At 46.4% G+C, this 125643-nt stretch overlaps 4 protein-coding genes across 4 annotated transcripts; 2 read left to right on the top strand and 2 right to left on the bottom strand.

The window, feature by feature from the left end:
- Positions 1-11048: 11048 nt before the first annotated feature.
- On the bottom strand, positions 11049-26247 carry EMP1 (epithelial membrane protein 1). Its single transcript, XM_074168970.1, has 5 exons — positions 26062-26247; positions 14673-14790; positions 13633-13735; positions 13385-13525; positions 11049-12758 (listed from the first exon to the last, which is right to left on the bottom strand). Exons 2-5 carry the CDS (start codon positions 14748-14750, stop codon positions 12595-12597), a joined length of 486 nt encoding a protein of 161 aa, XP_074025071.1. The 5' UTR covers positions 14751-14790; positions 26062-26247; the 3' UTR covers positions 11049-12594.
- Positions 26248-51440: 25193 nt separating this feature from the next.
- Positions 51441-64088, top strand: GSG1 (germ cell associated 1). The gene is made up of 6 exons (XM_074168324.1): positions 51441-51503; positions 56730-57048; positions 59574-59621; positions 62333-62485; positions 62585-62696; positions 63773-64088. Exons 1-6 carry the CDS (start codon positions 51441-51443, stop codon positions 64086-64088), a joined length of 1011 nt encoding a protein of 336 aa, XP_074024425.1.
- Positions 64089-66973: 2885 nt separating this feature from the next.
- FAM234B (family with sequence similarity 234 member B) lies at positions 66974-88673 on the bottom strand. The gene is made up of 13 exons (XM_074167537.1): positions 88637-88673; positions 82181-82573; positions 81130-81228; positions 79346-79534; positions 77710-77840; positions 76885-77032; positions 76392-76533; positions 73925-74068; positions 70430-70511; positions 70049-70204; positions 68828-68945; positions 67477-67703; positions 66974-67081 (listed from the first exon to the last, which is right to left on the bottom strand). Exons 1-13 carry the CDS (start codon positions 88671-88673, stop codon positions 66974-66976), a joined length of 1974 nt encoding a protein of 657 aa, XP_074023638.1.
- A 19143-nt stretch (positions 88674-107816) lies between these two features.
- On the top strand, positions 107817-113749 carry HEBP1 (heme binding protein 1). The gene is made up of 4 exons (XM_074168719.1): positions 107817-108017; positions 108203-108341; positions 109892-110072; positions 111393-113749. Exons 1-4 carry the CDS (start codon positions 107940-107942, stop codon positions 111562-111564), a joined length of 570 nt encoding a protein of 189 aa, XP_074024820.1. The 5' UTR covers positions 107817-107939; the 3' UTR covers positions 111565-113749.
- The last annotated feature ends 11894 nt before the right edge of the window (positions 113750-125643 follow it).

A 125643-nucleotide genomic window follows, 5' to 3' on the forward strand; every position in this document is an offset into this window, starting at 1 on the left:
CTGTCTTCACAGGCACACACATGCACGCTTGTACTTATGCAATACCCATTAACAGGAAAGAACACTCAGTATAAACACACACACACACAGAGCCATATGGACACATGCTCATTAATTGAAACCAAGCCCATGTACCGAATCTCTTTGTTAGCATCCAAATCCTGGCCAATCTGCCAGTACTCATGAGATGCAAGACTGGATCACTTCCATTGTCTGTCACTTAAAAGCCGAAAATTATTTCGCTGGCCCTTGGCCCTTGCTCCCATATTCTTTGAGAAATAGCATTGACATTTTGTTTGAATGCACATGTGGACATATTTATATATTTTGCAGTATATTGCATGTAAGCTATAGCATGTGAGCTGACACTTACTCCTATGCAGATGGTTAGCTCAAGGCATACAAATAACTTAAGCTGTTAGATCCAGCTTAAGTGGAAAGAAACACAGTGGACTCCACAGGAGGGAATTTCTTTTTATAAGTATGCTGCACACGCTGTAAAACAGTCTTTTGATGATAAAAAGACTTAATTTGAGGAACAAAATCGAGTCCCCAGGAACTGTCACAATTAAGTTTGGTGTGAACCTGAATTAATTGCTTTGCCATCCCAAACCATTCACCGATCTTTAAATACAAGATCACATGGTGTTTCAACACAGGACCATGCTTCACTGAGCAGCCACAGTGGGAGCAGCTTTTGGGAGAGGTCAGGGCTCTGTGGCAATAAGGACTGCAGAGTGTGAAGCCTTTGCCTTAGTTGCTACAGATATTGGAAAATTTGAAGAGAATGAGATGGAGGTCCCCAGGCTAGACATGTTAAGCTTCAAGTTAAGGCTGATAAGTGCTGTCAGGACAATTCAAAGGCAGTGCCTGCCTCTGCCACAGCTTTCAGTGTGATGTTGGGGGAAGGAGAGGGAAGTAAGATCACTGTGGCTATTTCCTGAGGCTAAGTTTGTGTGTGCCCCTGTACCCTCTCATGAAATGAGAAAAGTATCTGATGTGGCCACACGTAATGAAAGATATCTTAAAATCTCCCTCCAACATTTGAGGTCTGGTCCTGTGAGCAGATCCATGTATTCTGTGCAGTGCTCTGTGGACAGAAGATGCAGCCAGGTCTCATGTCATGAACACATATGTCTCCTGGTCATGACTTGGGTGTGTAAAATTCTGCCCTGGAAGCCAGGGCTACAGCAGCCTCTGTGGTGAGGAGTGCCCACCCTTTAAACAGACCAAACTCTAGCTTTTCTTCTTGAGATTTTTCCAAAAGTTTTGGTCTTCCTGTCTCTGCTAAAAGAGCCTTTCTTTGGAGGGAGGAGGGGACTGCAGTGACCAAGAGTGGAGTGAGCGACCCAAGTCTGACAAAAGCTTTGCCTGGTGAAGGGGACAGTCCCAGGCATGGGGACTTGGGAAGGGTGGGCTGGCAGGGAAACCTTACTTGCAAGCATTTAAAGTCATTTAAGTTGAATCCATGCTCTGCACCAATGTTGTAGACCATAATTTTCCTAAGGACTTGGTATTTTAAAACACACTGTATGTATTTGATCTGTCTTCCTTCTAAAAGACCATCAGGAAGATTTGCCAGTGATTTACTGTGCTCGTACTGGAGGGAGGGGAAGCAGATCATTAAGCCTTGAATACAGCCTGCCATCTGGATGGGCTGAATGAGCAAGAAGGCGTAAAGTTGGGATGCAAATGTGCAGCATTTGGTTCTCAGCCAAGACAGAGCTTGTGCTCAATTGTTTAAAAGCAGATCTACGCAGACATGACTTATTGCAGGGGAAGAAAAAGGCTGATGGGAGCTCTCGGGGTTCTGCTTTGCAGAAATCACCACTACAGCTGAAACCCATGGGAGCTGTGCTTTGAGTGCATGGAGATTTCTATGCATAGGCTATTGGTGTCTTGATAGTTGCACCTAAGATTAATTAATCCTTTTGAAATTTATCTTTGTGTTGTTGTGTTTCCCATCCAGAGGGTTCACATTGGTGAGAAGTTTCCTGGTGCTACTCAGATTGGGAATGGTGACCTGAGGTGACTGGTGGCTTAAGGAGACGCGTGCCACCTTTCTTCTACCTCTGTGTGCAGGCAAGAAAATTAATACAGCTAGCCATATTGAGAACATTACAGGGGCTTGTAGAAACCCGCTCTTCTCTCCCTGCCTTTACCATGGACTCTGAATATGATGCTGAGCAAATCACATACACCCAACTTTTCTGTAGCAGCCATAAGCTGTTTCCTTTTGTACGTAGAGGCAGCCAGCCACTGTGGTGGCCAAAATTAATGGTCAGCATGGCAGATTTTTAGCTGTGATCCTCCTATGAATCAATTCCCCTGTCTCTAAAATGCTCCTGATGATGGTTTGTTTTTGTAGGGGTGACTGGAAGACAAAAGTCCTTTTGAGTTTGGGAACTGCTCAGTGGCGATAATAATGAGGCAAATTGAAAAGCCCAGGAGGGAAGCAGCGTTCTGTATGCTGTTCAGTGCCACGCTGGTGTGCAGATAAATACGGCCACAGAGTGAATAAGGAAGACAGCCTCAATCACAGAGCACTTCTGTGTGCTGAGTGAGGCAGCGGATCCAGTAGAAAGGGGAAGAATATAGGATCAGTTAATTAAAACTGTACCTCTCTTATTATTTCTGTTTCTAGAGTTTGGTCCTTCTCCACAATCCATTTGGCATCAAATCAAGGGCGGGTGGGAATTAAATGCTTATTTTTAGAGACTCTTGTGGGGCTGAAACTTGCATTTGATATCAAAAGCCATTTCCTGTCCATATTTGAAGTTGGTATCATGCTATTCTGCAGCAGTTGCTACTGGAAACTGTTGATGTGTTGGTACACTTCCATTATCTATCACTCTGTTCTACAGTTCGGGAACTGGAAGGCGTGCAGGTGGCTTCATTTTAATATCTATTTAAAGTGTAAATGGTTGTCTGCAGCACCCTTTGAAAAGGCAAGGGCTGTTGGAAGCTTTCAACACTGGTGAGAACTAAGAGTGCACATGTCATAGAGAAGAGTGGCAAATGTGATGCGAGATAATTGCTGATGGCTTTGAGGATTAGAGCTGAGAAATTTGCCCTTTGAATAACTGTGGGAGCTCTGGAAGGTGGCAGTTCTGGGAAGCAAGAGGAAGGCAGTCCCCAAGGAAGCAGCATGGTGGGGGGTGACAAGGCATTTGTCAGCCAGCCCACCCCTGGAAGTGTTGGGTATCAGGTCAGGAGAAGGGTGCTTTTGGTTAAATAATGACAAGTGGTGTGGGAATGCAGATAGTAGCCTTGTTTTGCATATTGGTAACAGTCACACATAAGGTTTTGGTAGATCCAGAAGGCACAGGTGGTATAATTTCTCTTTCTCATAGTGGAAATCTGTCTTCCAAGAACTGCTGGAGGTGACTTTGCAGCCATGCTCTCAACCTTTGTAAAACAGGTCATGTGAAACTATGAAAGTTGAGATGAATCCATGCATGTGAAGGATGATGTTATAAACAGAGCAAGTCCAGATAGTGAAAGAGATGAGAAGCAAGAGCTCAGGGTCTGTGGCTTCCCATTCACTGCACCTTCTCAGAAAGAGAGCACTTTGATGAAAGAAGAGATCCATTTTGCTTGGATCCCATTAAGACCAGTGATTCTGGGAAAAAAAAAAAAAGGTAAGGTTCCAACAGAGGGACATGGATTTGTTCTCTTAACTCCACCCAGTGCAACACATGCATGGCTGTGCAGTGTTTTCCACCTGAATTGCATCCAGATCTGACTCTACTATGGCACAAAAGCTTTGCTGATATTTGGAGACATATGCAACACAGCTAGAATGGTCAGAAAGTTAGGAACAGGCTAACTTTCCTAATCGTGGCTTCTCTGAACAGGTAGTGCTTTTATCTATAGCATATGTGTTGGCCTAAGTGGCATTGATTTTCCACTGGGTAATAAAGGGCTCCTGCATGACTACCAGCTTGCTGCTCTGCCAATTTTGTCTTCCATCTCCACAGCAGGGAGAGGGTAGAAGTCATCTAGGGAAGGATGAAAGGAAACAGTCATGGTAGAAAACGTCTGCTTTTCATTAAGCTTTGCCTTAGAAGCAGATAGTGCAAAAATCTGTTTTTCCCCTGTGAGTGGAAAAATAAAATGGGACAGAGAGACCCAGCATGGGAGAAGCTCAGTGTAGGTGTTTAGTATGTGTCAAAGCCATAGTCATCTGGATGTGTAGTAATGTCTCCGATGGCACTATGGGTCAGCCCAGTCTCTCTCCCTGTACAGCACTGGTTCTGCTCTGAAGCACACCGGATCCTGGATCTGGATGTGACTGTGCTTGATTCTTCATGACCGATATCTTCTTGAGGGTTTGTGAATCCTGACTGAAAGGCCCTTGTTTGCTAGTCATATTGTGAAAGTAATACGGAAATGTTCTCCTTGGAGGCCTGTCTCCTTTCACCACTCATGGCTGCTCGTTAGCCACAGTCACGAGTGAAGCAGGCAGCTGCCCAGGACAGCAGCTGGGGAGGTGGTGAGGGCTGAGCTGAACACCAGCTTTACCTGTGCTGGCACGCAGCAAACATGGCCTAAAGAGCTGATCCCAGCTCCTGCCCTGGGGGGCAGAATATCCCCTCTTTGCTCTCTGAGCTCTCTGCAGCCGGGGGAAGCATGGTTGAAGGCTATGGGGTAGCTGGATCAGTCCTGCCCCCCAGATCTCTGCTAAGCTGCCTTCTACGTCCACAACCTTTCCCTTTCCCTTTTCCCAAGCACAGTGCATTGCAGAAAGAGCCCAGCAGGTCCTCTCTGATTTCCTGCTGCTATGGAGGCAGCCTGGGAGGTGACAGCTGAGTGTGCCGTGTGGCTGGAGGGAAAGGGAGGTCTCCTCTCCAGCACCTGAGAGGTTAGGCTGAGGGTGCAGAAGGAGGCACTTGTCCAAAGCACAACAGAAACTCCCAGAACTCCCCAAAGCCACAGCCTTTTCCCAGACTTCTCTCACCTCTGCCAGAGCTTTGACAACTGGATCAAACAAATGCTTTGTAATTTGCAGAATCCTCTGAACTTGAGTGGAGAAACTCACCTCCTACGCTCAGCTTCATTTATCTCCTGTTGTTTGGGCTCTACCACACTTCCACATCATAATTCCCTTTTTCCCAGCAAGAAAGCAGTCGTGCATCTCTATGGGCATGCAATTATACAGCAGGGACCACTAGATTTACTGCACCACAAATACAAACTTTGCCTTTATTGCAGCAAGGTCATTGCAAATCTTCTGGTAGACACATGGCAATAAAAGCAATGACTTCTCTGATCTCTTTGTCTCCCTGCTGTGGGGTTTCAAGGTCTCTACTGGGTGTCTGTGTTCAGTTTTTTTTGGCTTGGGTGTTTGAAATGGGATACTTAAATTGATGGAACTTGCTAAGTCTCTGCAACTTCCACAGACTTCGCTGGCAACTCATCAGTATTAAAACCACCTCCTGAAAGCTGGTTACCTTAATACAGATTTAGCTACTGGCCTGCTGCAATTAGTCTTTAGGAACCAAGGGATTGCTCTTTGGGAAACAGAAAAATTTTGTTTGATCCACTGGAAATGAAGGGGGACCTGGAAAGGGTCCCCCTCTGAAGTGGGAACTGTAGAGGTCCTAAAGGACTGTATTCTTTCCATCTTCAGGCCACCCCAGCATTCCCCCCCATTCTCTACTTCCAGCCTGCTTGCCCCAGCCCAATGCAGTTGCTCTGCCTCGGTTTATCTGGCAGCACAGAGCAGAGGGGACAGCATTAACTGCGAGAGTGAGGGAAGAACCTATTTATCTCCTTGACTCCAAAAGAGCTTCCAGTGTCCTAATGGAATTGAGCCACCATCATCTGTTCATGCCTGATGGCTAGAAAGTTTTTCTCATTTTCCCCTAGGTTTCTTCTTCCATTTCCATTTGCCCTGTAGGTTTCTTACTGGTGATGAATGCTCCCACGATGTTACCTCTTATGTGGGACAAGATGAACTTGATGTGCCTCTTCCATCTTCTATGTGACATGCTACAGGCAAGCAGAGAGCCCGTCCGAGAGCTGCCAAGCGAGGCTGGGGCATGCTCCTAATTCTGAATTATACTATGATAAAGTAGCACTGTCTCTGGCTGGGGATGCCCATGACTCAAATCATAGCATCACGAGATGTATTCAGCAGAGGCATTTGCTGGGCTTGCACTGACCTCTAGTGACAATGTAGGGGACCAGGGTGTTGAGCCGTCAAGGGGTTGAAAGGACACAAGCAGGTCCTCGGTGCTGGACAGTTTACAATGGTTCACCCCTGTTTTCAGCAGGATTGTGCACATGTGCACATGAGGCACTGCCTTGAGGAAACCAGACTACTGCCTGTTCAGGGTCTGTCTGCTTGGTAGACGGTTGCAGTGGGTCGCAGGTGGACCAAACTCCATATACCTCCCCACTGAGCTGCTGGTCCTCTCCCAAGCCACCAGGGTCATGATAGTCTTCAGGTCTTTCGTGGTGTTTGTTCTTCCTGTCCATCTCTTTCTCTCTCCTGTCCCTACATCTGATTCCCCATTTCTTTCTGCTGCCCCATTCCTGCATGGCATCTGATGACTCACAGCCAGTCCACCCCCTTGGCTACGTAGTGTCCATGCTCCTTGCTTCCTGAGGACTTCATTCCTGCCTCTCACATCTGCCTTCCCCTCCCCACACCCTGGCTCTCTTGCAGAGACTTCAATCCCTTTCCAGAGGTGGGATGCAAAGTGTATCCCAGATGGGTTCTGGTTTCTTTGCCTCAAAGCTGCTTGCTGTGCTGCATGGTTGGTCATCCTCTGTGTGATGTGCATGAAGCGACTCCTGCTTCAGAATGCCTTTTAGAAAGAGAACCCCCTAAAAATATATTCAAGGTGTGCTAAGGCTATCTTTTACCTCCCTGAGTCTGTAAACAAAGATGTTGAGAGCTTTGGACCCAGTCCTCGAAGCTGCTAACCATGCTGAGCAGCCTCAGCTTTTACGGACATCTGAAGGACTTACGAGCCGCCATCAGCCTCCAAGGAGCCTTGCATTTCCCAGGAGCGTGGGGAGAGCTGCCACAGCTGCAGTGTGAGGAACATGCAGAAGCTTCTTTGCTCCCCACTCCTCATCTCTGCATCCTGACCTCACTCTCACAGGCCATGCTGACAGCACCACCTTTTCCTTGCTTGCTTAAGCTGCCCTGGTGTGTTTATTCATGGCTTTTATGTACAGCTTCTGGGCACTAATAGCAAGATGCTGCCTGATTCAGTTGATATTCCCCTGTCTCTCTGAGCCATGCATCCCCTTACCCTCCCAAAGCCTTAGGAAGTGCTTTTACTCACTGAATTACAGCTCAGCTCTCTCACCTCCATCTTATCATCAGAGCAAGGCCCAAAAAGGTCTACAATGAGCATGTGAATGACATGGGTTATTCTGGGAGTTGCTTCCAGAGGAAGAAATAATATATGATGCCCCTCAAAAGTCATGAAGAAAAGTCATATCCATCTGTGAACCCCAAAAGCCAGGATTGTGTCCACCCCAGATTTATCTGGAAGGTAGAGAGAGGCAGGACCACCCCCAACACCCCTTCCTTTAGCACCTCTGACTGTATTATGCTCTCCAGGTCATCTGCATGAGAGTGACCATACCCGCAGGGCAGAGCTTCACAGCATTGCTTTTTCCCCTAGACCTCACTGCAGATAGATCTGGCTCTGTTGCCCCAGTCCTGACACTGGGATTAGCCTAAAAGACCAGACAAAGCATCTTGGGTTCTCATAAATCTCTGCTGAGGAGCATGCTTCCTGTGCTTGCCTCTGAGAAGATGCTGGCTGGAGGCTCCTCACCCTGTGGATTGACCCCTCTGGTCCCTGGCTAGCCCGGTCCACATGAGAAGTCTGAGGGGTTGGAAAGGAGGAAAGCTGCCAGCTACAGCCTTCCATGCTAGGCTGAGCAGAAAGGCAATCAAGCTTCCTAAGCAGTGTAACAGATGACAAGGTGTATATTTATACCAGATATCCACATACTTCGGGTGAATTGTGCAACATGAGATTTGTCATCATGCACCAGATCACTGGTGTATCTAAATCAAATACCAGGGCTCTGACAATGTCGGGAGAGCTGAGCTGCCTGCAGTGATGGACCTCACCAACTGTGCAATGCGGGATCAGAGAGTCTGGGATTAAAATTCCTTCCCAGTTCCTCCAGCAATCAACTGGTACCCTGACTGCTCTTATTTTCTGAGCAGGCAGAGCTGCAAATGTAAATAATCACAAGATTAAGCAGCCTTCTAGAGACAACTAGTACAACTACGGCATAAATTTCTGGGCTGCCCCCTGGGCAGGATATGTTTTGAGTGGGATAATTCATGCTGATTTCCTCTTACTTTCCTCTGTTAAATGATTCTTAGGCTAACTGCACCCTGGATGCCAGCAGTGGAGATTTACTCCAGTGCTGGAAGTGACCCAAAATCTTTTATATCACTCCTAACCTCATCTTTTATACCTCCCATCATCTCCCCGTGCCTTGCATGCTTTTTTGTTGTTGGTGGTGGTGATTTTTTTTCTCTGTTGTCTTTGCTGCAAGGGAATCAAGCCATTCTCCCTCTCTGAGTGTGCTGGCAGGCAGCTGCATTCTGTAATGGTGCTACTGCCTTTGTGTTTGCAGCACTGTCATCACCCCTTGATCAGCCCGGGAGTCAGTTACTTTGCTTGGCTGGTTTTGGCTTCTGCCATTGACAGAGCAAGACTCTTCCCTGAGCTGTCTGCAGAGGCTTTTGCAACACTCCCCTGAACATGTACAGGTAATTTCAAGCCTGTTAATGTGAGCAGTTATTGGACTGCTGCTTCCCAGCCTGCAGTGCCTGGCTCTCTGGTCAGAACAAGAGTGTCTCGTGCTGTTGCCCCTTTGGCCATCCGTCATTTTTAGCTCTTCCTGCAGCTCTCTGCTCTCCTTACCTTGTAGTGAGTATGGAAATAGCTTTTACCTGTTCCTCTTGAGCATGGCTAACATGGTCTGTGCTGGCAATGACTCCTTATACTGAGCACCTCCTGTTTGGTGAACTTTTGTTTATCCTCATTCCTTAGGAATTCTCAGAAAAGTCAGGTCTGGCAGGGCTGTCCTCTGTGTATGGCCTCTGCTAACCCCTGATGTGATTTTAGTCACCATTTATCTGATCTGGCTTATTTACTGTAGTCAAATGCCTGAATTAAGTCAGTTTTTTGTCTATGGAAAATCCCTTCTTTCTTGAACTGTGACCTGCAGAAAAAATGACCAGTGAGGGGGGATCCTTCCTTTGCTCTGCAATAGAGTCTCAGGCATGGGAATTGTTTTGTTTCTCTGCTTCTCCTCTTCCAAAGGTTTCTCACCCAGTGCAAAGACTCTGCTGTGATTTGTCCCTGAAGTTATCGGAGTCAGTTTTGGTCTTGGCCCTTATAAGACCTGATCCCTGAAATCCCTGTAATGGCTCTTGCAGGAGTGCCATGACTTTGTCGTACAGTCTGCATGGCACTGGGTCAGTGTCCCTTCACACTGTGTGGAAGATGATCTTTGAGCAAACACCTGTCATATGACACAACCAATAGTGCCATTTGCTCCTCTCCTTTTCTGCTTCCTTCTGTTTTGTAATTGATTCATTTTTGTTGGCATCTGCTTTTCTGTTTGGTGTGTTCTGCCCTGTCAGTGCCCCATATAATTCCCTGCCTGCCAGTCCTTAATGTAACAGGACTCAGAAGATGGCGGTGGGAGCTACGACGTGGAGCAAAGACTGTCTCATTTGGGATGGGATATACTTCAGGAACTGCATTGACTGGGGTTCCCAGATGCCAGATGTCCCAAGGATTTTCTCCAACAAACTAGGGCAGCTGTCCTTTAAAAGCCCAGGTGGGTTTTCAGGCAAACCAAGCTGCCCAGGGTTCCAGTAGCCGTCATATCCTTGTTGAGCCACCAATGACAACAGTTTATGGTGAGGCAAAGTTTACTGGAGACTGTTGTTCAAAAATTGAGAGCATTGCATGTGGCTTGTCCTGGGCATCCCAACAAAGTTTGGATTGTTTTGTCAGCCTGTAAGGTATCATATCGTCACTTGTGACCTGTGCTGTGCTAGAAACAGGGCACAGATACCAGCCAAGCGTGGGGGTGCTCCTGCAAAGCTCCCAGACTAGCATCCCCCACTATTCCCACCTCATCCACTAATTTACGTCTCAGCTGCCGGTATTAGCCTGTAGCCAGAGAAGCCTCATCCTCCAGTGGCTGACAGGTCTTTGGTTGCCCTGCACTTCTAGGAGTGCCAGGAGCATGAGGACAGCAGGACTTCTGCGACCTCCTGAGACCAAGACAAGTGTCCACACAGCACACACCATGAACTTTCTCATACCCTGCTGTGTATGAGGTCTTTCTCTGGTGAAATTTCAGCTCCTGAAGATTCATGTCACTGTTCTACCCTCAATTAGCATGTGCCTTAGCTCTCCCTAGGGTACATTAATTGATAAGAAAAATTTCCTACCTGTCTGCTTCCCACTAGGCTTTACCTCACCTCACAGCTCACAAGATTGTGCCACAAGTTTGCAGAGATGTGCCTGTGTCCTGGGCTTTGGACTCTGCTCAAATTCTAGAGCTGCTGAGGTGTTTGGCCAGACAAATCTAAGGAGGCAATGCTATACCAAGTCAAGTGGCCCAGGCAAACACCTCAGTGATTTTGCTTTGGGACTCATTTGTGCTAAGGGTTGGTCTTAGACATAAGAAGTCCTGCAGCATCTTAGGCACCAGCTTTCACGGACATGAGATTCTGCTAGCATGTGAAAGTCCATTTCCAGATTCCGTGGTTGAGAAGCAAAGCCTGGCTCTAGGACTGAATGTTACCATTGCTCACACTATCTCCTTGAGCTTGCAGAGAGCCTGAAACAGGAGCTCTGAGAGTCATTCTGCTTCCTCCTCCCCTCCAAAATGGGAAATCTCATATACCGACAAGCAAGAGAACATGGTAGTTCTGTTTCATCTTAAAGGAGTGAGCTTTAATTCAGTGGGGACAGCAAATGCTTCTGTTAACAAATATCTGAAACGCTAATGAAAAAGACACCAAAGCAAAACTCTTTATAATAAAGGGGATCAGATTTTATTTTTATACCCTCAAAGTTAAAAATAAGCATTTCAAAATATTTACAATGACTATATATGAAATAACCTTTGTTAATGAAACAGCAACATACAGTACTAGAATAAATCCACCAAACTGATAAAGTCTACGTAAGAAGAAAATGTAACAGAAAGAAAGAGAGAGAGAGGTAAATAGCATCCATGCTCAATCTGCACCTGCGTGTTTTTTTATACTCTCTGCCTTTCAGTTGTGGATGGAATCACAGGAAGTTTTGACCTCTTGTCCCTTCTAAATGCCACTTGTGACTAAGATTCTTCAAACTGACAGAATTTTGTGGGTTGCAGCAGTACCAATGCCTTACTTTTCCATTCCAACCTTGCACATGGGGTCCTTGTATTACAGAGTGGACTCAAAATCTCTCAGCAACCCTGGGAGGTAGGTACAGTTTTATGGAATTTGGCAGATGGAAAAAGCACCGGTTTAAGTGACTGGCCTAAGGTCGTGCAGCAGAGTAGAACTCACAAGCCCTGCCTCATCTCTCCAAATCTCTCATTAAGGAATATATTTCCTTTGCTAACCAGTATCATCTGCCTTTGAGATGAGCTGTGTCACAAGGCGGGGTTCTCAATTAATACCAGGTCCTGGGTGACAACGTGGGAAAAAACCCCTGCCTACAGATAAAGACTTGTCTCAGCAAAGATCTGTGATGTTGCGGTGCTGTTACCATGTTCCGGACCTGAACAGAAGATTTTACTGTTGACACACCCTCAAATGATTCCCTCCCTGCATGTGCCTCATTGAGCAATTGCATCCTCTGTAATTAGGAACTCCTGTGTATCTTCCCCCCTACACTTTCTCTCTCTCTCTCTCTCCATTATCCACACCTATAAATTTGCCCGTCCTATCTCAATCTGATTCTACCATGGGAATGTCAAATAGTAAACAGAGCAGCAAAAAAAATTTGCTGCCTTATTTCTGTAGATATTTTTAATAGTAATTTAATCTGATTTTTATTGGGTTGCTTCTCAACTTAATATCTTTAACTTTCACATATGTGCATATCTACCTATCTATATATAAATGTAACAAAAGGCCCATCCCATTTGTTTCAATGGACAAAAAAAGGGGTCATAAGCCTCGCTACCCAATCCACAAGGCACACCGAAAGGTAAGTGAGAAGGGCTCTAGGAAGGGAAAAAGATGTAGCCCTTGTTTTTGTGGTGCCCTTCAATCATCACTGCTGAGTTTGAAGCTTTGTGAAGGTATGACATAACTTTGCATAAAAAGAGAACGGCTGTCTGGGTCGTATGCATGTTTCTGGTGCAACAGCCCCAGGAATGCTAGATCAGTTGGAGCTGTTTCTCCCTCTCTTTGGTGAAGGAGTTTCTGAGGATTCTAGCTTTGTTAGTGAATTTTCTGTGGTGGTGGCAGTGGTGATGATAGTGGCTGTCTCCATCTTTTTCTATAGGCCCAACAGTTCTCTCAGCAGAGCAATTCTTCCCCATTCCCAGTAGCCAACCCTCTCCCCTAGGCTCCCATCAGCCTTATTTTTTCCTCAGGACAAGGTAGAGGATGCTGATGATGAAACTGAAGCAAAAGCAGATCCAGGCCAATATGAAGCAGTAGCCATGGTGAGAATTTGTGGAATTGGGCACCCTGCCTGTGAACCGAGCTGTGTAAATGGAGACTCCAATCAGAATGCACAACCCTGTGGGAAGGAAGGGGAGAAAAGAGAGTTGGAAAATGCACAGAAACCAGCATTGTTGTAGGACTTCTGAAGTGCCACTGTCCCTGGAAATCATAACGCATGTTTTGTGCCATATGAGAGAGGGGCTGCTGCCCATTAGGCTTATTTATGGAGGATTTCTCTTGCAGGCATGATGACATGGGATGCCTGGGGCTTGTTTAGTGGGTGCCATGGGGAATAAACCTTTGTTGGGAGGAAATCAGTAATAAGAAGTGTGCAGACAGTTTGGTGCTATGTGTTGAATCCCATGAGCAGTAGCTGTCTGTTTATTCCCCTGCTCCTCCCCCCCCCCCCCCCCAAAAAAAAAAAAAACACCCAAGCAATAAAACTTGAATCCTTTCTGTTGCAAAACCCACTGGGGTTTTCTAACGAAAATCTCGAAATATTTTTGTTATATAGAGTAGAAAAACCAAATCAACTTTCAAATTCCTCTGGGCTTTGTTTTATCAAAAAAATGGGCCACTTGAAGCTTTTAGCTGGCTGACAACCTCCCCTGACAGCTGTGTGTGGCAGACACGTGTGCCCGCTTGCACTGCCACAGAGGCAGTGGGATGCAGGCAGAGCTATTGCAAGGCATGGATACTTACAACAAACCAGCATGATGGCTCCAGTGATGTAGAAACGTTTGCCTTTCTCCAGGGTGAACAGCTGGACAATGAACATGACAAGCGCGATGACAGAGAAAATGATGGAGAGGATCATAAAGGCTTGCACGGCTTTGAGGGAAGCTGTGAAGACACAGGGAATAGGTTTAAGGAGGTCAGGGCTCAGGCTTGGTATTGTGCAAAAATGTCCAGCAATTCATCAAGACAATGAAAATGCAAATGTAACTTACCCTCATCACGAGTGCTGACTGGCAGCTGCTGGCAGGTATTGTTGCACAGTAGCCAGAGTCCCGTTGAGACCGTTCCATAGTTGGAAGAACCCACCATCCAAACCTAAAACAGGATGAACCAGTTGTGTCACAGAGGGGGCTGCCTTGGTCTTCTGGCCAGCGGTCAGACTACACCGTAATGGGAGCGACAGTAGCCCAAGTGCCATGAGACAGAGCGCTGAAAAAGTCAGCATGTGTGGGCAGCAGATGAAGAGCCGAAGCGGGTGGGAGATGACGCAGGCTTCCCAAGCCAGGAGGCATTTGGTCCAGGCAAAACACGGGGGAAGTCTGTTCCCATGATCGAGGAGGGGGAAATCCCTCAGAAGCATCCATCCTCTCCCCCTCCCCGTGCCAGGCGGCAGGAGGGTGCGATGAGGCGAACAATCCGCCGAGGGGGGTGCGAAGGGACCCCCACCCACCCCCCATTAGGGGAGATCCCGGCCGCCCCGCCGAGCCGCCAGGGGGCACCCTCGCCCCGGGTTTCCCCGGCGCCGGGGGATGGGGGGGCCCGGCCTCCCCCCTTTGTTTGGGCTCTCCATCAGGATCGGCCCTGGGAGCTGTGCGCTTGTGGCCGCCCCCCAGCCCCCGGCAGCGGGCTGTCGCCGTCAAGACAGACAGGCATGGGGGGGGCGTCCAGTTGTGCAACAGCCTGGCCGCCAGATGGGATGATAAATGCCGCTTCAGAGCTGTCATCTGCTGATCTCCCCTGCTCCTCATTGCGCTGTCTTGGATGAAGAGTGTTGAGGTGCTGCTGGCTCTGGGATTTGGGCGTGGGGGGCGGCAGGCAGAGGCTGCCTCCTGTACCACCCCGGCTGTCTTTCTGCTCCTGAGCACACCCATCATCCCTGAGCACACTTCATAATTACTTACGGATGTGAGCGGGTGTCCCTCACGTATAGACCTGAACACCCACCCGCCTGTCCCCCTGCCAGCCATATGAAGGGCTGGCTACTGCTGCAGAAGGCAATAGCCGTGTCTCATCCAGGGTGGTCTCTACGTACATTGGCAATGGTGGAGACGAAGAGCATGATGACAGTGGCAATGTGAACCACAAAGATACCGGCCAGTAGCACCAACATCTTGGGTCCCTTCTAGGTGGTGTCGCCGATTCAGTAAGCTCTGGAGGAGAACAAGAACAGAGGGAGGAGGTGAAGGGAAGGGCTGAATCAAAGAATAGCATTACTATAAGCTTTATTTACATGCACGAAAACAGGTTGATCTTAAATCCATTCTGGAAGCATGTAGTCACAAAAAACATTGCTAAAACCTTTGTCAAAATCTGCAAGGGAGTTGCTCAAGAGGTTAAACAAAGCCTGGAGGTAAAGGAACCAGTCTGGGAGGAGATGTAGAGCAGGGGTAGTTAGCTTGGGGGCATTTTAAAAATAGCCTGAGTGTATACACAGATTGCTTAAATTGGTGTGTGGTTACGTAAAGTAAAAATAACACACTCCGGGCCTACACTCCAGGAAGAGGAGTTTTTGCCCACAGGATTCACAGAGGTCAGGAAAGCTTTTCTCTTCCAGTTCTCCTTTTCCCTCTTGTGGCACAGCCCTCTCCAGCTGGCGTGGGACATGGACAAGTGGTGTGGAGTGGAGGACTCTGTGCTCCTGGGTGCATGGCGTGTTGAGCAGCAGTGGAGAGTGGACTCGGGGGGCTAGTCCTACTCAATGGCCTGCTCCATTGTGTGAAGAGGTGAATAACCACAACAGAAACACCACTGAGGGGTTCTGGGGCACAGGAAGATGTTCAGGTTTGCACTGAAAACTGCCTGTTTCCCTTTTAAAACTTGCGTCACCGAGATCACTTTATTATTGCAATAAGATTCTCTTGTGATGCAAATTCCTCTTCGGTTCATTTTGGGTTTTTTTGCCCCTGTACTCTGCAAGCTTTTATTTTTTGTAAGATTCCCTTGTGATTGATGAACATGTGATTGGAAAGGGAGGGGAATGTGCTTTAGATTCCTCTCATGACAATATTCATCAAGGCTGCTGACTTCTCCCCTGAAAATGCAAAATACCAGGAACAAATCTAAGCTGTGAGAGTGAGTGCTGACAATGCACACGAAGTGAGTGAGCACATTTCCCCTCCTTCCAGGCATTTACTAGTAATCCTGCAGAATAGCCACAGAAATCAGGCAGAAGAGTTTACCGGGTCCACTCTGTAGCCAGTGAAAGACTGCTTCCTAGAAAGTTTCACAGAGCTGTGTTGCTCTTTCTCTTGGTAGTGCTGGCGTTGAAGAGCAGTATCAGGTCTGTGCTTAATGTTGGCTGTCAAGTTATTTTGGTCCAGGTGACTCAGGTAAGGTTTGATGCTGTCACCATTTGTACGGGGTGTGGTAACATTGTCATGGAACAATACAATTATACTTTATGATGTCTTTCATGCAAACTGTAACGAAAGGCTTTGTAAAGTGTCATAAATGTATTTCTTTTTACTCAATGACTCCACCTTCTCCACTCCTGTCTTTCCTCTCGTTGTGGCCACGTGTGGGAGTGTATTCCTGTAAAGTGCTGCAGCTATTCCTTGCACTGCAGGAATACCCAAACCACAGTGGGCAGGCAGGCTTCTCCAGCAGTGGCACTGTCTCCAGTTCAGCATTAGCTGATGACCAGGAGGAATTCCTTGAGTTCAGGATCTCAAGGAACCAGCTCTGTTAGGTCACTCCTCCCACCCAAACGAGGCCAGTCCTTAGAAGGACAGACTAGGTTTAGTGACTGGTCCTACCTCCTCAGCAAGAACATGTCTGCTGTGAGGTTTCCTTTATCTGGGAGAACTCTCTGGAGTTGTTTAGCCCTTGCTTGCTGAACATGGGCTGGGCTTGCTTGTCTGCTTTGGGGCGTCATAGTAAACTCCTCATTGGTCTAAGGCTTTATTTGCCTGGATGGCCTGGTCACTGTGCCCTCTGTTGTCACAGTACCTCCCTCAGTGATGGTCTTGGAAAAAGTACAACCTACTTAGGGGCTTTTCCCTTCCAAGCTAGACAATTCTATGATTCTATGATTTGCTGACTGTAGTGACAGTCATTTACAAGTTCAGCATCACTAAATCCAGGTTCTCAATACCATGCGCAGGCCACCACATGAACACACCTGATGAGCATTAAACCCTTTCTTTCCATTGACTGCAAAAGAAATGAGGGTTTCAAAATGCTGGATGGCAACTGATACGGATATTGCCACTGTACCTTAAGCTGAGAAAGTTGCTGTTGCCATGACTAAGTTATATATCTGCAGCAGGTGCCTTTAATAGAGCCTCTGAGTCAAATCTTCCCATCCCTTTGACTACTTGTCATCCTTTTTTCTGATTGCCTTGGTTTTTACACAAACTGTAACGAGTGCTCTTGCCACCATAGTGTATTGGTATGCATACACCAAATTGCATACACCAATTTGCCTGCTATGAAATTTGCCTTTACTGAACAGTGGCTAAACTTTCTTCTTTCTTAGCTGGACGTATTATTCCATGGCCTCTTTAAAAACTAATTCAGCAGGTTTTTTGCCGATTATTTTTGAGGACCTTTAAAAAAGCCCTGTACTTGAAAGACTAAAGACCTACTTTCATGACACCCTAAAGGACTAGAGCAGTCCTTTTAAATGCATCTTCTGTTTGCATTCAGAAATGAAAACGAGGGATAAATGTTACTTTTCAATGTAAAAAAGAAAAACCCCCACACCCAGAACTTTGACCAATATGCTAAGAAAAAACCCAAATCCTTTATTCCCTTTGCTTTTTCTGCCCCGTTCTTGCACTGCTTGAGAGCACTGTTAGTTCAGGTGCTTTCAGTGCACCTACTTCCTGAGAACGTCAGCACCTCTCCCTGAATACACACACTATCAAATGCAAACTCCCCCAGGGATATGTGCTCACAGCTTAGTTTTGATTCTTTGTGAGTTAAAGCACAAGCCTCCCTCTCTATTCATTCGCTTTCCCCTTCCTTCATCTCTCCCTGCCTTTTTAATAAAACACTAGAGAACAATCCCAAAGGATCAGTGGGTGAACGAACAGCATTGAAATAGTCATCTCTCTCTCTGATGGTACGGCACGGACTTTTTCCTCCCATTAGACAGCGAAGCTGGCAGACCGTTGGTGACTGACAGGATACTATTTCCATTTGCGAAGTGTGAGACATCTTTCTCCGCTACAGGGTGGGGTCACATTGCTGGAGCAATAGGACACAATTGCATGCAAATCCCTTTTCTTTCATTCCCCTACCTAAACTGCAGCTGGATTTGGAGTTCCTCAGACTCTTCTTGGGCTATGAGTCAGTCTTAGCCTTCCTAGAGCTGCCAGTTTTTTCCACTGACTCACCCCAAAGCTCTCAAAACCACAATTATTTAACCCTCCAACTGTTGAGGACATGCTGTCAGTTTTAGGACTGCTTCTCAAGAACCAGTCAAGCAATCAGATTGTGAATCCTGCATTGAGCCTCCTGGCATGCCTTTTCAAGGAGAGACCCCAGCTAAGCCAAGAAAAACAGAGCTGAGACATGAGAGTAAAACGACTACTGAGGTAGGACAGGCTGGTGGGGAAGAAGTTAAGGTCATACACCTGCGTGAGTCAAGAGAAGATCTTGCGCTGATGACAGCGGACTGAGTTTCCTTTTCCTGGGATGATGAATGAGGAGAAATAACAAGCCCCACCAACAGTAACCATGAATAACAATCACCATAGCAGCCTTCAGCACAAAAAAGCTTACAGAAAAGCATGACAGACTCTTATCTGTGTAGAGATTATTTCACTATCCATGCAGGAGTGCACATACTAAGGAACAACAGATAGCTCTGCTGCACCCTAGTTCAAGCTCAAGCAGGCAAGCACTATCCATTGAAAACTAAGAGTCTTCTTGAGCAGGCCTTGTAGCCACCCATATCTCCCCTCTGTCTACTTAAGTGTTTTGGATCCTTCTATCTGGAGGGCAGTCCAGAGAAGTGAGTCCTTGCTCTTGGTTTGGTGCTTAGCATAGCATCAGGATGGAATGCAAAGTGCCACTTGCAGATATGACAAACGCCAATGGTATAGTTCCTCAAATGCAGGGAGTGGGTTACTCAAGAGGATAAGCCAGATTAGGTAGTGGTCCTTTGCTTCTGGCAGAAAGTGCACTGCAGTGAAAGGAGTAGAGGGAAAGTGTGCAGGGTGTTTCTGCAGGAATGAACGGGTTGTTTGGGGTGAAAAAGCAAAGCACTCTCAACTAAATCAGAAATATTTCACATTGGAAGTGTTTCTAAGGGATTAGCTCATCTGACTTCCATTCCCATTCTCCTCGCTGAACTGAGGTTCCTGCCTAGGACTAGCTCTCTCATGGTGAGTTGGTGAGGCATACTGTGTGAGATGCTGGCTGAGGTGAGAACTCAGCCAATAGCCTATAGCAGCCTATAGCATCTGGGGAGCAGAGAACATCTAAATCACACCATTTGTGAGCACCATTGTGACCTCTGACTCCTCTAAAACTCATTTTCAGCTGAAGTCCTTTGGGTTTGATACATTAAATTTCTCAGCAAGGGAAAGATGGCATTTTGGGGAAAAAGCAAACACTTCTGGTCAGAATGTCAACAAAAATCTTCATAGATTGAAAGCAACTGAGAGATGAAAAGGCATCATATGAGATGAAAGACATTCTGCCTTTCCCAGATGCTACCACAGAATCATAGAATCATAAAATCACAGAATGGTTAGAGTTGGAAGGGACCTTAAAGATCATCTAGTTCCAAACCCCCTGCCATGGGCAGGGACACCTCCGACTAGAGCAGGTTGCTCAAATGGGAATATAAGAAATGCAGCAATAAGTCAGACCAGTGGTCCATCTCACCCAGTACGCTGTCTCTGATTGGTGGCAGTAGGAGGTCCAATATTTAGAGAAAGCATGTAAACCAGGACACTGTCTGAGATGGCACAGAGTCATACCAGGAATACCGGTGGTTCAAATGAGGGCCAAGCCCCATTGGAAAGAAAGGGGAAATTTGGAGAGGACAGGACAGAAAATAAAAAGTATTTGATACTGTTTGAGACAGGCACAAACTGCAACCTCCATCACTGGTACATTCCTCAGTGTGAAGCCAACCTACAAACAACAATGTTGCCATGATGCCGGCAGTAGGGGAAACCCCAGGGTATGATAAAATCTGCAGAATTTGTAGGTCTGCCTTTGACTGAGTTAGGGCCCTGACTGCATCTTAGCCCTGCTACAACTGCAACGCCTTATCCTTGTGCGCTGTAGAAGCATGAGTTCTCATTGTGCCCAGGGTCTTTTGGCAAGATGCAAATATGCAAAGTTCTCTAGGACAGTCTGGTGGCATGGTGATTCTGGACCCATCACATTGTTGCTAGAAAGCTCATGACAACTTTAAACAACCACAGGGAAGGATCTTCTTACTTTCACCCTTTGCTCCTTGCTTCAGATCCAGCTGAATCCAGAGTCCTTGCTGACTCTGGACTTTTATAAACCACTGTACGCCAGCGCTGCTGTTGACAACCTGTTTTTGACAGACCAGCCTGACTCAATTTACAAGTCAGATGCTTTTTATAGACACGTGGATGAGTAGGCTGGTGCCTCTGGAAATAGATTTCACACGTGTGGGAAAAGGGTTGGGCAGGAGGTGTGCGTGGGCACACGGAGACCTTTGGAGCCTCTGGTTTATGGCAGTGAAAAGATTTTGTGTGTGCATGGCTGGTGGCTGTGGTGACTACATTGGGTACAGCAAGGCTGTAAAAGCAGCAGGTGAATGTCAGCCAAAAGGAAAGTGTAGAGCAGCCTGAGGGGCTACAATTGAAAATAAGCTTAAGTAAATGGAAGATTTTGTCTGGGTCTTGGGAAGCGTTTCCTGGTGGTATGGTCATCAAGGGATCAGGGGAGAATTGCCTTCCCAGCGTAGTGGTAAAGCCCCAGCATGTGAATCATTTCTTGTCCTCAAGAATCCACCCTTGGTAACGAACCTCCACTCACTGAGAGATGCAAGGGGGAGTCACAAAAAATGACACACAAGGGTTTTCCAGCTCTCATGCTCATGATTCATATGAGAGTGGGGAAATATCAGAGCTCCTAGGGCAGACAGTGAGAAATTGGCATTTTCTCCAGAAGAAACCACCCTCGAGCGCTCAGCCATGTGACAACATCAACAGAAACTCCAAAGCTTGCTTGGTAGTAGGAAAGGGAAGAGACAGCTGCCCGAGGCCTGGCAGGCAGCCAGCAGCCGCTGCTGGAGGAAAACACTGTCACTCCTCACACTAGACACTCCAAGGAAGGGCTGGGACTGATGGGCAGCGAGTAAGAGGGGAAGGAGACCTCAGAGCTAATGGAAACACAGAAGTGTTCCTCTGCACCTTCGGAGGTGCGATGGAGAGCACCCTCACCCCTTAGCGTGTTGGATGGTCCCTGGGTGGGTTAATTAGATGCAGGAGTTGCTGGGACTTGCAGGGCTTCAGACAAGATGCCGAGATATGCGAGAAACGTTTGTGGGAGGACTCTGCCGGTCTGGGTGATGACGTGATGTGTGTAGGGTTGTGCATCTGCAGCTCTGCGTGGCTCCCTCTATGAATGGGAATGCACATCTGTGGTTCCCCTGAGAGCAGAGATGAACCGTGTGTGTGAGTGTCCGTCTGTCTGTCTGTGTGCTCATGCCTGGCTTCCTTATGGGTGTGCGTATCTATCTGTGCCACTTAGACACTGACAGTGCCCACATGGGAGAAACCATCTGACAGCTCTGACAGGAAAGTTCAGGTTACAGTGCGGTATGAGCAAAAGTGCACAGGTCATTCCTAGTGGGATTCCTGCTTTTTCCCCTTGCAACAGCCTTTAGATAGAGGTCGGAGGCCCGTGGAGCCCACATGAGCTGTGCTTTTGGCTGCATTTTTAAATTAAAGATGCAATTCTCTGATTTACATAGGCAGTTTCATAACGGTCTTCCTTTTTTTTATCAAGGGAGGGTAAAAGAAGTGGCTCCTTATCAGATAACATCCCTCTCTCTCAAGACTGAAAAACCTCTGAATGCGCCAGTACAGCTTATAAGACACTGAGGTCAATGCGACTTAGGCATCTAAAGAGTCTGAGCTTTTGGGTCAATCTGCCTCCAGGGTGTCCTTGTTCCCACAACCCATCTTGGAAAAAGGCTGTGCAAAACTGCAAAATTGTGTGATAGCTCTTTCTTTCAACCCACGAGTTCCATAAGTGATGGACTGGGGGTAGCAGGAAAGTGAGTATAAAGCAGAAGCAAGCAGCTGTGCCAGTCTCAGACCCCAACTTTCCTTCAGCAGTGGTCATTCCTGGTCTTCAGCAAACCCCTGACCAGCCTGCTCCCACCTCTGAGCATTGCAGCTCTCCCCTCTTGCTTCCATGGCTCCCACTATCCTTTCCAGAGGCTTGCTGGGGCTGGTAGGGGAGATGTCCCTCAGGAATGAGAAGAATGTGGATGCTGGACCCAGTCGTGGTAGCTGCTTTCACAACTCCCCTCCCTGAGAAGACTCTGCCCTGTGAGGGCAAAAGGACAGCAAAGGCCGTCACCCTGGATTTCCTCTAATCCAAACGTATTGCCAGGTGGCCCCACATTGCTTTTGGCATGAGTCACTGCTCACCTGTTGTCACCCACTCCAGTACTCATAGTTTATTGCATTTCTCTGAGTGGCTGGGGATGACCTAGCCCAGGACCTGTCCTTGGGCTTTCATCGCGGGTGTCTCCCCATGCCTACAGTACAGACTGGTTTTCATAGGGGAAATGGTATATATCTCAATTATGAGCTTGGTGAAGCGGTCACTCCCTTGGGGAACGTGAGTTCTGGAGCTGAGTTGTCCTAACCCATCCCTCCCTACCATGACGAGGCATGGGCTACATTTGGTCTTACTCAGAGAGCAGCATCCATGTACTCTCTGCCCTGCTGCAAACAGCTCGGGAGGAGGAGGATGTGTGGAGCTGCAAATTTGGCCAGGGTTTCCTTTGTTCATTGTCCAGCTGTTCTAACTCAGGACGTACTTTCCAAAACTCTCCCAGCGGGGTTTGAAGAAATCATGCTTCAGATAGCAGCCCCCAGATGTGCTGCTTTGTTGCCCTCCTTGCAGTGTAACAGCAGAAAGCAGTTTAAGAAAGGAGGCACTCTAAATTTCCCTCTGGGCAGTTGAGATGGGGAACTGCCGCTGGACCTTGTGTCATTCTGGGGGATGAGTGACTGTGGACTGGCTCTGGCAGAGGATCTGGACAGTCACGTTTGAGCTGGTGCTTCAGCGCGTTTATTCAGGGACAGTATTACAGCACTGTGGCTACCAGTTAGTTATCAGTCTTGGCGGGGACTGTCAAAAGAGCAGGGCCATGGAGAAGAGCCTCCTTTTCTGTACACGCTGCTTTGCCTCAGCGGGAAAGACCCGTGATTATTAACCATCCACCTTCAAATGGGGAGATAGGAAATCCCCTTCCTAGCCCTCCCTTTTGGAGGTGTAAGAGAGCGCCTCTGAGTCTCTTACTTCTCCCTGCCTTGAAGAAAAGGTAAAGCAATCTCATGTCTTCCTCCTTTTTTCATTACTTTTTTTTTTTTCAGGAGAACAGAAAGAAGGGAAAAAAAATAGGAGTGCCACGCCCTGCAGCGTGCCCTGTATTGTGTTGGTGACAGTGCTGTCACCTCTCTATTGAAGGGTACAGGCACAGGACCCCATTGAGATCAAAGGGGTCCAGTAGTGCTATTTCTTGCCTTGTGATACTTTTCTTGCCATGGGGCACTTGAGCATCTGAGGGCAAATCCCATCCTGGCATCAGGTGCCTCCCCCCTCGCCATCAGGTGTAGCACTCAGTGGGGAGCACCCATTCAGCAGCCGAAGGGAACTGGGGGGGTAAGCAAGTAGAAATGTGCCGTGGGAGGGGTGTTGCAGCTTCTGCGTGGGGTTGATGGGGCCTGTGGGAGCAGGCAGGGCTAAGGAAGCAGGCTGTACCCTGCCACCCCTCCTGCTTGTGCTCTGAGGAAACTCAAGCAGGGGCAGGCTGAGTGCCATGTGCCAGGCTTGCAGCTGGGAGGGTGGTGAGCAGAGGGAAGGATTCATGCTTGCAGCAAATCTCCCCAGTCTCATTATAAACAAGGCCCTGAGGTTGGTCTTTTACCAAAAAACCCCTGGCTATTATCAGCAGATCTCCCAGAAATGTTTCAAAATACAATCTCTGCTACACCCCAGGCCACCAAACAGTAGTTCCTGCATGCACATGCATTGCTTGCACACTGCAAAATCCAAAGACCACCGGCTAGGCCAGCAGGGCCGGTTTTCCAAGCCCAACGCTCTCTGTCTTCATCAAGGTACCGAGGAACACTAGCAACCCTGCAGCTCTGAGGCACCCACTCCAAAACTGGGTGCTTCTCCACAAAATCCCAAGTCCCTCCTCCATTAATGTGTCCTTGGGTGTGGCTGGACCCCATCTCTCTCAGATGTCTGTCTCGGGATGGCACGTGCCTGGTGGAGATGCCCAGCTCTCACATGAGAGCAGCCTGGATGAATGGCTCAGACTGTGTGCCACGTGTTTGAATGGTTAGTCATAGCTGGGGGGTGGGGTGGGGAAGCTTCCGCGGGAGCCTGCTGGGAGGAACTCCTTAGGTGGGCGTGCAGTGCTTCGCATGAAGAAGCTGCATTTCAGGGTGTGCTTCCAGGCACTGCAGTGTTAATGACAGTAAAATACCTCAGTTATGATCCTTTTCCTATGCTGATCCTCAAGGGAGCAAATAGAAATAAGCTGCCTTTACACCCTCACTCTTGCAGGGCACACAGTCCCCGGGTTTGAGAGCTGGGTGAGGTGGGCTGGGTGGAGACATTAAACTTACTTAAACCCCAGTTATCATAGGAACAATAGCTAACGGTCTCCAAATTTTCACACTTTTCATGCCCAGCTCCCTTTTGTTTGTTTGCTCAAAAAAGAATCCCACTCCATCCAGAAATGTCAAGTGGGCAGTTCCTCAGCAAAGCTGCTCTCAGAGGTGCCTTGAGGAATTCAAAGCTTTTGAGTGAAAGTTTCTCTGTGGCCACAACGTTATTATGATTATAATTTTTTTTTTTTTTTGCAAACTTGTTTCATTGTTAATCGTGGTAAACAACAACTTCCAAAAACGCTTTCTACCCAGACTGATGGCTGACTGTCCTGGAAACACTAGCTGCCTCAGTCAGCTTCCCTACCACGCACACACACCTATTTCTCAAGCAGGAGGCACCTCCGCATGACCGAGCTGCAAGCAATAGGGCCAGAGGGCACCTCAAAATTCACAAAATCCATCCTTCTGCCACAAGGTTAAGGTCAGTCCAGCTGCTTGGCCATCCATATAGTAACTGTCCACAGCACCAGCCCGAGCCCCAGCCATTCCCAGCGGGGCTGAGCTAAATATTGTTTCGGTCTCTTTCAGACCCACAAAACTGTGCAGGGGCGTGCTGGGTTCCTGCAACAGGAACCAAAGCCTGGTGCCAACAAACTGGCTTTGTGGCGCTCTCTTTCTCTAGACCTCAAAAACAGTTCAAGGATTTGACCGCAGGATACGAACCACAGCAGGCAGATGAAGTGAGAGAACTAGTGAAGAAAGGGAGGGAAGGGAGGGAGAGAGGTGGAGGTTGTGTGGAAAAAGGCAGGTGAATAGGGAAAATTGCCAGTTTCTGCAATCCTACACTTCCCATCAGCGCCTCCCCCACCCCCCCCACCCCACCCCATCGCACAGCCTGCACTGCCCTGGGCAGTTCCACCTGCTCCCTCACTTCACCTCTCAGTGCTCCCCACTCCAGGAGCTGTGCTGCTAAGGAAGGCGTCGCATGCATTCCTACCCATCGCCTGGCTTTGCTTAAGAACTGGGGCTTGGCTTCAGCCTCAGGAGCTGGGACCCCCACAGAAAAAGAGAGCTCCTGCCCATTGTACCCCAAAGCCTGTACCTTTTGGGGCCTCTCGGCCTTCACTTGGAATGGCTGTTGGTTGTTCTAAATTAAAGCTTGGCAAACTACCGATGGAGGGGAGAGAGACAAGCAGAAAAATGCGAGCGGGAGCCAGAAACGCTGAACCAGCAGCCTTAATTTCAAACAGGCTGGTTTTCCCACGTTTGTAAACGACGCCACTCCAAGGGCGCGCGGTGGCTCCCGTGCCGGGGCTGGCCCAGGTTGGGCTTGCCGTGCCTGCACCCTGGCTACACATGCCCTGGGGGCGAGAATACCATCGCTGCTGCCAGCGCTCTAGGGTTGCAAGCGGGGCGCCTTGCAGCGTCACTTTGCCCCGAAAAACACAGCTGGATTTCGAAGCAAAAGCTGAAAGGTTAAGATGCGTCCCATAGCCAGCTGGTGTGCCCAGCTGAGGAGAAGTGGCAGAGCAGAGGAGAAAAGCAGGCTGGAGCTGCTGGGCGAGGGGAGCAACCGCCAGGGAGGGAGAAAAGTTGCTGAGGATTTTCGAGAGCTGCTCTTACCGTGTGGGCTGGGGCTGGACCTGGCACCTGCGGCAGCAGGAGCGTGCTGGGCTGCAGTGCCGATGTCCCGGAGCGCGGAGCTGTAGTGAAGGGGGAGTGACCTGGTGGTGGTTTAAGTTTCCTCCGGTGGTGCGGGAGGGTGGTGTCTCTCCACTCTGTTTTAAAGGAGTTACTATGAATCAGTCTGCCTTTAAAGAGAGGGAGAAGGGGGAAAAAAAAAAAAAAAAAAAAAAAAAAGAACGAAAAAAAAATTAATGAGCTACGCCCTGCTTTCTTGGCAGGGAGTCAAGAGTCGCTGGGAGGAAACCAGCGATTCAAAGAAATCTGTGCAGGGCTGCGTCTGACTCAGTGCAGTACAGAGACCGCAGCCTGGAAAAACGACTGACGCTGATCCAGCTGAGTAATAGAGGCCCACAACAGCATCTGTTTATAAAACTGAACTTCTGGTTGTCATAAAAAAAAAAAAAAAAAAAGTTACAAATGTGGCAACGGGACTTCAACAATACAATCACTCAAACAAACAAACACCCGGTTGGCAGGGGGCATCCTGAGGCTGGGTGAGTCACCGCATCCCCTCCCCGTACTGCACAGAGAGAAGTCGATGAGGTTGGTGGTGAGGGGGAACAAAAATCGGACCGGTGGGGTTGGCATGGACAAGACTTTTGGGAATATACCAAGGAGCCGAGATGCTCAAAATGCAGCTTTGGGCTGGTTGTGACTCTGGAGCAAGTTGGCCAGATGGTGGTGGTTTGCTTCCACGGAGAGCGAGCAGGCAAGAAAGGTGAAATAAGGAATTTGTGATTCACAGTTTTCTGAGGTCAGCATTTCTTGTCATCTTAAAGACCTCTAAAAATAGATCCTTTACATTTGCAGAGAATTGACTGGTGTGATTGTCTCGTGCATGCTACAGGCAAGCTAGAGTAGGGATGTGCTGGAGGTGTGGGTGAAGGGGGAAGAAGTTTGTCAGCATCTTGTTTAAACTGTGATCCATATCATGATAGAGTTGGTGATCTGCTACTGAAAGAAATCAAACTTGCCTTTGCAGAGGCCCAGAAAGAGATAAGCAGATACTGATAAAATACCTGACAAAGGCCTTTCCCACTGTAATGAGGGGGGCTCTGGATTGCCTTTATTTGAAAGACAAAGCTGATGCTCTTTTAAGTCTACACAGATTAAAAGATCTTGCTATTTTTCAGATTATACCTTCTCTCTGGTGTTATTGATATGTGTCTGGTCTAATTTTACACTATAGCAACCTGTTTAAAAACAAAGCTATGGATAAAACAGCAGCACATGACACATATGGTGGGCAAAGACATCATGCCCAGACAATCCCATGGGAATTTTGCCACTGATGGAAAATAAAGACAGATTTTTGTTTTCTGAGGATAAGATAAGCCTAACTGTTTTTAATACCTATGGGTTAGAATGTGCTTCTTGGTGATAGACACGAAGACGATATCCAGGGAAAAGAAAATATATTTGCCTACCCTGCAGAAGAAGCTGGCATTTGCATTGATCTGCACTGTCCATTTGCCCTTCCCTGTTCCCCCAGCAGAATTCATTGGGGTGACGGATGGTCAGCGCCACACCGAATACTGGAGGGCATGGCCCTAAAACAGACTGTGTGGACCAGAGTTCAGCTGCAGTGGAGCATCCTCTGCTCCAGACCTGTTCACAAGTCACCGCCAGAAGAAAGCTGCCTGCACATGCAGAATTGCTCATCTGAGATCCAGCAGCCAAAACAGCTGCATCTAAAACACACTCATACGGGGTAACAACTGTGGAACCCCCTAAAAAGTTGAGTATAAAGTGATCCATGACGGACAAAGCATGGTTTGTTCAGAGAGAGAAAACTCTTTTTGTACAAATTGTTCTCTATCCTGGGAGGCTGTGTCAGGCAATGGCCAACATCAGATGCTTCTCAGGGAGGCAGCGGGGTTCTGCAGCGTCAGCAGCAGCTTGCCCACAGGAGCGTTGCTTCCCTGCCCTCCATCTGGAAATGTTGGTGCCCAGCCAGCAGAATAAAGAGAAGTAACCGGACAGGCCACATAGGCTGTGACTGTGGCCCTGGAGGAGCACTGGTGCCCAGCCAGCAGAATAAATAGAAGTAACCGGACAGGCCACATAGGCTGTGACTGTGGCCCTGGAGGAGCACTGGTACCCTGCCAGCAGCTGGTTTCAGCCCTGTTGCTATACCTGTCAAGCTGGGTGTGAGAGGAGGTTAACAGTGAGTGTCAAGCAAACAAACTGCGTATAGCTGCTCCTGTTTGGGAGCAATGCTGTATGTGAGGCATGGCGATGGTTTAACCAAGTGAGGGTAGCCCCCTAATGTCAGGGTACAATGAGGTCAAGGGAGATCTCAGCTTCCACTGAGCAGATTGGTAGCTCTTTGGGATATTTTCAGCCCGCATCTGGACAGGGAGGCAAGGTAGAAGTAACCATACCAATAGGTTAAGGTAGGAGAACATTTCAAGTTTATAGTATTTGCTGTTGTTTTCTGTGTAGCTGCTTGTCTGTGGATGTAGCATTAGTTCAATAAGCCTTTCTAGGTGTGTGACAGAGAACCAGCCCTATCCACCCATCTAGAGAAGAGGCTGGTCTTTCTGCGTGCCTCTGGCAACTTCTCCCTTTAGGGTGTGTGGTTTTTACAAGGCAGGTTGCAATAGAAAACCTATGACGTGAAAAGTCTCGTCATGGGATCAAAAGTCTAAAGCATGCTGCCAGTTTGACACACTAAGTTTGAATTGCCTCAGATCCTCACACCATAATTCATGGTGTCCCTTGACCTAACTTCACTCATTTCACAGGCTTTTCTGAATATTCGCCTATATCCGTCTAATAGGAGGTGGTCAGGTCAAAGCCATGAGAATTTAAGATGTGGGAATCTGGATTGGCATTTCCACAGGCAATGAGAGGGTGAAATTTTCCCATGTGTACAATGCCTTTGCTGAAGCTCTTCCCAAACAAGGAGCTTGCAGCTGCTGTATGCCTGCTTGCTTTGCCATGCCCCACACATTTGCAGACATCACTACTGTGTGTGAACAGTAGTCCTTGGTGTAACAAGATGAGCATCCACAGTGACATTAGATAAGACAGACAAACATTAAGCTTTCACAAGTCCAGATCAAAGGAGGAATGGATGATGAGGAGTGGGAGATGAACTGTGGAGTTAGGGGTGAGGGAGGCATGGTCAGGCTCAGCGGGAAGTATCCAGAACAGATAGTTTCTAGAGAGGGGGGTGCCAGGGGAAACAGGCCATGGTCTCCCTGCACTTTCTTCAGATGCCAGACTTTATGCCTGGGAGAGGTCTGTAGCAGAGTTCCCATGCTCTCTGGGATGCTTTCAAGTACAAATTCAGCAGGAATTCAACATATGCTATTTGGATATGCTTTTCTGGATAACTATCTGCAAACACACATTGCATATTGAATCCCCCAGTCTAAACAGTGTGTTTTTCCACCTAAAGATGCTTAAACCCTTTCCCCTCTCTTATATAGGCTATTTACTCTGTGCAACATCCTGCTGGCTGGTTGCAGGACAAGTGGAAATGATATGCTCCATGCTGTTTTCTACTTTTCTGCTTGTCATGACATGGAGAAGGTGGGGTTGAGCCCGAGCTAATGTGTGGGTTTTAAAAAAATAGAAACCAACAAGTTTCATACTGCTCTGTAGTGGTGTAACTGAAATGTTTGTGTGTGTATCCTGGGGTTATCCATGTGATACAATAATTTGCAGAGACATATGATACATATCAGAGCCATATGATAAACTGCGTTTGTCACGCATGACCCTGCAGGGCTTCAAAAGGGAGCATTCATCCACTAGAGAAGAAAAGGCGATGGTTCCCTTATTTATAGCTTTACTCAGTTCTGAGGAAGCAGATATTGGAAGTCACACCTTCATGGTTTTGATCATTTCTCTAATGTGTCTTGTCATGTTCCTGTCCCCCCAAGGACCACTAGACTTCCAGGACTTAGGGAAGCTGACTTTACAAGCTCAGCGGTATAAGAAAGAAGTAGATTGTAGTCAACACTGAACAGATGTAACTCTTCTTGTGCGCAGTCTGGATTTTGTTTGGGTTTGCTGTTTTTTTTTTCTGTGGCAGGGGTGATCTCTGGCCCGAGTACCTTGGTAAACTGCATGAGAAACAAAACCTAGAGAAACATCTACATCTGATTTTTCCAAAATCACTTAGGACTGCCAGACTGACTGACCTTATGAAAGCGGGTGATAGGTACAGAGTTGAAAATGCCCTGGGTTTATAGTTTTTGTGTAGGAATGGTTTGTCACAAAGCTTTAACAGGCAAGAATTTCAATAGTTACCTCCAGGACTTGAGCATTATGAGTGGGGTCTATGCTAGAATACATTCCCAGCATCCCACCTACCACATCAGGGAAGCACCAGAACTTTCCTTGTTTCTTAACAGGAATAAAAATGAATATGGTCATGAGATAAGGAGACCATTCCTACCATAATTTGCATATTGACTAGAATTTTGTTTTGTCCTACCATGTGAAAAGGAACATATACTTTGTGCTTACATTGGAAAGGGAGATAAAGGTGGACTATGATTCCTCTCTGCAGTGGGTGGACTGGCATCTCGTGCTATCTTAGGAGTACTGACATTCACATCGTGGTCTCTGCAGCAGATTTGGATCACATCTGAATGTTATCCTCAGGCTGAGATTCTGAACACCTGGAGGAGGCAGCGTGAGCTGGCTGGTGCTGGGAATAGAGACCTGAACCTGGGAAAACAACTTTCTTCCATGATCTGGAGCAAAAGGAGGTGTGGTGACATGAGCACCATCTGAAATGGGGTCTTCCCCTGCTTTTATGAGAGTGGGGGAACTGCACTCCCCATCTCATTTTCCCTTACTTTAACCTCTACCTCAGTCTCTTCCTTCTTTCCACTGGAAACAGCCCAGCTGAAGACATTTGCTTATAATGTGTAAATGGTACCTCTGTCCTGGCAGATCTATCTGAGCTGTCACTTTTCCCAAGAACCTCTCCCATTCCACATCAAAGAGGTAGTGGCTGGTGGTATTTTCCACCTGCACATGAAGGTCTCTCTCATCCATTCTGTTAGCCGAGGGAGTTTTCTTTATTGCCTTCTCCTGCTCCTGGCTCATTTCTACCTCTGCCTTCTGTGGTTGCTGTATTGCGCAATACACGCTACTGATTGCTTCACCAACAGGTTTTACTATGTTAGTGGCGAAAAAAATATCCTGCAAGCACCAAGAAATGACATGAGTTGGCAGTGCCTTATTGTTCTCTTTTCATTCAGCTCTGACAAAGGGAATTACCTGTATGACCGTCCTGGACTGCAACTGTGTCACTGGCTATAGAAATGGACCTCAGCTAAGAGGCCAAGGCAAGGGCAAGTGCCATTTGTGCTGCGGCTGAAGTTTGATAATGGGTCATCTTTCTATTCACCTGCAGCTCCCATGGGCTCTTTGCAGGTATTAGCTCTACTCATGGTTTGGTGGGCTTTCTTCTTAGAGTAGTATTGGTGTCCTGAGAAAGTTGTAGGGGTCTGCCTCTGCAGCCAGAGATAAGCTCTTGAAGGGTGCGTGAAGGCTAACTGTACTTGCCTCACTTTATGCAGTATTTTGCTTTTTTGAACCTCAGGATGCATTGCATAGAATCATAGAATGGTTCTGGTTGGAAGGGACCTTAAAGATCATCAAGTTCCAACCCTGCTGCCCTGGGAAGGAACACCTCCCACTAGACCAGGTTGCTCAAAGCCCCATCCAGTCTGATCGTGAACACCTCCAGGGATGGGGCATCCACCGTTTCTCTGGGCAACCTGTTCCAGGGTCTCAGCACCCTCACAGTAAAGAATTTCTTCCAAATATCTAATCTAAATTTCCCCTCTTTCAGTTTAAAGCCATTACCCCTCATCCTATTTCTCCACTCCCTGAGATAAAGAGTCCCTCCCCATCTCTCCTGTAGGCCCCCTTTAGGTACTGGAAGGTCTGCTATTTATGCCATAGGCTCTACAAGTATGCAAGAAGGGACAGTGTTAGCCTAGGAAGATAAATGGCAGAGACTGCAAGGGACCTGGCATATGAACAAACCAAGCAGGCAGATTGCTTACACAGCTAAACTCAAAGAAAAGCCTAAGGAAGGCTTGGTAGGGATGGCAGTGGTACCTGTACTGGTTGGGGGGATGGAAAAAGCTCCGAGTTTAGTGCATGGTGAAGAGGGAGGAGAAGGAAAACAGGGAAGAGTAGCTGAGATGGAAAGACAGGCTGGGCATAAGCAGGGTCAGGGCAGGGCAGAGAGGGCTGAACACAATGGGTGATGCAGCCAATAATGAAAGTGCCTCTGAGCTCCAAGTCCCTGAGCAAAGTGCAGAGGACTGGCAGGAGGCTGGGAAGTCCTTTCCCTCCTATTGCTGTTGCATGGCAGAAGGGAGGATCTCCAGGTTTGATTCATTCCTTGACAAAGAGGGAAACGATTCCTGTGACTGCAGAGGCATGGTTCCCTTCTGAAAGAGGAAACATCCATACGTGTCACGCTCTGGGCCAGCTTCTGAGTTTATTTGCAGCAATACAGAACCGGAACAACTCGCAGCAACTTCATGGCAGTCTTTCTGGTTTTGAATCAGGGATTGAACCAGTGCCACCATGTCAAGAAGCTGGTGGTAAAGAGAAAATTTATGAGGGGGAAAACCTCGTGCATCACCACAGAGGCTGAGCATTAAACTAAGCTCTCTCTCCTTCCTTGCTACCTGCTCCCCTGCTTCTTGCCAGCTGTCTGCTGGTCTTTTGAGAGGGAACACAAATTATGCTTTGCCTTCCCTTGTACACATGGGCTCCCTTTCTGTGCCTTATGCATTCACAAACACAAAAATTTTCATGACTCCATTCCTTCTCCTGTTGTAATGTACAGTCACCACTTTCGTGGCTCCCTTGTGTTTGAGGCAGGATATGGGCAGGAAATAATAACACAAGATTCAAACTGGAAAAATGCAAACCTATTATCTGGGGGAAAATAAGCCCAAACTTAGCTATTCAGAGGGCGGGAGTCTTTGGAACTTGCAAAAGAAATAAAGCTGGAAGCAACTTAACAGCAACAGCAGACAGAGAGCTGGAGAAGAGCTTGCAACGTGATACAGCACTTAGCCGGGGAGAAGGCAGCCAATGTCATTTCGAGCTCTTCAGATGCTGATGTCCCTCTCACATCCACAGATTTCAGAGCCCTTTTTCACCCTCAGAGAGGCCCTGTCAGTGGTAACGACAGTGAAAGCTGAAGGTTCTCATTGGTGAGAAGATTTTCCTCAAATCCTATGGCAGGGGATTGCTCAAATGTAGTCCAAGCAGCGCTGTGGGACTGAGGAATTGCCTGGCTGGTTTGTGGTACCTTCATACTAGTCAAAGTCAGAGGCATCATGCCCCTGTTCAGCTCCATGCTGAGCTAGACAAGTGCAAGAAGAAAGGGAGCATTCACCACATTGCCAGGTTCTAAGGGTGATTAGATATCATGCAGAATTAAAAGCCTGGGCTTGTTGACTTCAAGTGTGCTTATGAAGGGTCATGCTTTGTGAGTGTGAAACAAAAATCAGCAAAAACATCTCAATGGTGCAAAATGATTGCTTGAATTCAATAGGTATGTCTGGGCACCGCTATCCCTCTAAGATATATGATTAACCAGACAAAAGATGAGAATGAATTGAAGCAAAGGACGTGGCAGACTGGCAAAGAGTGCTCCCAAGTGAAGAAGGATTCTTGGAAGTGATCTGAAGGAATGCTTGGGGAGATGTGGTTATTTGAGAGGAGTTTTGAACCGTGGACTGAAACTTAAGGGTAATCTCAAAGCAGTAGGTACTGCCTTGCTGAGAACAAATGTTACATCTCCTGTGATATGCAAGAGCGTGGGTGTACTTTACTGGTCCAAATTAGAATAGAAGGTGAAATTGAGCAAAGTGAGGCACAGGCTGAATAACCTGAAACAACAGCTGTGCAGCGGCCAGGTTTGGTATGAATGGTAAGTGTGCAGGGTCAGGGTGAAACACAGAGGAGCGGGGGGCACAATCATCTCCATCACTTCCAGAAGAACAGTGCAAAAGCCTTCTGAGTGCAGGGTCTGATCCTCTTCACAGCACTGCTATGTGTTTGGGGTGAGCAGTGTGCAGGCAGGGTGACAGGCCACTCTGACATCCCATTTCTATTATTATGGCTAAAGAGGCAGCGACCTACATGCTAGGAACCCCCACGTGGTACTTGAGATGTAACTCAAGTACCTTATAGCTGGTTATAGACCTTAAACTGGTGGTGTTTTCCACAGGTGATGGGCAAGGAAGCCATTCTGCCTCATGGACCACTTGCAGAGCAGTTATTCCCCACAGGCATCACCGGCAGCTCCATCTGGCTGGCTGCAGAGTCCTTTTCTCTGTAAGAAAACTGGTCACAGTGGAGGGGAAGGAAGGTACTGATCTCCTTTGATCCCTCCAAGTTTCATGGCAAGGATGGGCTCCGTGTGCCTCAGAAGCAGTGGTGTGGCCAGGCAGACCAGCTCTGATCAGGCAGTGGACGCCTGTGGGCTGCACTGCTGCTTATGGAGGTTCCTTGTGCTGCTTCCCATCCGCTTGTTCCCGTCAGGTGCTGTCACCTTCATGGGTCAAGATAGAGGTGATATCCATGCCATGGGCCAAAGAGTGGGCATCACGGAACTATGAACGTTAACAGAGACTTCTGCATGTCACAACTACCAAAATAAGTGATTGCAGAGTGAAAAGAAGGCCAGAAACAACAATGAAAAAGGAAGCTGCAAAGTCTTTGGTGGCTCACCTGCATCTCCATCTCTCAGAGGGGTTTTACTGCTGTCTCTGCTATTCCCTTATGGGGGAGCAAGATATATGGGTGCATTGGAGACATGAATTCCCACCCTTGCTTTGTTGGAAACTGATCCCACCCAATACTCACACAAGTGGCAGTTGCTGGTTGTCCCACTCCCTGTGCTGGCTGGCAGCTGAGTCTGTCCCAGCAGCAGCTGATGCTGCTCTCCCGCGCAGGTCACCGAGTATGCACTTCGTCCCTCCCAAAATGCCTGGAGAGAGTCACCGAGCTGAGAGGCACTGAGTCACAGGAGATCTGTGGGGGTTTCTTCTCCCAGGAGAGCAGTCTCTGAAAGCAGGCTGCTGCTCAGCCAGTGCCTTGCTGGGTACCATGTGCTATTTGTAAAGTTGAGTTCTTCATAAAAGAAAGGCCAGCTTGTCACTGTAATTTAAAAATCCTTTTGCCGTCTAGGGAAATGTCAGCAGTCAGAAACAAGTAATGGGAGGATTTGACCCAGACACAAAGAAGCTGTTGTTTTCTGCCTGTCCTGGCTGTCAGTGGTGTTGGGTTGCTTAATGCTGCTCAGGAAAGCAGCTCTGGAATTTCTCTGCCTTCCATGAAGGGTGAGGACATGTGAAGTGAAATGCCTCTGCCTGAATAAACACCTGCCAGACTGTCATGGGATGCTGAAATGCAACTGGGTGAGGACTGGCAGCAGGCCCAAACTGGAGTCGGGGAGAATCCTCTGGCAAAGCTGGCATCTTTTTTTTGATCACTTGGTTTCCACCTGCAGGTGTAATCGATACCCAGGTGGTGGAGTGACTAAACTTCCCCACTGTTGCTGCTGCTGGGTTTCAGCTGCACCGAGCAGTGGGGAGGAATAGAGGGCAGGGGTGTGAGAAATTCCTGTCTCAAGAACCACAGAAGCATTTTCATGCCTGGGATACTTTCCTATTTGCTTTCCCCCAAGGCGGCCCCTCTCACCTTGGAGACGGTGTGGCACCTACAACCATGGGCCACATGACCATGAGGTTATTTACAGCTGCAAAATCAGAAGCAGATGACACATTTTGCAGGTCAGAATCACATCTGGGGGAATCTGAGGGATGGATGTGGGGGAGCTGGGGTGTTTCAGAAGAGGCTATCAGGGTGACAAACCTCTAAGTGATCCTGGCTCAGAGAGACTGTGGTTTGGCAGAGGAGACTGGAGGGTGTGCTGTGCCCACACTTCGCCCACTGGTCTTTTTTCTGATCCATCCCACTGTTGATGGATGGCTCAAGGTTTCTTCTGTGTGCAGGCTTGTTCATAGCTGGTGGAAACTTGCCCAAGGCATTCTTGCTTGCCTTCATCAACCATAGTGAAAGGGAAGGAACACATCAGGAACGATACAAGTGGAAGGAGGGAAGGAGTTACAGGGGGATGGTGCAGATCTGCATCCTCCACTGATGTAAAGAGCCCAGCCTTTTACATGCAGTAACTGTTTTACCTCTGCAGCCCTCATATCCCCTGGAACTCAGCAACATAGAAACCAACAAGGAACTGTGTCCAGTTTGTTCCATCCTTGTATTTGTTAGATTTACGGTCCAGGCCATTAAAGCAATTAGGTCTAGTTATCGCAGAGAGTGTCCTCACATACCTGATGTCTGAGCACACTGCATCTGTAAAGGGCTGGTGCCACGCAGTCCTGTGCACTGGACCACTCTCAAAGGAGAGCCCTGGCTGTGGAGAGCTCTGCCAAATGGGATCACAAGTAAGAAAACAAGCATCAACCTGAGCACTTCAAATGGTCAGTCTCGACAAAGAGCTCATCAGAAGGACCTCACAGGGCTCTGTGCTAACAGTACTGCTATTCAACACACTTGTCATGATCTGGAGAGGAACGTGAACAGCAAGTTAACAGTTTACTTGTGGCCCACAATTATTCCAGAGAGACAATCTAAAGCTGATTGCAAAGGGTTGCAGAAAATCTCCTGACACTGAGTGACTGGGCATTCTCTGGCAGATGATGCAAGGGAATTCCACGAGGAAGAAAACAGCCTGGCTGTACAGATACACTGAACGGCTCTAAGTCAGCTGCTGCCAGCAGAGAAAGAGATCTTGGATTCATTGCAGACAGTCTGCTGAAAACACTATCTCAAGGCTCTGTAGAGGTCAAAAAGCTACATAGAAATGTTAGGAATGAGTACAGAAGAAACAAAGAACATGATTACGCTTCTGTGTACTTCATGGTCCACTGAAAGTTGTGAGTGCTTCTGGTTACTCCTTTGAAGAGCATAAACACTAGTAAGAATAGAGAGGGCTTCAACAGTGATCAGAAGTAGGAGATAGTTTCTGGGCAAGCATAGATTGCTAATCTTGGAAACAAGAGGCCTGAAAGGGAATCACAAATGGGATGGAGAGTGTCAACAGAAAACTAACATTCATGCAGTCCCATATCGCAAAAAGTAATGGCACCTGATAAAATGATTAGACAACAAGTTTAAAACAAACAAGCTATGGACTTTTTCACGTAGGCATCAAGGAATAATGGAACTCATTGCCACAGACTGTTGTGGAAGACAATGCACGAAGGTGTTGGGCACATCTATGCAGCATATTTCCTTTGGTGACTGTTGAATGCAGCAGCATAGATACTAGCTTTGCATCAGAAGTGTCCTACACAGCAAGCTAATGGAAGGTGATGGAATGTAGTTTAGCTTCCTCTGATTCTTATGCTTCTTTCCTTAGTACCTCGTGACTGCTAGAAAAGAGATACTGGTTCTTCAGTCTCAGCCAGTACAGGTCATCTTACGTTTTTAGTAAAACTCCTTTTTTTTTTTTTTTGCTAGGGACATTTCCCAAATTATTATCTGACAGCTGGTGAGATATTACAGGAGAAGTGAAAAGTGAAACAAGGAGCTGGAGAAGACCGCAAACTTCAAGATGGAGAGCTGACACGTGCTCTGGACATTCCTAATGTCCTGTGCAAGACCATGCCACAAGCCAGAAATAGGGACTTCTGAGTGAAAGTAAGCAAAGATTGTGGTCATGTTTTTAAAATGAGAAAAACATTGTTTCCCCTATTAGCTTTGCCAGGGCAGTAGATGTCCTTAGACATTTAGGAGACAGAAGAGAGACATAGTCCAAGCAGTTACACCTGTCCAAGCAGGAAATGCCAAGTTCCATATCAGCAATGCAATTTGGATTCTGCCTATCTGCAACTGTGAGTAGAGCATTTGCAGAAATAACCGAGAGTAAAATTTGTCCCCAGGGACCCTGGTCTTTCCAGATTGTACAGATTCATTGCTTGGGGCTGAATCTCAATTGAGGAGAACAATTTTGCATAAATAATCTGGAAGAAAGATTAAACTCTCCACAGACGATCTCTGCAGGGGAAAAGATAACCAGCTACAAGTCCAGGACTGTGGAGTGCTGGCAACAGAAAGATGTTGGTTGTGGCTTTGCACAGTTTCAATCAGCAAGCAGTCCTGGCCACAGCCTTTCCAGGGGTGTTTCACAACAGAAGATCCTTCACAACTCTGGTAGGGGAAGAATATACTTGCTGCAAACAAAGCTACCTTTTGGTTTATTTGGACCTTTCCAATCCAAATGCCTTGTTTGCTGATATCTGCCATGTCTTAATGACCAACCTCTACTCAGAGACTGCAACTTTTAAGATGATACGTGTCCTGAACCGTTTCAGCTCTGGTTCTGCTTTTTTTTTTTTTACTGTTCTGTTCTGCCCAGTTTCTGACTCCACCTTCTCTGCCTGCCCACCCTCCTCAGTAGACAATGTTTTTCCATTTAATTTTATGAGACAAACGTAAGGCATTCTCATCCCCTCCCCCAGGCCTGGATAAGAAAAGCCCACATCTGGAGGCCATTCACAGCTGGAAGATCTCTTCTGACATTCCTTGCTTTGAAATCCAACCCATGTAACCTTCTGTCTAAATACTCTGTGCAGGCATGGCAGAAAGGGGCTTTGTGAGGGGAGTCCATGAAGAAGCCTGTGACTCCTACATCCTTTTGCAAGTGCCAGGCTTCAAGATTACAGACTTTCTTCCCCACAAGACAACTGTTATTTGGGTTTAGGGCTTCTTAGTTTTAAGGTTGCCAAATACCCACTTTGAAAGCAATTCAAAAAAGGGGGCTTCATTCTTCTGTGGTACACAGCAACGGTTAAATGAAGCTGTCTGAAGCATTGTGTAGGTTCTACAACTGATTTTGTCCAAACAGTCCAGCCGGTGGCCTGTGGGCTATATTTTGTCTGTAGAGCAGTTCACCCAGACTCCTAGTGACATTTCCACCACTGAAAAATAAAATTTTAGGTCTCTTGCATCCTCCCCACCCACTGAGAGTAAATTGCTGTAATCTGACCCTTGCTTCCCGGGGAAATGGGTAATTTGTAATTCCATTTTAAATACCTTGGAACAGAGACTTACTTGTTATCTCTGTGTTTGCTTGGCCTGTATATGCTTTAATCTATTACTGCGTTACTGAGTGCTTTACAATGCTAGCAACCACTCTCGTCATTGTTGTAAATGCCCCTGTCATGACTAAGAGGACGAAGATCATTGAGCTGCTGGTCTGGCATTTAAGGCCTGGCACAGAGGAAGCAGGTGTGTCTTTTACCTAAAAAAAAATAAAAATAAAAAAAAAAATAAAAATAAGGGAGGGTGTCCTGTTTGTTTGCCAATGGGATTCTCTCTGTTTTTATGTTCTGATAACAGCTAGAAGCTCCCCGTGCACGGTAACACATCTAGTTCCTGGGGGGAGCTCACTGTTCTGGCTGTGCAATAGCCTCTGGTGTTTCATTGGGTCTCTGGGACATGAATGGGTCCAGCTCCCTTAACCTCTGTCATCACACTGAGGTACTGTTGCACTCTTATTGTGTATTTGCTTGCCTGGAAACATCCTCCTCGATTTTCCTTCTTTTATTGCAAATCCAAGCAGACTAGAGAGGTGATACTCTTCCACGTTAGTATAATTTGGGAACTATTTGTGGTTGGTTGTTGAATTTTTACCCTTAAAGTAAGTGAGCCTTATTCTGAGAAGAACAGATATATGTGTCTGTATACACATGCACTCAAGAGGTGGAAGAATATATTGTAAAAAAGCAGTATCAATTTTCTAATTCTCAACCCCTGAGAGATTAAAGGCATCCATTCACCTTTTAAAAGTTAACTATTCCAGGGTATGATTTAGGCTGTCATGTTTCACTTCATACTACTACAGGTACTGTTTAGCTCATACGTCTTAGCTGAGATGATAGACATAAACTGCTGATCAAGAGTGACTTTTACCATGACGCATTTTATAGGGACTTGTCTGACGCAACTTAGCTTTCTAGGCTGCCCCATATAACGTGATGTAATGTAATATAATGGTCTGCATGTATCTGGGCCATATTCAGCCTACATGCTACCTCAGTCTGACTCACATGTTGTGACTATTTCCTTGAGCAGACTGCTAAGGGAACAAGGAGTTAATAGCTCTGGGGAATAAGTCACTTTTCTTTTATCATGTTAGAATTGTCTTCTTGTGATACAGTCACCAGAACATCTGGAATAGGCATGTACTTTGAGGGATATGACTGCTGGTGTCTAGAGCTAAAGTGTCCCCTAAGGCTTTGTATACCCAAAGGGATACCTTTGTAGTGCTGGGATTAAGTTTGCACTGCTATGAAAGATAAGCACAATGCTCAATACTCTTACTAACACCTTATTCTACCAGGATTTAGGAAACAAACCAAACCATATTATTACTAATGATTATTACTGTTATCTGCTCTATGGCAATGCTGAGAAGTTAAGGCCCCAACGTGCTAGGTGCTGGTCAGGAATATAAAGAGACACCACTGTGCTTAGAGGTAAATCTGTTGCTGGAATGCAACAGTCATCACCAGCATGGCCATCACAGAGATCTGGGTCCCTGTTTCAGAGTGCAAGGGTTGACCTGGAAGGAAGATGTTTTCTTTTTATGTGCTCTTCAGTTTGGATACTTTGGAGAACATGTGATGTGATACTAGATGTGTGATACTGACCTTCCCATGTTGGTTATTCTCTTGCTAGTGACTGCATGGATCTCATTGGGAGCTGAGACCTGCCTCCGGAGACAACCAGTCCTGTTACACTGGGATTGCAGGCTCTTCGCCTGCTGGGGGCAGCTGGAGATGGTCACAGCTGCTGCACCCACAGACTGCTCTGGAATTGTGGTTTCTTATCACTTCTAAAAACTTGTCTCTAGCTCCCGGTAGAAGTGATGTGCTTCCTTTTGACAGGCCGGTGAGCCAGGGCAGGGCAGGGCTGGGTCAAGAAGTACTTTGGAAAAGCTGGGCTTGCACACACAGTGATGAAACTTTGTCTTGGAAGGATGGAGGCAAGTGGAATACGCTGCTTAAGGGAGAAGATCCAAAAGAAAATAGCTGGAGTAATGGAAAGAGTTTGAGTGAATGGAAATTTGCAGTTGAATATCAGGAAATCTTTGCTAGCAACTGACTTTTGTTGGTGTGTGGAATAGCTTCCCAAGGGAAACCCAGTAATGGAAGCCTAGCCTATCAGTTCTAGTCTCCAAAACCAGACTGGACACAGGAGAACATACTGCAGGCCAGGAAATAACTTGCTTTTGCTGAGGTGAAGACTATGGGTGTAACTCTGCGCCATAAAAAAGAATGTGAGTGTTTGCCAGTGACCTCAGGGAACACAGACTCCTTCTAAACAGTAACCCAGTGCTGATTTTCCATCTCTCTTCTACACTCAAAGGTGTTTCTTGTCAGTACAGTGGTGGTGGCAGAGTCACCAGGATATCCAGAACCATGCCTTTCCACTCAATTCTGCTGCTCATTCTCTTCAGGTAGCTGCTAAGAAATGGTGAAAGAGTCTCTGAGATGCACAGAGCATTGGGAAGAGGGAGCCAGATCTACTTCCCACCAGGAGGGATGGGAGAGAGCACATCCACTCTGTGCACGAGGCCTGTAAAACTGTATTTATTTGATTAATTGCCACTCACCCCAGTCTCTGATCTGGCAGGAGCAGGGAAAGGGGAAGGAATAGATAGATGCCTTTCTACCAGGCTTGGCCTTCCTTCACTTGTGCCCTCTGCTCTCCTGGGACTCCCCTGCCCAGCGGCCCTTACAGCAAAGGCAAGCGACACTTTTTTGCTCTCTCGTTCTGATGACTGCCCCAGTGGAAGTCTCTCTTGCCAGATGTATCCCCGAGGAGCCACCCTCCCAGTGCTCCTTGCAGTCCCTCCTGGTGTTCCCCACCTATGCTAAGGTGTTAGTGCTGGGGTGCACAGGGCAGCGTGAGATGGGTGGAGGCAAATAACTGTGGTTTTAAAAGTAAATAATTTAAGCAACAATAACCTCTCCACCCAGGTAATCAAGGTGAACAAACATTCTGCATGTCAAAGGTGTTTCTGTAGATAAGGGTTAGCACAATAAGTCTCCTGCTTGCTTAGCTTTATCTAGTGCTCAGTGCTTAATGCCACCTAGCTCTCTGCTGAAGGCAAAGCCTTGTCCCTCTAAGCAGCAGTGCCCCAGCAGAGGTTACCAGTCATTTTTCAAGGCAAAGTTTTTGTGCTGGCAATAACCTCCCAGTGTGGTAGGAATGGTGTTTTCCAAAGGGCCTGGATTTAACCCCTAAAAGTTTGCCCTTGGCTGTATTTGGGGAAGAGAGGAAAGGGTCAGATACAGAGTAAAACCCATTCTGATGGCTGGAAAATTCAGCTTCATAGCTGCAAAGTAAACTATGCGCTTGCAAAAGCAGGCTGAGGCTTTTGTTTTCCCTTTTTGCTTTTTTAATTACCCATGCAAATACTGCTTGCTGGAGAAAATCTCTGTTTCCTCAGCTACAGAGCCAAGGGGAGCTCTATGAAGGTCGTTGAGGTTGCTGCTGAAGATTTGGCCTTGTGACCTTCCTGCCATATATTGACAGGCCATTACAATGTTGTGATGGTTGCCTAGCAAGGTGGTGACAATTGTGCTGCGGCACTGCAGTGGCAGCTGTGTCACACTGGTGAGGCTGAAACTCTGTAACACTTGTTTTGCTTTGGTGCAGCGCTTGCATCAGTGTATCCCCAAGTCATGAATGCAAGCCTAGTGACACCATCTACGTGCTCAGCTAACTTCTGTCATTAAGTGCCTTGCAGTGGCTCCCTGGTTTGGTGTTGCCAACATCCCTGCAGACAGAAATGACGGATCCTTGCTGTACTCATAAACACAAGAGGTAGAGTGGTGGTTCTACGTGGCTGAGCGTGGGGCTGTGGTCAAGAGCAATGCCTTATGTACAAAAACATCTTTTCATTTGTAGTACAGTTATTTTTGTGTTATTACGTTAATGATCGAGACCGTGGCATAAAAGAGTCTGGGGGCCGCGATACAGAAACCTTCTTGTGGATGGCAGGGTTAGAGGCAAAGGTAATCAACACAGCCTCGATTTTACATCTTGAAAGCTTATCAATGGTTACACTTCAGAAAGTAGCTGCTGGGGGGGAACCTGTTATCAGCAAGTGCTTCTAGGGGGAGTCCTATAGAAGTAGTTTTAACCTGATGGTACTGAACTCAGTTATTAGGAAAATTTAATTGCTGGCATATTTGCATGTCACACGAATCATAGTGGGGAGGGAAACAACAGCAAGGTCAGCTCAAATTGCACAGGCAGAGACGGATCTCTTGCGTGCATTTTAACAACAAAATACCAAGGCTGCCTTCTTGTAGCAAAATGTGCATGTGGGATGTGCCAGGGAGACTGGAGACAGTATCCTGGAGCACAGTGCCACTATAGAGGATATGGGCATCATGGTAAATAACCATTAGGCTAAAAACCCCAACAGTTTAGTAAGGACATCACTCCTAAATATATGAGGGGAATAGCAAGTGGAACATTGTCATTTTTTCAGTCCCACTAACCTCATAGTCCAAGCTCAGCAGCAGAAGTGTAACTTGGCATCCTTCATACTCTTGGTCCCCTGAGACCTCACGTCAGGGACCAGATTAACGTATTGTCCAGTTGACCCACACCTGTAGGATTCCTGACCCTGGAAATGAGGCATGCAGGTGAGGGCTCGTGCCTTGTGCTATGCTCATAAAGGGAAGGGAAGCTGGCAAGGACCTGGAGTACAGGAACGGCTGGTGAGATCATACTGGAGTACTGTCTTCTGTTTTCCTGTTTGTATTTCTCAAAGGATGCTGAAAACTGGAAAGGATTCAAAATGTAGTTTATATAAGAGAAAGTTAAGAATTGACTTAATCACAGTCTACAAATACTTCACTTTGGAGAGAGATTTCTAATAGTAAACAATGCTGGCAGAAAAGGTCTTGTCAAAATCTAGGTTACACCTACACTAGTAAATAAAGCAATCCAGGGCCAGTTCTCTGAACCCGCGCGCAAGTGGCACGGTATCCCTCTGCATAAATTTTCTTCTCCCCCAAAGAAGGTAGCCTTGCCCAAATCACCTGTTGGGAACGATGCTCTGACCTGTGGTGTCAGGCTCAACCCTGCTGCTGTGAGGAGAGTACTAGCTGCCACAAGCCAAAACTTGCCACGAAGCATGCTAACAGTTTAAGAAAATTGCATGTCAGGGCTTGAGCGCATGGCCTGAGCTGCTTAGCTTACTAATACAGAAGTCACCTCAGTGGCTGGCAGTTGAAGGCCATCTAGAAATTGGGTGTGCACTCCAAACTGCAAGGCTGGTTACCCAGTAGGGCAGTTTAGGGACAGTAAGTTCCTTGTCATTTGAAGTCTTTCAGTCCAGCTTGGATGTCATTCTAAAAAGACAGAGATGTAAAAGAAACCATGGCCTTAGTGTGGGCAGGAGAGAGCCCACAGGTGAATGCTGTGCAGTGTATCTGCAGTATCCAGGAGAAGCCCTGCATCCCTGAAGGGTGTGATTACTACAGGGAAAGCCTCTGTAAGAACCTCCTAATGATCAGAAAGAAACTCATTATTCTCCATCGTCACTGCTAGGAGCCCTAAGCTCTGTGGAAAGCACTTGATTAAATCTCTCCACCTCCAGGGCAGGAGATGGAGGTGGCGCTCCCTGCTGCTCCCTTCTGTGGGAAGTCACAGTGCCTACACATAACCTAGTAACTGAGAGGCACTGTTGGGGCTCAGAAAAAGAGAGAGAAGCTTTTTGGGGGTGGACATTGGTATTCCAAGCCATGGCCATTTTTCAAGCAGTGATGGAATAAGCTGGCTGAGATTCTGCAGGCATCAAGTCACTTTTCCTGGATGTACATTTTGGTTATGTGCTAGTGAGCTGGGTGCCTGAGTCAGGGCCCTGGTAAAAGCCCGGGAGTGAGGAGGTGGAGAAGGAATAGTTCAGGAATCTTCCCATTAGGAAATACAATAAAGAAGGCCAGATTGGAGGTATGGCTCCTCTGACATCCCCGCCTCCACTTGCCAGGATACATCCCCAAGACAGGAATTGATGATGTCTGGGACACCTTGTGCCTTACCAGATTTGATCTGCAACTCACAGCTTTTTTCTTTAGCAACAACAAAAAGACTTCCGTAGCTTTTCTGTCCTAGAGGATCTCAAAGACTCTTGAGGACCCCATTTGAGCTTTTAAAAGAACAATGTCCAGATCTTCAGTGCAGAGGTTAAGCCAGCTGTAAAAGCAGCTCTGAAGGATTGTGGGGAAGTTCAATCACTTCAGTGTTCAATTTTCATTTAATAATTATTAAATGCATTTTAATCTCTGAAGAGGGGAACAGCAGATCTGCTCCAGCAAAGCTGTGAAGCACACATTTACCGTCTGTAACAGACTGTGGGTGTAAAGAAACACCAGTAAATTCCAGAATGGTTTTGTTGAGAATCTTAACAATGTTGCACTTCAAATATCACTGTCATCCCAAACCTTGATTATGATGATTGAAAAGGGAGGTGTTACCCTGGACTGCTGTATTAGCCCAAATCAGGAGGTGTTTCAAAGCTGGAAGAGTAAAACCTGTGGTATAGTAGGATGGATGGACTTCCTTAGGGCTGATTGAGGATTGCTCAATACAGGCTGGACTTAAGGTACCCATTAGCAAAGCCCTGGGGCATCCTTAGGATTGCAACACAGACAGACTTACCAGGAGTGGTAAAGGGCTGTAGCACAGGCCAGTGACCTGCTTTGAGTCTCATGAAAGGGCAGTGGCTGACCTGTGACTGCATCCAGTCATGAACTGAAATGCTAGGGTTTTTGAAAGTCAGGACTGTGGTGCATTGGTAAAGCTGCCTGTGAGGCTTCAGGACTGATGGGAGTAATTACGGTTGTTTGTTGTGTCCAGCACTGGATTAATGAAGGAGTGGAAGACCAGCTCTGCAATCTCTGTTTTAATCCAACCCTCTGAAAGCTGATTTCAAACCAAAGCAAACCAGAAAACTCTTGCTTTAAAAGGAAGGAGGGTGGGAGAGAAGACCCTAGTCAAATGTTCTGCTAACTCAAAAATCCTTTGGTGAAAACTAGCAGGGGAGAGTCATTCAGAGAGGTAGAACTGAGCCTTCCCAGTTCTTGCCTAGTGCTGAAGACTGACCATGAATAACCACAGCATACTTAAGTAGGGTCACGACTCTCTCAAAGCCACCCTCTTTATCATTGACCTAACCCCTAATCCTCATCCAGGGTGTCCTCAGCATAGCTCACCTCCACATGCATCAGCCCGGTGGGAGCAGCCCCTCCGAACTGCGCTCCCTCCTCTTCTCTCCATCCAGTCTTTCTAGTTCCACAGTCTCTGGGAGGCTGCAGGCTTCTTTTTTTTTTTTGTGTCATCCAGGAAACACACCCAGCTCTCCCTCTCCAGCCCCATCTTCTGCCTCGCCTAGAGATTCTGTAACTTGTGTGAAGGAATTTCAAGCAATGCAAACTACAGCCAATTTAAAAAAAATAAAATAAAAATCATAGAAATTGGAGATGGGAAAATCTTGCTAGCTCATCCAGTCCATCTTCTCACATTCTAGCCCAGCCCAGTTCCTGCAACATTCTTGCCTACAGTACATTTTCCAGTGCATTATCCAGTCTGGTTGTGTATGATTTAAGCAATGGGCATCCTTTACTTCCCATGAGAGACTGGTCTGCAGACGGCTACTTTTCACTGTTTGGAAGAGGTTTCTGAAGTTTTCTTTTTATTCTGCTTGACCTAATTTCTCTAAACTCTGCATGTGGTAACAGGCTAGCCAAATGTTCTCCTTCCTTCATGCTTACCCTGTTCAGGTGATGGCAAATAATTTTTGTTCTGTCAAGCTGTTTAGCCACGATGCTTAATACTTAGTTGTAAAGCTCAGCAATTATAAGCCTTGGCTACCTGGGAAAGACTAATGTTGAGATTAGCATGTTAATGGGTGCGCAGAACATAGAAGACATTGCTAGTAGCGTTGCCTCTTTATTATAATAGTCACTTGACACATCCCATCACAAGGTCTGGCTTGGGTTGCTTTTGGCTTTGCCAAACTCAGAGCCAACATCTTCTAGCTCACGTCTGCTTCAGCTGTTTTATTGGGTTCTTTTTGGTTTTGTTTTTAATTTCAGTCAAAACCGCTTGGCTGTTTCTGAGAACAAGGCTAGCAGGGAATATTATGGTTTATCCACATTTTAAAAAAAAATCTTGATGACTTTTTCTTTTAAAAAAAACATCCTCGAGCAGCGTATTGCTTTAAAATAAATCACATTTTTTATGTCAGAAACATGCCTTTTGCCATCTATGACAAAATCTCCCCCGAATTTGGCTAAATAATGAGTATTTGAGTAATTGCAGCTTGAGCCTGCTCAGAAAAAAAATAATGGGGTCCAGGGAGGACAGTTGTTTATTATTACTTTTTTTAACTGTGGGCCTGATGGAAATCATAGCGCATGATTTCGTGGTTAAGGCCCAGGTTAAAGTGCACTTGCACAAAGGGCCCTGGCTGTGACTCCAAGGTCACCTCACTCTGGCCTCCCCTGTCCCAGGATGGTGTCACTACTTCTGGACCCCTCCTGCCCACGGCCAGGGCCACCCTGGTGAAGCGATGTCCCCTATCTGTGCGTGTGACCGGGGTTGCCCAGGCAAGCGGAAACCTGGCTGTGAGGAAACAGGGAGTTGCCGAAAGAGGAGGAGAGACAAAAGAAAAGAAAAAAAAAAAAAAAAAAGAAAAAAAAACCAACAAAAAAAAAACCCAGCAGAAGAGAGGGAGACGCCCAAGTTCTCTGCCGGCAGTCTCCAAAATATTTCTCGTTTCCGTTTCCACTGATGGGGGCCCTCCCTTCCCCTAGGACATGTAGGGAAGCCTGGGCACCCCGCAGCTCCCCTGCCACAGCATACGCACATGCTGCATCTGCCCTGCACCCGCGGCAGTGACACCGCCTGCTCCCGCCAGGCCTCCAAGGCACGGGGCCAGGGACCCAAACTTCTGTCACCACTTCCCTGTCCCGGACTATCCGCCTCCCCAGCACCCAGGCAGCCCCCACTGTCCTGCCAACCGCAGCAAGGGGACGGGACGCATGAGCACCAGGGATGGTGCTCGCCAGCAGGACTTTCTGTGAAGCCACACTTCCAAAATGCCATGAAGGAATGGAAAGGGATCCGATATCCTCATTAAAACTGGGAAAAAAAGGAGGTGCCCTCAATCCTGGGTAATTAGCAGTACATCCAGAGAGATAAAAGGTGCAATTATAATATCTAGCACTGTTGTGCTAGATACACCTTCCCAGGCTTCTCTCCCCCCCCTTTTTTTTTCTTGCCAAAGCAAGGAGTTTTTAATAGCTAAAGAACGAAAACACCTCCCACGCCTCACCTCAAAAAAGCTAACTCTCTGTCTTACTCACTCTTTTTGATTTCCAAACCTCTCCTGCTAGCTTAGAGTCTTCCTTTGAAGAACTGGTTCCCCAAATACTAGCGTGTGAGTATAACTTTAGTAAATCGTGTAGTTCCAATGGCCTCAAGCGGACAATCCATGTGAGTAAATAATTCAGATATGGGATGGAGACCATGACGTTCAGCAGAGGTGGAAAAGTTTTCTGTTGGATATTGTGATTTGGTTGGAATCAAGATATTATAAGGGAATATACTGACTTCAATCCAGGATGGAAGGCAGAAAATTTTAACAGTAGTCTTGAAGATCTTCAGGGTGCCTAGGTCGTGTTGATGCAGGTGGATTGACTAGATAATCTTTGGAGGCTTCCTCTAGCTCTGCTTATTCTGATTCACCGTAGTGAAATGGAGGAAAAGATAAATTGAAGCAAAGAACAATTGCTTTGCCTTACTCGTTTCCATCGATGAGACCAAAGTGCAGTGTGGTTCAACTGTACTATTTCAATCTTTTTTTCTTTAAAACTGATATTAAACATTTCTTTGACTTCAAGATCACCTCATATGTGATGTACTCTTTGCACAGATTAATTTTAGATCCTCAAGTTTTGTCATTGTCAAAACAGAGTGTCTCTTTCCCACCGGCATTGTGCTGATTCCAACATCAACAAAGATCAGCTGTGCTGTAGATTTGCGTCTGTGGGAATGACTATGAAGACCCAACTTTATAGTGTAGGGAAACAAGAACTATTTTTGAAGTGTCAGTCCGACCATGGCAACGTGGAGTTCAGCACAGCTTACGCTACTCTGTTTCTGGACTGAGGTTTGTACCTTGCATTGTGCTCTGTATTGCATGAGCGAAATTGCTAGCAACACCCAATTAAAACAAGCACTGATTGTTTACTCCCCATCACTGCCACTGCTTTGACTGCAGTGTAAACGCACCACTAATGACTTGGCCGATGGGAGGGGAAAATTACGTGTCAGAGCCAAGTACAAAACCAGGAATTTGGGCCGTCAGCCAGCTTGTTAGATCACACAGTGTGCCTCTAATGAAATGCATTGATTTGTGACTCTAACAATAACATTTTTAGGAAATCATTTCACTGGCTATTTATTTGTGTGTTGGAGCAGCCTGATGAGGTTGGAAAACTAAAGCAAACACTGTGCTTACAAATCAAGAGGAAAATTTTAAGGATGAGGTTAATTAACCATTGGAATAACTTTCCTAAGGATGTGATGGGTTTTCTATCATATCCTGTTGCACAGTCGATACTAGTTAGTTGTATAGAATATGTGCATAGCTTCAGCAGGAGCTCTGGGTATCGCTAGAAATGATTGTCTGAAGTTTTTTGGGTTCTGTTACACCAGAGATAAGACTATGTTGTTGTAATGGTCCCTCTTGACGATAAAAAAACCCATGAGCCTGTGACAGCCATTGAGTCTGGGTGTTTGTGATTCTGTGGAGGAACAGACTGAAATCCCATAAGTGGTAGATTTAAAACTGGCAACAATTTTCATAAAGGAGACTACCAAATTACAAAGACGCGTTCTGCAGAAGTGGACACCCTGCCAATCCTGCAGCTGATATATTGTACCGTGATGAATTAGTGAGCTCAGAAAGAATTAACCCATCAATAAAATGACAGACTTGGTACATTTCAAAGCATCTGCTCAGATCTCATGGAATTTTTTGGCTGCTACATGTTCAGTCAGAGAGAAAGAAATAGTGGGGTGAGCCCATGATCACCTTGTAGTCTTTCACTGGATGCCTCAGAAGAGCAGATGGGGATAGTGAGCGGTGGATAAGGTAAGCCTTTATCTACTTGGGGGTTTGTATGGACCCTTTCCTGGACCGACTCCTCTTAAATATCCTTATAGATCTATATTTAAAGTTTTCTTTTTCTTGTCTGCTTACAATTTATGGTTAGCTATATTTCATAAATAACATTTTTTCTGTGTGCTTGGGTGAACACATTCTAGAGTTGCCAGAGTTTAAGTACTCTGTGAAAAGCAACCCCCTTTAAATAGTCTTATGTTGGCTATCTAGAAATTGAGGCATCCAGAATCTCTAGTGAGTCCTCAAAGTCTGTGTTGCTGCATTTGATTGTTTTTTCTTTTCATGTCTACTTTGTGTGTTTTTGAACAGTTCATAACCATAAAGATTAGGAAAAATTCCAGCCAAGTAAGACTTGTTTTGAGGAAAAAAAAAAAAGAAAAAAAAAGTAGGGGTTAGGTCCAAAGTGATCGCAAGCTTGTTTGTTCATCTTTAAGATGCATTTACTTATTGCAGTTCAATCTTTATTTCTGTTCTGCCACAGACCTGATGTCTAGCAATGTAAGCTGTTCATGTTTAAAAACAGAATTCACCTTTAAATGTGCTTAGACTGGAAAAAATATGCCTGGTGAGGTCATTTGCGGAGCAAGAGTTAATGCATCATGCAAACAGCTAAATAAAGGTTACAATCTGAGTGGAATTATTCAGAGCTCAGGGAGAAATCTGGCATTTGCAGTCTGTCACTGGCTTTGAGAAGTCTGGCTCTCTCAGTGTCACTGCCACTCGGAGACATCCTGCTTTCTGTGTGGCAGTAAGGGAGGGGACTGCAGCGCTGGATGGTCTTCCTGTAAAACCAGCAAAAACAGGAGCGGTGGGAAGTGTCATGTGCGAGGAATGTGTGGAATGAGGGGTGAGTATGAGCCCGTCTTTGTCCACGTTTCGCAGAGCGAGGTTATGGGTGTAAATAGCTGCTCTTCCTCCTCTCTTCTCCTCTTCAGGGCAGCTGAAGAGCCAATGTCAGGACAGTGTATGATCCCTGGTATCCCTGGGGAGGAGAGCTGCATGGAAGGCTATGAAGAAACATGTGCCTCTTGAGACCTGCCAGTTAAGTACTGCAATTTTTGGGCCCTATCTGGTAAGGGCTCCCTGCCTTTCTTTTCCACCAACATCCTTGGGAGTTGAGGGTGTCACTTTGGGGTAGGATACACCCTAAGTATGTATGTAGTACAGCCAGAATAAAAACGCATCACTTAAAAACGCCCGGGCTTTCTTAGAGTTGGCAATCTCCACAGAGGTGTTGTGCTAATATTGTGTTTAGTGTTTTGTTTCCTTGTTTTGTTTCTATAAGCCAAGTGCTTGGCTGATTGCGCAGGAAAACAACTGCTATGGGCATTCACTTCAATGGGCAAAATTTAAACGAGTCACCAGGGACTGGCTGCTGCTGAGTTCAAAGAAAAAGGGACATCCAAAACCTCCAGCCAAGCCAAGTTATGGTGGGAAATATCAGATACAAAGAGGAGAAAACTGGGAGGCACAGTAGGGTGAAAGAAAGATACAGCTTGCTTTTCCTGTCCATAATTGGACAGATTAAGGCGAGGTTGGAATGAAGATTTTAAAAAAAAAAAAAAAAATCCATAAAATTTTGCTAAGGGAAGTTTGTTGAACATCAGGAAACATGCTCTGGTGTTTATGTTCTGTGAGCTGTGTGCAATAATCTGGGGATAGAAACACATTGAGAAAGTTAATATGGTATATGGTACTTGACAAAATAATGGAAAATATATTAGAAAGAATAGTTCTGTGCAGGGCAGAAGGTGGAGCAAATGCCCTGCTATGCTCTTCCATTCATTCCTCCTTTTTTCTTTCCCCAGTGATTTTAGAAGTCTCCCCAGGCTCAAAGATAACTCAAACCCCTGTATTCCCAGGTGAGGTAAAGAGGTTGTGTTCATAGAAACAGAAAACAAAAGAGGAAGATAGAGGGGCAAGAGACAGGGAAGGAACAGAAATCTAAACTTGGGTGTTGCTTTCCCCCAGCACAGTGAGCAGCAGAGGCTCACAAAATGAAGACTAGGGAAAGATTGCCATCTTCTGGAAGGATAAATATCTGCCATTATTCGGAATCCTAAATCTGATATATGTATATTTTTGAAACCATAGAATATCTCTGATAAATTTATTTTTAAATCTGAATTTTTATCCATATAAATCTAATTCAGTTCCATTTCATCAATATATATACTTTGATCCCACCTTTAGGAACTGACATAGCATCTTGGATTTTAATAAGACTCTCATCAAGCTTAAAATTAGGAACATGTTAACATTAAGGATTATGAGTAGAGAGATGGGGTTTATTTATTCTTGAGCCTGAAAAACAGACTTTTTTTAAACTGAGCATTTAGAAGGCAAACCTAAGGTGTCCAGATGCGAAGAGACTGAGCAACAAAAAAAGAAAATTACCACCTTCCTTTTAAGCAGCATCAGCTATTATTCTACCTATTTCAGTAAATTAAGTACATCTGTGTCAAACAGAACCTTGTTATTAATCAAAAAACCTGCAGACAGTCCATGAAGCTTGGAAACATTCAGCATTGCTTTCAGTTAGCCTGTCTTAGAAATGATTATCTGTATTAGAGGAGCTTATGCAGTGACTAGGATTAAAATCACCGCAGAGCTACTGACTGTTCTGCTCAGGGCAGGAAGGGCCAGCGGCCCGTGACAGCCCAGCCCACGTATGGGACCCTGAACCTGTGGGCTCTGTCTGCTGCTTCTGCCGGGCAGGGCTTGTCACAGGCTGCACTGGTCACCCAGAGCCAGTCCTACACCTGCCTCCAGGTTCTGGTGTTGGAAGCGGAGGATGAGAGCAGATGGACCACTGGTCTCCTCTGTCCCGGCAGAACAGCAGGGTGGGCATGCGGGGAATTTGCCTTGCTCCCTCCTGCTGGTGGTGGGAGCTTCACCTGCTTGGCACTGGGCAAAGCCTTTGCAGGGAAGACGGCGTGCATATCTTTGAGGTGCTCCTCTCCCTTGCATTTTGATTTAATGTGGCACTGCTCCATGCCCTCTAGTGACAGTTTGACCTCATGAGAGGTCACGCCATTCTTACTTTTCACTGTGCTGATACCAAACGAGGTGTATCAACACCCTCAGGTATTGTGGGATCTTTTAAACTTTCAGGACAAGAGCTCAGAGGGGATTTTGGGTGAGTGTGAATCTTTCTGTCTCTCTTTACTAGCTTCCCAAATTCATCTGATGTGAAGCTGCTGGGAGCTGGGATTCCTGGTGAACTTGGTGCCTTGGTAAAGGCTGCCACTATGAGGGACACTGACAGTCTTCCCCATGCTCCTCTACTTTGAGTGTTGGACTTCTTTGACTCACAGTGTTTCACATACCTCTGTCACGGTGGTGATGCTGTGGTGCCAGTCTGCCACTCAGCAGTGCTTCTGTTAAGGGGCTCCTTTTGTCTTTAAAATCTCCAGTGCCCATGGGGAGAGCTGGGTTGGCATCTCTTCAGGGTCTGAAATCCTCAGTCCTCAGAGCAGATGCAGTCACATAAACTTTCCTCTCCCCATTTATTTCTTCTCCCCTTTCTGCAATTGGCAGGTCTGGCCAAAAGGGTGTCCCAGGGCTTGGGGGCTTGTGGCCTTTGCCATTCTGCTGAGACAGTGCACAGGGCAAAGCGTGACCTGACACCAAGGGTGCTGGTAGTTTCTGAGCTAAGGTCGCTTGTCCCCTGAAGCATTGTCCAGAGAGCAGCCAGCTCGCTCCATACAAGCCCCCAAACAGCCACCGCATGGAGATGGCTGGGATCTCTCTGTGTTTTATGGAGACTTTCTACTCAGTCAATACAGGTCACCCTTCTGCACTTAATCCCAGCCCGCAGCACCAATCGCTTCCCATATAATCTCCCAGAGCAGCTGTGCTGTGATTGCATTGTGGATTACCAAATGACCATTTTCCGCAAAACAGCTGCTGGCTGGAGGGATAGCATTTAATAATCATGGGGGAGGGGGGTGAAGGAGGAGTGGAGGAGGCAAAGGAGAAAGGGGTTTTGAAGCAATTGGGTTTCTTGAAGGATCCAGAGATGAGCAAAACAGCAGACATAGCGTGAGTCCTGTTTCTGTATCGCTTCCCCAAATTAACAGGACTTCGAGGACTTGCTGCCAAGGTAAATTCAACTCTCTTTCCTTTTGGGGCTATCTAGATACTATGGTCAGTTATTGTCAGCAAGTGTTTGGCTTTTATGGAGGGAAACTTCTCTGACAATGTTCTCATGATGCAGTAGTTCAGATTTGCTTCTTATTCTCTTCATCCTCTGCATCCTTGATCCAGTTTCTTCTTCTGACTCATTTGTTTGTTATATTTTTTGTCTTTTTCCTTATCACTTGTTCTGATATGATATGGCTTTTCAGCTACTACCACAAATCAAGTGGAGAGAATATTTTTCCTGCTATTGAAGATTTAAATTAGAAAAAATTCTTTTTGTCAATATTATGAGTGGAAAGATATTTTTTTTAAATAAAAGCATGAGCAAACTGAAACCTGATGACAGAAAATCTTATCAATCAAGCATCGATGAAAAACTGAAAACCATTGTGTGCTGAAGGTTTCTATTTTCAGATGAAAAATCATGTTGTTGAGGAGAGCAATTTTTTCTATAATTTCCTTTTCAGTCATAAGCCAAATTTTCCACTGAAAAACTCTCAGTGAGGAATTTGCCACCAACCTTGGCAACCTTGGAAACCTTCACATAACTAAGTGTTCCTAGTAGGTATCTGCTTTGTGAAAATGGTGATATCCAACATGTCTTCAGATCATGAAAGACGTTAGTTACGGTATCACTAAGATGTTACCCTCTCTAGGGTGCAGCATCTCCATTGATGAAAAAAAGAAATGCTCTGGTGAAGAGACAAAAGAAGCCAGAGCACAAAACAATACAGGAATTTTGAGGGACTGAATATTTTCTTGCCTTTGACAAGAGTGTTCTGGATCGGGCACCGTTTTCTTAGTGTGATGAGATGCTAATGAAGTCCTGCTTTCCAGAAGGTGCTTCAGCACCATCTTTGTTGACCACATTTCCAAGCTTGCTGGTTAGCAGAACAAATGCTTCTAACTACACCACTTTTAGCTGTGGTGCAGTCACAAACAATGCAAAGCTCAGTCTCATATTGTTTATTTATAGTAGTGTCCACAGTGTGCTGGGCCTTTCTCACACGTTCAACATTGGGTGAGTCAACCAAAGTTATGTGAAGAGGACCGGCAGCAGGCAATGTCTGTACAAACTGAATCTATTCACGGGCAAATAGATTTTTGAGAGTCATAAATAGGAAAGGGTGGGAGTATCTGGATGAAATTGTGCCAAACATAGGGAGTGCCATGTGGGAAGAGGCATGCATTGATTACATGAAAGTTGATGTGTGGGTAGATGACATCTAATCAATCCATGGAGTGATAAGTTGGGGTTCTCAGAAGTCAGTGCAGGGTTTTGCAGGAACCGTAAAATCTTACGCTTCCTTCTGAGTGAGAAAGACCACAGGACCCTGGTGCACAAACTGCTTTCTGAATTGCTTTGTCTGATGAGATGAAACCGGGAAAAGTGTTTGTGGCAATGTTCGCTCTTAAAAAAAACAACACTTTGGCACTTTGTGTGAGAGCAGAGACACTGTCATCCCACCACCCTACCAAATTTCTGCTGTGCAGAGCAGTGCTTGCACAGGTGGGAGGTGCTGCTCTGGGGCTTGCACTTGAGCTGCTGGGTCTGGATAGCTAAGTAGCTGGGTGTCCCTCCTGAGCAGGTCACTGCTTTGACGTGTGACCTTCAGTGATCTGGTAACATTTTCCTACCTTTCCCCACTGTGAAATCAATACACTCCCTCCCTCCCTAGGTTCAGTAGTGAAGTGCTTGAAAAAGTATTTTGGGACACTTGACAGCGAGAATTCTCATCTAGTTGGACCCAACATTCATCATGCCCCATCTAAAGGTAACACATGGTATTTGGGGAAGTTGGTTAACAGTTTTTCCCTACCACCTCTCAGATGGAGTGAAGATGATGTCCCTTTTATTTTGCTCATGCGGTCACACACCCTGATGCACTCAGCCCTGGTATGTCTACTGGGTCACACTCTCTTCCCCAGTATAGATATTCACTGTACTTTGAAATGGTTGAAGCTGACCTATTGGTCCACCACCCTGGCTTTCAGGAAATGGTTCTTCTGTGCTGAGTGAGCTCTTGGAATGTTGTGAGGAGGGCAGAGTGCTCATATTCCCTCCCTGCAGGTGCATGCTGGGAAGAGCTGGGATTCGTAAGGCTAGGTAGGACAAGTGGCTGGTATGACAGTCCCTCCTGTTTGTGTGTTGTAGATGGAGCTGCTGAAGGGATTTCCATTGCGCCGTGCTTTCCTGGCTGTCATCCTGAACCTGCTGGCGCTCAGCCTTTCCACCACTGCCTTGCTTGGCAGCTACTGGTGCACGGGGACCCAGAAAGTGCCCAAGCCTTTGTGTGGGAAGAGCAAAGCCACCAAGTGCATCGGTGTCCCCATGCCGTCTGACGCAGGTGCTAGCAATGTTTCATCCCAGGAGGAGGTGCACTACAGCTGGGAGACTGGAGATGACCGCTTTGCCTTCAGATACTTCCACACTGGCATGTGGCTTTCCTGTGAAGAGAGCATGGAAGGGCCAGGTAGCGTCTTGTCCAGGCAGCCACAACTTCTTCCCTTTTATTTACTCCACAGGAGTTTGGAAATGAAAGGTGTGAAGCTGACAACACTTGGGAGGAAAGCCGCCTTCATTTTCCTACATGGCATCGGCCCTGTGCACTGCTGTGGTCATTATATTTCTGTCCTTCATTGGGAGGTTTACACAGAGGGTAGCAAGGGAGAATGGCTGTCTCTGGTGTGCCCTTCAGTCTGGAATAGGGGCTGTGAAGTGCAAGTGGTGGTGGCAGTGACTTTGTGATGGCATCACCCATCCTGATACGAACTGGAATGAGCCTCCTTTCCCCTTCCCCATATCTCCATTCCTACACACAGCTTACTTCATGCTCTCCAGGGCACATTTGGGCAGGTCCCCTCAGAAATCTCAGCAGGACCATTTAATGCAGTGTTGTCAATTTATAGTTATCACTGTGAGGAGTGCAATAGTTGGTGTTCTTTTTAAATCACCAAACTGACAGGTTTTGTGAATTGAATGGGGACTGGGCTTTTCTTAAAAAAAAAAAAAAAAAAAAAAAAGAGAAAGAGAAGTACCACCTTATAGATACTGAGAAAACCTGGAGATGTGAACCCAGAGGAACTGAAGCTAGGAGGCAAATTGACCTGAGGATTAGAGCTGCAAACTCATAATTTTTTAGTTGTTTTTGTGATATTGTGACAGGTTTCATTTGTGATTTTTGACCATATGAGACTGGCACTGTAAATTCTGAAGTGTCAGGAGCTGGTTGTGCAACCTGTCCTAGACCCCTTTGGTGCCTCCTTTCACCCTTGACTTGCTCCTGCCCAGCCCTGCTGAAGTCCTTCTGCCGAAACCTGTGCCACACCAGAACAGGTGGATGCTCTGCAGTGCACAGATGCTCTTTACAGCCTGGCACACACATCAAGGATCAGAACTGACCCAGAAAGTGGCCAACAGGGAGACTTGAATCTAAAGATACAGTGATGAAAGTGACTTTCATCAGGCCCATTCCCCTGAGCCCACCACCCTCCCTTCAGCTCTTCCCAAGCACAATCATCTCACCTTTAACAAAGTTCTAGTATAGCATTTCTCGTTTTCTTATCTGTTGCTGTCAGAGTTTGAAAAAGAACTGGTGAATAAAAGCAGACTGAAGGGGGGCGGGAGCAGGAGGGAATGTGCTTGAAACTCCCATGTCCTAATGAGAGGTCTGCTTCGTTATGAGCATTTCCAGACATGCTGCGGAAGGAGATGTGTTTATTTGGGACTGGTTTGCGTTGGGGTGTGTTTCCATGGTGCTTGTGGGAATGGGACTACATTCTTTGACAGCTTTCTCTGAAAGACTTGTCTGGCCATCGGGCAGTCCCCAAATAACCCCGATGCCTGAAGGAACGCAGAGAGCACGTTACATCTGGATCACAGCAGAGCACAGGGTAGAGCACATAGTCAATCTCAGTCCCTTGCTTCCTGTAAATTGAGTACAGCCCACCCACTGCTGTGGGTATTTGAAGCAAGTGCATAGACAACAACAACAACAACAAAAAAGGGGCTACTATGAGCAAAAAGAGTTTCAGTTGAGCTGGAGAAAGGATTTCATTATTCAGACTAATCTCAGGATCAGTTTAGATGAGCCATTACTGAATAACCTCATTAAAGTTCTAGGTGAAGTAGCAAACCGCAAGTTAATGAGGACTGCAGATGGCACTAAGCTGGATAGCATCCTGAGAGCTGTGGATGACAGAAGTAATTCAGGAGATTGGGAGAGATTAGAACTGGGGATAGAAATTAAGAAAATGAGATTCTTACATGAAAAGCGGCAGGCTGATACTTCTGGAAGAAAATACTGTGCCAAGTAGAGGAGAGAATCCTCAAATGCAGTGATGCAGTATGCAGTAAGAGAGACTTACAGATAATAATGATGGACCCTCAGCTGAGACAATAGTTTGCATCTGGCCAACATAAAAAGCCAAAGCAAATATGAACACCATTTTTCCAAATAGCATGCCTAAAATGTGAGGACAGAAGACCATATTTCTGTGTGATACCCTGTCACAGAAGAAGGACTCGCATCTCTGTCATGCAGCATTTCACTTGGGAAGATTTTTTTTTTTTTCTTTCTTCTTTGGGAAGCAGTGTTAGAACTGCTCTGCTGAGACTGTGGTGAGTGGGAATTCACGTCCTCAGCAGAAGTGGTGGGGCTACAGTCTGTTATAAGATACACCCTTAATAGGCCTGAACAACAGTAATGTTGTGAATGAGTAGCAACAGATTCTTATAATCACCAGAGGCTTATAAGATTTAAAAATTGATGACTTTTTTTTCTGGAAAGGCCACTTCTAGTTTTCCAGGCAAACATTGCCTTCCCCTGGTGAATGTATGGAAATACGGTCAGAAAGAGAGCAGAGGTGAGAAGATATGATGGGTAGACTCAGAAATGACTGGAGCTATGCAGTGAAAAGAAAGTGAGAAGAGATTTTTCTTTTCCTTTATGTACTCTGCATTGTTTTGTAAACTAATACCTTTGTTTTTGTGTTTCAGAAGAGAAATGCCGTAGCTTTATTGAGCTTTCACCACCAGCAGAGAGAGGTAAGAGCAAATCTCCATACTTCACTGTAGCTGCCCAGTGTACTTCCTTGGGATGGGGGACCTGCAACATTTCACCCAAGTGAGGACAGCAGGGTGGGTCCCCAAAGAGGCAGGCATGAAATCCTGGCCTCATGGTTGCTAAAAGAGCAAAGATTTCCTCCCAGATGTTTGCCTAAACCACTGCCATCTGTGAGGTCAGTACTGGAAACCTCAGGCCCCCTCCCATGTGCACTGGGATTTGCCTCATCTAATAAATTGCCCCGTTTGAGCTTGTCATCTTGCTGTAGTCGGCAGGAAGGGGACGGATGCCACCTGAGGGCAGTCCCTTCCACATATTCTACATGTTGACTCAGTGCTTCAGTTTTGGGGTCTACTGAGATGACTCTAGAAGCTGAATCTCCTCTTACTTTGTGGTAAGTGATCAGGACACGCGAAAGTTACACTTTCAGGGTGAAGTCCAAACTTCATTTGGATTGGAGAGCTCAGCCCTCCTGTCATTGTCACGTTTCAAATTATCCTGGGGATAACTTCAGTACACTTGGATATATGTGTACATACGCAATAGAGATTTTACTTACTAAAAGCTTTTCATTTGTTGTGGGCTTGCTAACCATTCCCTGAGCTGGAGGCTGGAGGCAAGTCATTTCAGAGGATGTTCATATGTGAAGGGAAAGGCCTGGGGTGCAGAGCCTGTGTCAGCATTCAAGCTATGAGAGCAAGGGCTGGAACAAACGCCGGGGAATCACAACAGCCAGCAGAGAGATGAGTACTTTTGGGGAGCCCATCTTCTTTTTCTTCCTTGTTTCCCCTATTTTCAAAACACTGGCAAAGACTGCTGACCTGCTTTTATAATGTGTATTCCCAGGTGAGGGGGCCAGTGCGAGTGGCCTGCAGTGGCATCGCTGTGTAGATTAACCTGGGTCACTCTCGGCACAACAGCAGGGTAGAAAAACCTCCCCTGCTTATTCTTTTGGGAAACAGTATTCACACAATTCAAATCATGCTGGTGTTATGAGATCATTTTGAAGTCATGCAGATCTCCATCATAAAATGAGTGGCTTAACTGCATTTACTGAATGACTCTTGAATTTACCACAAAATGCTCACTTCACAGTGAGTAGCAATGTATTTTTCTGCTTTCTCACCTTCTTGTGCTTCATTCCCTCCCAGGCCTCTGGCTCTGTTTTTTCCAGTGTCTTCCTTATAGATGTTTTCCTAAGAAAAGAGGTTTATGCAACCAGATTATGTGTCTTTGTAAATCTTTCTGTCTGTCCCCCCTCACACTCCTCCTAATGCTCTTTGTGTAATTACAGCCCAATATTAATAGAAAGGCCATGTTCCGTAAGACCTTGAGCTCCTACAAATTAATTGGAAGATCACTGTGAGCTTAAGCATGGCACTCGTAGTCACATTGTGGTCTTAACAGCTCTATCACTCTCTTTGGCCCCTTCCTGCATATAGCATCATCTTAATATGACCTTGGCCTCCAGTGCAGCTGCCATTATGTAGTGGGGCCACCACTGGAGAAGGTGATGTGACTGCTGGTTGGAGGCTGGGCTGGCTGAGCTGGGTGTCTGCAGAGCAGCTCCACGTTACGCAGGCAGCGTTACAGGACCAGATTACATATCATGGGTGGTGAGTCTGGACTTCCAGGGGAAGCGATGCAGAGACATGTGTGGTGCCTGCAGCCTCCAGGACACTTTCGGCAGTCTGAGCTCTAATGACATAGTCTCCCTGACAGTGCTGCAGCAAGCAAGCCGGCTCCTTTAAGCAGGGAATGCAGCTCATCAATTCCTGCTAAGGAGCTCGGTGACTCTATAGCACTAATGACGTTGAGAAGTCAAGTCAGTGCCACATTAATGACGGTTTTCCTCACACTCCTTTTCCCCAGTTGAATGTCTCCTCTACGGCCATTAATAGTTGCTAACAGTAGTGTTCACAGTGCTGCTTCATTTGTCAGATTAATATTTCTTCCTCAATGAATCTTGTGCCCTTCCACAGCCCAGCATTACAGAGTGCCATTTCTCATTCTCCTCCAATTTCTACTGCACATGCAGCTCAGCTGAGGACTGTGGTATCACTTAAGTCCCACTATTAATCCCAGCATGAAAGCACCTGTACCCTGTTCAAGCAGCAAGGTGAGCGGTGAATGTTATTGCACTAGCTGGATATCCACCCCAAGGAATGTAGGCCTGAATTCCAGAGGTCAGGTCCCAGCCACTGCCATAGACAAGCCATACAGTTTTCTTAACCAGTTGAGTCCTAGGTTAAAAGTCGTTGCTTCCATTGTTGTGATTAGAAACCTACTCTGACCTCACTACGCTAATAGGTAAGAACCTTCCAAAGTCCAGCTCAGATGTGTTTATGGCCAACCTATCATCACTAGGTCTTGTGCTAATACTCAACAGCTTTCTCTCTGCCTTTTTCCCCATGGCTTCTTCCTTGCTGTTTATGAATAACGCTGGCTTGTTTACAGGCAGCTATTTTAGTTCCTCTCAGCTTTTGCAGTGCCATCTTCTGAGACAGACTCTCTGTCCCCTTCAGCATCCTTTGAGTCCTTGCTCACAGGCTGGGGGGGGGAATGCTTTTGGGTGTTCGTTGTTTTCCTTCTTTCCAAAGGACATCCTTTCAGGATTGGCTGGGGAAGAGGGAGTACTGTCCCCCGAACAAGCTGTCTTGTATTGATGTGAGGAGTCTCTGGTTTCTGGCAGGAATCCTGTGGCTGTCACTGGGATCAGAGATGCTGTACATCAGCTTGCTGCTCATCAGCTTCATCCTCATGATGGTGGAAATGCTGCATACGGGCAATCCTGTCTGTGGGTTGAAGCTCAACGCCTTTGCTGCTGTCTCCTCCGTGTTGTCAGGTAAGAGTGTTACTGCAGGCCTCCTCTCCCACACACAGCTGAAGTATGCTGCTCTGGCTCCTGCTGTAACTTCTATGCTTTTTTGTCTTTTGTGTCCAGGTCTCCTTGGGATGGTAGCACACATGATGTACACTCAAGTCTTCCAGGCAACGGTTAGTCTGGGTCCAGAGGACTGGAGACCACACTCATGGGACTACGGCTGGGCATACTAGTACGTGAGCTCTGAAGCCATCTTCACCTCCCCAGCCTTTTGGGCTTCAGCCATACTCCACCCTGCCAAAACCCACCTCCTCCCTTCTTGACCTTCTGTGTTTCCAAAGACAGGTGTACCATGGTTGTACCACTGCTGATCTCCTGTCTTTGTCTCATCCCCTTCTTTAACAAGTAGTTGCTGAGTTACTTAAATTAGTAGCTACAAAGGACTGGCAAAACAATGGGGTCACACCTATGCAAGTACCTTCGACCCTGCTGACTAATCAGGTTGGCCCCTACGCTGGTTTGCCCTGTTTGGTCTCAGCTCTTCCCTGTATGCAGAGGCCAGTGTCACACCTGTGACGATGCTCTCAAACATGCCTCCTTTTTCTGCAGTTTAAGTTGGGTGCTGGTTTGGCATCTTCACTAACCAATGTCCAAGGGGCCTAATCCTGCAGCACCAAAGCCTAGACAGGTACTTAAAGATGTGGACACTGTAGCCAGGACGAGCAGCTGCAAAAAGCAGGTGGCTTAGGGTTCCTTTCTCTGACGGCTAAAGAAGCTGACTGCAGCTGATAGGCCATAACTGACTTGACAAACAGTTGGATGAGCCTTGCCAGTGCCCACGGAAAGCGCAGGCTCAATTGGCGATGCTGTACTGATGATGACCACATTGATTCTTAAGACTTAAACGCTCCAGTGCCATGTGCCAGCTGTGGGCATCAAATGTCAGCATGGCCATCTGGTTATGCTCATGAATATGCCTCACGTCCAAGAAGACACTAAGCAGCCCTGCAATACAAAACTTGCTTCCAAGCTGTGCTGTCCTGCTCTGATCCGTTATAGACATTCCCGCTGCCCTTTTTATTTTCCCTGTATCCCTCCCTTCCCTGTGACCAGTATTTACCCCACCGCTCTCAGAAGGATCTTGTGGTGGAATAACCCCTAAGAATTGTAATGTTATGAGCCTGACACTTCTAGGCTTTCTAGTTCATGTCCATGCCCAGCAGCTTCTGCCTGGTAAATCAGGGTGCATCAATTCCTTACCCTACTTGGCTTCTCACGGCACGTGCTATTCTTGTGTCTCTCCTGTAGCATGGCCTGGGCCTCCTTCACCTGCTGCATGGCCTCTGCTGTAACCACTCTCAACACCTACACCAAGACGGTGCTGGAGTTCAAAAGGAACCACATCAAGGGCTACAATGGGAGCTTCAAGGATCAACCTCAGCACCACCAGTGCTTCATACAGCAGCAAATAAGCAGCTACTACGAGCCCCAGGCCAAGATCCTCCATTCAGTCTCTGAAGGAGTCGACTTCTACTCGGAGCTGCAGCAGAAAGTGCTACAGCGGGAACCAGAGCTGGAACTGGATGAGGTCTTGGGACAGACAATCGGGGAGGATCGCTGTTAGGGATGAGTGCCCAGGGACAGAGCTGTGGGGTTTGGGAGGCACAAGAGCTCTGAACCAAACACTAGCACCACTGTTAGCAAGTTCTTGGAGAGCTCTTCCTTCCTCTTCTGTTTGGGGAGAGAGAAGGTGGGCATGGGGCCAGGGCAACAGCAGTGCCAACAGTAGCAGGGTAGGTCCTCCCTAATCACAGTTTGACGGGTGTCCTCAGCTGGGAAAGGTGAAACTGGAGGGACATGTTGTTGGTGCCAGCTGTCTCCAAGCTCTTTCAGACAGAGCTGAAGCAGTTGTCCTAATCCCAGCAGTATTGCACCAGGGAATAGATAGTCAGCACCATCCAGCTGACAAACTGCAGTGCTGGGCCTCTTTCAGTGGTGTCACATCGACCTTCCAGCAACCGTCCAGGTTCAGTGTTAATGGTGAATGGCATCGGTGCTCATATTGATTGGCTGTAATCCTCTCTGAATACCCTATTTATTCTTCATTTCCAGGCCCAACCTCCTCTTCTCCCTGCCCCCAGATTAAAAGGGCTGCTGCAGCAGGAATGGGGGGTTCCTTTAAGACATCTGTCTCCTCCTCCTTCTGATCTGTAATGACTCCCACATGCTCCCTTCTTGCTTTTCCCCCCCAAATCTCCCATTCTGAGGTACTTTCCTGTCTGTCTCTTTCTACTGTGCTTCTCCACAACTGCTAAGAATCCTTGGCTGGGCTTTTGCTTTTTAATTTGTTTCTCTTCATCTGTCCGCCTTTTCCTCATTGTAAAAATATCACAAACAATCCCCAAATCAAGCAAACTCGTTGTCTCTCAAAGGTGAAACACTGGTTTACATGACACACTGATGTTGTACACAGCATTTATTTGCTCCACTGCAGTTCACAGTTCAGATACATTTTCCCAACAATATACAGACAGACTCTTTACTCACAGTGGGGATGTGTGTGTGCGCGGGCAGGGTGAATTCACAGTATGGAGGAGCTAACGTCACTGCACTTGAATATCACTTCTCTCAGGAAGAACCTCAGGAGAATAACTATTTCAGCTAACAGCCGCTTCACCTTTCCCAGCAAGGTGGTGGGTAGACAGGAGGGAAGGGGCACTCCTGTTTAATCCTCATATGTTACTGGTCCTCACACGTTCATAGAATAATAGAATCATTTAGGTTGGAAAAGACCTTTAAGATCATCAAGTCCAACCATTAATTCAGTCCCTATTATGTAGCTGTATTAACTGACTATATATTATAGACACTAAGCCCTGTCTGGAGGAAAATGCCAGGCCTAGAGCCATTGCTACAGTTGTGCTAATATATACAAAGCTATTTACACAAAAATACCATTAAACATATACAAACTGTTCACAGGCTCTGACATAAAGAGAACAGGGCCCAAGGACCAGCCTCGGAGCTTGCAGCTAATCCTGAAGGGCTATCCTGGAAACTTGATATGGAGATGCAGGGAAGGAGAAGAGAGTGATGTAACAAGGAGAAGGAGAAGAGAGAGAGTGATGTAACAAGGAGAGGTGTCAAGAGCCCAGGACAACAAACCCATGGTAGATGCGCCCACCTGGAGGGGGGGCCAAAGTCCTGCTATCACCTCACCACTCACAGGGAAGCGCGGGGGGGGGCTGGGAGCGCACCGGCCAGCAGGAGGACAGAAGAGTCCACTGCAATTCTCACCTCAGCCTGGCTCTGCCTAATGTCAAAGGTCAGATCTAGAAAAGTATACTGGGAAAACAGTTCCTATGTTGTTGCCCTGCACTGTGGGGAGCTGCTGGGGCACCAAAGTGGTTCCTATTTATATGGTCATTTCTGTTACAAGAAAGTTCATGTAGATGCTCTGCAACTACAACACAGGAGACTGATGGCACACTCAGAGGCACAGCTCAAAGCGTTAAACATCCTGTGAACAAATGTGCCCTGGTGGTAGTCTGTTCCCTGCACACAGGGCTGGGCTGGCAAGGGAATGGTAAAGTTGAGCCCAGAATAGGGGTAAAATGCATAGAAAAGCTTTCCAGTTCTGCCTCTGTCTGAGCCTCTAAACCCTGAAGCAGTGGAGTGAGAATCAGCTTTGCTGTGACTGGATCTAGTGTAATCCTTACAGTGCCAGTGCGGATCTGCTGGGAATCTATTCCTAAAAGGGCTGAGATGTATTTGCAAAGGGGGACTCAGCCCATTGGACTGCAGTGTGACATTACAGTGACACTTTGGGTTCATAAAAAGCTTAGGGATGGATAGAAATAAGACGTGAACTTTTCACTTCTACATCACCCATATGAACCTGTCCTGAACTTGGGACTGGGGAAAGAAATACACAAGTGCAAGAGCTGGCAAACGCTGTGGGGACTATCTTTCTCCAGACCAGGTAATTCAGCCAGAGAGCTAGTTTGGTTGTGAGTTTGGGGACAGAATGGAGAAGAGGGCTGAGAGCACAGGAAAGGTTGTAGACAAGACTAGCCCTGCAGGAACCAGACAGAGGCTTCTCTCCAAAAATATAAAGATTAAAGCAGGTAGTGTCCTTTAGCTACACCATTTGCCTTGAGTCATCATGGCCCACTCTAGGCCTACAGCTTATTTGACTGCCTGGGAATACTGTTTGGACATAAAAAGGAGTGTCTTAAATCTCATTCATAAATTAAACATACAAAAAATATACATATACTGTATAAATTGATACATATATATATAAAACCTGGTTTTATATATATATATATATATATATGTATATAAATTCTAAATTCACATCTCTGTGTTACCTGGAAGGAAGCATGCAAGAAGAGCATATGGAGGGGGAGACGCTGAACAAGGTTCCTCAGGTACAGGACAGGTCTGCCTAGGACAAACCTGCCTCTAGCAGCGTTCCCCAGAGAGCTGGAGAAAGGGGAAGTGCTTTTAGCCCCCATTCCCTCTACACAGCAGTTTTCCTGAAGATTCACAGAGCAGCTTCCCGTATTCTCCATACAGGCCACAGGTCCGACCAAAATCTGAGGAACCACCAGGCTAGAGCTGGAGAAGGAAAGGCAAACAAAAACTAAAGCCAAAACCTATTATCATCCAGTCTGTTAAAGAAAAGTGGTAATTCGCAGGTCAGCAACTGAACCTGGGCACCACTATATGGAGGACCCTTGTGGTCTCTGTCCCACCTCTCTGTTCGCTCTGTGAGTCTCTCAGTCCCTTCTGATCATCATCCCTGGTTCTTTCTAAGTCCTTCCTCCTTGCCCAACTGCCAAAGTACAGCTGGGCCCCACAGTCTATCCAGCTTATGCCCAAAGGGGCATCCAGTCAGCTTCCAAACAGTCTTTTAGCATCCCAAAGGCCACTAACTGTGTCTGTCGGGAAGAAATCAGATGTTTTCAAAGGCCTGGATTTCATTAGGGATTTCTATACAATCTCACCTTCTGAGGAAAGTCAACAAATTTCAGTCGGGCAAGAAATCGCCTCACTTCTCCACGGCTGATTTTGGGACTCGTGGCGTCCTTTAGCCACACCATTCGACCTTGACTCATCATGGCCCACTTCAGGCCCAGCTTGCTGACCGAGAGAAATCCTGGCTGTTTTTCAGAGGTTGCAGTTGTTGTCACAGTGATGTGAAATGCATCCTTCTGGAGATCATTAATTCCAACTGGTGCATCAGAAAAAGGAGAGAAAATATTGGTGAGGAGTAAATGATTACATTTCATCCAAAAGAAATCTCACAGTCTTTAGTCAGCCAAAATATCCACTGGACTGAGGGTATATTCAGTCTGGCTTTATAATTGCATGTACCGTATTTAATTAGGAAAAATTATTTTAAGTTAAAAATTTTCCATGGAAATAAACAAACTGAAATTTAGATCAGAAATGGAAGGGTTTGGTTCCAAGTGATGTTTCTGAGCTTGACACAGAAGATGCACATATTTCTATAATGCAGTTCACTTTCAGAGAGCTTTCCTTCATACACCTGTTTTACCTCTATAGAAGAGGAAATCAGTAAAGCACTGGCAAGTCAGTTCACTCCAGTCACTGCAGAACGATCTGTACAGACCTCAGAAATCCCAGTTTCTAATAAACCTCTCTAAAAATGATTTTCTATTTGTTCTTGACTGAACTGTGTTTTTGATACAAATCCAATTAGATGTATCACTATGTAGCAGCTTTTCTATGCTTCCTGGCCTACTTGACTCAGTGCCGGATGAACAGATCTCTTATCCCACATCCTGCCATGCTCAATAGCCTGACTGTTGGTTGAACTGCTTTAGAAAGAGCACGGAAATCCAACAGGGACTGTACAATCTTGTATAGATGTTATATCCAGATCTAATTTTCCCTGAAAACACGTGTAACTATTTGGATTCCCCCTTTCAAAAAGGAAAGAGGAAGAAACAGCACAGCTGCTACCCCAGAGAGCAGGAGAAGAGGGCCAACAAAGGCAGAAGCGTATCTGAGGTGACAGAGAAAAGTTTCATAGTGATTCTTCATGCACTGCCTTAAATCATAAATAGCTCCATGGAAAGCAAGGGAACTTCTCTGCTGTAAAACATGCATGAAATCAAACTTTGAAACTTGGTAGGTCTTTCATTTGCAAAGTAGAGGTTGGACAGGACCTTCCTTCAGAAGGAAGATTAATCTTATTTCCCATTGCTGGCCTATATACGATGGACCTCAGGTGCTACCTTTAAAGGCACAACTATACCTCATCATTCTCACAGATACCTCTCCCTCCATATTTCTTTTAGTCTAGATGGTTTCTCCTCCATTTGTACTCACCTGCTGAAGCAATGACTTTGTCTGTTGCATTGGTGAGGTCCAAAAGGACTGTAGGGAAAACAGGATGGAGAAGATAGAGGTGGTGCAGCCCTGGGCGCTCAGGTCTGAGACCAGGTTGCTGTTGGAATAAAGGTCAGACAAAAATGTTATCGCTGGATGGCAAAGAGGAGTCTAGCTATGCCAAAGAAATAAATCACAGAATCACAGAATCACCTAGGTTGGAAGGGACCCTTTAAGATCATCTAGTCCAACCAATGAAAAAAAAAAACAAAAAAAAAACCTCACACACACACCACACCCCACACACACACCACCACACCACCCAACACTAATCCATTTCCCCGAGCACCATGTCAACTCCTCTCTTGTATACCTCCAGGGATGGTGCCTCAACCATCTCCCTGGGCAGCCCATTCCAATGCCTGATAACCCTTTCAGTAAAGAAATATTTCCTAATATCTAACCTGAACTTCCCCTGGCGTAACTTGAGGCCATTACCCCTTGTCCTATCATCTGTAACTTGGGAGAAGAGACCGACCCCCGCCTCTCTACAGCCTCCTTTCAGGTAGTTGTAGAGAGCGATAAGGTCTCCCCTCAGTCTCCTCTTCCCCAGACTGAACAACCCCAGCTCCCTCAGCCTCTCTTTGTAAGACTTGTGCTCCAGACCCCTCACCAGCTTTGTTGCCCAAATAAAGAAGTTTTCTGACACTGTGCTGTCTTTACATGGATCAGAGAATCAAAACCTCTATGGTTTTACACAGATGAAACCCTGCACAGTTTTTTTTTCTAAAGCAGAATTTGTTCCACAACTTTTGTTTGGTAAGGTTGAGATCTGGCTCTCTCAAAGCCAGCTGACGCGCGAAGTTACAGTCTGGAAGTCTGAGTCTCCATACTGATTTGTGTGCCTGCATGCAGAGAAGAAATGCTCTGGGGCTAGTAACAAATCTGCAGTAAAAATATCTCAGTGTTGCAGAAAAAATGAAATTCACACAGGAAGTTTTGGGTTTGTGGATGCTGGCTTTCTGTCAGTAAAGCTTTCTGGTGAAGAATCTGCACAGAAAAACTCCTGTGATCAGGCTCGGAGAATTCAGTGTCAAAGCAAGAGGAAAAGATGTCCCTGACAGCTGCCTTTTATGGCAGGTTTGAAGGTCAATTACATTAGGAATAAAAGACAGAGACTGCAAGTGAAACCTCAAAAGAGAAGAAAGGATGCTTGCTCACCAAACTTTGCAACGCAGGCTGTGCTTCATCAGCCCAGAAGAGAAAAACAGACTTCTTGTCCAAAGTCATGACTGACAGTGCATTGAGTTGTTGCTTCTGCCACGGGAGTTCCTGGTTCCAAACAGGGAGGCCAGATTTGCCATCTACCACCACCACCTGAAGGCAGGGGAGAGATCTAGCATTAATCGGTATCCAAGTGTGGGGGACAGACAGCCCCCTTGCAGTGAGTGGCATGACCTGTGCTACTCCCTTTCATGCCTATGGCCACACGGCAATGTGTGTCAGCCACAGAAATGAGAAGAGTGAGGAGCAGGGTCCCTTTCAACCCAACCTCCTCCACTCCTATGCTGCCACTGCCCTCCTTGCCTTCACTTGCTTTACCTTTTTGTTCCCGTCTCCAGTCTGTGCTTGCAGCATGAAGTCCAGAGTCTGGTCAGCACCAAAGTAACCTGGCACAGGCTGGCTGCAAATTTGGAAAAAGAAACACTCAGCCCAGGGCAAAAAAGCAGGGATTTCAGGTGGAGGTAGCACAGTTGCTTTCATCCTCCATTCCGCCTCATAAAAAGGCAGAATTTGCCATACTAAATAAGATCTTTCATCCACTCAGAACTGTTCTGACTGTCAGGAACCATTTGTTGGTAGATCAGAAAAGTGAAAAATGATCAAGCAGCCCATGGAGCTTGTTAGCCATTCTTCAGAGTTGTCTGTGTGTGGGTGGCATCCATTGCTGGGCTGTGTAGACATCTGTTTATCACCCTGTGACATGACTCTGTATTATTCTTTCCTTAGCATGAGAACCTGTACAGTTTTGCTATGGTCATAAAAAATTACCCAGCCCTTTCAAAATGCATCACCTTCTGCTGAAAGTGTATTTCCCAGGCTGCCTTAGCTGTGTGAAATAGCTCTTAATATACTCACCATTAACGTCAGCCCATGATTCTTTGTTTTCTTACTGCTGGCGGTTTTACAAGCCTTTTTATAACCTTCAGCAGTTTAAATGAAGTTCCTTCTCATCCTCTCCCTTCTGGGTGACATAACACTATTACTTCAATATCTCTCATTATAACTGTTTTCTAACAATCTTGCTTGCCTTTGGCTTTCTGAGTCTTATCTCTATCTTCCTTAAATTTACCACAGCTAGACACAAGGTTCTAAATAAGCACAAACAATTCCTCAAAATTCACAGAATCAGAAATTTTACACCAAGGCAGGATCATCAGAACATGTCCTCCCTCCTCTTGTTTATGACAGATTGCTGTATTTCACCCAATTAACCAAGTATCAGTAGGCTGAATTTGACTAGATCTACCAGCTGTGAGACTTGCTACGGAAGTACAAAGATGAGATGAATTCATCACTTCTCGTGACAGTCAGTTCTAATGATTAATCTCACCCAAAGAAACATGCCTGGATTTTCATTTTCTTGAACATGAATGGCTTTTGCTCCAATGCACTTGTTCTTGCTATGGAAAGATTAAAATGCCTGTTAGCTCCCATTACTTACACACGTTTATGACCTCACCTCTCAGGCTTCTCTTTGATCATATAAACCCACTGACTTAAATCTTCCATGCTAAAGCATTTTTTCCAGTCCTTTTCTGCATTTTTTTCCAGCTTCCCCTTTAAAATGTGCAAACCAGAATGGCTCCTGAACAGCAATGCCACAGTGGCATGACTATTTATACTTACTGCATCAAACAATGTCATTCACTTTACAGACACCTTTGGCAACCAGAACCAATGCTTTCAAAGCAGTTTCATGGAACATTCCTATAGCCTGAAAGCTCTCCAGTAGCAACAGGAAGTAGCAGGTAGTTCTATCCTATGGGCATAAACTTAAAACCTTTCCTAAGTGCCTCTTTTTGTGTCCCTTATGGGTTACAGTCAGTGGCAGATCCCACAAACTGAATGCAGACAGGCATATATATTTTAGATGCTACCAATCAACTGAAAAATCCCATGGGCACTTTCCCAAATGAACCAGAAGGCTAGTAATTATTCCTGTCCAACAGTAATCCCCACAGCAACCTGCTATTAATCCTCTCTCATCTGAAACATCCATTTACAACACAATTTTCAATTGCTTACTCAATTTCATGGTCTCTGAACTTCGCCCTTGTTTTATGACTACTGATTCTCCTTTATAGTTTTCCAGGGATTTTGTCAAAAGCTATCTGGAAATGCAGCACAGCTGCAGCAGCCAGGTTGTTTTTCTCGGAGACTGTTCCCAAAGGGCTGGATTCAACCAGCCTGGCTGCACTGGTGTGCTTGGGGTAGGTTTACACAGGAAAATGGGAGCTCAGCTGGCTCTGTAAGTTTTGTCTGATGAGGAACTGGGTTTGGATCTGGTTAACTATCTGGTGACACCCCTGAGCTCAATCTGTCCTCCAGCCTGTGTTGCTTAAGCAGAAAAAAAAACCCTCTTCAATAAATGCTTGTCCACAATATATTCTGTCTACCAGATTTCATCTCTCTTAATTCTTAATGGGCAGTGCAGGACTTCAGTACAGTGGCCTTGAATTGCTTTAATTATTTTTCAATGCCTATCTGGCAGCTCGTGTGTACATGTTGTACTTTGTCCCTTGGGAGGTCACAGAATCAGAAAAATCAGGGCTGGAGTGAAGCAACCTGGAATACTAGTTGCCCAGAGAGGTTGCAGTGCCTCCATCCTGGGAGATATTTAAAACCTGACAGCACACAGCCCTGACCAACTTGCTCTAGCTGAGCCTGCTTGAGCAAGCAGGTGATGACTCGGCAATCTCCAGAGGTGCCTCCCAACCTCAGACATACTGTGATTCTGTGAATGGAACAGGTAAAGCAGTTTTCACCCCTTCTTGATTTGAACCCATAGAAATTTTCCAATTGATTAGTGGGTCCATTTAGAAAGTTATTGCGTATAACTGATTTTACAGCATCTATGAACTGGCTTTGCTTAGTCAGTACACAGACTTTGAACTAGACCCCAGACACATTGAGAAGTCTGCAAACTCTGGGTCCATTTCCTTTCCCCATAGCAAGATCAACTAGCCATAAGCCATTCCTAAAGCCATTGCTTACATCATCCATCAGTCCTTAAGAATGTGGACACTATCTGGATATCAAACCTAGTTGAACATTGATTTTTTTTTCTTAATGAAGTTACAATGCCTTCTTCCTATACATGCTCTTGACAGTCAGGTAACACTGAGCTGAGAGCTGCTTGCTTTCCTCTAGATAGCAGAGCAAGCAATTTGTTTCCCACTTAATTTCCCTCAACTGTGCTCAACTGCCCTTTGCAAATATTTAATACTGGGCAAGCTGAAATTGCTGGTTATTATCAACCCATGAGATCTGGCAAATTACTTAACTTTCATGTGTGAAATTAGAGGATGAGCAGTATTATTTTAAGGTTTACATTTAGCATAGATAGTGTTCTAACTGCCATCGGAGCGCTCATTTTCAACTTTCAAGGAACATTACAATCTGTGGACCATACTCAGATGCCTTCTTTAAATACTTAACATCACTAATGCAACTGCTCCTCTCCACTGAGCTGGCAAGTGGCAGCCCTGGACAGCAGATGGACTGAATCACACACTAGTAATCCCCTGAATTCCAATGCCACAGTAGTCATGACATCAATGTTGGGTACCTGAATCAAGCCCCTTATTTGTGATCACTCACAAGCACACAGCTCAGGTTTCCAGCCTTCTGTTCCTTGCTCCCCCTACCCCTGCCCTCCTCACTTGCTCAGCAATGCATTTGCACACCTGCAGTTCTTCTGCAGACATGGAGAATTCTTCTCAATTGCTTTCTAAGGAGCACATGTCCTTAAAAGTGAAAGGCAGGAAACAGTACAAGAAGAAATAGGACAGAAAAATGTTCCCAGGATGTAACCTGCTGATGTTCTGCAGTTCCAGGGTCCAGTGGGGCTCCAGGTCCTGTCCCCGCAGAAGGATCAAGCCCTCTTTGGTTGTGATGAGCAGGTTGCTGCAGTTTGTGTCAGGTGCCTTCATCGTCTGCAGGAAGTCAACACCCCCACTGGCACAAATGGAAAGCAGAGAGGAGATTCTGAGACTTCTATCTGCACATCTCAGCACACTGCAATTCATCCTGCCTAAGATTTGAACTGCTTCTGGAGAAGTCCATCTTTTCCCCAGTGATAGAGCTTAGCTTCCTTCCTTAGCTTCCTCAGTTAAATGGGTTAAATTCAGATGTGGGCTCTTCTAAACATCTTGAGTTACTATAAAAAGCACAGAGTGTGGGTGTCCATATTTGTTCCCTCTCTTTATTCCTATCCAGGCTGACCTAGACCACAATTTGGCAATAAAGAAGAAGAAGCTGAGAAATCCAGGCCCTCAATGCTGTGCACAGACTGAGCTTCCCACAAGGACTCCGTCAGCTGGGAACACCTTTTTTTTTTCCCCTCCAGGTACGCATAGCAGATAGAAGAAAGGAACAAGGAGCAGGGAAAATAAAGGACTCACTTTTACCACACTCTGCACTTCTTTGGCTACGACATTTGAGCTGGAAGATAAGGATGGAGAGCAGAAACTCCCCCCCCACAATCCAGGAGGAAGTAGTTAATGATTTGCTTATGCACCTAGACACGCATAAGTCTATGGGGCCAGATGGGATTCCCCAGGGGTACTCAGGGAGCTGGAGGGAGAGGTCACCAAGCCTCTCTCCATTATCTATCAACAGTCCTGGTCAACACGAGAGGTACCAGACCACTGGAGGGTGGCCAACGTGACACCCATCTACAAGAAGGGCTGGAAGGAGGATCCGGGGAACTATAGGCCTGTCAGCCTGACCCCGGTACCGGGAAAGATCATGGAGAGGATCATCTTGAGTGAGCTCTCACGGCAAGTGCAGGGCAGCCAAGGGATGAGGGCCAGCCAGCATGGGTTTATGAAAGGGAGGTCCTGCTTAACCAACTTGATCTCTATGACCATGTGACCCACCTTCTCGATGTGGGGAAGGCTGTGGATATTGTCTACTTGGACTTTGGTAAGGCCTTCGACACCGTGCCCCACTGCGTCCTCCTGGAGAAGCTGGCGAATCATGGCATAGACAAGTGTAATCTTCACTAGGTAAAAAACTGGCTGGATGGCCGTGCCCAGAGAGCTGTGATTAATGGGGTGAAATCCAGTTGGCAGCCGGTCACCTGTGGTGTCCCTCAGGGCTCAGTTTTGGGGCCAGTCTTGTTTAATATCTTTATTGATAATCTGGATAAGGGGATTGAGTGCACCCTCAGTAAGTTTGCAGATGACACCAAACTAGGTGGGAGTGCTGATCTGCTTGAGGGTCGGAAGGCTCTACAGAGGGATCTGGACAGGTTGGATCAATGGGCCAAGGCCAATGGGATGAGGTTTAATAAGGCCAAGTGCCGGGTCCTGCATTTCGGTCACAACAACCCCAGGCAACACTACAGGCTTGGGGAAGAGTGGCTGGAAAAGAACCCAGCAGAAAAGGACCTGGGGGTGTTGGTGGACAGCCGACTTAACATGAGCCAGCAGTGTGCCCAGGTGGCCAAGAAGGCCCACAGCATCCTGGCCTGTATCAGGAATAGCGTGGCCAGCAGGAGTAGGGAAGTGACCGTGCCTCTGTACTCGGCACTGGTGAGGCCTCACCTCGAGTACTGTGTTCAGTTCTGGGCCCCTCACTACAACAAGGACATTGAAGTGCTGGAGCGTGTCCAGAGGAGAGCCACCAAGCTGGTGAGGGGTCTAGAGAACAAGTCATATGAGGAGAGGCTGAGGGAACTGGGCATGTTTAGTTTGGAGAAGAGGAGGCTGAGGGGAGGCCTCATTGCCCTCAACAACTACCTGAAAGGAGGTTGTAGAGAGGTGGGTGTTGGCCTCTTCTCCCAAGTGAATAATGACAGGACCAGAGGAAATGGTATGAAGTTGCAGCAGGGGAGGTTTAGATTAGATACTAGGAAGAATTACTTTACTGAGAGAGTGATCAGGCACTGGAACAGCCTGCCCAGGGAGGTGGTGGAGTCGCCACCCCTGGAGGTATTTAAGAAACGTGTAGACATGGCACTTCAGGGCATGCTCTAGTGTCCGAGATTGTTGGTTTGTGTCTGTTTGTAGGTTTGTTTGTTTGTTTGTTTTTTTGGTTTTTTTTTGTGGTGGGACTTGATGATCTCAAAGGTCCCTTCCAACCATAAAGATTCTGTGATTCTGTGACAACCCCAGGACAGGGAGGAATCAATGAGTTCCTCAGAGTACTGTTATCAACTGGGTGATGAAAAGAAGGACAGTATTGAAGTAGGAGGGATCATCTCTAGGAGTACTAAGAGGAGCCTACCCTGCCCTTCCTCTCCCAGCAGAAGCAAGATGACAAGATCATTTCCTACCTGTAAATGTCAATGAGCTCTGACAGGTTGACAGATCTGCGCTTTTCCCACTCTGGCTCCTCCTGCTGCAGCATTGCAGGAAAGCTGTCCCGGTTTCTGGCTTGGGTAAAGATATCCCTGAGGGCAACTGCTTGAACATTACCTGCCAGGAAGAGTAAAGATGAAGAGTTTTGCCTGCGAAAGTTAACTCCCTAGAAGTGCGAAGGTCCTTGGGACCACTGTGGTTGTGGCAGAAGGCAAAGAAATGCCCAGAGCTGGAACTTCCCTGGCATGATGTGCCTTCAGGAAAGTCCAAGGTATTTCAGGCTAGCAGGTATTGGTGCTTCTGCACTTTTCCACACCATGGCTGTGAGATTTGTTCCCATGCCCTCTACTCCTAGTTTTCAAAGCAAAAGGCATAGCAGAGGTATCCCAGGGATGCTCTGGGTCATTCAAGGTAAAATGAATGTTTTCTCAGTAAGGTGAAGTGCTGGGGAGGCAAGGTGCATCTTACCAAAACCAAACAGGATGTAGATGGCTCCCCGGCTGGTGATATGGACTAGGGGACCAATCACTTTCCCTTCTCCATTGGTGCTGTATTTCACAGGCCCACCCAAAGCAGTCCCAGTTTTTCCTGACACCAAGATGAAAAACACATCAGGCTGCAAAGAGAGAGATGTAGAGATTATTAGCAGTGCTTTCATGCACTTGTGCTCTCAGAATCTTCCCTGGTCCCCATAGCATGAAGCTGCACTGCTCTTTCCCCCGACGGCAAGGTCTAGCTAGTGGTCTCTTTCTTTTTGCTCAGTCTGGCTTCCTGGGAGTCTTACATTCATGCTTTGATGCAAATGCATCAAAGATGGAAGGGACTTCAAAAACCTGAACTCCTCTAATAACACTAATGCTAGAATTGTGGGGAGGGGTGAGCACAGAGGAAATCTGCGTCTGAATTAATCACACAAGTATTTCTTTCTTTTGGATAATCTGAATGCTCCTTTCTCCGGAGATCTATCTTAACATGGCTCCCTACACTGCTGCTAAATGCTCACTTCAAACCAAGCATTCACTGAACAGAAACAGATAATTCTCAAGTCTCAGCCACGGGTAAATAATGACCCTTCTGTTCATTCACAGCTGACAAGAAATGCAGGTAATGTCATTATTGCTTAATTTCACTGCTCTGACCTACCAAAAGAAAAAGGGTGCTTTTCAGGGAAATTTAAGGGAACAAAAATTAGGGGCTCTTGCAGATTCTGTTACAGCCTTTCCACATCAGGCTCCCTGTCCTTCCTCTAGATAGTAAAGGTGCTATCAGACCTTGAGCAGGTATATGTTGTACCTGTATCTCTTTGAGGGCCAGAACAACAATATCCCTAATCCCATCTCCGTCTACATCCGGAAGAGTGGCAGCTGGCGCAGCCAAGATTCCACTTGAAAGGTGGATGGTGTTCAGCGTCCAGATGGTCTTGCCTGTGGGAAGAACAGGATGAAAAAGACCTGCAGCGCTTGGGGAACCAGTGGGCATCCCCAGAAGGTTCCACAAAACCTTCTTGAAGGAGGGAGCAAGAGAGATTGTTTCCACCATTATCTGAGAAGAGGAAAGACAAGTCTACAAACCGGGGCAAGCTGCAGTGGGAAGCAAAGTTCTTCCCCCAGCATTTCTTCAGATTGTCTTTGAGTCAAGCCTCAAGTCCTGGTGTGCTACCTTCTTAGCATCTCTCTAGAAAGACCTGAGCCCAAAACACTTTCTGAAATAGCAGAGAATATTTGAGGCTCGCTCTTTGAAGGAGAACCTAAATGAGAGTGCTGTTCTGCAGGACAGCAGTTGTTTTCCTCAGCCAGCAGTAAAGCCTGTAGGTATATGCCAGCAAAGGGAACAGATGGGCAGTTCTGATATTCAAAGTGCAAATCTGTGTCTCAGTTAAATTCCCAGCAGCAAACAGCCACGCCAGCATGACATGCTCACTCCACCTCAGGGTGAAAGCATGTTAGGAGACATGATGTCAAATGGTTCAGCAGTCCAGCATGGACCCAGCTGGAAGCTCTGTAAAACTTGACTTTCAAATTGGCAAAAAAAACCTTAAAAAAGCAAAATGAAATTCAGTCCTTTTACTTCTCCATGATTCTTTCACCCACACTTCTGGTTTTTCAATGAGAGTTTAAAAATGCTTTGCTGCTACTGTGTAGAATAGGATTTGCCCCTGCATGACAAAGGAAACCAAAGGCCAGACCTGCAGACGCTTCCACACATCAGTAACGCTACTACTGCTGGCAAAGGAGACAGTCTACAGTCCATGCAAGTACTGTGCAAGCAATCTGGTCCCTAAAAACATTTGAAAGTTAAGTGCCGCTGCTCATTGACTGGATCTGTCACTTAACCCAAGGTTTCTTGTATCTCTCCATTCTCTGTTCTGATTCCGAAACCATTCCTATACATACCTACGAGTATTTCTGCCAGTGAATTAATGTGGTAGAACAAACAGCAATCAGAGAATGAAGGTGCACATGATCAAGTGATTAAAAATGCAATATTCATTCACATCTAATCAATTCTTCTATGGGCTTAATTTCTCTGGAAGGTTTACTGGCTGTAGCATATGTCCTTACGTAACTTCTCCAAGAATGGTGTTCAGCTTTTCAGTGCTGTTAGGTAGGCTCTGAGTTGCACTAACAGCTCGATGCTAACGAGAACAGAACTTACACATCCTTTGTGCCATGGGGATGCTACAGGGTAAGATTAACCCTTTGAAATGTTCTGAGATGATAGGGTGTAGACACTGCCACAGAGCAGCAATGGTTTGGATTCTCTCTTACCCTGTGTAACTAGAAACTCATGAGTGCTTTGACCCTTTCCTGTGTGTCACTAGATAACAGCCACCATGAAGTGCCAGCACTGAATGATTCATCCTTATTAGTCCTTTAAAGAAAATAAAAAAGCAGTAACATGTTTCTAATCTGCTGGTAGTTGACTCTACCTGTGGAGGCACTGAGAAGGCTGAGGAATTTCGATGTTCCTGTAACAAGGCAGACGGGCTCTCCAGGTGCCCCAAGTGACAGCCCTTTGCACTGCACACTCCGAGTCTCCTCCGGAAGCTGGATGGACCATAGAGTGCTGCCATTCATACCAGAAAGGGCCACCACAGTTACAGAGGGCCTAGACACACCTGGAAAAGGCAAGAGAGAGAGAGTGAAATCCGTTGGCATCAGAGGCTATGCCCATGCTGCCTTGAGTTCCAGCTCAAGCTCCTGGAGTTGAGTGGCTCAAGCCAGCCACATCCACACTACCTGAAAGCAAAGGTCAAATCCCACACCAAGGCTGAGTCTCTCAGCCTGCAGAGCCTAGCAGCGATCTCCAGACAAGATGGGCTGTCAGCCAAAAGTGTAGACAATCATAGAGGTTGGACCTGAGCTCACAGCAAGAAACGTGGTCAGCTGGGCACAGAGGAACCAAGATTCTGGGGCCTACCTGCTCAGTTGTGCTGACTTGCTGGTGTGAAACATACTGCTGTCAAACCAGACTGATGCTTCTGATCCCCTCTCCCTCAAGACACTGAGGGGAAGCCTTAAGTGATTCCCAAGGCAGATGCTACTTCATGTAAAAGTCCTGAGTTGTCTGTAATTCTGGGGCAGCAGCAGGTGATTGGCAATCTGAGAGCTTTTGCCTTTGTCTTCCAAATGAGTTTTACTGTTGTGAAAAACAGACTGAACACAACCAATTGGTGTAACTCAGGGGTCTTTTCCTAATTCACCCACTAGCACAAAATAATTGTGTGAAAAGGTGCTCAATGCAGTTTCAATTGACTGTTGGCTCCGATTCCAGTTCTGAGCAACCTTTAGCTCAGCCTGCCCTCAGACATAATTGTGGTTACTGTAATCTCCACCTGGTATGCTCATATCACAATTTAAGATGAACTCCTATACATTTCAAGATAACTTGTCTTACTGGCAAAACAACACATGACTTAACTACAAGAGTGGCGTATCTGGGTCACCAGCTAAAAGCAAGTCTAAGCCCACTCTCTAAATCAAACTCACTCTTTTCTAAAACTGAAAATCATTTGGCTTATGCTAAGAGGTGGCCCCAGCCCAAATTCTCTTCATTGGCTTCACAAGGACCAGGAACAACTAACTCCTGAATGCAGCTCACAGCTGTTGTGTGTACAAGCTGGAGAAACAGCTAACAATGTCACAGCTTACTCCATCAAGTATCTGTCTGAAGCTTATCTCTACTGGACACTGTGTGAATGCTCTGAGCACAAGCTACAGGAGGGGTGATATCCAGCTGTATGAGTTTAGGATTGTGACATATTTACACCTGCTTTAGTGCCTGCTTTTTATTTTCCAGCGCAGCTGCCTGTAAAGTGGGGGTAGTTAGACTGAGCTCTTTTGTGAAGGGCTCTGAGACATAACAAGGGGGGAAAAAAACCCCACCTTATTTGCAATTGCTATTTGTAAAGCAATGATTTTTGATCGCTTTATCTCTGCCCCCAAACCAAGTGTGTACAAATACAGGACAAAGAGACCTGCCCCAAGATAAGAGGAAATAAATGATGTTGACCCTCCAGCACAGGCTTGCAACGCAAACTATGAGCAGCACAACAAAGCACAAGAACAACATGCCAGGCATTTTAGGGAACACTGAAAAGAGTAATGCAATGGATTTGCAGTGGCAGGAACTCTTCCCATGCATAAGACAAACATACAAAGGTCCGTACTGACACATATAGGAAAAGTAATGGAAAGGAGCTGCAGTGCTTACCCATCACACTAGCATTCATCAAGGCAGTGAAGACAATGAGGATGTCAGGGAGCCCATCACCGTTCACATCACACAGCTCCAGTGGGGATAACACACCACCTGCAACAGTCACAGAGAATCACCATGCTGTTGTCAAAAAGGCCACCCAGCCCATTTTCCACGCTGGAAGAGGAGGGCTGGCCCAGAAAAGAGACTTGTGGACAGCCAAGCCTCACACAGTCTGCTAGGGAACCACCAGTGCCAGGCAGCTCCCACATGGCAAGATCTTCCATTGCATGGAAAGGCAGAAATGTAGCATCTGGGTCAGGAAAAGGAAAGGGAGAAAAGAAGGAGCTAATAGAAAAAGATTTCTGCTTCCCATTTCACTTTCTGAGGTGATGTGGGAGCCACATAACTTACGAGAGGCTTAGATTTGGAAGCCAAGGGCAGAAAGCAAGGAGGGAGAGACATATCTAGAACTGGCAGAAATTGACAAACCACTGTTACTTTACTACAGAAGTCAGAACTGGAGATACTTTAGAAATGTTACTGGTTGCCCGTATAGGATGACAAAAAGTCCTGAATGTTGATTTCTGGATTCAAGCAGGGCAAGAAGACAAAAGAAATAAGGTTAGTTAAGCCAGTTAGAAGACACAAAGGCTTCTATCCCTCTCCTCCAGAACACACCCATACACTTCTGTGCGGAGGTGCTGTTGAAACCCAGGATGTAGAGAGGGAGGTGCTATGTTTTAAAGTGGGCCAGGCCATCTCCATCTGAAAGAGAGCACACCATCCGGACAAAAAGGCAGGATGGGAGAAGGGTCAAAATGGTTTTCAGTGTTGACAGAAAGAAGATTTTGTGGCACTGTTATCTAATGATGCCAGATTTCACAGGCCTCAGCTTGAAGAGTGAGCAGGACGCAGCCGCCTGTCTATTACCTCGGAGCATCTGCAGTGGTGTGGAAGGGCCTCTGCTCCGAGCTGGCTCTCCCAGATAGGTCTCTCCCGCCGATGCCCAGCCTGGGAGCTGCCACCTCCCCCACGCCAGATGCTGTTCCTGGGGCTTTCTCACCTGCTCCCTGACCTAGGTTGCGGTTCCAGGTGTTATGCAAGTCTCTAGGGGGACAGGGAATTAGAAATGCGCACACCAACACAAGAATCATCGAGATCACCACAGTGAGCAAAAAGATCGCTGTGCGCAGGTATGGCATGAGGGAGGGAGCAGCCTTCTGCTCCAAACTCCCAGCCGTCTCTGCAGGATAACCCTCAGGCGTGCTCTCTGACGTGTGCTGCTTTGTCATCCCAACCTCCACATCAGAGTCAGGGTCCTGCACTTCCTCAGGGGGGCTCTTCCCGTTCTTGACCCCCCCGTTCTTCTGGATGTTGAGTACCAGGTCATCTTCACTTTCATCACTGTCAGCCTGAGTGAGGGGATCATATTCCCCAAGGTCCGGGCTCTTCTTTCCTGAGGAAAGAGATGGAGAGAGACAATAAAGCATAAGATCCTTGCTTTTCCAGGATCTCAGTGGACAAAATGCTGCAATGGAGAGTGATACAGAAGGGAGGACAGCGCAGTCTGCATTTTGCATGGATCCAAGCGAGAGGAGAGAAAAAACAGGGGGTCTGTCCATGTTTCAGAGTAACAGCTGCAGGAGAAAAGATGCCAACAGTTTATTTCTCCAAGATGAAGGTATATATATACGTAGTATCTATACACATATATATACACACACATACGTATGTGTATATATATGGAACTCATGGCTGATTTAATTCTAATACTTTCCTTTTTGGCAATGACACGCTGACGTGAAATTGTACTTAAAGCTTTGAGTACCTGAACCGCAGCCTTCTCTTGACTTCAGACTTCAGAATTTGCCAATCTCTAATCCTGACACAGCCCCTCTTCATTTATAGTCTGTGTTCTCTGAGGGGACCTCCCTCTGCATATCATTTCTCCACTGCTCCTCCTGCCTGGTCCAAGAAGCACTGCTGCCTTCTAATGTGCCACATCTGCTCTCCTGCTTCATGACAGGTAGAAGGGGTAGAGCACTACGCATCGTTTCTCTGCAGTGCTGGTAAAAATGGGTATCGACTCCATGAAGATGAGGGCAAAGTGATTTTGTCCTTTTGTTGGTGTCTGAAGGGATGTGGGCTGCCCCTCTAAGACACCACTTTCTCTGCATGGCTCAGCGCTGTGAGAGGGAGTGCTCCAGCCCCTGCAGAAAGAAACCACAGTGCTCCTGCTCTGTTCCTGCTCCCACCAGAGCCGACAGCTTGTGCCTGGCCTTGCTGAGAGATAACTTAGCACTGATGCCTTCAAGTGGTAGTACAAGAAACTAGCTTAGCTTCAGGTGTCTGCCCCACAGATGCCTGGCACATAGATGACACCTCCTCCAAGCCCTAGAGAGCCAGGGGGAGTGTGACGAGGGCAGGTGCAGAGCCCAGTCGTATATATTGGCACAAGGCCAGGGCCATCTGTTTACGGGGCCAGGCAAGAGCACGCAGCCTCATTGCCCTGAGCTACGAGTGGAGGATCACGTCTCAGGGAGCTGCCCTGCGCCACCAGGCTGGGCATGGAGCCATGGCCACTGTTCCAATGATTGCAGGGTCTCAGTCTATTTCTCTCTCTCCAGTTCCAAGGTGGGACTTTGCTATCCCAGATATCTGCCTCATTTCCCTTTGCCTAAAGCTGACCCGAGACAGAAGCTAACTTGTGCCCGAAGATACATGCAAGGCATAAATAATAAGCAAAAATACACAAGCTGTAACCACTCTCAGACACTAAGATGATGGGAAGGCTTTACAGAGCGGAAATTTAAGGGCTTTCATGATTATTATTCCTGCATAAGATAGCCTTACTTCTGGTTTTCCTGTTAAAGGCAGACTTACAGTTACAGACATACTGTAGGACCTAGTTGGCGCAACACACCTATTTTGCATCATCTAGAATCTATTTTGCAGCATGTGCATGTCATTTCTTTCTCATTTCTCACCCAATGAAAGGATCTTCAACTCCCCTTCCTGTAATACTTACGAATGGTATTCAGTGTGTCAATTTCAGGATTTAAGAAAAACTATCAATCCCACTAAAGGCCAAATGCCTCACACCAAGTGGAGCAGCCAGGACAACCCACTCACACTAAACAGAGGGAAATAAAGACATCCAACAAGATCACATATCTAAATCAGACCCTTCCTTTTTGAACTAGGGGCTTCTACAAAAGACTCACATCAAAACAATCTGGTGCACATACACACTCCAAAAACCTGTTCCTTATGAAGGTAGAGCCCCCAGCTAAAAGATACTACATTCCTATGGGACAGTCTGGTGTATCCCTGTGAGATGCTCCATTGTTTCACATGGATCTGCCCTAAACGTGTGTTCAAAGTGTGGGCTTTGCAGGAAGTCTTGATAACCTTGGCTCCATCCTACGAGCAGCACAGAAGGCACACAGTGCCTCAGTGACCTCCGTGGCACACAGCTCTCTGCTCAGAGATTGCAGTGACAGCGCAGTGTGCATTTCCCAGATGTTTATACAGTAGGTTGTGCTTACAAGCTGCTGAAAGAGTACTCAGTGAAAACAAGAAATTCCAGAGAGGACTCTCTGGCAGGGTATTTGCAGCTTTGCACTATAGATCCAGATGTGCCAGTTCAAGCCAGGTCAGCATGGTATGAAAATCAAATGCTGCTGGCCCAAAAGTAAATGGTATTTAGCCTGGGAAGTCAAAGTCGGACAGTTATGTTAACCAGACTGCTTCCAGTTTTGGAAACTGGTATGCTTTGAGTAAAACAACTCAACAGCAAATTTACACTTCAGATATACTGTGATTTATTTAATTATTTTAATTCCAGACAGCCAATCCAGAAGACTGAAACCTGCTGTTCATCCTTGGTGCAACTAAAAGCATTGACAGGAATGAGCTTTATCTGGATCAGTTTTGTTCTGGATCTCTAGGAGACAGAAAGGACCTTGAAACTATGGCTCACCCACTCCTTGCAATGGCTGGGATTGAGATGTTGGGAACATCAATAGTGGTGTCAGCCACCACAGATGATCTGTAACAGGAACACCTTTCCTGCTGAGAACCAAGTAAGAATCCAAATCCACTGATCAGAAGCTAGAAAAAAGCTACTACACAGTTATGACTTACATCTTTTGGTAATTTCCATAGGAAAGGATCTATTGAGTTATAGGAGAGCTATAAAGCAGAGAGCTGCTCAGTCTTACTTCATGTTTAAGCCTGACCAGGAACCAGAAACTGGCATTCTTTCTCCCTGTCTTTCCTCAAAAGGTAAGATGGATTCTCACAAGGCACAGCCACTCAGTAAGGTCAGGCATAAAATGCCCTGCTGATTTTTTTTTTTTTAAGCCAAAAGGAGGGAAGACGCTGCCCTTTAACAACGGAGCACTCACCTAGGACACACAAAGCCCAATTGTATATCTAATCTGAGGGGATTCAAACTCCCATCTCTCACTGTTCAAAGACAGCCCTAACAATTGATCTGTAGGTGTTCTGGAAATGTGTCTGGAGGGCTGGTAAGGACGTGCTCAGCCCAGCATCCCAAATACATAACCATGATTCACCTGGCTGGAGAGAGAGCAGGAGGAACATGACTCTTCATTTGAGTTCTAGGTCACTTTTTTTGGAAAGGAGGGATACCACACTTGGCTTCCACTAATCTCCCAAATGATTTTTCAAAAGAAAAGCATAAAGAGAGAGACAGAAACAGCAGTAAAGAATGTGTGAAAACAAGGGCAGTCTCACACCACTTAGAGAATTATGATTTATTGAGAAGAGCTCCAGAAGTCAAATTCTTTCATTTCTGGTCAACATCAAGGCTCAGGCTGGGGGAAGACAGTTTGTCCATCAAGAAAAAGCTAAAACTGCCTCTCCTGCAAGTGATCAGCTGTCAGAAAATCCAATACTCCTATGCAGTTTTCAATTTTCCATCATTGAAATAGAAATGCTAAGATCCATGTCGGCCTCTTGGTGAAACTCTCAGCCTATCTCCCTAAACGATAACCTTCACGATAAATTAGTCCCTGCACTAAGGAAAACAGACTCCAGACCTACCTTGGGCAGTTCTGTGGCCTTGAGTATCTAACAGACTGCTGTAACTCACATCTTGTTATCTGCCTTTTGCATAGCATCTCTAAGTGTATACAAACCTTGCATGCACTTTACAGGGACGGAACTCGCATCAGCAGAGTCGGTTTCCCTGTTTCTCTGTCTTCTCTCCTACAGGTATAGTAAATAAACTGCTTCTGTTCTGACCTGCTCTAAATTGTATTCCATTTTTTCCATGGCACCAGTGATCAAACAGAGGTTCCCACTCAGTGGCCTGTGGTTACAATCAATGAGAGGAACTATTGCTGGTGGTCTGTGGCTAAGTTACTGGTCGTGTCACCTGGAATTTTTTTTTTTTTGCAGCCACTGGAAGAAAAAAAAATACTAAAGAGGAACGTTTTCAGAGGTAGAAGAGAGAGAAAATGCCCCAATGTATCAATTTTCAGGGGCAGTTGGACTGCATTTTATGGCTTTGAAAATCCTCTGTGTATTTTCCTAATAGTACTTTTTGCACAGGCAGCTCTTGCAATTATTGCAGTAGAAGAATGTGACCTCTCATAGAAAAAAAGATTAATCATGTGATCATGATTTGGAAAGGAGGCATCTGTGAGGTGATCTGTGTTGGAATCAGATTCCACTCATAATGAAATACTCATTTCTAGTGCTGATGGCTTGAAAGATATTAATTGTAATCTTATTTCCTGGTTTTGACTTACTGGAAAGGCTTTTCATTGCACTCACTTTGGACTGAAACGAGCAAATCTTGGAATTTAGGCGAGCACAATTTTCAGTGCATTATTCCAATGATGACATATTGGTTCCAGAATCCCTTGTACTCACTTCATGTTGTGTTTGTTTTTTTTTTCCCAGCTGGCAGTTGGCAGGCACCAGTTACTGGGTACTGCAGACATATCTCTAAGCCTGGGGGGAGACAAGTTGCCACATATTGATGTAATTAATTTAATGAGATGCAGCAGGAAAAAACAACTATAGCAATAGGCTTTCTGCTTTCTCATTGCTGTTGAAAGCTGCATCTTTCCAGAGTTAACCACAGAAACAAGGTATGATATATGCAATTTAACCTAAGGACTGATTCAAGAACTGTTTTCTTAACTGCAGTTGCAAGCTCTTTTCCAAATCAGTGCCTCCCAACAGCAGATATCAAATAGATCACACTGGTTCCAGAGGTCCCAGAAGAGATCTGTACTTGTTATTGTACAGTTCCCCAGTGGTCACACCCCAACACACTCTTATACCCACCAATTAGCACTTTTCCTAAATAAACTTCATGTAAAATGTACTACTTCCCATTTAGACACACACTGAATTGCAAACAAAATTTCTTTGAATTAGATCTAACGGGCACTATATAAAGTAAAAAATAATGACTCCTGGTATGGGTTACTAAAAGCTGGCAGGAAGGGCCCTGGAGACATTACTGTGATCTTCACGGACCGATGGAGCAGGAAAGTATGACCTGCCCACTGAGTACAGCTTCACAGACTGAGGCACTGAAGGACCACAGTGGTGTGCAGTGCTAGGGAAGAGCCCTCCCCTAGCTGTGCACAGCTGGGCCCTGCCTCTGTCCCATGGCTGTCCTGAAGGCAACAGATACTCAGGAGGGCCAATGACGCACCTCCCCATTGGGTCAATGCAACCAGGTGCATTGGCACTGTCTCCAGTCCATCCAACAGCAACTACCACAGTCCCAAGGTCTGGTTTCACAATGTATTTTCATTCCCTTTTAATCTCGCTGAAGAGAATGGTTGTTGGACGGCTGCTCACTGCCTTATCTTTGGAAGATCTGGTTCCTTGACACAATAGTCCCTTATGCTTGAATATCCTTTCATCTCGCTGAAGATCTCTGGCTGGACGGTATGCAAAGGTGGCATGAAGACTTTAAACATTTATCGGGGTAATTGCAGTGGCACTCACTGAACTCCTGGCCTGGCTTTTGAGGGTACAACCCGGCAGGAGTGAATCAGAGAGGGACTAACGCTTTCTCGCGGTGGTGGCGGCTGCCTTAAGCCCTGCACCCCACTTCTGCGCGGCCTGCGGGCCCCGGCGCCTTCTCCAGCGCAGTCCCGGCGCGGCTCCTCACAGGGCCGCCGCCAGGCCCGGGCACCCCGTCGCCACAGGCGATGCCCCGGAGCCCCGAGGCACTGCCCCATCCCCTGTCGCCCTCCCTCCGCCACGGGACCCGGGCAGAGGCCGCCGGACGCCCCCGTACCGTCTGCGCCCCCCCGCAGCGGCCGGGCCTGCCCCTTCTCCCCAGAGCCGGGCCTCGCCCCACATCGCCACATCACCATGGCAACGCACCCCACCGCCCCCAGGCAGCGGCAATCGTTCCTTCCCGCCGCCGGGCGCAGGCCCGGACGTGGCAGTCTCTGGCCCGGCCCGGTCGAGCTCGGCTCGGCCCAACACTCCCTCCCTCGCGCGGATACCGACCCCTTACCCGGCAGCTTCAGCGCCCGGGAGAGCACCGTAGCCATGCTGGAGATGCGCAATGCGCATGCGCACCGCCCCTCCCTCTCCGCCCCTTCGCACGGCCTGCCGGGAATTGTAGTTCTGCGGCCTGGGACTCCCTGGGTGGGGGCCTTCCTCTGCTAGGGCAGAGAGAGAGGGGCGGCGGGGGGTAGCCCCGGGGTTCCCTGTCACGGGAAGCTGCGGGTTAGGGCCGCTCGGTGGCTGGGCAGCCGGGCGGGGAAGGAGCACAGGCTGCTGGGCCCTGAGGGCCTCTCCCAATGCGGGATGCCCCTGCATGGAGCAGGCAGGCCTACGGGCGGAATTGATACCTAAGGCAGATTTTATGTAGTTTATAAATGGTTAAACGGTAGAGAATCTTCTTTTAGAGAAGAAATGTAGCTATTTTAGTAACCATCCCAAATGGTTTCAAGGACTTTGTAAGATAAGAAAGGATGTAAGTGGCCCTGAGAACATGGTGGCCTAAGACAGGGATGCAATAAATATGGACATTGTCTGACAAACAGGTAGTAGCAGGGAGATCATCAGTTTTAATGAGCAATTAAGTAGTTAGAATGTTTTGCCAACATGAAAAGTGAGCCAAAGGACAGATGAAGAAGATGAAGATTGAGGAAGAAATGACCCTTGCTCAAAATAAGGACCACCAGAAGGCACAGCTATGCATGCCCAAAAGCTTATTATAATATTTAAATGAATTCTTGGAAATGTAATGATTATGCTAATGTTTTCTTGGAATTACATTGAATATGTATACCTGTTGTGTATAAATTTAATTTGACAACAGCATTCGGTGTGCACAATAGGAGGAGCTATCCCCTGTGCACCTGCAATGAAGAATGCCGGCTTTCTAAAACTTTAATTTGAGTCTTAGAAAGTTTTATCTGCTGGTTTGCGGTAACAGAATGGTGCCAGGGCCTTCACCTGGGAGGTGCGGCTCTCCTGCAAAGGGGGCTGCCCACCTGGCATAAACTTTGGGATTCCCACTGAAACCAAAGCTCTTCACTGGCTCCATCACCCTTTGTTTCCGCCCTGTTCTTTTACAGGGGCAGAGACCCACAGGGCGGTAGAGGCTGGTGGCAGCAGGCCCTAACCAAGGACAGCCCTGTTTTTTACCACCTGCGTGACTGTGCTGGGCAAAGACACACGCAAAAATATGCTTGTTGTTCAAAGCGGTTCACACAGAAACTGCCAGTACTTTTAAGTTGTTCTTGGTATAAATATATGCCTTCATTCTTGGGAAGATTTTGGTTGGAAGAAAACTTATTTGTTGATTTTGTTTCATTTTGCAATGGGTTTTTTTGCTTAATTACAAGAGACTGCCAGGGCGTTTTCCAAAGCTGTCCTCGATCTTCACCACAGCCTTCCGAGGTAAGTGAACAAGTGAACTCTCCCTTTCCCACGATGGGGAAGTTGAGCAAGGAGGGTTTTGTGGCTTCCCCAAAGCCACAAGGCTCCAGCTTCCCGATTACCAGGCCACTGCCCAGGCTATCTACCAGCACCACTTCTTCGAGTCATGATTTGTGTGAGAACTCTCAAGGCTGATTTCCTTTGTCATAGGAGAAAGGAGTATTGGCTAAATATATCAAAAGAGAGTCCAATTGGCTAAAGGACACATCATGTTTCTTCAGCCTCTGCTGCTTTCCCCTGTTTCAGGCGCTGTTCCTGTGAATAATGTACTTACCCTTTCCTGTCCAGGTTTTTCCGGAAACTCTTTAGATAATAGCAATAAAGAAGGAGCAGAAGAGAGACACCAAGTGGTCTAGCTGGTGAAGAGAGTTTTTATTTTTTTTCAGACACAAACTGGAAAGAGAGTAGTTCCTGATCCAAAACCTCTTGGTAACAGAGGGATTTTTTCCATTGATGTCATCAGGCTTCAGATCAGGACCTTCCTGAGAACACAACAGTTGGTGGGCAGTCCCAGGTGGCAAACTCTGGAGAAGCCATCAGAGTTGTTCTTTTTCCTGCCTTTCCAGGTCTTTCTGAATACGGAGTCTTTCTGTTCTGTATGCCATTTCCCTGCCTCCACTTTTTGATTTAAGAGCAGTGAAGGTTCTGTATCTATGTAAATATTTACAGGAGAGATCCTGGATCCCTTTCAAGGCTCAGTTAGCAAAGCCTGTGATACACAGGGACAAGAGCTGTCCAGAAGAGAAGCTCTTTCTAAGAAAATGCTTCTGGCACCAATTAGAACTGGGAACAAAGGTACAGCAGAAAACAGCCAGAAGCAGGAACTGGAAAATCTGGTGTCCTCATTTGTGATCTTCCAACATCTGGCACACACACATACACTACAAGAGCCCATAGTTTACAGTGCTTGTACGTTTGCGGTGCAGCATAGCCCACTCAATTTCATGCATCCCCACAAAAATGGCTCGTTCCCCAAGCCCTGAGATCTCTGTGAGGCTAATGGATAGCAAGGACAAGTTATTTGTGGTGAAAACTGATGCTTTTGAGGAACATATGACTAAGCAAAGTGTTCAGAGGGTGTAATGATTTGCAAAGCACGAGAAATGAAGTTTTCCTTCTTTACATTGTGAATGTAAGCTGATTTGCATATAAATTGGACCTGTCAAGTATACTACTATCAATCAAAAAGCTATGAAAATAAAACTGAAGTTGCAAATAAATCATTCATTTATGTGAATGTTGCTGTTAATTTTATTTATTTTTTCCAAAGCAGTTTGAAAAAGCCAGATGCTGAAAAATGAGATACTTGGGGTTAAGCTTGGAAGTCTGAGAGCTTTGGGTTGGCATTGTGGTCATTTACAAGCTCAAAAGCATGAAAATCTGCAACCACCAGCCCCTCATCAGTCTTAAGCCTGTGCAAGCCCTCTCTGCCCATGCTGGCATCTGCTGGCCTATGTAGATTGAAGACACTGCCTGAGGTAGATTTGCTGTGCCCTGCTGGATCCTTGATTTTTGACCTGATCCATGCCCTTTGAAATGCAGCTGTGTTGGATTTGCTGTATGGGTATGCAATATTCACCTGACCTACACAAATTGGAGTGATATCCAGGGTCCACCTAGAAGGGCCGGTGCAGAAGACTGCACTTATCTCAGAAATGGTTGGGCTCACCACAAGGAAACCTTTTCAGTGTCACTCCTTTCAGTAACTTCTCGCTGTCACTCCACACAAAAGAAGGGTGATGTCCTTCAACAGCAGAAGAGCACAACCTTGTCCCACAAGAGAAGGGGACAGCTGCCTTGCCCAGAAGTCCTGGTTAATGCACTGTAGTCCTGCACCCAGGTTTCATCTATCTTCTCTTTTTCCCTTCCTTTCTTTCCTTCTGGGACAGGTCATGCATAACACCCCTCGTCCCTTGCAATCAGTTTGTTTGGGTCACTTTTGCTATAGCCACTGAATCAGCCTACACTCGTGGCCAGTGGCCAGTCTTGCCCAAGCCACAACAATGTCCCATAAGTGAAAAGTGCTGCCCTTTTAGTACCGTGATTCCACCTGTACAGGTGCCAATCACTTAGTAAAGGATGGGGCTAACGCAAAGAAATGGAGAAAGAGGTTTGGGTTGGGCTGCAGTGGGGCAGGGTTGACTGGTGAGGCCCCACACCCCACTGCCTTGCTTCTTGCCCCCTTTCTGCCAGAAGTTACAGTCTTCTCCAGCCTGCCCATACAAGAACACCTTTGGTTGCTCCTTAATGCAGAAAGGACCCACATTAAACACTGCTGTTGAAGGTCCTCAAGCTAGAGCAGGTCCCTCAGGCAGAGCCACAGGGTGGAGTGACTGCACATGCAGTTCTGCCATAAGATCAGAGGGGCAATCACCCCCTGATGAGCTGCTGGGACAGAAGCTATTCTCAGCTGTCCCTCCAGGTGTCCAGACAAGAGAAATAACCTGCATCTTTGCATTCCCATTAGTGCAATGCTAATGCTTTTACCTGTTCTTGTCCTGCCCTTCTCCTTTGTGGGGCTATATGGACAGGATCAGGAGCACTATCCTCTTTCCTCCCATGCCTTGCTGAGGACTCACATGGGAGCAGATATTGCAATAGATAGGAAATGTTTGTTCAAACAACAAAATAAAATGCAATCAAGGAGTGAAGGCTAACATGAAGAAAAAATAAAAACAAGTGAAACCAGGAAAAGTCATGATAACATTTCTAGCAGGTGCAAAACACTCCCAAGCTTGCCGGTACCTACAGCAAGCACACTTCAGGCAATTTTAAATAGTGCAGATGACTGTAGAGTTTCTAATGAGCTCAGGCAGTAAAACCAATGCCAGCCCTCTGTACACCCCAGCGTGAGCAAAAGGCCAAAAGGTGGTTGGAAATCTGTGCAGTCCCGAGACTGTGTGGTGTGCCCGCACCTGTGTGGTGTGCGCACATGCTGTCACGGGGCAGCCACAGCGTGTGTTAGTTGAGGGAGTTATCGTGGGGAGCTGCCCCAGCCAAGCCCCTGATGTGTCCATCTCTAGAGACTCTTCCAGTCCCAGTGTCATTCTGCCAGTCCTGTGGCTGTGAGCCTGGAGGGAAGTGCCCAGTGGTGTGTGGACTGGAGAAGCAATAAATGAAGAGGAGGAGAGGGTAGATGCTGATAGGGTATGTTCTGGACAAAGCGAGGCAGTGTCTGCTGCAAAATCCTGCAAACTGCCCAGCACCAAGCATATATCTTGATGCACGCTTGGGAGTTACTCTCTTCCCTCTCATCGGGTGGGTTACACCTGATCGATGCTTGCTATGAAGTCCTGTGTAGGCTCTCAATGCCAGGCCTTTGTCCCCCGTTGTTCTTTGTGGCTTCCTCTGACAGCCTTGCCTCCCCGTGTGAGCTCATGGCCGTGCCATGGGTGATCTGAGCCCTCCTGCAGGTGCCCGTGCCTGGAGCAGTAACAGGCAGACAGCCCGTGCTGTCATCCCAGCTGGACAAGGGAGAAAGCCTCATGCAGCAGAGGCATTTCACTCACTCATTTGCAGCAGTCCAAAGAAGTCATGAAGTGGTACCAGTGAGGAGAGCAAACACTTCACAGGTGGTGAGCACTTGCCTTGATGTGATGTGAGAAAGAGGTAGCTGCAGCTGCATGGACAAGACCTCCAAGAGTGGCAGTTTGTGCAGGGGTAGGGAGGGGAACGGGCACTGCAGTGGTGCAGGTGACCATCCCCATAAGCCAGGCCAAGGAGAGAGAAGATGTTTCAGCTGGGCTGCTTTCCAGCTTGCCCATGGGTCTGAAGCAAGACAGAGCCCAGCAATGGACGGCTGTCCCTGAGGCAGCTCCAAAGACTGATAATCCTAATAATTGCACAGGAGCATCTGTGGCACTTCAGAGCTTCACTGAAATCCCTGGTGGCTCGTGTGTGGACTTCTAAAGGTCTCCAGCCCTACAGCTCAGAGCCAGCCTGCCCTCTGGTCACTGGGAGGTGTCAGGGTGTCAGGAATTCCTCTGTGACTCCACCTCACTCATGGTGCCCAGTTCTTGCACTCTGGGGGTATTCTGAATCAATGTGTATGTGGCAGCCAGGGCCGGGCACAGCAGCAGCGTTGAGGAAACCCTCACAGCTGCTGCAATTCCACCCAGCCCTGGGCACAACCAACCTCCAAGGCACAGGGGGTTACAGGGAGGGTTTGAGGCCCTTTTGCCCTCAGCTCGCTAAATCTGTAGCTGCCCAAAGGCTGCGGGCTAAATCGGGGTCTGGGAAAATGAGCACAAATGTTTCTGCAGATGTTGTTCTTGCCAGAGGGATTTTACTGTCTCGGAACTCTTGTGTGCCCTGAGAGAACCACAGGCAGACATGTGCAATAGCCTGTTTGCATATCATAAGCGAGCTTCATGTGGAGGCTCCTCAAGTTTAGAAAACTGACTGCAAGCAGCAGCCCTCACGCAGGAGAGCAGATCAAACAGCCTGCCATTGCTTACAACACAGTCACGGAGATGCGGCAACAACAATAAAAGGGAGTTTCTTGTTAGTTGATTGTGTTAAAGTTCTCAATTTCTGCTTAGCATGGTACAGTGATGGCATGTGGGCGCTGGGTGTCCCTATCTGAATGCAGCCGTGGTGGTAATGGTGGGCTGGGCAGTGCTCCTTCCACATCACTGGGAACGTGGATGGTAGCAGGCAGGAGACAGGGAAGTGCTACAGCTCCCTCCTGTCCTGCCTTCCCTACTAATCCCTGTGGAGGCACAGGGCATGGGGAATTTCTGTGATACACACTCCGGAGGTAGCACAGTGCCAGCACAAAACCAGGACATCGGGCACACGCTGGTGACCCTTCACCAGCACTGGTTGGATTTGGACCGGGGTTTCAGGAGCGCGGTGCTGTGCTTGTGTGGGTTTTCCTTTCAGGTTTGTTAAACTGGTGTCTCTGTGCCGTGCTATGGACAGCTTCTTGCTCGGAGCGTTCTTCCATCCAGCATCCCCATCCCACGCTGACCATCAGCAGTTCATTTCCTCTTAGTGGGGAGTTGCAAGGGCAGCGTAGCAGGACTGTGTTTGCTGTGCGCTGAATGGGGAACAGCTGGAGACAGATGATTGTTTGGGTTATTTCTCCGTTGCCTGGACATTTTGTTTGCTTGTTTGAGACCTGAAAAAATAGGTCTCCAGTTCCTCCGGAGGCTGGTCTGTGTTAAGCCTGTATATTGTGGGCTGCTTTTGAAAACTAGGGTTTTATAACTTTGCAAATGGGTGTCCTGCTGCTTCAGTGGCAAGGCTCCATAAACAAGGCGGTCTTCTCAGAAATTTCCCTGCCACAGAGCCAGTGGAACTAGGGGAGCAGGAGCAGCCAAAACCCACATACTTCTGGTGTCAGAGAATCAGATACCCCTGAGCGTGGTCCCAATTGGACCTCTCTCTTGAGTGGATTTCAGTGGCTGACTATATGTCTTTGTTTATGGACTGTGCTTAGAAGGATGCCACTCAGCTTTCCTCCCGATCAGCTCCTCACCTGGGGTAAACCAGCTCTGTTGCAATCATAATAACATGTTTGCAACTGCTCTGTCTGTAACACTTGCACATATCCTCTGGCTCCTCACTTCTGGGTGTTTGCTTTTATTCTGAGAAGCTGGGAAGTCCTTTGCCCTGTGAGAAAAGCATCTTTTTTCTCACTGCTGAGTGCAGACATTTTGGCCATGGAAAATGGAGTTAAATAAGAATAGGCTGGTCAGGAAACAGAGAGGGTGTTGTTGCCAGCTGATACTGGAGAAGTAATATCAGGAAGAATGCAGATTTGGCCAAGGCACTCGCAAGCAGTGCCACGGGTCTAGTCATGAGCCTGGGTGTGCATCAGTTGTGCAGCTTCGGGCTGTGGTGGCTGCACATCTTCTCAAAGCACAGCAGAATGTCAGTCTGACACGGACACGGGACCAGAGTCAGGGGTCCACCTCCTGCTTCACAAAAATCATCCCTTTAACACCTTGCGTTTCTTTGGAAATCTCTTTATCAAGAACTGACCAGACCTGAGCCTGTTTGATTTGGCAGGCATAGAGCTGGGGGAAGGCGGGGGCAGGGGATAAAAAAAATAACAACACTGCAGCCGATTCATCCCTCCTTGTTTATTCCACCAGAAATAGATTTGGCAGAGCGCATCAGGAATGAACTAATCAGCAGGGAATTAATTGGCATGTTTGTTAAAAGGCAGGAACAACGCGGTGAACAAATTCATGGCTGGATGGCCGGAGGGTTCAAGCAGCCAGAGAGGAGCGCTGCATAGTGGAAACTGTGACTAGTAAAAGAAGTCATACAGCTGTGCCGGAGAGCCAGCGGTTGAGAGCTGCCCAAAAGAACCGGGGGCAAAGATATATTGGTGTCCTTGAGGGTGGAGCTGCTTTCAAGAGGGTCTCCATTGCCCAGACTTTCCTTCCCATAAGGCTCCCATGTGTGGGGGGAGATGGCTAGCTTGCAGGAGTGGGAGGGAAGGGTAGGAGAGGTACAGCTGGAAGAAGCTCCACGGAAAGACTGCTGTGGAAACGTGGAGAGCGGGGAAATGAAGAGGGACACGTCACTCATGACAAGCTGAAATGCAGAGGGGGTGGTGAGGAGAAGAGGAGCAGGGAGGCAGAGATTTGGAAGCCTCGTCACAGAAGGACTGGCCTCAAGAGCACAGGTAATGCTTGTATGCAATTCTCTGCCTTCTTTCCCAGGAATGTTTTGTTTCTTCCTCTGGAGGAGACACATCCACACATCTCAGAAAGAGCTTGTTGGGTTGAGGGACTCTAAAGGCACCTGTGGGAAGAGCCAGGAGAGGAGGGAACATGTGCAGGCTGGCATGGATTTGAAGGATTGCTACCTACATTTCCGGAGAACAGGGCTGTGCAGGGTCAAAGGAGGGAGAAAGGAAGAGTGAGCAAATCCTTAGAGACAGTCAGACAGGCAGACATGGAGAGTGCAAGGTCTGTGAATGCCTACCCATGGAGAGAGAGGAAACTTTTTAAGAGGGAGCATCAAGCTCTAAATGAGAGAGAGATGGAAATAAGACATATCCTGAAAAAGCAGGTACACCTGGCAGAAGGTGTATGTTACTTCCTCAAAACCAACAGTACTTTACTAATGTTATGATTTGCAGTAGATGTGTGCTTTGCACCTGGATGTTTTTTTTTTCTTTTCTTTTTCTTCTTCTTTAGCATCAGTATATGCTAAAGAAGCCTGCTGGCAACAGTGTCACCCTAGCTGTCAGTCATCAGGGCTGTCAATCAGATCCATTTGTTTAGCAGGATGGTGTGGCTATTTGAGGGACTCAGGTGCTCTTTGCTTTCACACAACATCCAGGTAGAAGATAAGCATTGTAACTCTTAATTATATGCAAAAGCACTATTTAACTCAAATATGTGGCCAAACTTGAACAAGTCAAGATACTGTTATTCCTACATAACCCAAAACTGGTTGTGCATGTGTACCAGCATATAGTATTATACCCATGCACATATAAATGGAAGAATAATACATTACAATGGATTTTTAACAAGGACTTTTGAAACAGGTGGTATTATAGCTGTACAACTGTGGCTGGGTTAATATTGTAGGATCCAATTTTTTAAATTGCTTTTGGCATTTTTCTTGATCTTTCCACCATTACATAATACTACAAGCATATGCTAATGTTTATATTACCCTGATTTTTTTTGCTTGGAGAGCTAACAAATGCCATCCGCTTTGCAAGTAGAGCTTGCAAATTCTTTGTTTGTTCTGGATTCACAATCTTGGCAGCTTTCTCCTCTAAAAGCTCAAAGTCTTTTCAGGATCCCAGCCTGGGAGCTCTGGCAGAACTGGCATTAACTGTGAAATTGTGTTCAGCTACTATATGTTTGTTTTATTTTTTTATTTAATGTGAAGCTATTTGGCTTATAGCACCTAAACCTTCTTTGACTTTATATACAAAACAGAACATTTAGTTGGGTTTAGTGTGTAAGTAATACCTTAAAATATTCTTAAAATATTGCATATGGAAATAAAGATAGAGAAATTCCAACAATCTGCAAAAATACCTTTATTATGTATTGAGTTCCTTTACAAAATTGAGAATCTTAAACTTACTTTGATGTTTAAGTATCCATTACCATTGGAGTGAGAGCTACACTTTATGTATTTATGATTTACCTGATATCAAACTCCCTGATTCATTTAAAAGCATATTTTATTTCTCTATAAATAACCCAAAACCCAGTATCAGTCTTCAGCTTGAGTTTGAAAGTAGCTCGAAAGGAACGTGGGAAAATTATGAGTGGAGAAAGCATCTCAAATGAAAACCCCAAAGCCAATTCACTTGCGGTCCAATATTGCAGCAAAAAATTCCTTCATTTTAGGTATCACTACAGTGACTGCTAACTCTAATCAACAAAATTCTAACCTCAAAGCAAGTATAGGTTTGAGCTAACACACAGGGAGGTACATGCATGGCATTAGGAGAGTGTATGTGTTTAAAGCAGTCAGAAGTGGAGGGAAAGGTTTCGAGCCCTCTTGATATACAAGGGGCAGGCAAGCTCTGAATCATAATGAACAACTCAGATGTCTGCAATAGAATGGTGTGCTCTCCTCGGGCTTCAGGGGAGAGAGGGCGCTCTGAAATGAAGCTGTGTTTGGCACCAGGAGAGAATAACCTAGGCAATTCCCCCATATCCTAGCAGGCAGCACAACCCATGGGCAGTAGTGAACTCAAGTCATCACCTCAATGTGTTAACATCTGGGGCAGGTACCAGTGAAATATCAGTGCTCTGTTGTCATTCCCCACTGCGCATTAGGAGAGATAAGCACTGGAAATGGAGTATACCGGAGCAGTAAGAAACAGAAAGGGTGATTGGGACAGGGACAGATAAGGGAGTTCAAATCCTGGCAGCACTCCTTTGCTTTGGGGCAGGGATTCAGGCTTGAATGGCACTTCCACCAATCCTGGCAGGGCTATGCTCAGGGTATCAAGCTAGCAGAGCTCTTTTATCATGTCAGAGTGAGGAATTGAGGTTAAAAGAATTAAAAGAGTATTGTGTAATAATGAGACGAATACGTCTGTCTTTATTACTTGCAGATGAAGGGACTGTCCAGTGAATCACTGAACCTACCCTGCTCTAAGGGCAGAACATGATGTAATTTTCTGACAGAGAGCATGCCATATTATTGTAATTAATAGTAACAATAACAAAGCTACTATGTTGTTATTGTTACTCTCTGGATTTAGGAAAGAGCTTTCATCCAAGGATGTGAGAGAATCTTCCCTGCTTGTCAATCCGTGTTCTACCCTGACAGTATTTTCCAGTGCAACGCTGCAAGACTTATTTGCAATGGGCTTGGGATCTGGTTCCTATTACAGATGACCCTGCAGACTTTTTCTGCTAGAAACCCTATTCATGAATATCCATTTACCTTCTACAATTGCACCTAAGAGAGGGAAGATTGCTCAATTTCTGTGTAAGTGTCCGAGATACAGGAATCTATTTCAAAGATGATTATAACCTGATGTTTACTGTGATAATAAATTACAGTAGGCCCTCAGGAATGCAGAGAGCAAAGCTACAAAGAAACTGGTCTGTGAAGGGCCCTGCAAATAGACCATGTGGGTCTTGTGATTCATTTGGACACCTGATGTTTTAAAAAGTTTGAGATCAAGTAGGGTGGATTTTCAGTATCAGATGTAGGTGGAATTTATCACCACCCTCCTTTTAACAAATACAGAAAGATCAAAGTATCCCAGCCCTGGGGTATTGAAACAGGTGGGAGGTAGAAAGGGTAAGGAATGGACAATCTCTTCAGAATGTTTTAAAATCAGCTGGGAAGCCGCACTGCCTCCTTGATGTTGGCAGCATTTTCAAATCATTTGCAATTAGAGATGTTGGCGTCTGTTAAGTCCTTTCCCATCAGGGAAGATTAAAAAGGCATGTGCATTGAACAGTCATCAAAAGAAAGAGGGGAAAAAAAAAAGTCTAAAGGCTGGAGTATTTATCTGGAAAAGCAGAGGGGGAGAGGAACTGTAGTGTCAATCCAAATAGTTTCGAGAAGGTCCATGGAGCCCTCTTTGTTATGTGCCTTGGTGATATCATCAGACCTTCTCAGAGATCTTAATTTTGGCAGCTCTGGGTTGGGAGGGAAGAGGTGTATGTATGTGTGAGATAGGAAGAAGGTAATTTATTTTTTTCCTTTAAATGAATAGTGCAATTAGAAGAAGAATACTGAGTACAAAATACCTCCTGACAGGTGGAAAGTAGTATTTTTAAAGTAGCATGACATTTTCCATCAGTATGGCTATATTCATACTGCTATTTTAAATATATGGAAAAATAAACGCAGTTGCAATTAAAATACACTAGTGATTGATTGTAAGAAAGGCACAAAGTAAAAGGATTTATTTATGTACTGCTTTATCTGCTACAGCTCCTTGTAGGTTTTGAGGTTGCTGAATTCTTCCCAGATGGTTTAGGAGATGAGGGTTATATGATATTCAAAAAGCAATTTAATGTCCTTATATTTTGCAGTGAGGTCTTAGACTTTTGATGCATGTACCTGAACAAGGGAATAATTTGGATTTTCTCAATGTGCCTACTTCTCACATGAGCCCCTCCATCACTGTGACTACAGATGACTGAAATCATCACTAAAACCTGTGAACTTGGCAATGCATTTTTGTTTGCTTTGTGCAATATGTGCATAATTGGTATTTCCAGCCAGTTTCTACCAGAACAGCTGTTAATGACATTTTTAAAAAAATAAAAATACCAGATTCAACACTGAGAGACTACTTAAGACAGAATAACAAATCAGCATGAGTAAGCTGTGGAGAGACTGATCTATCCCCTTACATTTAGAGATGGTACTTGTCTGTAGGTTAAGGCTGACTGTAGGTTGTAGGGTCTATAGGTTAGGGTTGACTTTCACTGTCTTGGGAATGATGGTAAACTCAAAAGAAGATGAGGAGCTTAGGTAAATGCTCACATCAGTTCATGTATCTGTCTTGCCTACTCTGCAGATTTGATCGGAAGGAACGGAGGTCCTGACACCAGAACAAGGTGGAGACAGTACATGGGAGGGTGGGGTTGTCTTTGAGGCTCCATCACTGGGCAATATCTCAGTTACTACCACTGGTCAGTGGATCAGATCAAAAAGAACAATTTCCTATTTTGGCCTCTGTTAAATCCTTGCTGAATTGCTTTACTGGTTTGAACCTTGATTTTCCTAATCATAAAGTCAGGGATGCAGCTATTTCCATACTTTGTAGTACCTCCTCCTGACATTCATAGAACATTTATAGCTACAGGATTCTATCCCAACATGGCTACATATGAAGCAAAGCTACTTTCCTAGCTGCTGCCAGTTGATGAAGCATCTCTGTATCACTCAATGGCCTGAAAAAAAGTAAGGAGGTTTGTACTTGAGAAAAAGAAAAGTCCTTGTGCTTCTGTAAAAGCTAGGCTGAGCAACTTGAACAACATTTTAAACAAATACGTCATCAAAGAGAAATTTCATGTTGGGGTGACAGGTGGGAAGTGGAGAAGGAGAGGAAAAAGAGAAATAAAGCAATCAGCCACATTTTTTGTCTCCACAGAGCAGGGGAAATTCAAGGTCCTACGAACAGCCATCATGGTGACTCTTCCTCTTTTCCTCTTCTTCGTCCTCTTGCCCTGCAGTAAATCCCAGGAGGACTTTCTGGACCAGCATCTGAAATGGAACTACAGAGAAGGCGGTAAGAGGTGGTGGTGGTAGTCGGTCAGCCTGGGAGGCATTTGCTAACTCAGTGATGAAAATTTTCCTGTTATGTCCTTGCAGTGAGACACAGAGTGCTCATTTATGAGTGTTCTTTCTTAATTCCTGGGAAGCTGCTGAGATTTTTGGAGAGAAAAATAGTTTTAGGAACAATCAGTTGGGGTATCCAGTGGCAGAAGAAAACTTGGGCAACCAGAGGCAGAGAATTACAATGTTAGGGAGAGTTATCTGCTTTTTAATTTAGATCCTCCATATGTTTAATATTTGGCATTTCATTGCAACTTAGTTAAGTGATGGGAGTGGCATCAAATTCAGACCACTGGCTCATGTTTTCTTGTCCTGTCGTGTTTATTTTCCTCTCTCCCATGGAACGTCCTGCTAACCTAGCTGACAAGGTCAACATAGAAGGCATTAACAGCATTACTCAAACGCTTGAGAAATGGGGAAATGGCATCTTCTGGCAAATGAAACGCACCCTGCTGAACAACCCGAATGCTTTACTGCCCGAGTTCTCCAGGTAATTCCCTTCATCTGGAAGTGGGATTCAGTCCTCTCTTGGGTGTCCTTCCTTGAGCAGGATTCATCTTCTTTAAGATGAACTTTCAGGTTGCTTAGTTGTGAGGAGATAAATCCCACTCTCTTGGTATCTGTTGTGCTAGCAGTTCTGATTAGTAAACTGAATATTTTGCTGACTGTTTATTGTGAAACATTCTCAAGTCCATGACTCTATTATGAGAATTATCCTAAAGAAAATTTAGGCTGTCGTTGGCACCTCAGTCCTGTGAGAACAGGCTGGAAAAATGAATTGTGCTACAAATCTACACATGGACTTGGCCACAGGGCAGGGAGAAGCAGCTGATTTGGCCTGCGAAGTTTTTGATTTTTATCTTTGTAAAATCCAGATTGGAGAAAGGTATTCACTAATCCATGTCCTCATATTTCCCCCTTTGCATTGCAGGAAATATTAACGATTGAGCACACTCACAAAATTTAATTTAATCTGACATTTCCAGAAACAGAGTGGAAAAGGCAATGAAAGAAAGAGGAGTAGGGAATACTAGTAAACCTAAATATCACTTAAATTAGAGTTGTTCCTAAAGCAAGTGGTCCTCTTCCATAACACAGTTTTCTCCTTAGGAAAAAAGAAAATAATATGTGTCCACAACTGCTAAGCACTGAACCAGTTGAGGAGGAAGGCTAAAAGAGTAAAATGGCACTAGTCAGAAGGTCACACAATATCTACACAAATTAGGGTTTCAAGAGCACATGGCTGATAGATTATATGCTGGCCTTTAGCATCAAGTGGATTTCTCCCTGACTGCAAGGTGGCTGCTGTTATTAGCACAGAATTCATCACAACTTTCACACTGCCAGTGCTGAAATTCATTGGTGCCTAAGATTATCACGACCAATATTAAGTCATGTATTTGGGAAGCTCTAACTTTAGTCCAGGGAGATGTAATGAGACTATTCAGCCATGTTTCCTGCATAGGGCTTTGAATTCAGTGTTTGCTGGTAAGGACACAGGCTGGTCAACTGTAAATACCGAGGACTGACAGTAATCCATAGGAATCCCTGTCCCAGCCTCCACGTCTGCTTCTGGTTAACAGTAAGGCTAATTAATACTAACCAATATTAGGTAAGATTAAATGATTGTAACACCCAAAGGGAGACTGAGAGGAAGCCCTCCAAGGGAATACCCCAAGCACGCTGCTGCACTACTGCAGCCCTCACCTCGCCAAATCCTGATGTAAAACCTGGGTCTCCCCGTCCCTCAGCTCAGGTAGAGGCTCAGCCTGGAGCGACTGGAGAGCTGCGCAATGGCACACGTCAACCTGAGCTTCACTGGGAAGTCCTCATGGGTGATCCCACGCATTGGTGCTCTCTTCTCTGCCCCTGCTGGTTCCAGCCACGCAGGATGGTTTTCATCTCCCCTCTTAAAGCAGGAGTGCTGTGAAGAGCTTCTGGGAGTTTATAACCAGCTGTTACTCTGCACCAAGTCAGCTGTGCTTTTGTGGCGATGGAAAGAGCATGTCGCCCATGCTGGTCCTGAAGCTAATGGTTTCCTGGGTTCAGATGGGGGCACCTCAGATGAGTTCCCACCACCCAAGGGTAAGGGTGGCTTTGGAAGCATCTTTTAATGGTTCCTTGCAACTTCCCCACCAACAAACACAAGGCCGTGGTAAATTATTTTGCATGTTCAGGAACTCCCCACACTGAGTTACTCCCCTGTATTACTCTCTCTCTAGTCTCCGCCCTGTCTCCGCGGCTGTGGACAATCTCGTGAGGGAAGTCCATTCAATAAGGAAAAGGCTAGAAGAACTGAACGAACGCCTCAATGTCATCCACAAAACCATCCTTCCCATCCGACTGAACGCTCTGCAGAGCCAGACACGTGGAAATACTCAGCTGCGGAGACTTCCGATGCATAGGAGAAGGTTGTATGCTCGCAGAAGACCTCAGAGAAGTTAATTCGCTACTGGAAAAAAAAAGATAAATCTTTATTTTTTTTCATCTGCTTAAGCCTTTCTCCATGGGATGCTGCTAGAGACAATAAAGTAAAGCACATACGAATCAGCTTTACTAAGGAGACCAGAACTTCTGCATTTTGCTGCTGCCTTTCAAACCTAGGTCAGTAGGTGAAATCTGACTCTCTTCTTCAGTGATGGCTGTTTTGTGTCCCAAGCAGAACAAGTTGACAAGCTCAGTCTACTTGAGTGTGAATACCTTCAGGCTATACAGTCATTCTTTATGCTTACCAGAGGAAGCTCTTTCTATAAAGATCAGGTGAATTTCTCTCTCTGCCCTATTTTTACAGCACTCCATCGGAAACAGCTGGGGAATTTGATATTCAAAAGTGCTAAATGCCTGATGAATGCAGAAAGATAGATTAGTGCTTGGCACTTCCAGCTGGGCAGGAAGGGGGAGAGGAAGCTATGTTTTAAAATACAGCCTTAACCTATTCTCCATCAGTGCAAAGAATGCCCCGTTCACATGTTTAGAGGGTGGGTAGGGTTGGATAACCTTGGTCTGTGCATCGTGTTTCAAGACTGAAGACGTGTCAGTTTCTAGGGACCAAATTTGAACGTCTATCTTCTGCAAAGAGCTTTTTTTTAACTACTTAGAAATGGGCGCTCAAACTTTGTTATTCAGCAAATACGTTCACAATTTTCAGCACTCTGAAAGACATTGCATTGACTTCTGCCAAGATCCTTAGAAATCACGGGATGTTTTTTCAAATCTATTTAGATACCTAATGGCATAGGTAGGTGTGCAAAATCCCTTAAGAGACAGTTCAGTCCCCAAAATCACAGATAATAATTCAATTGATGTCTAATTCGCAGAGTATCTTCTCCACATGCAAGCACTGACCTCCAGATGTTTTCCAACATCCTTTAGTGCAATTAAGATCTGTAAAAATGTAATGAAATAACTACACAACTCAAGGACTTTGGTGCCTCAGGGAGTACCCAGAATACCGTGCCTTTGGCTTGCCTTTGCCTGTGACTTTCTGATGGTAAAACCGGTGATAAAATGAGGGCAGAAATCAAATTATGCAATAATAGATAGAGTGGGCTTGCCCTTCAGGTCTTTAAAGGTAAATCCAATACAGAGATTCCCATCCAGTGTTGCAGCCAACTGCTTACCTGAAACCTGTTGAAACACAGGCAGGCGAGTCAGAGAGGAAAATAAACTATTTTTTTAAAGGTCTGGATAAAGCAATTTATGCGAACAAAAATAAAGAATGGATTATGTATCAGTGGTTGTGGGGGAGGCTGGCATGACTGTTGTTTTGCAAACACTCTTCAATCATAAACACTGAGGATGCAGAATAGCTATTTAAGGATTCCCAAGGCCTGAGTTTATGGAAAGAAGTTCAGTGACACTACAATAACCTCCAGACAGAAAAGGAAAAAACTAGTTTCATATGAAATCTTGCAAAATGGGCCAGAAGAAGTAACACAGTCAGCATTTTGGCTGTGCCCTGGGGGCTGAGTGGGGGAGGTGAGAAGACTATATGAAACAATCTGATAAATACTTCCCGGATGTAAATTCTCTGAGTTCAGGTTTTCAGAAAGTAACAAAACTCTAACTTGGAAGGTCTTTCTTTGGGTTTTGCTTGGGAATTTGAAATGCTGCTTAACTAGACAAGGGAAAAATCAAGCCTGTGAAAAGGCTGATAAAAAGATACAGTTGTGCCTTTGGTGAAGTTGTCATCATAAATTCTCAGAAAATGTAGAGTATTTTGATCCCGGAATATATTTACGTAAATTACAAGGAATGACAAGAAAGAAAGGCCCCATCAACCTCCTCCTTGTTGTTCTGCATTCAGAGCTACTAGGCTGTGCTGTAGCTGCTGGTCCCTCCAGGGGATGCTTTACACACTTGCTTAGCGACTGCTGGTCATTTTGGCCTACCTTGAGGAAGAATACAACATAAATGTCAGCTTTCATGTTCGTGTTTTAGATGTAAGAATTTTATCAGGCAAGCTGAAGTTGCATAAAATCAACTGAGGACTACTTGAAACAGTCACAGATGGCTGGAGGTGGGAGGCTAGACCAGATCACTGCATGCTTTTACTTTTTACCTAGATGTCCACCATCAGCTTTTGCAAGACCCAGAGGACTGGGTCTGACCCAGAGTCCCTGTATTCCTACACTGATATGTGCAGGTTGGTATTTTTGGCAAAACTCCTCAGCTCAACATAGAAACTCCAAACTCTGTTTGTTTCAAAAGAGAACAAATAAGCTGCAGCACACAAAGTATATTACAATTTTGTAGGTTTTTTCTTGCATAATGGTGAATAAACCAAAAAATATAAATGATTAATGAATGACTAGATCTGTGACCTTGTCACCACTGATAACAGCCCGTTATGCACTCTGTGAAAGTCCGTGTAAGGCTCCAGCCCTGCTCTGTGGCCAGAGCATGACCTGTTTGATCATATGATCATGGCCAGCTCCTTTAACTTCTTTGCCTTTGCACAAACCTCTCTCTCTAGATGGAAATTCTTTAATGTCACATTTCTTTTATCATTTTCTTTTTTTTCTCCTTAAAAGTATAGGAAAGTTATGCATCAGCCTGCTCCTGCACCACTCACCTTCTATTTAACAAGGCAGGAGTTGAGCTGAGGAGGCATCTCGAGGTGCCTCTGTCTCCTTTTCCTGGAGAGGTTGGTCTGATCCACGGCTGCCCCAGGGACCGGTATTCAATTCCTGCCTCTGCTGCCCTCTTCTTAAATGATCCTGGGAAAGGCACTTTCTCTGCCTGGCATTTGTCCTTTGACATGGCTTATACAACTAAAACTCACTTGTGATCATGAAGAATCTAAGTCCTCCATGCGCATAAATAGACCCAGCTACCTAAGTCGCCTAAGCTCCCTGTTGTGTTTATTTACATATATTTCTCGGAAGGGACCTGGCTGAGGTTTTAAATGGAGCTGAGCATCTGGGCTGTGAACGCTTGCCGAGGTCAGTGGAGGGAGAGCAAATATCATCGGCGGCATCTAAGATCTACCCCATAGCTAAAGGTCACAACATCCCCAGAGCCATGAAGCACTGCCTGAAATTCGGTGTCTTAACGCAACTGGGTTCCCCCTCTTAGCTCTATTTATTATTAAAATATACCAACAAACTTTATGATTTGCAATTTCAGGAGAGCTGTGCCCCTCCACGCTATATATTAGGTATTTTCGTCAGTACTTCCCCTCCTTTGTCTTTTATTTCCTTCGGATTTCCTCTCTCCGTCCCCTCCTCCACCTCCCTCCCCCCCCCCCGATGAATACCCACCTGCTCCCGCTCTTCATTACACTTCAGACTTCTTGGCGTTCATCCGTTATTCACCGCCGCCTTCCCGCCCCCACAGACCGCCGCATCTCCCACCGGCCCCGACCCCCCCGCCCCGCTCCCCCCACCCCGCCGCTGCCGCCGCCGCCGCCGCATCTCCCCCAGCCCCAGTCGCACCGGCCCCGCCGCAGCGGCTCCGGCGGCAGTTGGGCGCCCCCTGGCGGCGGTGCGCTGCGCTGCAGGCGGCGGGGCGCCCGCCGGGCCCTCCCACCCCGCCCCAGCCGTGCCGGGCCGGGCCGGGCCGGGCCGAACGAGGACAGGCCGAGCTGATTGCGGCTGATCGAGGCCGAGCAGAGCGGCACCATGCTGGGCATGATCAAGAACGCCCTGCTGAGCACGGTGGAGCCATGGCCCTACCGGGTGCTGAGGAAGGGGGAGAAGGTATGTGGCGGGGCGGGCGGACGGGCTCGGCTCCCCCGTGGGTTTCCGCGGCGGTCGGGCCGGGTAAGGCGCTGGGAGGCAGAGAGGGCCTGCCTGGGGGAGACGGTGACCTCCAGGCAGCGCTTTCCTCCTGGCCCGGCCGGGCAGCTGACGGCTTCTCCCTCAATCCCCATCTCCTTCCCCAGGAGCAGCTCAGCTACGAGGAGAGGGAGTACGAGGGCGGGTGGTTCGCAGCGGTGGAGGTGGCGGGGAAGCCATTTGACGAAGCCTCGAAGGAAGGGGTGCTCAAGCTCCACAAGTACGTCGGAGGAACCAACGACAAGGGTGAGAGGCGGGGCTTGGCGGGTGTCTGTGCTTGCCCACCACTAGCAGAGGCTTGGTGAAAGCCATAGGGATGGATGGATGGATGGATGGATGAATGGATGGATGGATGGATGGATGGATGCGACAACACCATGGGCCCGCCTGGCTTGCGGCTGCTGGCATTGGGGGTCTGTGATGGGGATGGCCTCTCACTGGGAAAAATAAACTTGCCACAGGTTAAAGTGCGCCCAGCTAAGTCATCCTATGAGTCCTCTCCAAACCCATCGCTGTTTCAGGGTAGAATTTCAAAAATTATGTGTTTAAGCAAGGATGGGTTACCTTGCAGTGTAGCTTGGGATAACGTGCAGACAGGCACACTTATATCTATCGTATCTCCCTGTATGAGAGGTAGCTGATAAAATCCAGGGTATCTGGGGCACTTCGGTTCTTTGATACGCCCTTGTAGCCAGTGAAATAACTTTTATGACCTTGATATTTTATCATATACTCTGGCTGTTTTTATTCATGAAAGGGTAATGAACAATGAGCTTCTTTTTTAATGGTACTTCATACTGTTTTATAATCGTGCTTCCAGGTGATTGCTTCTAATTCTGAATTTACTAAAGTATGCACATTGGTAATCATCTGTAGCAGGAGAAGACCACAAAGTGGTTCTGAGGCACATACATTTGCTCTCACACCTTTCTTGGGCATCTGGTAGGGGGACTTGCATAGTCTATATGGGTATAGGAGCTGGATGCAGAGGGAAATGGCATTTACAGCAGCATGTTTTAGAAGGGTGACGATCAGTGTTGCTGTAGGAGAAAGGGTGCCTTCTATAACCTGTGCCACAGAGACAGGTATCGTATCAAAGCAAAATGAATGAGAGAGATGGCTTGATCCTAACTGGTTCTGTGTCTGCCTGATCCTGAGCGTTTGAGGTTCCCTACTGCTGAAAGAAGAAGAGGGAAGAAAAATGTTCCTCAGTGCCATGCAGTACATCTTGGCAGCAATGAGCAGAAAAGAAGCATGCTGTTCCTGGAGTTGTGGATAACATGGACAGTCCTACTGAAAGCCAGAACAGCTCTGAGTTTTGGGGCACTGGAACTTGTAGGATGTCTGGAAGCATTTTTAAGGATTTACGAGAAAGCTTCTGTCACCTAGTATTGGCTATGGGCTCACCACTAAGTGCAGATGATGACAATTTAAATATTGATGCAGATTTACATGTGCCACTGACAGACCCTGGAACTATAGGCCCTGTTGTATTAGACGTCATTTGTCAGAAGAGCAGAGTGTCTTAAGACCAGTAATAAAAACACATCCAGAGGTCACCTAGGGCCCTTATCTCCCAGAGTCCTTGTGTAGTCAGTGAAGAGAGAAGTTTGGCTCAAGCAGAAGCCTAATGTTATGTTCTGCATGCCCCAGAGGACCCACTCTTGACTAACTATACAAGGAGTTCAGCGTGAGGAGTTTTCCTAAACTAAAATTAGCTTTTGTGAATCCCCTGTTAATTTTGTGAGTTCCTGAGAACCTAAACTTCTTTACTAATATCTGTGTGTCTCTTTCAGGGGCTGGAATGGGCATGACTGCTCCTGTCTCCATCACTGCTTTTCCTGCTGAAGATGGCTCCTTACAGCAGAAAGTTAAGGTCTATCTGCGGATCCCAAGCCAGTTTCAAGCCAACCCTCCTTGTCCTAGCGATGAAAGCATTAAGATTGAAGAGAGACAGGGGATGACCATTTATTCCATGTAAGGAATGCATCCTGGGATTTCCAGCCCCAAGTGCTGAGGTCTCTAGTGTGCTCTGAGGAGCGGTGGTGTTGGTTTTACCAGGTGACTTGCTGGACAATGGGTGCATGTGGTAGAAGGAGATGAAGGGGCCTTTCTAGACTAAAGACAACTGTTTTATGGCATTTCTTATCATTGGCTATGCTCCACCCACTTGGAATATGGATTTTTTTTTCACTGGGAAAGCAAGTGGAGAGGTTAGCCCTGAAAGCCGTTTTGTTTTGCTTGGGGAGGGGAAGAACAGGGGAGGGTGAATACGAAGGTTGTAAGTCATTCCTAATCTCTGAAAACCATTTTTTCCCCACCTTCTGGGGCCAAGATGGTTCTTAGTCATCAAGAAGGTCATTTGGTGTGGTTCACATCAAACAACAGGTGCCAACTGAAGCCTGATTTAGATGGACTCATGCCAGAGTCCATCATGGAAACAAGCAGCCATTGCGTTGCTTCAGATAGCCTTTGAATGTCTTCGGCTGTTGACTGACAGACTGTACTCAAACTAGCATCACAGTAGCAATAAGCTCTTCACCTTGTTTTTAACCCCTTGGATATTCCCCTGCCTCCTTGCTTCAACTGTTTTGGCTGACTCTAAACTGTCCGGCTCCTCCCTGCCTGTGACTGCTCCCTGGCCTTTGCTGTGGGTGTGGGCTCCTTCTGCAAGAACAGGCTGTTTTGTCTCAAACCTTGGCCCTAAGGCAAGGTGGTGAGGTGCAAGGCTAATGTGGAAACAGTTCATGTTGGTGGGAGGTCAACATAAAACAGACCAGTTGCAGCCCACCCCCTTTAAATAGCACTGTAGGCTGCAATGGCTAACATCTCTGTTCCCACCCCCGCCTCCTTTTTCCTTGGTCTCACTAGAGTTTGGCTTCCCTTCGTGATGTGGCCTCCAGCAGATGGTTGTTCATGCAACAGTGAACATGGCTGTTGACAGCATTGGTGTAAGGACTATGGGCTGAGCAGACTTGGAGATAACCTTGTGCTCTAGGAAGCTGTTCCTCTGATATGGCATTGATTAAAAGGGCAGGGCCATTCTGCTAATGGATATACATGGGTCTGTTTGGGGTCTACCAATGGCTGACTGCACCCTGGCTGTGTGACCCTTGATACTTAATCTATCACAGACACAGTGTGCTGGTTCACAAAGAGCGTCTGCGCAAGTCCATGCTGGTTGGACCTGGATCAAAATGTGTGGCTAAATATATTGTGGCTATATATTCTCCCTTTCTTTCTTTCTGTGCTCTGCCAAGACTGCTCAGCACCTCTCTGTGTTTGGTTTATTTGCAGGCAGTTTGGTGGCTATGCCAATGAGGTGGATTACGTGAACTATGCTGCCAAGCTGAAGTCTGCTCTGGGGAGTGAAGCTGCCTACCGCAAGGATTTCTACTTCTGCAATGGTTATGACCCCCCTATGAAACCTTATGGGCGACGCAATGAGGTCTGGTTTGTGAAAGAGTGAGCATCTGGCTTCCCGTGGTACTGGCTTGCACTGATAACCTCCCCATGCTATGCTCCTGTCCCCTTCAAAATAAAATAATTTAGCAGAGGCAGAAAATCATCATTTCCTCCCTCCACACCTCTGCCTTGGTCTTTTATCGACCAGCCATTTTAGAAGAACATTGCAGAGCCCCTTGATGATCCTGCTCCTTCGTTCTGGACCAGGTCCTCAGCAGCATAGACTTCTGTGATCTCTTGGTGCCTTGCTTTTATCTCCCACCTTCTCCCAGAGTTCAAAGCTGAGACAGCCAAAAGTACTTAATTAGCAAGACTGGTGCCTGACGAGAGATGTGTCCAAGTGCTGGCAGACTGTTAGTCTCACCTGAGGCAGGCAGGGGAACATGACAAAAGTGCATACAGGGACTTTTTTATCTTCTTGAGCTTGCTGCAGCTGTAGAATGCTGCTTTTATCTGTGCCATTCCAAAAGCAGTCTAAAAGGACATGGGCATCGGTACCAACACAGCTCAGTGAAAATAAGCATCCTTTACATTGACTCATAGTGTCCAGGAAAGCAACGCGTCTGTCATCTGTTAGAGAAATGTCATTTAGAGGAAGATCCAGGTTTCTGTTTGCAGCTGTCCTCCTGCTTGAGGTGAGACGTTTTGGGGTGTGTTATGTCCTGATCTCAGCTAGCAGCTGGACAATGTGACGTGGAGACCCCAAGATCATTTCCTCACCTTCCTGTTAGTTAGTTAGTTAGTCTGTAACATTTCTCTAAAACTAGCCTACACAAGGGCCAAAGCTGAAATGTATACAGTAATCTAATTGAATTAGAGAAATACAGGCTGTGAGAAAAAGTAGGTGCCAGTTACTTGTGATGTGAGGGTGCATTTGAAGAATGGTGAGCATCTAGTGGAATTACTGTGGATGCAGATCTTTAAAAAAACCTCTCTTCTTAAATGGTGTTAGTTTCTGAAGGGCTACTCAGAGCAGCTGTCGTCTTTAAAGGAGAAGGAAAACCTGGCTGTTCTTGAAAACAGGGATTTACATCAAATAATGAGTAGCCTTTTGGAAACTTCAAATACAATAGTAAGGGCAGGTCTTGTTTTAAGAAAACCAGCAATGTTTAGCTGTTAGGCATCAAACTAGCACTTAAGCCATCAGCTCTGCCAGGCAGGCAGCAGGATGGGAACACGCTCACACACCATGCTGCTGTGGGTGCCTGTGTAAGTCATTACCCCCGCTAAAAGAGGTGTGCTCCTCTGATGCTTAAGTGCCTCAAAGTTCAGGCACTTTCCAAAAGCCATTTTTCCGCTGGAGCTGAAGGAGCTTTGGCAGATGGCGTCTCAAATTCTGTCCAGTGGAACTGTTTGACATGTACCTGCTTTCTGAGAACAAATCTCAGCAGTAAAAGGAGAAAATGTGAGGTTCTGATGTGCTTTCCTTTTCTCTCTTGCTGAGCCATGTAAGAGCTTTGCTGTAGACCTCACGAGAGAGTCTGAATCACCTGTGTGCAAGAGCAGGTAGTCAGGATGGGCAAAAAGCAAATTATCAGGGGAGAAGGAATCAAAAGGGAAATTGAGGCAGACTAAGACTTAGGCTTTTGAAGGACTTCTGTAAGGAGCAAAGGCCCTTCTAAGGCCATCCTTGAAGCCAGAGGGACCTATTCACATCCCAGATCATTTTCACCTGCGTGGGTGAGGAATGGAGGAGCACAGTGCTGCGCAGTTTATGCATTCCCAGGTTCATTTTGAAACTCACATGTAGACTGTCTGTGGATACAATCCCTTCTGCCTAATGGTGATGAATGTCATTCAGTGACCAAAATCTTGAAATTACTCAAAATTTTTCCTGTGAAATCTCAGTTGTTAGGAACACCAATAATAAACCTGGTATGAACAGAGCTGCACATCTCAGCAGCATGATTTTTTTCATAACACGCATAACAGCCTTTCTGAACAGAGAGCGAGAGCTTCTGACCCAACAGTGAGAGTAATCGCTGTTTGGCTGCTGTAGGCTCTGCCTGTGCAGCCCAGTCACTGGCCTTTTGCATGCAGTCAGTAGGGTACAGTTTCATAAGCAGTGTAAACTGATATCAAAAGCTTATGCGAACCGAATTGCCTTTTCTGTACAAGCAAAAATGCCTGTGTTCTGTCTGCATTTTCTAGATTTTTTAAATAAATAAAAAAATAATATTTTGATTTACAATTTTTGTGCTGGTCATTGACTTTGTGTGCTCAGTGGGAGTTGTTGATTTGAAAGACTTGAGGTTGCCAGTTTATCTGTTTGGGGTACTAATCATGTCGCAGCATCCATAAATAGTCATAATGCTTTTTCAAAGAAATTGCTATTTTAGGTATCCTGGTGTGGCCCTGCATTATCTGACTGTGCAAGATGGGAGCTGATGGAGTAATCTCATTTTTCATTGATTTTAGCCACTTTGATATATTTGTGTTAATGTAGAAACTAGGGGGCCTGCTCACCTGAGGAAAATTGTGTGTTCAGTTGTGTATTCCTGTGTGTGGGTTCACAGGCAGCGTTCAGGTAAATATTCATGACTGGTTTTCAACACGACCTACTATCTGGAGATGTTAGACATATTGTCACACTGAGGTCCATCTAGCTCAGTGCCCTGCTGCCAGTAATTGGCAGTAGGGGACACCTGAGGCAGATACAGGATCACTGCACCTGTGTGCTGGTATCTCCTCTAAATATTCCCCTGTCTTCAGTACACTGTGGCTCAGGGATTTTTGTTACTGTGCCTGGTAGACCCAGACAGACTTTATCCCATGCATTTTTCCAATTGCTTTTTAGATGAGGGAAGCTTACTATCCATGGTACCCTTTCATCCTATGGCAAGGGGTTCCTTACATGTGGAAGGGCAGAAATACTTTTTGGCTGAAGGTTTCCAGCAGGTTGTCTCGCTGCTTCATAGGCAGCCAGGTCAGCCAGCTTTTTGATACGCCTCTGTCACTGGGAATGCATGTTTGTTTAGACAGCCAGATCCGATGTTGACTTTAGAGGTTTCCAACAACCTCTTTGTGTCAGGGCCACAAGTCAGAAGCGCACTCTGAATTTTGACCCAAGGCCACCATGTTCACAGCCACTCCATTACCTGCAATTTACTCCTGAATTGATGTTAAAAAAAAAAAAATGAAAACTTTTTCTCTGCCCTCTCCAGTATTTGTTTTCTGAGGGATAATAGTGCAGCCACCTCCATGGCTGCCTGTGCTACCTACTGGGCTGAACAGGCTCAGTGGGGTAACGGCCTGTGGAATTATCTCTGCCATCCAGAGACTGGAGTGGCCTTGCGGCTAATTAGCAGCTAGGCAGGTCTCCCCCAGCACGGTGTGGAGCAGCAGTGTGACGGCAATAGGGCCAGCCACAGGAAGGGCCACATTTAAACAGAGCTAAATACAAAAGCATGATCTTGATGGGAATTGTAAGCATGCCATGTAGCTTTAGTGATACTGGATATTCCGGCTTCCTGAGCTGCCCCACTTGTTAGGAACATAATCTGTGAGAGTTTTCCTACTGACCTCAACAGTTGCAAGTCATATATATTTATATATAAGTACATGTGTACCTGTATAAATATGTGTATGTGTACGTGTGTATGTACACATGTATGTATATACGTAGTGTATGTGTAGGGGCCTCCAGACCCCCAGCTTTGATCTATTGGTTGGCTTCTGCCGTCACTGAATAACTTGCTAATGTGAACACAGCCACAGGGCGAACATTTTCAGACTGAGGTTTTAAGTCTGCTAGAATGAGAGCTTTGTTAGCTTTGGAAAGAAATGCTTTCTTTTGTAGACACATGCCTAAATATATCTAACACTGCATTAAGAAGACGACAGCCTTTATAAAAGAGCTAATTGGTTAAGTTGTCCATATACATCTGGCCAGACTTATAATACTCTAGTCACTTTGAGGGGATGGGTGATTTATGGTGAACGGGGAAGTAACATCATTATTTCCCCATTTTCATCAATCACCATGGCAAAGGGTGTGTGAGCAGCTATTGTACTTGTGGTAGCAAATTTTCAGCTTTGCAAGGCTGCCCGAAGGCGATGGGACAGGGGAAGAAGATGGTGGCTCCTAGCTCACATCATCCCTCCTGCTGTAATTACAGTAATACCTCTTTTGCAATAGCATTCTGAGCAGCGACTCTCTTTCTTCTGTGACAGCATTTCAGCCACACTGAGCTAAAAAAGAAATGCATCTCTTTTAACAGGACCATAAGTAGCTTTGGATGTATAACGCCTCTATAAAACTGCTTGGCAACATGATTTATTGGAGCAAGATCAGTGGTAAAAGTGACTTCTCTGACAGTAATAGATGAAACACTTCCAGTGTAGCTACTCTGTCTCTGCTTGGTGCCTATGCCAACAGCAGGCTGGTTTTGTCAGCTCATTCATAATCTCTGCTTTGCTCTCAGCAGAATCTGTTGCACAAAACAGGTTTCAGCCATTGCGGATGCTTTTTTTCTCGTCCTCTGTGGGAGCTGCTGCAGAAGATGGGTCAGTGCAAATGCTACTTGATTCCTAAGTCTGTCTAATTCCACATCCAGAGCCCATGCCTAGATGAGAGTTGGGTGCGTTCCGTGCTTGTACCCCTCACTGCTGCCCACCCCCCAGTTTCTGTGAGGAGAAACGTAAGTGAATGAGGTGGAAGGAGCCATGCTGTTCCTAGACTGAGTGCGAGGTCTGGCTGATCAGCAGCCCAAGGTACCAGAGTAGCCTCAGACGTACCTTCTGTGCAGTCCTGGTCAGAAGACTGGGTTGAGGAGCCTGAATTTTAGGTGCAAATTTTCCAAAAGTATACCAGAAACCACATCCTGAAAGATACCACTGGGATTTAGGTGTTTCAATGTCTTTGAGGGTCTGGCTTCCCATGCCTATGGATAAACTCACTGCCATGTACCAAACACAGGATCAGGCCAGTGGCTTCTGTTTCATATGCCCTGCAGCCTGGCCTGAAGTGTGGACTTGGAAGTGCCATGGCCCTTCTCCCCCTCTGTGATCTCACAAACTGATGCAGCTGGACATCATAAGCTGTGAGCTCACCACCTTGCTTGCTTTGTGGGACCAAGAAGCAGGAGAGATGCTCTGGAGCTATAAGACCATCAAGAGGCAGAGGGTATGCAAAAGCAGTTCATCAGCCATGTGCTGCAGTGCCCTGATCTGCGTCCTGACTCAGGCGGCACATGGCATCGTGTGTGCAGTGTGACATTAGCAGCCTGACCTAACACTAGGGCTCCCTGTGGTGGGACAGCAGAGCTATGTGGGCTGCTGCACCACCCACGGCTGAGCTTGGAAGCTAAGTGGGTTTGGGTCTGAGGTGTGTGTTGGGGAAGTGTCTTCTTCAGCACATACTTCTGTTATCCCAAGAGAAAACACAGAAGCATTGCCATGGCAACTATTCTCCCATGAGTATTTTTCCAGAGTTTTCCAATCTCGTTCAATTTTTTTTATATCCCTAGTGTTTAATTTAAGGCTTTTCCTAATTGGAGTCTGAAGAAGCAATTGAAACGTCTTCTGCCATTAGACAACAAGTACAGTCACCTTCCCACATGACTGATGAAATGCAAGATCAACAGAACTGAATGTTGCTGTGAGTAAGAGAGGAGAGGATCTGAGATTTGAAATGTATCGTACTCAGACAAATGAAACAAATGAAACCTGTTACCCAAAGCAAAGCACTGAAATAAAAGATAGTGTACAGCATGACAATTTTGGGCGCACTTTCCTGCTGGCAGATCTTTCTAGCTGTTTAATCACTGATTGCAGAGTTTCTCAATCCTCTTTATGACTCAGCTTTGCAAGGGAACATCTTTCCAAATCAACATGTGCTGGCCCATTGAAATCTCTTTCATGAGCTATAGTATTATTTAGCCAGAGTACTTTGAAGGGGTTGGCTACTGCAGTGGTGTTTATTTTGGGAAATTAAGTTAATGTAAACCCATGCTTCTCATTCTCCAATTCTTTGCTTCCACCTGCACACCGGTACCCATGTGTGGGAAACCCAAGCTAAAAGGGGAGGAAAAACCCTGTGGAGATGTAGGAAGGAGAAGGTCGATGCCCTGGTTGTGCTGTCTCAAGGGAGGGATGGTGCAAGGGTGGTCAGTTGGACATAGTGCCTTAGGTGCCCCATAACTCATGTGCTGGCCCTTTGCCTTGGCAGATGTTGGTGAGGAAGAACCAAACCCCTTCCAATAAGGGTTTATGCTGTGATGGCTGCAGTACAGTTAAACATAGAACAGGAACTGGAGATGCCTCCCAGCTTCTCCTGCCTTGAGCCAGACCCTGTCTCCTCTCTACGCCAGGGAACAGGGAACAAAGATTGCCCTGGAAATCCCAAGCACGACTCTGCTCCCACTGTGTTGCCATCTTCTTTGTGCAAGACTTTGGTATACGCCTTCATGGAGAGCAACGCTCTTTCTCTGAGGACGTTCTCAGCACCGCTTCCCAGGAGGGGTGAGATCCTGAGCCACCAGAGCAGCTGAGACTGCTCTGAGCACCCCTCCCTGTCCCAGGGAAGGGAAAAACAGAAACACCAATTTTATGAGATACTCTGTCTTGGAAACCTGGCCTAAAACACCCTCCAGTTGGGAACCTGCCCAGCCGATTTCAAAACGGTGAAGGCAGTCCTTCAGCTTTTGGAGCGCTTGCTTGATCTGAATGGGAAAACAGGGTCTGGAGCAAATAGAGCTGGGAAAACACAGGTACGGTTTCAGGCATAGGAGGTGCCCAGGGGTGGTTTTGTTCCTCCCAGGTGTTGGTCTGACCGTTTGTTGACCCCTGTGTAGCTTCACACCTCACCTCTCCCATCTCCCTGGGCATGGCGGTGGCACTGCTCACCTTCGGAGCAGACAGTGCCCTGCTCCCTGCTTTGCTCCTTGGGTGCACGCTCCAGGCACGGTCGGTATCAGCTTTTTAATGGTTGCACAGGAGATCTCTCCGTATCCAGGAATGAAGGCCAGATCTTGAACCAGAGGAGTCGTTCGCCTGGAGACAGCTCTCCACAGAGCTACTTTGTTAGCAGGCAGCAGGAGTTCATTTATTTTACATTGGCATGGTTCTATTTCTGAACAAGAAAGAAAAATGAAAGTTTTCTTCTGTAGCATATGATTTAGGCTTTGGCTTTTAAAAATTTGTTTATTTTGAACGGAAGCCCAGAATGCACAGAATGTAGCAAAAATTTCATAGATACAGACAGCGATTTTTGTTTTACCTTTCAAGTTACTCCCAGTCCTGATGCTAAGGCAGCAGCACTTGAAAAGGTTTTGGATGTTTTCCCTTCCCATGGAAATAAATATGTGAAAATGATAAACCCGAAGAAACACTGGAGGCAGCTGCTTCCAGATAACTCTACTAAAAGCAACAATATATGACCAGGCACACTAGGGAGAGGAGGAGACTGTCCTGGGAGCTGCCACCCAGACAGAGAGTTTCCTGGTGACTGCTGCTCCCTGTCCTGGGACATGCAGCAAGGGGATGAGCGGGAGCTCCCCAGACAGTCCTGATGCGAAGACAAACACAATTGTTTTCCAAAATGTTTGATCCCATAATCTATGAATACATTTATCATAAATAGCCATTGCACAGCCCACTGTTATGACAAACTCTTCTGGAACGATTCCAGTTCCAGAATTATGACAAGCTAAAAATGATGTCTATTCCCATGGCTATAGACAGAGAGCTGCTACTCAGCAACAAATGTACCACCAAGTGCCATAAAAATAGCCCCTCTGGAATTATTCGGTGTTTGAGAGTTGTCATTTCACAGGGGTAAAAATGGATCCATTTTCTCACAAATTATGCATAATATGTATTCACAGCTTTATAAATAGCATTTATAAAATTATGTGTATAATTTTATCTTAAATTGATGCTGAGCAAACAGACAAAACAATCAACAAGAATAAGCACATAAGTTTTGTTCTGAAGAGAAATCTTAGTTGCTGGTAACACCTCAGACAACTGTAAGACTTTTGCCTTAGAAATGCAGATGTCAAAAGAGACCTTCCTCCCCCCTCCCCTCCCTTCTTTTCTTTCTTTAAGACAACTTTAGGGAAAAAAAGTTGAAATTACTACCATCATGGCAAACGTGATTACTCAAAGCCAAAGAAGCAGCCCAGGCCAGAGTTGTCACCCCACTCTAATTCCATAGCTTTAGTTATTCTGTAGGAGAGAGGTTTCCAAATGCAGAGTTGTATATCACTTGGGGTCCCAGCTCTTGCAAGTGGAGTCACAAATGTGATGGAAATTCAGTTGCTGAAATGGGCCTCCAAGCCAGAATCAGGGTCAGTAGTTGGGACGTAACTTGAATTGGCTCTTAAAGGAGCATTTGGAGACCATGCTCTTTGGCTTCCTCTTGTGTTACTCTGCTTCCTTTCATCTCACTTGCCCTTGCAGCACTGATCAGGGGACAAGACATTTGTACTGGTAGGTGAGGTTTCATTGGAGGATTCCAGACATCCTTCCTTTCCCACTTATTGTCTCTACTGAAAGGGAGCAGATACCAATGTGAAGGCTTTATGGCTACCCTGCCCCAGGCTTTCCCATCTGCCCTCTCCCCTCTGGAGCCTGGCTTCAGGCTGAGGGTCCTTCTTATCTCTAAATGTGATCAGTCACATCACGTACTGGCCAAAGTCTTTGGGAAGGGTAGGAGCTAGGGGTTGGGAAGGCAATATCTGGGGAAAAAAATATTGCAACATTGGAGCAATAATACAGCAGAGCTCAATATGAGGTCGTGCAGGAGAGGATAATGATTTTGTTTGAGAACAGAACTGATTTTATTCACTCACACTCGCATATCCATGCCCATAAGCAGCCAGATGACAGCATCCAGGTTTATTCTGGCTCAGGTGGCCAGAGCCATCACTGATAGTTCCGGTTGGGGACGACCCTCCAGAGGAGTGACCCGTGGCTCGCTGGGAAGTGCAAGGTGGAGAACTGGATGTGTGTACTGAAGGATTCCACCCCCATACAACATCAAGGCTCAGAGCTGTGTTTGTGGAGTCTCAGGATACAGTCCATGAGCAGACATGGTTGTCCTGTTGTGACCAGAGGGGATGAGGCAGTCTAAAAGCAGGATTTAGTGACTGAGAGAGGAGAATAAAATGGGCTTCCCAAAACAGTGCAACAGCACAAGACAGCAACTTCATCGAAACTCTGAGACCATTTAAACTGTAATGCTTTTCCTTAGAAATCACCATTTAAAACATCCTTTTAATGAAATATGACATTTTTCTTTGAAAAAAAAGTTTTTTAAATTTTTTTCATATAAATTCACAGAACTCAATAAATATTTTGTAGGGAAAATTATATCCCTGTTACCATTTTACTGAAATTATCAGATGGTTTCCAGGAGAACTTTCCAGTAGCACTAGGGTTCACACTTCTACTTCTTGAGGGGTCAGGGAGGTCTTGGTCAGAGAAATCAAGGGATAGACAAAAAAGTAAGAACTGTGCTTTGATGTTTTCCCACCTCTTGCTAAAGCAAGAAATATTGCCTGTTAATGTGATAAAAAGGAGTGAAGCTAGCAGGGGATTTATGCCCTCCTGGAGACATGGTGTGCTAGCTCTCCTCTGAGTTCTCTCATGCTATTTCCATGGCAACTCCATATAATGATAACTCCCACTGATTTTCTTCTTTTATCTGTTATTTTGGTCCCAGATAGCGATGGAGCTGAGGCATACATTTTTTTCACACCATTTGATGCCCATCGACAGCCAAAAGTAAATAATGTCCTCATTCTTCAGACCTTTAGGAAGCGCAGTTAGTTCACAGCGCTTTCAGGAATTCACCTGCAGAGCCAGACAGAGCTGAGACAGGAAAAACAGTGCTACAGATGCGCAGAAGAAGCTGCAAAGGGTGAATGCTCACTGCTAGTACAAAGTGACAGGACTACATCCCACTCCTGCCTTTCTCTTCCCCTTGGCCAGGGTACCAGCTGGAGGCTAAGTAGGAGGCCATGGTTCAATGGGAGGATGGATGGTTTGGGTGCAGAGAGCTGCATCTCAGCTGTCCTGCTCACAGAGACAGGAGGTCACTCTGGCTGACTGGGAGATACTCCCATCCCCCTGCTGTTTGTTCATGATTGCAGATCTTGTCCAGCTCACGAGACAGGGATCAGGAACTTCTCCCAGGTCAAGCTGCAGCCAGAGAAATGCTTGACCAAGTGCCTCTAACCCATGACTTCCTTCCTCTTATGAAATCTCTTCAGCAAGCTACTCCTGGCTGATTTTACAAAGCAGAAGTGGCAGGCATACAGCTTGTTCTGGGAAACCTGTTCTTGCTTCATCTAACTAATAGGACAGGGCAGGGCAAACCATCAGGGCTGGGGCAGAGAGTCCATGAGAGCCTGGAGTCCAACTGCCAGCATGGACTGCACCCAGCTTCTGTGCTTGGGCTGTGATTCAGTCGGTGCCAGGAAGGACAGGACAGTTTGAATGTGAAGACCTATCTCAAGCATCCCTTTACTTTGTATCATGAGAGCATCCAGGCGTTTTGGTTCTCCTCATTTCTTCTTACAGAGATTCCCATTTAAGAAAATGATCAGTGCCAGGTGAAAGGACATCATCCTCCTGGAAGGGACCTTAAACCCCAGTAATGCTGCTGCTCAGAAGAGCTGTCCTACTCTGTTTAGTCCCCTCTGTCCTGTAAACCAGCTGTTGGTGAGAGCTTTGCTGGGGTTTGGGCTTTTTTAATGGATGGAGAGGCTAATTATGCAAGAAGCTATTCAATTCTCTGCATGCAGAGAGATTTTCAAGGATGGGAGCTGGACAAGAATTAATGCCCCTCTGCTGTGAGAGTGGTCAGAACAACTGTGTGGAGCAGTGGGGAAAATGGCACTGCACCCACAGGGACCATGTCTCATGGCTGAAGTCACTTCAGATTTGTGTTGTGTTGCCCACTACCCTGGAGGTGCGAGCCAAAAGGAAGCATACAATCTCCCTGCTCGGCTCCCCACTACCCCACTGGGTCCCTCTTCCTTCCAACCGTACGAAGAGATCAGGACAGTTTCAGGTCTGAGATATTCCACTGCTTAGCTTCACCTTTGTTTCCTCAACACCCAATGACAAGAGTTAATCCTAAGGAAAATGGAAAAGGAGCCGAAAGCTCAGTGCTGTGATTAGCCCCTGCTCCCCGGTTAGACAATGTACTTGCTGGTTGGGACTGGTGTCCATCACTGCCGGGATAATGGTGAGCTACCGGCTCAGCCGTGGGCCCAGCCTGTGCACGTGTGAGATGATGTGTGTTTGCAGGAGCTGGTGTGGCTCAGCCTCTGGCTCCCCTGCAGTCACCTCTGAGTCAAACCAGGGGACTGCAGACACATGTGATTATCCAGACACCACCTCCATTAACAGGGAGAGGAAGGAGGGCTTAGTAGAATGAGTCTTTGCGTGGAAGCAGCACAGATTTGGATCTCCTCTGTGTAACACAGAGCGACTCACCTGGGTGTGTGGGTGAGAAGCCACCTAGGCACGGTGGAAATCTGCTCTTGACCTTGTGCCCTGGATGTAGGGAACAGCATTTCCCCATCATGCTGGCATGATGGAAGGATAAGCATGTGAAAATATCCTGTAAGACTATTAGCAATTCAATAGAGACATCAAATACACAATAGGAGCATTACTAAATGCCAGATCTGAGGTCACCAATACAAATTCAAGCCCAGCGCCTTGTCCACATGTATTATGATCATCCCATCTATCACAAACAATTCCCCATCGCCCAGGGTAGAATTGGCATTGAGGCAGTGGGGTTAAACACAGCAACAAATCTCTGCTAAGAAGGTGGCCACAAAGGCAGGTTTCTAAACTGCTTGTATAAAACGTCTCCAAAGTTCATGTTTTTTTATTTCTTAGGATGTTGCTACGACACATATGCTCATAAAAATGATTCTTTCCAGCCTTACACATACAGATGCCTCTAAAGCAAGAACTAAAGCCAAAGAAACTTTTGTCATTGATTTTACCAGCAAGAATTTAACTTTTTTTGTCCCAGATTCTCACTTCAAAAATGCCATCATGCTTCTATTAATTTCAATGTGAGCATTGTATGCACAGTTGGAGGCAGAGCATGCCCCAAAAGCTGATTACATTTGAAGAGTGTGCTGTGAAAGAGAAATCAAGCGAGACGCTATCAAGGGTTTCATCTCTTTGGAATCCTATAAGGGAGCATACATCTTCTTTCAGCATTTCCCCATTCATTCTATATAGACAAAGTTGGTTCCACTTTTGGAGATTACCACCAGACAATAAAGACAAATGATATTAAAAAAAGGGCAAGTTGCATAATGAAACTGGCAGAGAGAGGACATTCCCCTCCTCCCACCCCACTTGTGTCCAGGATTTGGAAAGAATCCCTTGTAGCTAGAGCCAGGGCTGGACACCTTGATAAATCTGGCTTTAGGACTCCTCCTGTCGGATGAAAAATGTGATGGCCACAAAGACACAAAGCACTGATCTGCTGTGAACTCACTCGGGCAGTTTGAATAGGTTAAAAATTGTTCATGATCTGTCTTCATGCAATCTGGGTAACTCAGCAGAAATGGGACCCTGTGTCCACGGTGGATGCAGATCCTGCAGTGCCCCCGCCTGGTTACTGAACATCCCGATGTCACTGTAAAACAGAGGCAGTTCCAAATTTCAGGTCCTCACACAGGACAGGTTTTAGCCCGTATTTCAGGGAATATGCTAAAGCAGAGCGGGCAGCAGAGACGGTCTCCTCCTAGGCAAGGAGCAGGGAGGGTGACACTAGCACTGCGATACTGCAGGAGCTGCATGGGCAGGATCCCAGGTCATTTGAAGCAGGGTAATAACTGGCCCACGGTCCTAGCAGCAGCCTGTGCCACGGAGAACTGAGCACACCAGAGTCCTGTCTCACAATCCAATAGCTTGTCACGCTGCCAGAAACTCACAGATAGGTCTGTTGTGCTGGAAAAAAAATTATGCTTTTATCTTGTGTGTAGACCACCCAGTAGAACCAGGTAGATGAGTTCATACAGTTTTCTACTCTTTCCCCTTCAAACCAGCACACGCATGCCTGCATCAGTCACTACATCTCCTTGAGAGGTGACTTGTGCTTAAGAGCTGGGCATTTAATCCTGGCTTTTCAAAGGTCTTATCTCACACAAATCATTTGTCATTTTAAACCCAAAAGTTGGGATGTAGATAGGGGAACCACAACACAGCTTCGAATATGGTGATGGCTAAGGAGGAGAAGGGGCACAGACAGGTTATCTACCTGCAGCTCCTTGAAATGTTATCTGCCTGCTTCTCTATGTAATAAAACTGTCCTGCACCTGTCACCAGCTCTGCCATGGGGGGACCTCCTGTCCTGCTGACCAGCACAATCCCATCTAGGCAGGCCCAGGAGCTTGGTGGCCTCCATTTGGAAATCTGAACAGGATGGGGAGCGGAGCTGGTAAGCCATAGCCTGCCTGGACAGCCAGGCTGCCAGAAGTGTGCTTGCCTGTTTGCTGCCCTGCCCTAATGACTGTCCATCTCCCATGGCCTCATAAGGCACCAGGAGCCTGTGGCCCAGGGTCTGGGGAGTGGCTGAACCTCCTTGCCCATAGACACTTCATCAGAGCTGGGCAGGAAGCTCTCCAGGCAGTCATTGCTCTACAGCAGCTGAAGATTAGCCAGTCAGGAAGAGGTTAGTTGAAATCAAACCAAACTGTGACTAAAATAAAATGAGTTCAGAGACAAGCTTTTTGTATTGCTGTATAAAACAAGCTGAACGTCACAGCGGAAAAGCTTCCCTTTTCGGCTGGAAAGTTTTGTGGTTTTTTTTTTTTTGTATTGGAACATGCTGAGTCAAATAAATCATTTCATGGTAGCAAAATTGCGAATTTTACCAAAGTTCAATTAAAGGCCATGAAATAACTTTTTTAAAAAAAAAAAATAATATTTTAAAATTAAAGCTTTAATGAGAAGCTGGCTTTTTCGTCTGTAATTACAACAAAGCGCTCAGCGTGTTTTGCTTCAACCCCAGGGACGTGGAGACGCCTCAACCTGCGGCAGGAGCACCCCCCCCACACCCCGGGTCCTGTCCCTCCCTCTTCCCCCCCTCCCCGACGCC

The sequence above is a fragment of the Numenius arquata genome, chromosome 2 (genome assembly GCF_964106895.1).
Source record: "Numenius arquata chromosome 2, bNumArq3.hap1.1, whole genome shotgun sequence".
Classification (NCBI taxonomy): Eukaryota; Metazoa; Chordata; class Aves; order Charadriiformes; family Scolopacidae; genus Numenius; species Numenius arquata.

Excerpts from the sequence above, each read along its gene's own strand:
- FAM234B (XM_074167537.1), bottom strand. The coding sequence starts at position 88,673 with ATGGCTACGGTGCTCTCCCGGGCGCTGAAGCTGCCGG. Across the intron at positions 81,229-82,180 it reads CAACCTAGGTCAGGGAGCAG|GTGGTGTGTTATCCCCACTG; the intron begins GTGAGAAAGCCC and ends TGACTGTTGCAG. Across the intron at positions 70,205-70,429 it reads CTGGAGACGGGAACAAAAAG|GTGGTGGTGGTAGATGGCAA; the intron begins GTAAAGCAAGTG and ends CCCTGCCTTCAG.
- EMP1 (XM_074168970.1), bottom strand. The coding sequence starts at position 14,750 with ATGTTGGTGCTACTGGCCGGTATCTTTGTGGTTCACATTGCCACTGTC. Across the intron at positions 13,736-14,672 it reads TCGTCTCCACCATTGCCAAT|GTTTGGATGGTGGGTTCTTC; the intron begins GTACGTAGAGAC and ends ATCCTGTTTTAG. Across the intron at positions 13,526-13,632 it reads AGTCAGCACTCGTGATGAGG|CTTCCCTCAAAGCCGTGCAA; the intron begins GTAAGTTACATT and ends GTGTCTTCACAG.
- HEBP1 (XM_074168719.1), top strand. The coding sequence starts at position 107,940 with ATGCTGGGCATGATCAAGAACGCCCTGCTGAGCACGGTGGAGCCATGG. Across the intron at positions 108,342-109,891 it reads CGGAGGAACCAACGACAAGG|GGGCTGGAATGGGCATGACT; the intron begins GTGAGAGGCGGG and ends TGTCTCTTTCAG. Across the intron at positions 110,073-111,392 it reads GGGATGACCATTTATTCCAT|GCAGTTTGGTGGCTATGCCA; the intron begins GTAAGGAATGCA and ends GTTTATTTGCAG.
- GSG1 (XM_074168324.1), top strand. The coding sequence starts at position 51,441 with ATGAAGAAACATGTGCCTCTTGAGACCTGCCAGTTAAGTACTGCAATT. Across the intron at positions 57,049-59,573 it reads AGAGAGCATGGAAGGGCCAG|AAGAGAAATGCCGTAGCTTT; the intron begins GTAGCGTCTTGT and ends TTTGTGTTTCAG. Across the intron at positions 62,486-62,584 it reads TGTCTCCTCCGTGTTGTCAG|GTCTCCTTGGGATGGTAGCA; the intron begins GTAAGAGTGTTA and ends TTTTGTGTCCAG.